This window comes from Bos javanicus, chromosome 4 (genome assembly GCF_032452875.1).
Source record: "Bos javanicus breed banteng chromosome 4, ARS-OSU_banteng_1.0, whole genome shotgun sequence".
Lineage (NCBI taxonomy): Eukaryota > Metazoa > Chordata > Mammalia > Artiodactyla > Bovidae > Bos > Bos javanicus.
In genome coordinates this window covers 77,642,680-77,750,361 of record NC_083871.1, presented here as the reverse complement: position 1 = coordinate 77,750,361, position 107,682 = coordinate 77,642,680, and the positions used below count along the sequence as shown (strand labels likewise).

The window sequence follows — 107,682 nt, the reverse complement described above, 5'->3', positions numbered from 1 at the left end:
CAGCTGAGCAAGGCCAGAGAGGGGGGAGAGAGCTGTTAGAGCTGTATGAGAGAATTTGTTCCTCGTTTTGGTGTTGACACGTTCCTCTTACCAGCAATTTCCTTAACCTGAATCTCAGTTTGTATATCTGTAAGGTGGTAATAGTATCTTCCTGTTTGTGTGAAGATTAAATGAGGTCACATATGAAAAGCGCTTGGTGTAAGGGAAAGTTCAGGACGACTAATACTATGTTTCAAGTGAATACATTTAAATCTATTCCAACCAAACACTATCGGCCTGATTCCTCCTTTTGTTTGACGTCAGTGGCCAAAAGAAAAAAATGGACTCAGAATTTTCTTAGGAAATGGCTCTCACACGCCCCCTACAGGGCAACTGTGTCAGTGCAGTCAGGATGGGTTACACACGGTTCAGCGTCCTGTCTTTTTGAGACACTGGCCTGGCATCCGCCTCTCTATTCCTGAGGTTTGGTACCAAAATGTAGGGGATGGGAAAAAGCCCTTCTGCACACCCCTGAACTTGAAAATACCCAGGGTCGATGAGGAGGGTGCTGAGTGAAAAGGCAGGTGGTGGGAACTTCCTTTAGTCAGCAGAATAGTGCATTTGGCAATGTCTAAGACGTTTTTGGTTGCCAAATGGCCACTGGGGTACCACTTGCATCTAGTGGGAGGAAAGGCCTGAAATGCTGCCTACAATGCATGGACTACCCGAACAACAAAGAATTATCCTTAAATCCAAAATATCAACAGTGACAAGACTGAGACACTCTGATTTACAGTCATGTTTTGAGGGATGCTGTTGGTTTTTCAAACATACCACCTCTTTCCCATCATTTCAGATCTGGCTGCTTCTAGCATGATGGTTGTGTAACCTTCCTGCCAATTTCCAAAGACCAAGGTCCTTTTAGCTATGTCTGTCCTGCAAGATGCTTTCTCATAACATACCATTTAACAAACAAGAAGATAAAAGATGCACTACCCTCAGAGATCTGCTGGATCATCGAAAAAGCGAGAAAGTTCCAGGAAAAAAATCTATTTCTGCTTTATTGACTATGCCAAAGCCTTTGACTGTGTGGATCACAATAAACTGTGGAAAATTCTTATAGAGATGGGAATACCAGAACACCTGATCTGCCTCCTGAGAAATCTGTATGCAGGTCAGGAAGCAACAGTTAGAACTGGACATGGAACAACAGACTGGTTCCAAATAGGAAAAGGAGTACATCAAGGCTGTATATTGTCACCCTACTTACTTAACTTATATGCAGAGTACATCATGAGAAATGCTGGACTGGATGAAGCACAAGCTGGAATCAAGATTGCCGGGAGAAATATCAATAACCTCAGATATGCAGATGACACCACCCTTATGGCAGAAAGTGAAGAGGAACTAAAGAGCCTCTTGATGAAAGTGAAAGAGGAGAGTGAAAAAGTTGGCTTAAAGCTCAACATTCAGAAAACTAAGATCATGGCATCCGGTCCCATCACTTCATGGCAGATAGATGGGGAAACAGTGGAAACAGTGGCTGACTTTATTTTTCTAGGCTCCAAAATCACTGCAGATGGTGATTGCAGCCATGAAATTAAAAGATGCTTACTCTTTGGAAGGAAAGTTATGACCAACCTCGACAGCATATTAAAAAGCAGAGACATTACTTGCCCAACAAAGGTCTGTCTAGTCAAGGCTATGGTTTTTCCAGTGGTCATGTATGGATGTGAGAGTTGGGCTATAAATAAAGCTGAGCGCCGAAGAATTGATGCTTTTGAACTGTGGTATTGGAGAAGACTCTTGAGAGTCCCTTGGACTGCAAGGAAATCCAACCAGTCCATCCTAAAGGAGATCAGTCCTGGGTGTTCATTGGAAGGGCTGATGTTGAGGCTGAAACTCCAATACTTTGGCCACCTGATGCAAAGAACTAACTCATTTGAAAAGACCCTGATGCTGGGAAAGATTGAGGGCAGGAGGAGAATGGGACGACAGAGAATGAGATGGCTGGATGGCATCACCGACTCAACGGACATGGGTTTGGGTGGACTTCAGGAGTTGGTGATGGACAGGGAGGCCTGGCATGCTGCAGTTCATGGGGTCTCAGAGTTGGACACAACTGAGCGACTGAACTGAACTGAACCTCAGAGAACTGAGCCTCATTCACCCCTATCCACTGAAAAAGCATTATTCCAACATTTCAAACAAAATGAGGTTTTCCAAGTCATGGTATGCCAAGTGCTCCCTCAGTTTGGAGCTGAATTTCTGCTCCTTTTGAAGTGAAATGGCTCTGCTACTCTGAGGTTAGCAGTTGGCTCCCAGATCAGTGGTTGGGCAGCTGATTTCACAGGTAGTTGGCAGGCCCAGGAGAACTGAGGCCTGCAGACTCGTGCTCAGGGGGTCCTGTGTCCAGAAATTTACTCTCACGCAGGCAGGATGCAGGTGTGGGAAGGGCAAGAGAGAGTTCAATTAACTGAAAATGAGATGCAAGCCTTCACCTCCAGGCAGGAGACTCGAAAAGGTCCCTGCCTTTCACTCAAAAAGCAGATCTGATTTCCCAAACACTTTTCTAGAAGGCAGTTCGCGCATAGATCAAAGTCCCTGGTGTAGGGTTTACAAAGTACTGGCGTGTGGGTGGGGCATGGGTGGGGCTCTGGGTCTAACTGCTCAGAGGAAGGACAGCCCCCGGGACACAGGTGTTCCTACAGTACTCAGAAGGACCGGGAAGAAGCAGGGGGCGCTGGGAGGACTCAGGACGGTTAGGGAAGGAGGGAGAAGGCCTCGGAGGGATAAGGACAGCGGGAGAAGGGTAAGGACTCCCAGTGAGACAGCGAGCTGGCCTACAAAATCCCCACAGCCCCTCACGCGCACGCGCAAAACCCTGCACCACCCCCTCGTTCGTGTTTCCGGCTGCTTTTTCTGCATCCGGGGCACGAGAAGACTCCGTTAGGCCTCGGGCGGCAGCCCCTGACCGGAACCGGAAGTGGACCCCGAGCCAGGAGAAGGAAGCCGGTGGCCGACCCGTCAGCAGCCGGCGGCGGCCTCGAGGGGCGGCGCTGCGCTGCTCCCTGCGAACCGGTGCCGCGGCCAGGCGGGTGGCCGGCCCAAGGGCCCGGCGCCATGAAGCTGTACAGCCTAAGCGTCCTGTATAAAGGCGAGTCCAAGACGGTGCTGCTCAAGGCCGCATACGATGTGTCCTCCTTCAGCTTTTTTCAGAGATCCAGGTGAGCGGGCCCTCGAGGGCGGCGCCCGGACGGGGAGGCCTGGGGTCCGGGTTGGAGACCGCCCGGGAATCGAGGCCCTGGGCTTGGCCTCCCGCATTGGAGCCGGTGGCCTTTTCCTCGGCCTGTAGCCCATTCTGGAATGTAGTCCGTAATCAGGCTTTTTCAAATTTTCTATGTTATAAAAATGACCGGGGGGCTTTGAAAAAGTGCAGATTCCCCTAGGTTGACGCCCAGTTGAGTTCCAGCAATCTGTATCTTAAACCAGCAACTCCCACTCAGTGGTTCTGACCCAGGAAGCTCACGTGCCACATCTTAAGCGCCACGTTTGTATTATTTGGCTGGGCTTTCCAACAGTTCGGTGTGAGAGTTCCTGGTACACTCTGTCATATTACGGAGGAAGTCACTGAGGCCCCAGGAGATGGATACCAAACCAGCCAGGACTCCAACCCAAATTGTATGCTCTTTACGGTTGGCCTCTAGTGGTACAAAAGGGTTCTACAGTGAAGATTTGGAAGGAAGCATGGAGGTTTTAGGGCTTACAAGCCTTTGAACATTTGCGAGGCACTGTAATGCAATCAAGTCCGTGTTAGAAGGATCACAGACACTTAACAGCCTGTTCGTGGGAGGGGTGACGGTGACTCAGGCACAAAGGGAGAAAGACCCTACAAAGTCTGTGGTCACCCAGTCTCCAGGTCTGGTGGCATCTGGATTCTGTTTGCATTACTTCATTGGGCTGTTTCGTTCTTGATGAGAGTGGCTTGCTGGCGGGATCTCAAACAATTCCTCCTGTTATTTTGTTGAAACTTTCTGCTGCTTTTTGGGTCCTTCTTGGTACTTAGCATTCTCTGTCATGACCTCTAGTCTCTGTTCTGTGTTGCTGCTTTTCTGTGATGGAACTTTGGGTGCTAACTTGGTTAACTCTTGATTCTTTTCCTTTCTCTCTTTCCCCTACCCACATTTACTGATGATCCTCAGAGATTTCACTTTAGGACTTTAATCTCACTGGTTTTCGGTATCCATACGAGTTTCAGATAATTAATACAACTGCAGTACTGTAGGGAAATCTCTACAAGTGTCTCTTAAAACAACACATAGTCCAGTTGAGCCCATTGTTTTTCTCATAAGTCCTCCTGCCTTCTGTCCTGCCCACCTCATGATTACCAGAATGCGAACCTCAGACCTTCAAAACGTTTTCCAGCTTTTCTGGCACTTGTATGCAGAATGTCAAAATGAATGCAGTTCTTCCTTTGTCTAATTATAGTTCTACTCTAAGCTCCGTCTCTTTTTAGTTTTATTGCAAGGACTTCCTTATTTTAAGACTTACCTCTAAGGGATTTTTCTGATCCTATTCACTCTCTCAGGATAATAATAACAAGTAATACTATGCGCCAGACATCGTGCTAAATGCTTATTTAGTCATCACAGCACGTCTCAATATATAGACGCAGTAAGTCCCTTACCAGAGGTCACACATCTCGTAAGTGGTGGAGCTGGGATCCCAGCCAGGGAAGTCCACTACAGATGTTGTGAGTCCTCACTCTGCTGCGTGGCTCTTGGTGTGATCTCAGGAGTATATGAATCTGCTGGAACCAACTGTGGATTCCACAAGTCAGGACCCTGTGCTGACAGCCCTTTATATGACGTTTCCAGTCAGAGGCTTTTTCTTAACTCTGGTTCCTCCAGCTGGACTGTTGTCACCTGTGACTCTTCCATGCTGGCCACATCTTTTTCTTGGGCCCATGAACCTCCTCCTTTCCCTCAGCCGTGGTACAAACCATTTTCCGTTTCCTTGTCTTGGCTGAGCCCTTGCCCTCAGTTCCGTCCAGAGTGTCCCGGGCCTGTACAATGGATTAGCCCCAGCCGACCTGAGGCTAGAGCCAGCATTCACTGAGGATGCCTGTCACATTGCAGGGTCCAGCACGTGGCAGCTGCCATAACTGACTGTGCATCCGCTGAACAGTTTTGACCACTTAGGTGTCTCCATCACAGATTTTATTTCTTCCTGCTTCTTGGGAGTTAGTGGAGCCTTGAGAACAGGAGCTGGCCTCTGCTTCTCTGCTATGTCCCAAATCATACTCTGACCAAAATGTTAAATTAACTATAACCTGTAGAAGATTCCCCAGAAGTCTGGAAGTGGGTTATTTGGGTCTGCTCAGTAGCAAGCAAATGTGGTTTGAATGGTTGTGATGATGTGTAATTATCTGTATTCATGGACATCGACAGAGTGTTTATTAGTTCTTCCTAAGGTTGGGAGGGAAGGAATGAAACCAGGAAGCAATGTCTCCTTAGTGTATAAGCTCAGGGGTCACTTTGCATTGTATTGGGGACAAGGTGACAGGAACAGGTAATATGTGTTGTGTTTCTTAGCGTCCAGGAGTTCATGACCTTCACAAGTCAGCTGATTGTGGAGCGCTCAGCGAAAGGCAGCCGAGCTTCTGTGAAGGAACAAGGTAAGAGGGCCCACCACCTGGTAAGCGCGTGCTGGCCCAGCCACCCAACTCAGGTGGCCCAGAGCTCTGTCCACAGGAGGGCTGCCTTGCGACGGAGAGGGCTCCCAGGCCCACAATCCTCTGCTGGCTTCTCTCTTCCCTCCTCCTCCATTTCCTGTTATGCAAAATTCTATGCCCACTGATGGTATGTCGGTTGCTTGGTTAAATCACCCCCAAAAGCTTAGACTCGCTTACAGTTAGGGTCTGCCTCTCTTGGAGCAGTAAGCAGCTTTCCTGCTTTGTCCTCTTCTGCCTTTGGAGTTGTAAACGTCTCAGAAAAGGACCTCCACCCAGCCTTGTTGAGGAAATACTGTATTCTGTGCTTCTTAGTGCTTTTGCCCAGGAACCTGGAGACCCCTTATTTTTCCTCATGACCTTAGTTTTTTCTTCTTCATGATTCAGGTTTCCTGTAAGAATTTTTATGCATTTATTTTAGGGGCACTTGGTTTGCTATGATATCTCTGAATCCTTTCCAAATGACAAAAAATCATTTCAAGGATTGTGACTGTTTTGCAGAAGCCCTATACAGGCTGTACCTTTTGATAATTCGATGACATCAGCACAGTCGTACTTGAGACCCCAGCCAGCAGTGGCTCATTTTTTTCTGGATGGGCTTTATCTCTTCCTCCCTCTCCTGCCCCATCCCCACCAAGGCTCACCACAGAGTGGAGCAGGCTAGGTTACTGTAGTGAGGAAGCCTAGGGCCCTGACAGGTGATTTTCTCAAGCCAGGAAATCTTTTACTGAGTTTTTTGTGTATATATGAAAATGGAAGCCACTTAGCTTGTCCAGAGTTCCATCAGCTTGGGAGCAGAGCAGAGCACCTCTGAGGGTTGCAGCTTCCAAGACACAGGGGAGCCTGACCTCGAGCTCAGGGTAGGACTCAGACGAGCCCCTGGGGCCGTTTCCTGGGGTATTTCTGCGCCACTATGGTCCTTGGACCCTGGCTTTGCGCACTGGGCCTTGGGACTTTCACTCACCCTGAAGCACATGTTGGTCCACACTGCCAGCAGAGCCCCCACACGTGCTACCCTATGTGCAGGACTTCACCATAAACCCAGAGGACAGAAGCCCAGCACTGTATCAGTCCAGCGGCTTTGGGGGGTGAGAAAGTCTAAAGCCCTCTTGCCATCCTCTTGTCTCCTTAGAATATCTGTGCCATGTCTACGTGAGAAATGACAGTCTTGCAGGAGTGGTCATTGCTGACAGTGAATACCCATCCCGGGTGGCTTTTACCTTGCTAGAGAAGGTGAGTTTGCAGCTTGGCTGGACTGTACTTGGGCAGTCAGGCATGGACTGGGGCCAGGAGTGACGTAAGGGATGAAATAGTGTGTCCAAAATCAGCCTGCTTTCAGCCTCCTCACTCTAAACCAAGAGACAGTCTGGGAGCCTTCTCATTCCTGTCTGTCTCATCCTGCCCTACCCCCGTCCCCCACTGATTTCTGCTTCTCATCCTACTAGTGTCCTTGGGGCCACCTTGGCTCTCCTTGTAAGCCACAGAGTGCCAGCATCTCCCCTTCCCGGTGGGGCCCTCAGGTCAGCTCTGGCTGTGCTTTCGCCCCCACTCACTCCTCTTGCCAGCTCTGCTCCTGCTTCCGCCCTGAAAGTTGTGACTTTCAGTTCCTTCTGAGCCACACTAGGCTGCATGTTCTGCCCCATGACCCACCTCCCTTCTTCCCCTCCTCCCCTCTTTCAGGCCATCCCTGCACACACCAGGCTCCTCCCCACCTGCCGCGCTTCTGCTCAAGGAGTCCCCCTGCTGGCCCATCCTGCAGTTACAGCTGCTCCTTTCCCCAATGTGAGGCTGGTGCCTCCTCATTCTTCAATGTGTTTCTTTGTGGTGCGGATGATAAACTCCTCAAAGACCCTGACCCCACATCCCCTAAAACACTTGTGCGTAAAAGCGCATGAAGTCTGGTGGCTGCTTAAATTCAAAGGATCTAATTACCTTTTTGAAGAATTGTTTTGAAAAATTAAAGCTCCAATATCCTTTTTCCTGGAAATTCACAACCTGAGAAAAGTGGAAATCTGTAATTTGAATTTCTAATAATTTATCATTCCCACATGAGGTTCATATCAGGCTGGGCATACTTGGATTTTAATTCCAAGAATACTGAGGAAGAAGAAACTTGGACCTAGATTTTCTCCCTTGCCATTAGCCATCCTCCTCTGCCTTCCTCTGTGGGTCCTGGGGTCCTGAGAGCCTCTTTCGGATGAGCACTGAGATGGGGGTGTTGTTGAGCTCCTCTGTCTTGCAGGTGCTAGACGAATTCTCCAAGCAGGTCGACAGGATAGACTGGCCAACTGGATCCCCTGATACCATCAGGTACTCAGGCCTGGACAGTCAACTCAGTAGATACCAGGTAAAGCGCAAAGGCTGTGAAACAGAAAAGCCAATGGCCCTGATGGTTGTGACTCTGGGTGATGTGGAAGTTGATGTTCTCCTGAAGATCGCAGGAACCTGCATTAAGACCTGAGCTCCAAGGCAGGCTTTTGCTTTTCCAGCATGTGTTTAAGCAGCCTGTGGTTTTTAACTTCCAAAAGTATATCCAGCTTGCTTGGTTTTGAGCCCTGTTTCCAGGCAGCCACTCCAGTCCTGACATTTTTATTTTTGCTTCTTCCCTAGAACCCCCGAGAAGCTGACCCCATGACTAAAGTGCAGGCTGAACTGGATGAGACCAAGATCATCCTGGTAAGTAAGTAAATTAGGGGACCAAGTCCAGAAACAGGCAAAAAGATTTGCCAGCAGTCAAGCCCATGCAGCTGATGCTTGTTTTAATCATAGTCAAAGCACTTCTGAAAGTGGTGGTGGCCCACCTGTCCCTGTGCATCAGAGGCTTGAAAGCCAGACTCACTCAGACAACCACTCTGTGGTTCTGCCTCCATGGTGCCTGCCTTGGCCTGACCCACAGCCCAGCAGATTCCTTCTTTTCCGAGTGTGGGTTTCAGTGCACACTGAGGCTCTCTGACTAAATACAGGTCCCGAGTTGTCAGAAACAGGCCTGATTGAGAAGAGTGGGAACCCTGCATTTTACCTGAAATCTAGTTTGCAATTGCTGTTTTCTGCTTTTGTTTTTAAACTCTGAGCTACCTTTGGCTTTGGAATGAAAATTAAGAGATGACAGTCTTCAGGCACCTGTCTGTCTTCTGTAACGTTTCTCCAGGTTTCCTAACCAAGCCCTGTCTCTGCCTTCTGCGGCCTCAGAGCCTCAGTCTGTGAGCAAGCACACAGAGGCAGGGGACACGCCCACTGTCTTTCCTTGTCTGTCCACAGAGCAGATGGGTCCAGGTCACCCAGCCCATTCTGGCTACAGAGATAAAATCTGGATTACTGGTCATGCTGCCTTTTATCCATCCCATTCATGTCTTGATCCAGTTAACTTTTTATGGTGGAAATCTGAGTTGCTCAGCCGTGTGTAGAGATAAAGAATGTTTTTGCTCATTTCTCATTCTGTGCCATTTCATATGTCCAAACCTACGGTAATGCCAATTGCCTCTGAGGGCCTTGCAGTTTAAGCAGTGGCCATCTGGGGTGGGAGCAAGTCAGCCACTTCCTGATGGCCCTGGTGGCGGGGCTAGGGGCTCTTGTGAGGACGTCCATCCCTCATGTGTTTGGAAAGGGTCTGTCTGCACTAAGTGCAGAGGCGCTCTCACAGAGCTGATAGTCGTGAGATTTGGACACAGTTCCGCTGGGGGAAGCATGACACAGCTGTGCAGTAGGAATGTGTGTGTGTAAACACAGGCACAGGGGACCTCTCCTGGAGTGTGGCTATCTAAGCCTGTGCTTTGGAGGATTTGGTGCAGTGCTTTAAGTCCAGTTAGAACCTTCTAGATCCTCCAGGAAGGTCATTAGGCCCTGTGTCCTCCACAGGCCTGGGTCACTGTGTCTTGATGCTCACATGTGGGGGAGGAGCCCAAAGGAAGCACTTTGCTGTGACTGAGCTTTGTGAGGGACTGGCGTCTGCTCACCTTGTGAACAGAGCAAGGCATTCTTTTGTATCTTTCCTCTTGTCCAGCACAACACCATGGAGTCTTTATTAGAACGAGGTGAGAAGCTCGATGACCTGGTATCCAAATCCGAAGTGCTGGGAATACAGTCTAAAGCCTTCTATAAAACGGTGAGTGTGTCCTGGCCGCTCCTGGGCACCCTGTCAGTCAGCTCTCCCTGCCTCTGGGCTGCTTCCCCCCCCTCCCCCAACCTCCCCAAAGTGAGGATGGGTCCTCCTCACCCCTGCTGTCTGAGGGGTGCCACCTTCCCAGAGAGGTTCCGACGTTTCTGATTTGTTAACTTGGACTGAAGTGTTGCACCGTTTGGACAGTAGGGGTGCTGTATTTGCTTGGTCAACCCACACGCGTTTGCTATCATGATGATGTCCCTTGGAGGGAGACGCCTTTGGGATTAGGAGGTATCTGAACAGGAGGTGAAGGAGGAGGTAACAGAGGCCCCATGAACCAAGTGGGTACCTCTCTGCTCTCTGAAGATATCCTTAGTGAGAAATACCCCCATGGGGTCAGATAACTTTACGGGGAGTCAAGGCTGGAGCGAAGGAAGAGACATTCTTGTTCTTTATACTTGGCTAAACAACAGGAAGTTTCCTTCCTTATCGATAGCATTAATGGAAGGTGGACAGAATAATCTTGGGAGTGTGAACTACTTCTGGATGGCTTCCCTCCACTTCTCTCTGCTTGGTGATTCCAGAGCCCCTACTAAGGCCAGCTGGTCCCCTCAGAGCTCCCAGTTCTACGTGTGCTGAGGTCTACCTCTTCAGCTCTGTTTTGTCTCTCTCAAGGCCCGGAAACAAAATTCGTGCTGTGCAATCATGTGACGGCTGCCAGCAGAGGCCCCTGCGCTGGAACGTCACCATCATTCACATCAGAACCACGGCCCCCCAGGAAGCAGAGCCACCTTGTAACAACCCAAGTGGGACAGACTCAACTTTGGCTTTGGAGCTCCTGGGAGAAACCGAAGGGTGGATGGGGACCTGGGGGTGGGGAACGTTCAAATTCACATGACTAGTTATTTTTGAAAAGATACTGAGGCCCCTAAATGTGTATTTGGGGGCCAAATGGAACCATAAAACTCAGTGACTCCATAGATGCTACAGGGCTCATTTCTAATCCCCTGGGAAGGATGTGGGCCCCCAACTTGTGCAAGGCCCATGGGGGGTTCAAAGCCAGCTCTTTGTGGATCTTCACATGTTTGGGTTTTGTCTGTATACTAATTATTAACACTACAAGGAGCAGGGTGCCCTGACTCCAGGACTGGGGAGGGACAGCCACTGTGGGGCTGCAGTGGGCATGGGGGCGGGGTGGGGGGCTCAGGCCAGTGCTTCTGTGTTAGGAGGAGACAGCTACTGGACTTCATAAATTCTGAGACCTGGTTTGCATTCCTGCTGAGATTGACTTTGACTTTCTGCGGTACCCATCCAGCAAGCAAGTTCCGTAAAGAACGCTAGAAGTAGGGGAGGGGGTGCTTGCCCTGACTTGCAGTTTGGCTTTGAACATCTGGATCAGAGCACGTGTGCTGCAGTCTCGTGAATAGTTGTCATTTGCCTCTCTGGTGACAAGAAAGACTGTTCTGACAATCACCTGGGACTTACGTCTTAGCAAGTGACCTTCACTGTGGCCACCATTTCTAGGCACCAAGAGAAGATGCCAGCCAGCCTGGGGGCTCCCAACATCCACTTGTGGTCTGAGCTGTCCACACTCCAGCCCAGCCCCCAGCAGAAGCACTGCTGAGCACCCCGGCCCCGCCCCCAGCAGCATGAGGCCTATGGCTCTGAGGCCCTGCCCTAAAAGCAGGTGCAGGGAGCAAGCCAGGCAGTAGCCCAGGAGGTTCCAGCTCTTCTCAGCCTTGCTGGTCCTGTGGGCCCTGCTGCCGTGTTGTAAACCGCCTCCTAGTGCCCTGCTGCGCTTGCTAAGGACACAGGCTCAGGACACACCCTTGAGAACCAGTCTCCGTGGACACCCCTGTTGGAGCGGTATCAGTGTGGTCTCATCCTCCGGTGTCCTTCCCTGAGCCCTCTGTTCTTGCCCTGCCGAGGAGGTCCACTGCCCTGACAGGAAGTGCCTGTGGCCTTGAATTCCCTGGCATGGGCCAGAAGTGGGATCTGCGTGGCCTCTGAGGACCCACCCTAAGAAGTTTACCTGCCAGCTGCTCGTTGTCTCTGGCCACTGTACCACCAGAGGACTTGGCCTAAAAGTAGCCTACCCATGTGAGTTTTGCCATGTTTACCCCTGAAAGGCGCAGACCTGGCCTGCTCACTGGTCTCTGATGTGGCCATGACCACCCCTTAGGGATGATTGAGAGGTGTCTGACTCCTCCCACTTTGGAGGGTACTGGGGGTGGGGGGTGGCCAAGATTGGGAAGAGGGTGACAAGGGTGAGTAGGGCTGGCCAAGCCCTCTGCATCCACCCTTCCTCCAGCTCCTCTTGTCTTCTCATGTTAAATCATTTGGCAAAGTGTATTTTAATAACTGCTGCCTAACTTTTCTGTGTGTTCTGTTTGGAAGGTTCCTATGTGGATAAAGTTGTCTTTTGAAATTCCAAAATAGTCCTGTGCTTTGTTTTGGGCTTCCCAGGTGGCACTAGTGGTAAAGAATCCACCTGCCAATCCAGGAAACATAAGAGACGGGTTTGATCCCTGAGTCAGGAAAATCCCCTTGGAGTAGGAAATGGCAACCCATTCCAGTATTGCCTGGAGAATCCCATGGACATAGGAGCCTGGTGGCTTACAGTCCATAATCACAAAAGAGTTGGACATGACAAGCAGCTAAGCACACAATGTGCATTGAGCCACAGGGACCCCTTTCCACGGGAGCCCTGCCCCTCATGCTGTGCCCCTGCCGAGTGTGGGGTTCGCCATATCTTGGGGGGAAGCAGCCTCTACCTTAATGCCCCCATTCTCCTCTCCCCACCCCCTAGACCTTTCTAGCAGGAAGTGGGGGAGGGAGCCCCAGAGTAGAGAGAAGTCCTGCTCTGAGTCCTGTGACCTGGTCTTCACTGCACCGTAGAAACCACCTGGGAGGCTTCCTCACAGCCACAGAACCGGGGCGACACCCAGAAACTCCAGATCTGTCTGCTGGGGTGTGGAGCGTCTTGTGCGCCCCGGATCCTTGCAGGCTGGCAACTCTGGTCCTAGTTTAGGGAATGTCCTCGGCAGGTGGTGGTTAGACTGTGCGTGCTTCTCACCTATTTCATTGCTGGCCTGGGACTGACCTGGAGACCCCTGAAATAGGGAGTAGCCTGGGCATTTCCGGCTTTTCCTGCTCAGAGGACCCACCAGGGCATGTGCCCAGGGAGCTTTGCCCAAAGCAGGTGTTCTTTAAAATGACAAATGAAAGGCCCCTCACTGACTTCTCTCTGCCTATCCTGCCATCCTTACTTGGGGGGCTGCCAGGGGACAGTTTCAGAGTGCTGGTCCACCTCAGGATTCCTGCAGGATCCCCAGCGGGGGTGGGGTGGGGCTGTGGCAGGTGCCCAGAGGGAGGCCTGGCCTGGAAAGCTGCCTCGGGTTACAGCTGATAGGTGAGCGGAGCCCTAGATACTGCGGTGGTGGTGATGACTCTGCTCACTGGCTCTGTCCTAGATTCTCTGCACCAAGCTCTCCGATCTGCCCTGGTGCTCCCTGGGCAGCCCTCATGCCTGCCTGCACACCTGAGAGCCCCTACCAGCTACCACCCACAGGGCCAGGAAGGTAGCTGCAGCCAGATGCCAAGGCTGGACCAGGAGGCCTGTTGTGCCCTAGTGGACAGGACTGAGCAGGCCTGAGGCAGCATTGCCTCATCAGAAGTCACTTGGACCCGTTGGTGTATTTGGTGTATCAGATTGTTTGGAAGCCCGTATTTCTGTCCTGAGAAAGCTTAAGGTGTGAGGTACAGACAGGCAGCGGCACCTGGGGACCAGCAGTAGAGGGGAGGCTGTCCATCTCAACATGAGGGTGTCTCTGGGGTGTCAGCAAGACTGCCGGGGACTGCCCAGGAGGGAGGAGAGCACGAGGTCTTTGAGGGGCCTGCGGAGCACAGGCAGGTCCCAACAGCCCTTGCCTGGCAGGGCCTAAACGTGTGCAGCCATGAGGGAAGATGTTCAGAGAAGCAGGCGGCCTTGAATCAGTGTGGCCATGCAGCTATGTGGCCGCGTGGTCAGAAAGCCGTGGAGTTGGGCGGCCATGTGGGTATGTGGTCAGGCGATCAGACAGGTTGGATGGCCACGTGGTTAGGCAGGCACGCGGCCAGCGCTCGCTCAGCCGGTGCAGGCCGGGAGTGTTCCCAAGGAAGGTGCAGAGGCTTTGTATCCCTGTGGTGTGAGGGTGCAGTGGGTGACTGGGTGCCGTGTCTCTCCCTCCATGTGGGGGGTGAGCTGCAGAGGGAAGGCTGGTGGGGATCGCCTGGCTCTGCCCACCTGGGCCCTCAAGCCCCTCAGTCTGGGCCCACCTGGGAGCCTCTATACCTGGCATCCCTCCGTCTCCCAGGTCTCAGCTCTGGGCTTCTGCTGTTCGGGTCTCCTCACGGAGCCTCCCCAGGCCATGGCTGTCATCGCCTGCTGTGTCATCTTTGTATCCCAGCCGCCACCACTCTGCTCCTGGTGTCGGTGTCTCATGTCCGTGTGCTGTCTACACAGCCCGCGTGCAGGCCCACAGGAGCAGCCCCGTGGCTGCAGGCACCACGTGTCCCAAGCAACACGCACAAAGACCAGATAGGTGGAGGGAGAGAGTGGACAGGGCAGCAGGGCTGGGGCCTGGAGCTCTTCCCATACAGATCTGTCCTCCTGATCTCATCTTCAGAGACCGCTAGAGTGACCAGAGGCTGGGGGGTCCTAGGACTCAAGGCGTCATTTTTGGTTCCTGTGTCTGGGGCTAACAGAGGCCTTCGGGAAAACAGGAGGGAGGTGGGAGCAGCTGGCAGAGTTTGACCTGCAGCCTCATGGAGGGGCCCCATCTGGGCATGCCGACTACCCAAGATGGGCTTGGGAACATCTAGCTTAGGGCTTCTGCAGCCTGGCCAGCCCAGGGTCCACATGGCAGGGGAGAGACCTGCCTAGAGGTGAGGGGTCAGCTAGATCCTGGCAGAGAGCACCCAGATACACTTGAAGCAGTTTGTCCTGTTTTCCATTTATTTGCAGTTTCCCGAGACAGAACAAAATAATAATTTTGTACACTTACAAGGCTCAGAAAGAAAAGACAATGAAACTCAGCAAAAAGAGAGAAGAGGAAAGGCCGGCCAGCACCGCGGGCAGCCGACCCTCTGCAGGGCGGGCCGGCCGACGCCGCCACACCGCGGACATCTAGCTAGAGGAGCGGGTGTGGCTTGCTCATGAGGGGTCATGCAAAAGAACTCTCCCCCAGAAAAAAAAAATCCCCAAATTATCCCAGACAGGCAGCTCCCTGGAAAGAACGGGTGAGCAGGGAGAGGAGAGGAGGAGGCCCCAGGAGGTGAGGGCGGCTGGGCCGCACGCTGTCCACGGCGAACCCTGCCGCTGCCCGAGGCCCAGGGAGCCCTGCAGATGTTTACCCTGTGTCCATGGGTAGGGACGGCTGTCCTGAGCACAGCCGCAGACAGGCAGGTGAGCGTCCACTCTGAGTGTCTGTCCATGGACAGTCCCCCTTGGAGACCAGCATCCTGTGTCCTGTGCCCCACTCTGGGCCCCTCCCTTGGCTTGTGTGGGGGGAAGATAAAGAAAATCCTTGTTGAAAACAACATGAGTTGAAGGGGCAGATATTGGGGTGGGGGGGTGCGTCCTGCACCTCTGGGATCATGGCCCCTGACCACCCCCCAAGTATAGCCCAGGAGGCCAGGTTATACCCACCCCCATGCCAGGCCAAACGCTTTTGGCTCTCTCTGCCACCACCTGACCATGCAGCCCGTCCCAGAGGCTCACCAGAGTGCCCACCAGCACACAGGGGGACCCGCCTCCCCACCCCAGGGTCCCTGTCGCTCGCAGCCCAGTGCAGCCCTCTGCTCCCTGCTGCTCTGGCCCAAACTCTAAAAGTGCAGCCTCTTCAGCAAACACTTGTCTAGCCCCTGCCTCGACCTGGAAGCCAGAAACACCCGCCCACCTCTGACCCCTCTCTCCTTTCTGCCTCACACCCACATGGGGACGGGGGAGAAGGTGGGCAAAGACGGAGAGGTACCCAAGCAGAAGAGAGGCCAGCCCAGGGGTTCCCTTCCTCAGCGGGCTACTGCCAGCACTGTCCTCGCCCATGTCTCCTGCCAGGTGTGAGATCTGAAACTAAGGTGTGCCTCCCTGCAACCCCTCCCCCAGTGCACCTCCCTGGCCCCGACCGGGCCAGAGCTGGATCCCTGAGCCTCGGATGGCTCAGTATCCTCCCAGAGAGGCTGGCCCAGCCTCTGCACTGCTCACCCATGCCGGGAACACCGGGAGCCCACATCCACACCTTCTCAGGGAAGAGAGGAGGGAAGGGAAGTGGGATGGAAGTCAGCTGTACTTGGGCCCCCTTGCCACCCCCACGCCCTCCCCCGACGACACCTGACACTCCTGACCAGGAGCCATGCACGGCAGGGAGGATGCAGACTTCCTGGGGGGTGGGCACCACCTAGCAAACACTGTTCCTCGGGCGGCAGGCCCTGGTGGACAAGTTCATTCCCCCGGCCAGTCCCTGGAGGAGGCCAGGAGTGGACAGACACGTGGAGCTTGGGTGGGGTGCGGCCGGAAGGTTTGAAGCCCCACAAATGCCAGTGATTTTTACAGCTTTTTCCCTTGTTTAGTTTTTTTCTCCGTTTCATCGACGTCAATTTTGTGTGTGTGGTTGTCGTTGTCATCTTGTTTTTAAAAAGAAATCACATCTGGTCTTGGTTTTCTGCAGACACAGGCACCAGGGGAGGAACGAGGCAGACACAAACATGCGACAGGCAGGCCGTGTGCCCGAGGGCAGCTGGGCTCCAAACACCGAGTCTGTCCCGTGGTGAAACCAGCCGCAGCGGCTCTGAAACAGAGCGGGCGCCAGGACGAGCAGGTCAGCTCTGGGGGCAGCTCTCCGTCTGACCCGGGTTTGGTGGCTGCAAGGTGGGCACCTGCAGGGCTGCCCGGAAAGGGGCCTGGAGACCCTGACCCAGCGCCCCCACTCCCCTAACACCAGGCTTGCCTTATGCCCAGGAACCTGCTGGGCCACCCCTGCTGGCCACCCTTTCCGACCGCCTCCCTCAGGCTGCAGCCCCGCCACCCCGGACTGCACTCCCCTCCCCCAGGGTCTCACCCTCACTGCAGCGGGGCCACGGGCGCCCCCGAGCAGTGGAAGTGCACATTCTGCCACTTGCCGTCTCGGCGATGCCACACACGGGTCTCCTCGGACTGGCTGGTGCGGGGCCGGCCTTGCCCGTCGATATACTGCGTGAGGCGGATGTAGGCGATGCAGGCGGCATCCTCGCCGATGACGTGCACGTGCGGGTTCAGGATGGTTGTGTGGATCGGCTTGCTGTTCTTGGCGAGCACTGCGGGCGGGCAGGGGCTTGGCGTCGTGCCTGCCCCCACTCAGCCCCTCTACCAGCCCAGCCTCCTCCCCCAAGAGCACACCCAGCCCCTCTACCAGCCCAGCCTCCTCCAAGAGCACCATCTGGCTCCCCATCCCTCTCCCCGTGTGTCCTCACCCCTCATCCCTGTGGCTCGGGGATTTCTGCCACAGAGGGTGGAGCAGTGGCCGGCTGACCCTGAGCACAGAGGGGACAGGGCTCCCCTGGGCCCCTGACTGGGGGTCCGTGGGCTCTCCAGGGGCACCCACCCTTTAACCCTCCCCCCGCCCTGCACTCACAGTTCTCGAAGTAGAATCTGTGGAAGTCCATCCCTTCAACCAGGTTGCCCAGGGCTTCAGGCTCAAACGAGGTCAGGCCTGGGTCGCAGATTTTCCTGGGGGGCAGACCCAGGTGAGGAGGGGCCCCTCAGAACCGGGTGCTTCCATCCAGCCTCCTCCCTGTGGGGAAGCCCTCCAGGTCCACCCCCCACACCCCAGAACAGGCCAGGCGCCCCGACTCACGCGTAGGCCTCGAAGTCGCCATTGTTGACAGCCTCGATGAGCTGCTCCGTGATCTTGATGATCTCCTGCTTCCGCGCTGCAGGGAGACAGCTGCCCAGTGACCCACACACCACCTGTGCCCGCCCGGGAGGGTCCGGGCAAAGTACCCCGCCCCCATCCCCATCCCAAGGCTGCCCAGCTCAGACTGCTCCCTTCAAGGCCACCCACGGCTTCCCGGTTTCCAAGTCCAACGAGCTTCCATCTTGTTTGTCTTAAATACAATATCCCTGAATGACACACACACTGCATCCGTAGCACTGCTGCTGCTGCTGCTGCTAAGTCGCTTCAGTCGTGTCCGACTCTGTGTGAGCCCAGAGACGGCAGCCCACCAGGCTCCCCCGTCCCTGGGATTCTCCAGGCAAGAACACTGGAGTGGGTTGCCATTTCCTCCTCCAATGCATGACAGTGAAAAGTGAAAGTGAACTACCCGTCTGGAAAATGCAGGTCAGGGAAGCAAAGCCTGCCACGACCACCCTGCATCTCCAGTCCCCCCAGCCACGTGCCCTGGGCCCTCAGCAGGGGATGACCCTGTGACACTGTGACCACCCTTCCTGGCTTCTGCCCCCCAGGCATTGCTCTCTAGTCCTCCATGCACCCAACAGTTCTTCGGGGGCTTGGGGGCAGGTGTCTACTAGGGGCCGGCTCACAAAGCAGGGAGTGGATTGGAGGCTGCAGGGCCAGGCCTCTGTGCAAAGGCCAGGAAGCAGAGCCCAGTGGAAAGCTAAGCGTGGGCCTCACCACCTTCTCTCCATGGAAGCCCACAGACTGCCGGCTGGCCTCCCGCCTCTTCCTGCCTCCACCTGTTTGTGGTCCTGGGCCCCAGGCCAGTCCTCTGGCATCACTTTTCCATCCTGCACCCTCCACCTGAGGCCCTGGGTTGGCAGCCCTCTCCAGGTTCCTACCCACTTGACCTCTGGTCCCAGACCAACCCAATCTCTGGGGTGCTTGCCTGGGGGCCCCCCTTTATCTCTTTAACTACCATTTATTTTCAGGCTACATATTTTAAACACGTGGAAGAAGCACAAAGAATAACATAGCCCACACCCTGCTGGTTCACATCTGAACAATTTTTATATTTGCTTTAGATTTTTTCCAAAGAGAGAAAAGCTTCCACATAAAGACACAGGTGCCTGTGTTCCCTTGAGTCTTGTCCTTCACTCACTCTCCCCAAAGAAGTACCATTCTGAGTTAGGTGCTAAACCATGCCTGTGCAGATACGTCGACACCCAAAGGCACACAGGAAACACACACATGTGCGTGTGCACACAGCCATGGACACACCCACACATGGTGATTCCATAACGCAGTAAACGCCAGCAGTAAAACCCAGACCCAAGAATAGCACTGAAGGCCGCACCCCAGTTCTCTTCACACCCCTCTCCAGTCACGGCCGTGCCAGCCACGCATCTGTGCTCCCTCACGGGGGCGTTGTGTCCCTCTGCTCCCCACAGTACGTAGGACCACAGGCGCTCTGCAGGGCCACTCCTGTGGATGCACATTCCCACCCAAGCAAGCCTAAAGACAGGCGTCTGCTGCTCTCCAGTGTCCAGCTGCCAGTGCAGCTGGGGTCAGCACACGTGTGAGTTGATTCACGGCCTACATTCCCAGAGCAGGAGATGCTGCGTGTGAGCGGGGGCGTGCCCCTGGGTCGTGCGGCACACCGGCTCTGGACAGTGGCTGCTGGGGGAGCTCTGTGACACCCAAGGGCTCCAGTGCGTGCATGCGCAGGTGTGCACATGCGCCCTTCGTGCACATGGGTGTGTACTTGTGCGTGTGTCTGTAGTGCATATGCACGCCAACCTGCCAGCACACGTGCGCTTCCTCGTCTAAACGAGACCCTCTCTCTGCACTGGCTGTGCTTCTGCTTGTTTTTTTTTTTTTCTTACAGAACTCCATGTCTGGACTGTAACAGTGTTTGGGCTTCAGGCTGTCTCTGCAGAACCCAGGCCCCCGCTGGAAGCTGGCCTCCAGGAAGGGGGCCCAGCTGCCCTGATGCCCCCGTCCACCCGCAGAGCTCTGTCCCAACACAGACACATGCGGGTGGTCCCTGTCCTCACCTGCTGGATACTTCACACCTCCTTCAGCACACCCACTTCCTCCTACGCCCACCCCATAACACAGCTTCTCCCCTCTCAGTGCTTCCTCCACAGCCTGCCCACCTCTCGGCCCTCTGCCTGGGCGTTTCCCAATTCTGAAGGCCCTCTCTCCTCTGGACCTCATCAACCCCCACTCCCAGTTCACCTGTCATCTTCCTGGAAGTGGCCTCAAGCCTCAGTCTGTGACCTCCCACTGCAGCCCAGCTCCCCCACCAGATGACACCCCATGGGCCAGGGCCCCTGGGCTTGTCTGACAGCAGCACCCGGCGCCTGCCCCTCCCGTCCCTGCCCTGGGCGGCCGGTCACCCTGCCACCCTCCTGAAGCACCACGTCCAGCCCCTGCTCAGGAGTGCCCACCTCCCACTGTGAGCCACTCTGTCAGCTCCAGGCCATCCTGCTAATCTCGCTAAGGGGACATCTACACATCCCAACATCCCAGACACTTGTCAATCCCCCTCTTGACAGACAGCGTGAGCTGTCTCGCCTCCCAACGTGAGCCCTCAGCCGATAACCTTGCAGCTGGAATTGAGAGACCTTTTTTTCTGTTTCGTTTCCCCAAGCACTCTGATTTTACGATGGCCCTACTGCACCGTGGTAAGTGGGCTGAGTTTTCCACTTGATGAGGTAATAGTGAGTATTTTTAAACAAATCGTAATTAAAAATGGATTCGGTGTAAAAAGAAAGTATTAAGTAAATAGAGCTCTAAGGTCACAGAACACATTGCAAAGTCTGAAGTTCGGGAAACAGCCCCCATGCCCATTCTGCAGATGGGAAAGCTGAGGTTGCACAAGCCCAGCCACAGCCCAGGAATAAGCCAGACGCTCCTGACCTGTGGAGGGACTCTGCCCTCTCCTTCCTTGCCGTACAGAGCAATCCTGCCTCCCCAGGTGGCATACTATGCAAAGGGACTCCTGGTGGGGGTGCGGGGAGGGCTGGCTATCAGGGACAAGCTGCCTCCAACAGGCAACTCCAGAAACAGAGCTGCGGTGCATGGGCAAGAGTCTGGTTTGGGAGAAGTCCCAGAGTTGAACCGTAGCCCTGCATCCACTCTGGCTCTCTTGGGGAGAGCTAACAGGCCAGGGAAGCCCAGACATTAGCAAAGGGTCTAGGAGGACCCTAGTGACCCCAGGTGGACCCTAAGCAGCTGCAGGGGCGCCAGGATGTCCCTAGCCACACCAGGGAGGCAGCTGCACAGGATCAGCCTGGATTGTGCATAATCCCCGATTATGGAGAACCCAGGGCGGGCCAATGGGCACCAACCCATTTACCATTGACAGCTGGCGGGTTGGCTCCCTGGAAAAGAGGCTGCCCGTGACCCACCCCAAGGATGGCCCTCTGCAGCCAGGCCTCTGTGCCAGTGGGGGAAGCCCCGGGCCCCAGAACCGGGAGGGGGGGCCACTCCACTCTGGCATTCACCCACTTGGCCCACTGAGTGCCAGAACTCACCCCGAAGTGACCACTCAGAAGTCCCTTCTCCAGGCTGGCCCGACCTGATCCCTTCACCCAGGACCCCCACACACAAGGAAGCTGGCTGCTGGGAACCCCAGGTGGGAGGGCAGGAGGTAAGAGGGCCCCTCTTTCTGAGGGACACTGATAGGGGCACCCCTCCCCTTGGTGCCCCCCCTCCCCAGCACTCTGTCCCTCCCCTGCACCCTGTAGGCCCAGCCACACGTGCCAGGAGTCCAGGCCCCAAGGTCCCCTCCACTCAATCCTGGTCACAGCCCCTTCTACAGCCCCACCTCCAGAGTCAGGCTCAGGACAGACCCCCAAAGGGGCAAGCCTGTGCTGTGCCTCCCCTCCCCCACTCCATCAGCCTGTCCTCTGAGCTCCCTGCCTGGGCCGGGCATGCCCCAAAGGTGGGTCGTGGCCTTGGGCCAGGGTAATATTGCAAGGACCCCTTGGACACAACCCTCCACATCTGCTACCCTCAGCTTCGTTATCTGGGAAACCAGGGGCCACGAGGGTCCCGGATTTGGGGACACGGAGGCCTCTAAACTCGAATAAGACCCCGCACAGCTGGGGACGGGCAGAGGCTCCGCTGTGTGCCCACCAGCAAGACTCTGCTCTCTCACCTCTGAGACGCATCTCCACTTCCTCTAGCAGAGCCTGAGTTCAGGCCACAGCCCCCGAATCCCCGGCCTTCCCCTCTGCTCCCAGGGCCTCCCTCCCACCCACCTACCCCCGCCCTGGCCCCCAGGCATGGCTGGCAGGGGTGGGCGGCGGGGGTCGGCACCCCCACAGCCTGGCACTCACCCAGCCTCTCCCCCGCCATGCCCGGCCCCCAGCCCCGAAGCAGCTTCGCCTCTGAGAGCCCGGTGTCTCCCCGGAGGAGGGGGGTGGCTGCCGCCCTGGGATGTCATCCATCCCTGTAAGCGATACTGGCAAGCAGTCGGCAGACGGCCTGCAGACGGCAGTGGTGGCTCCTCCCTGCCCGGGGAGGTGGCCCAGCCCAGCGCCCGCCCCCAGCCCGCCCCCCAGCCCTAGACTCACCAGCCAGGGCCGACCCCAGACAGCACACACCCCATCCTCACTACCACTACAGAAGAAATCTGCAGCTTACAGCCCCTGGGAGGGAGGCTCTAGTTCAGGGAAACCTGCCTCCTGCTTCTCTCCCCACAGGTGCGCATCTTTAACCAAACGGCAGCTTTGTGTGGAATTCCCTGGGTCCCCCACCCAGGAGCCGACCCCTTCCCAGAGCCAGGGGGTGGCGCACCGCAGCTGGAGGTCTCCACGCCCGAGAGCCCCCAGGAGCAGCCAGCGGGGCCACTCAAGGTGCTACTTACACGGGGTGAGTGGGGGGCCTGGGAGAGCCGGAGACGGGCAGGGTGGGGGGCCCTGGGCTTCTGGGGTCCCCGAACCCCTCCTCACCGTGTTCAGGATGTCAGAGATCCTGGGGGCTGGGGTGGAACAGACGAGACGTGAACACGAGGCAGGCGGGGGACACGCAGGAGAGAAAACCTATGGGCTGATGAGCCAAGCCAGAGAGAGTGGGGGGGGACGGAGGGGTCATGAGGGGACAGAGAGGGATGGAGAAGGGATGTGGGGGGTGGAGGGGGACGTGAGGGACAGGGGTGACAGAGAGGGGCGTGGGGGACGAGGGGGAAGCTTCAGGGATGTTCAGGCAGCTGCACCTGTCTGACCAGGTGGGGGTGGGGAAAGCTGCTGTGGGCGGAGGGTGCCCTCCATAGAGGGGCAGCCTGGCCTGGGAGAGGAGAGAGTAATCCCACCTGGGACAGGCCCAGGGTGGGCACCCCGAGGTGAGGACGGGATGAGTGACTGGAGGAGTGCACAGAACGCCCAGCCCCTCTGGAAAACTAGTTCTGCAGGGAGGTCGGGCCCTTTCTTCTCCCTTTAAATCCATAGGCCTCTGGTCAAGAGGATTTCTGTAACAGCTCCTCATGCCTGGATGCCCATATGAAGTCAGCATGACTGACAAGGTCAGGGCCCATGGCCCAAGGGGCAGGGTACATGGTCGCTCCGGGTGTGGGAGACCCTCAGGGGGTGAGGTCTCGGGCTGGACAGCAGTGCAGGGAGCCGTGTGGGAGGTGGGGGCGGGGGAGCCGGGGGAGAGCTGCCTTGCAGAGTTAGCGCGTGCGCCCCCTGATGCCCAGCCAGGCCGGACAGTTAGCCAGGCCTCGGCAGCCTGGTCCAGGGGCAGTTAAGGCCGTGCATGGCAGGATGCGGGAGCCACTTGGCAGCAGAGGCAGCAGGCCTGGGGCACTACTTACATGGGGTGGGCAGGGGCCCCTCGGCTTCTGGGGTCCCCGAGCCCCTCCTCACGGAGCTCAGGATGTCAGAGATCCTGGGGGCTGGGGTGGACAGGAGCAGACACGTGAGGAGGCGGCGGGCCAGGCTGGTGGAGAGGAAGCAGGCCTCCCTCTCTCTCCCGCCCCAGGGTGTATCTCAGGACCAAGGAGCCCCGGTCCTGAGACCCCCCCCCCAGGCCAGTGGAGAAGGCCCAGCTTGAGGGGTAGAGGTGCTGGGGAGCTGCGTTGAGGGGCTGTGAGGGGCAGGCTGGTGCCCGAGCTCAGCTGGCCCTTGGCCCTCGAGTGAACCCTCAGAGGAGCTGCTGGCCCCTCCAGGAGACCCCCACAGCAGCAGGGCCCGGCTACTTACATGGGGCGGGCAGGGGGCTAATGGGAGCCGGAGACGGGCAGGGCGGGGAGCCCTCGGCTTCTGGGGTCCCCGAGCCCCTCCTCACGGAGCTCAGGATGTCAGGGACCCTGGGGGCTGGGCAGACAGACGAGACGTGAACACAGGCAGGTGAGCACACGCAGGAGAGACAAGGGGGTGCAGGAGGATGAGAGGAGGCTAAGCTGGAGAATCACATGGTGGGGTCCAGGGCTCCTGGGGTACCGTCACCCCCGTGTGCCCAGGGCTGTGAGATCACAGCAGGTGTGTGAGGAAGACACAGGACCACCCGCAGGGCTGGACCTGGGGCGGGAGGGTTGTGTACAGTGCCTGCCAGGACCAGCAGAGGGCAGGCCTGAGCCCACTGGGGCTTCTCTGCATGTGATGGATTGCCTAGCTGAGGCTGAGACTCCCCCGGCCCCTGCCCCGTGAGGCCCCTCAGGCATCTGCCGATCATCTCCCAGCCAGACAAGGGGTTGGCATGAGGCTGGCTGGCTGGCCCTCTCCCCTGGGCTCCTTCAGTCTTGGGCCGTCTCAGGCCCCCGCCCGGTTGGGGCGAGGGCAGACGTGCGAGGACAGGGCCTGGGGGAGATCTGTGTGACCTCCAAGCTCCATGCCAACGGCTCAGGGCCCGCAGTCTGGGGAAACTACACGAATGTCCACTCGCTCTACATCCAGAGGCCAAAACCTTGTGCTCGCTCACTTCCACTCTAGGGCAGTGGGGGATACTCAGGACAGGGTCATTGCATCTCCCAAACTGGCAGAGTGGCCACAGCCGGCCCAGCGCTCATCTACGTAGAGTGTGGCTGAGAGGCGGGCTCCCCAGGCAGGGGCCAGTCACCTGGCCTAGGTAGAGTGCAGACCAGATCCCCTCCCTGGGGCAGCTGAGAAAGCTGAGGGTGGAAGAGGGGCACCAGGGTGAGCACACACCACCCGGTACCCTGGGGCATTGGTGGGGCTCAGACAGAGCCTCAGCCAGCTTGGCCTGGGATCCCTGAGTGGGGAACGGGGTGCCTGTCTCTGCAACCTGCCCCCCAACAATGAGCGCAGGAAATGCCCCTTGCTGCCCACCCACGTATCAACTGCCAGCTGGGTAGGCACAGGTTTAAGGACCTTTGAGAGAAGAAACAGCAAATTCAACCATGGAAACTGGGTGCACAGCCCCTGGAGCAACCTGGGAGCCCATGCAGAGAACCGTCCCATCCAGGGCAGTAGCTTCCACGCTGGTCAGGGTGCCCAGGTCCGCCAGGCTCTGCTTGGATGCTCTGCCCGAGACTGCCCAGTGCCAGTCTGTATCCAGCCTCAGATGGGGCTATGGGCCTGAGCAAGTCAGCCCCTCATCACAGGACGTGGCCTTTGCTGTCCCTGCTCCCCACCTGCGAGTGGCCTGCCCACCAGCCCCACAGGCGGGGAGGTTGGATACCTTTTGTGTCTTCATCCTCTATGGTGGTGTGGGTGCTGTCAGATGACTCCTGGGGAGACACGGGGAGGCAGCGGGTCAGGACATGGCCTCTGCCCCCACGGGGCCCAGGCCCCAACCCCAGAAACCCACAGGCGGCAATGGAGCTTCACGCCATACCCAAGGGTCACCCATTTCTAGGCTGGGCCACCCACATCCCCAACAGCTGAGGACCCCAACTTCTCCTTCTGCCAATGAGATACACCCAGCGGAAAGATTAGCATGCTCAGAAGACATTCTTTAACAAGATAAAAACTGTTTTTTTTTTTTTGAAATTCCAAGACGCCTGGGGAAGCAGGAAAGCATCCACAGCCTTCCCACTTTGGCAGACAGGGTGGAAGCTGCCAGTAGGTCCTCGGGAAACTTGACCCGGCCCGGTCAGAGTGCGGCAGCACCATACCTCCTCCCCAGGCCTGGGCCATCCAGCCAGGCCTGGCTTTACCTCTCAGGTGGCCTGAAGGGCAGAAGGTAGCCCCAGCACCTCCTCCCTCACCCCTGGCTTGCTGCCCTTCAGATAGAAAACCAGATGCCCTCCACCTGTGACCGAGTTCCCAGAGAGCTTGCTTGCTTCTCAGAAGGAACATCTTAACAGGGTTCCCAAGGAACCTGCCCCCGTCGCAACCCCCTTACTAGACACTGCTCTGGGCTCTGGGCCAAAAATGGGGCATCTACAGGTTGTAAGATCAGGGCCCTCATCACAGAATGTTGTCTCAAGGCCCCGTGCAGGGAAAGCAGGGCCCTCACCCCAGACACCAGGTCCCAGGAACACCTATCGCTGGCCTCAGTCACAGTGGACGCCCAGGCTCTTCCTAGCACCTCGAGGCTGGGTCAGCCCAGACGCAGTGGCCCACAGCACCCCTGTCCTGGTCTGTGGCCGGGATGTGTGGGGACCCTTTGAGGATCTCAGGCCCAGGTGGGAGTCTGGGTAGGGGTAAGGTAGTAAGGTCCTAGAAATGCAGCTGGGCTGCCCACCCAGCGCTCCCACCACCCCAGAAAGCCAGCCCCTTCCCTGGCCGCAGGGTGAAAATGCTGATGGGATGGGAGCTGATGCCAGAGCAGAGGAAGAGCAAGGGAGGGGTCAGCTCAGCAGGAAGCACTGGGCACGGTGGGCAGAGGTGAGCAATGCGTGAGGGCAGGAGGGTCTGTGCTGCCCCTCTCCTCCTGGCCCCATACTTGGGGGCACGCAGGGCAGCCCCCATTGGCCCTTCTCCCCTGGAACACCCAGCCCTTGGCCACACGCCGCGAAGGACACCCGGGCTCTTTCTGGCACCCTGAGCCTCTGAAGTGGGCCCTGCCTTCGGCTGCTCCTGACCAGGCTGGGCCTGGCCACCCCCAGGCTGGCAGGATGGAGAGGATCTGAGAAGCGGAACCTGCTCAGGATGGGAGGAAGCCCAGGCTCCCGTGTCTGCCAGGGACTTGGTACAACTGTGCCTCCAAGGACGGCACCTGGGGCTTTTCCCCAAAGGAGCAGCCCGTGGACTTGGGGGCTCTGTCCTGCCTCGAGGGGGGCAGGTCACGGTACACCTGTCTCAGCACAAATGCTTCCCCAGGGTCAACATCCCAGACCTTCCCCAGGGCCAGGGGTCTGCCTCCCGGCTGAGCAGACGCCCCCGAGAGGGTGGTGAGGAACGCGCAGTACCTTGATCCCATCCACTGGGTTATGAATGACGGTGGTTTGAGGCTCCTACAGAAGAAGGAAGCACAGAGGAAGGAAAGAGTGCAGTGAGAAGAAGAGGAGAGCAGAGGCCCCTGGGCAGGAGCCTGGGAGAGGAGAGAAGAGGGTGGCAGCAGAGCAGGATGGAGGCAAATGGCCAGCAGGGAGCGGAGCAGCTGGAGAGGGACCTGGGGCGATGCGAATGGGACGAGCAGACCAGCCCAGGGCCTCGAGGGCACCAGTGGCCAGAGGCCAATAGAGAGAGTGGGCTGAGGGCAGGGGTGAGAAGCTGCACGCTGGGGTCCCTGCCTCAGGCGCTCTGCCCTCTCCCCTTGCTGCCGGACCTCCTGCCCGCCACGGGCAGGGCACAGGTTTGAAGATGTCATGGAGTGGGGGTGGCACATGGGATGGACGGGTCCGAGACGGGGCTGGCTGCAAGGCCGGCGTGCGGGACCCATCCCTCCTGGGCCAAGGCCACCCCCCACACCTTAATTCGCGGTGGATGCCCATTTGGCAAATCTAGCCTCCCCACAGGTAGTCCAGGGCTCGCTCCCAGAAGCAGGGCCTGAGGCCCGTGGGGACACCAAGTGTACTTTCTGCAAACTCGGGACCTGTGGACCAGCAAACCGCAACCTCTTGGGATTGCCTGCTCTACACGAGACACCATAGGCACACAGCAGCCTGGGCAGGAGGGCCGTGCTACTGGCCACAGCCCTGCACCACCGGCTCCATCCCCTGGACAGGACCCTCCAGATGAAGGCTGGAGCTGGTGGGTCCCAGTGATTTCATGTCTACACACCCCTCCCCATCAGGGGAACCCCGGAACCCTCCAGGCAGCCACAGGCCAGCACAGCCATAGAAGTGTGTCTCCCTGTACCCACCGTGGCCCTGTAGGACACGGACTCTGATGGGGAACACCATGGCTGCCACTGCCCTAGACCCGACAGCCACTGCTAGGCTGTCACCAGGGAAAGCCAAGGGGTCTCTGTCTCCCTCCAGATCTCTGGGAGGGCTCTGAAGCTAAAGCCAGGCTCATCCATTCTCCCTAGGGAGAAACCAAAACCCGCCCCTCCCAGACAATGCACCCCTGCAGCACCCAGGAGAGGGGCTGGCAGTCTGTCACCACCCCCAGCCTGAACCACCCCCCTGCAGAGCCAGCCCCGCTGAGTTCCCGGCCAGCCTCCTGAGAGCAGAAGAACCGAGGTTGGTGCCTGGACCCTGGGTCTCAGTCTCACCGGACCCCTGATGGTTCCCACTGCTGACCATAAGTCAGCAGGGGCCTGTCCACTGCACCCGAAATGGGTTCCCTGGCACTGGGGTCTTCCCTCACCCCCACATCCTAGGGCAGAGGGGCTAGTAAGGCTAGGTGTTGTCTGTCAAGAGACAGGCTGGGAACCAGACCCTGGCTTTACCCCAGGCCTCCTGACAATGGCCACCACACAGCCGGGATACAGGAGAGGATGGCCAGGAAGTGGGGGCAGAGGGGTTCAGTACCAAGGCGGCTGGAGGAAGCGTCCCCTTGGGGCTGGTGGCAGCTGCACTGTTTTTGGTGCTATTCGTCTGGGGCTGCAGAGAGAGGAAGAGAGGCCATTAGGGAGAGAATGAGGGCTCATACCCCTTCCTCGAGTCGGGGGAGGCCCAGAGGAGCTTTGGGGACTGGGTCATGCTGCAGGCTGAGGTAGGGGACCAACCACTGCCCCCTGGGCCAAGCCAGAGCCTCACCTTAACTCCATCTGCTTTCTTGTTGAGTAAACTCTTGGCTGCTGCATTGGAGAAAACAGACATGGTGAGTGAGGGGCCTGGCTCCCACTGCAGCCCACCCCCTTGGCATGAGGCAACCTTGGGTGCCTGCAAGGACCCCAAGATCGAGTGAGCGGGCCACCCCAGGTCCCAAGGCAGGGTGACTTCTGCCACCTGGGGCCCGCTGGGGACAGAGCAGGTCTATGTCTAGTGCTGGGCAGGGCCACCCTGTGGGCAGCCTGGCAAGGGCTGCCTGAAGACCCTTGTCCCCAGGACAGGGGCTTCCCCCAGCCCTCCCCCATGACCTTGGAGGACAACAAGACTTCTCCTCCCACCTGAGACCACAGCTTCCAGGCGGGCAGCATGTGGGATCCCCCAAAAGGAGGGCAGGGCACTGCCCTTGCCCCAGATGAGAATACAGGACAGGGCAACAGGTTGGGGTGGTGGGCACCTCCCGGTGATTCTCCATGTTCTCAGGCAGGGATAAGTGGGCTCTAGCTGGCCATCCACATAAGGAGGGACTTCTCCCAAGCCCAGGTGCCTGCCTGCTCTCAGCCCCCCAGACCCCCTCCCTCGGCAGACAACACTCGGAGCTCTGCCCCCATGGCCAGGCCCCAGGCCATGCCTCTCGGTTCAGAGCATGCACACACGGGGCAGCCTCGCTCTCCCTCCTAGCCCCCCCGGCAGCCCCGGCTTTGGCCAACTGACAGGGCCAACACGGGCCTCTGTGCCCATCCACCAAGGACCTTGAGCTCTGAGTCAGGCAACAAGAGGACATGCCTGGGGGAGGGTCCGAAAGGCCACCTGCACCCCAGGGTCCCACCACCTCTCAGATGCACGGCAGACAGCCCATCTCACCCCAACCTTCCACCCCACCGAAGAGGTCAGCATGGCCCACTCGGCGACTCTGCCTCTCTGTGCACCGGCTTGAGAGGTGTGACCTGCCACACCCCTACAGGCCCTCAGCCTCCAGCGCCTGTCCCCTCCACAGCAGTTAGTTTTAATTACAGAACTTAAAAAAAAAAAAAAAGAAGAAGAAGAAGAAGTCAGCTTACCTTATGGAAAAGGAAAGGTGAGGAGAGGAAGAGAGGGAATGAGGAAGGAAGGAAGAGAGAGAAAACAAGATTTGTGGAGGCTCAGGCAGGGAGCGCAAGTCTGCAGCCCGGGATTCAGCGGCTCCTGCCTCGCCCGCCCTGCCCACGCTCACGCCAAGCGGTGCCCCAGGACGGCCGGTGCAGGTTAGAGAAGCAGCCCAGGTCAGACGCCAGGGGCAGGGTCCCTTGCCCCGGAAAAAGGTGGCACAGCCCCCACGGCCGGCTCTGAAAGCTCTGGCTAACCAGCCCTGAAGTGGGGGCTGCCTGCTTAGAGGGACCGGGGAGCCCCAGCAGGTCTGTGGGGGGCACTTTGCTGCTGGGGACATCCTCGGAGACTACTGACTCTGGACGGCACATCAGAAAGACAGGCACTCAGACCCAGAGGGATGCAGCAGTTATCAAAATGGGCCCGCTCCCCACCAATAACATCTGCATCACATAGCCTGGGCCAGCCCCAGACCTCCTGGGTGGCCTCAGTTTAATTGTTCATTTGCTCTGAGGGATCCTGATGCTGTTTCAGTTTGAGAACCACTGATCAAGGTCCCCAGTAGGGTGGCCAGGCCAGTCCCCAGCTGCTGGGCCCCCTCCTGTTGATGACCTTTTCCTGTCTAGGTGGCCATCGCCGCCCTCTGGGCTTTGTATGGGGACACCAATGACTGTCCCCAGCCAGAGGGCCCTGTGGGGTCATCGGAGAACCGCTACACTGGGCGCAGCTTTAGTCCCCAGGCTTCCTCCCCAATAGTCCCCCAATACCCTTGATTTCCTCCTAGGATTCACAGGGCAAAGTTTAATGAAAAGCCGGACTCCTGGCCCCACCTCTTATCTGGCGGGCCTCACCCCATGAGAAGCACCACAGGATCCCAGTGAGTGAAGGGACCCCAGGCCTTTTCTTGTCCCCCCAGCCTGGCCGCTCTGCAGAGAGCGGCCGCTCTCTCACTTGGTGAGGCTGGTCTCAGGACCACACCCTGATGCCAGGGCAGCCCTGCCCTGCAGACCTCTGGGGCCACGTCCCGCTTCCACTGGGGGGATGCTGGAAAACCTCCCCTGGTGGCAGCCACATCTGCCTCCCTGTAACTCAGCACGGAGGAACCGCCCAGCCCGTCAGATGTGGGAACTCCTGAGCCTCCAGGGCCAACAGCCTGACTCCTGAGCAGCAGGCCACCCTTGCTGACCTCACCTCTCTGCTCCCTTCCCCACCTCCAGTGCGCAGGGAGGGCACCACCGCTCCTGAAGTGGGAGTCATGCTGTGGTGACAGAGCCCAGGGACCGTGTCTGTGCTGGCCAACCAGCTGGCTGGACAGGTGTGGAGGAAAGTGGTGTCCACCCCAACTTGAAGGCACTTGTCGTGAGAGCTGAGCAGGTGAGCAAACTGACCCCCAGCCCCCAACTTAAGTTGGGCAGTCTGGGGAGAGTCACCTCCCAGTGCCACGCAGCAGTGATCAGCGGTGCTCCCAGCCAGCTCTTCAAAACCAGCGCAGGCCAGTGCCAGGCTGAGAAGTCCAGCCGGGGCCAGCTCAGGGCCCTGGTGGAGGTGGAGTCAGCTGTGCCTTGGGCTTCCCCTTGGGCAGGAAAGGGGGCCCATGGGTCAGAGCCTGGGTGGAGGCAGATGGAGACCCTGGGACAGCCCTGGGTCTTAGGAGGGTCCCCTTCAGTCCCTGATTCTGTCAGAACCCACATTCCAGACCATGCTATTCAAGACAGTACCAGTTCCGTTCCCTAAAAGCCATCCTTCTGGGGACACAGACCACACCACGGCCCAGGCTCTAGGAAGCCTGCAGCAGACACCTGTTCTTTGAACTGACTCCCACATGCTCCTCCCTGGGAATCCCCAGAACTCAGTGTCTGGACACACAGCTGCCCCCATCCTGACCACAGCTCCTGTCTGCCACATTTCCTAGAAATTCACATCTCTGGCTGAGATTAACCAGGATCCCGTTGACTCCCATCTACACTAACGGTTGAAGGCATAGAGAGTTTCTTCGTGTCTTCTCAAGTCAAATTCATTACTATGCGGCAGGAACTGAGGTGAACCAACTAGGCACCCTCGACCCCCGGGGAGACAAGCAGAGCCCTCTGCCCTACCCCGCCCTGGGTCCTCAGGGCCACGCCGTCACTGAACCCCAGCAGTTTGGCTGAGTCTCCTCTCAGTGAAGGCCAAGTGGGACCAACCAGGATGCTTTGATGAACTGCAAGAGATCTACAGACACCCAGTCTTCTGCTGGCCGAGCGCTCTATGTCACCCCAGAGGCCATCATCCACAGAGAAGCAAGTCCCTGGGACTGAGCCCCCTCACCCGCCATGTCTGCTGGGTCCAGCACATTGGCTGAGGTGGGCTACCCTAGCGGGGGTGTGAGGGCTCAGCCCACAGGGCCCAGCCGTTACCTCATCCCCTAGCTCGTCACTCACGGACAGCCATGCTGGGCTCCGTCCACATGCATGGACTACCCCAGGACACTGCGGCCCTGGGCACCCAGGGCGGAGCCGCACATGCTCGCGGCCTCATGCACCGACGCCCCACATCCACTTGCAGGCAGCGGGCAGTGCAGGCGGGAGCCCCGGGCAGAGAGCGGCTCAGAGGCGCCTGCCTCGCTCACCGCCCTCGGTCTTCACCAGGAGCCCCTAGTCTCACCGTTCCCTACCCCTCTGCCCCTCCCTCCCCCCAGGCACTCCAGAAAGGCCCAGAAAATGAAGCTGACTCAGGATAGCCCCCAAAAGGCTGTCCTGCTGGACCTGTCCACTGGGCTCACAGCAGGAGCGTGGACCCTCCTACCCAGGATGATCCTGCCCTGAGCACCCCAGGAGGCAGCATTTGGGGTCCTCTGGATGGGCAGGCTGGCCTGCACATCCTGCAGGGTCAGAGGGAAAGAGCCAGGCTGGACATGTAGGGAAGAAAGGGCCTAGGCCTGGGAGCGGCTGGGCGTCTGCCCTGTCCCCACAGACACTTGAGGCAGCAGCAGGAAAAGAGGGCTTCTTCTAGCCACACAACCCCATCTGGGGAGCACCTGGCTGGCCCTCAGCTGCAGCTCTGCCCCCCTAAGCTCGTGCCACCCTCAGCTTGGGTTAGGGCCGTGGGCCCCCAGGAGGTCTTGGGGTCTAGCCTCATGGGGTCTAGCCTCATGGGGTCTGGCCAAGGTCACAGTCAGGTGACTCCCTGGGGGGTCTGCCCTTCACAGGCAGGGGCAGCAGATGGGCGGACTCTGCCTCTCCCCTCACGGGCTGGGGACGAAGTGAGGTGCCTCATAGAAGGAAACCAAGAGGAGGCCTTCAGTCATTCTCTGGGAGGCCGAGGGCCACGTCTTGGGGCTCACAGGGCAGACATACGTGTTTGAGACTAAGTACGGACCACTGGCCTCATACGGAGTATGAGTGACCAGGAGTACAGTGCACGTCTCTGAGGGCAGGTAGGGGCCAAGTCCGGTGTGGATGGGGTGGCGAGTGGGCTCTCGTAGGGCAGGGTCTCTGCCCATGCCCTTCTCCCCAGGGTTCCCATTTGGGATTCAAACCCCCTCAGCAGCAGCCCCAGAAAAGAGGTTTCCTGTCTTTCTAAATAGGCTCTTGATGGACAAGTGGGGAGTGAGCCTCAGAGAGCAAAGGGCTCGGACCAGAAGTGGAGTGGGGGTCTCCCGACCCCCAGACTCAGGAATCGGGACCGGGGAATTTAGTCAAATGCACGCAAGGTGACACAGCTCGGGGGTCACCTCGGTTGGCCCCTCCTATAACAGGCAAGGCTGCTGGGACATGGGTGCTGGCTCCCTGCCCAGGGTGGGGGCTCTGTGAGTGTGTCCACGGCGGGAGCAGGGGCTCCCGGGGCCTTTGGGGTGGCTCTCAAGGCCCTGCTGGCGGCTGCGTGCAGCGAGGGGAGCTGCATGCCGACAGGCGGGACGTCTACCTTGTTCCACCAGCCCCATGGTGGCGCCGGAGGCCGCGGTGGACATTGTGGCCGGAGCGGTGGTCTGTCTGCCCACTGTTAGCACCGGGTTAGAGACGAGGGGAGGGGCGGACACAGACGAGGGGTGGGCGAGGTGAGGGAAGAGAAGAGACAAAGGAAGCAGAAGAAGATTAGAGTCAAAGTTTAGGTGACGGATGGTTCCAGAACCCCTTTCACAGGAGCGTGAAAACAAGATGGAGACCGATTGACATTGGGAAAAGCATTTGCCTCCTTTCTCCTTGGAAAACCCCAGCGGGGTCTTCCGGGTGCCCGGCCGGGCGTGCGACAGGACACGTCCTATTAGTATTGGTGTGACAGCATGCCCCCCGGCCCGGCAGCACAGTATCACAGCAAGGTAACAGGATGGGGCGGTGCTGATGCAGACGGACAACGAGGACGACCACAGACGCTCCCGCGCCGGCATCGCGGGCGACAGACAAGCCACAGGAGAGCGAGGGCGCGGCAGCCCCGCCCGGGGGACGCTGTCCCCGCTAGGCCTGCCCTGTCCCGAGGCCTCAGGGCCGCCGATAGACCCTCCGAGCGGCCGCACGCCCCAAGCCCTGCCCACCCTTCGTGCCCAAGTGGGCGGCTGCCAACCAGCGTGTCCGGAGCCTCCCCTCGCCTCCCCTCTCCCAACACAGAACGGGTGCTCAGAGGATTCAGGACAACAACGAGGCCACAGAGTGCTGACCAACGCCTGGACAGACACACGGAACTGCGGCCCACCGGCAGGCAGCTCAGACACAGACCCAACACGCAGGGACGGGCCCTCGTGGGGCCCGGCCAGAGCCCAGGCCTCCTCTGAGGCCCAAAGGTCTCAGAGGGAGGAAGGCCGGGCCGGGCCGGCAGCAGAGGACGGGACTGTGGGGGCGAAGACAGGGCAGGCGGCTGGTGGCGGGTCACTCCCCAGGCTTCCCGCCGCAGGCCTGCTGCTCCCGGAGATGGCTGTTCTCACCTGAGAAATTCCGTGTGGCCAGCATGGTGGTGAGGATCGCACCCTGGAGAGAGACATACGGCTGAGGCCAGGTGGAGACCCCCGACCCCAACCCCCGGACCTGGGGTCAAGGGCTCTTAGAGAGGCAAGAGTTCTACACGCCCACCAGCTGCACCCAGACAAGTCATCTCATGCAGAATTAACAGTGACCTGTCCTGGGCCCTAAACTATCCACCAAACCAAGCTTCTAAAGTGCTTCAAGACCCCTGGGGGCACTGAGGCTGGGGGTCTGCCTCTCCCCACAGCCCTTCCTCTCCCTGAGAGGTGTGTGCATAGCAGCCAGGGGCCTGGTCAGGCCTGAACACTCGCCCTAAGCACAGAGCAGCCTGTAGGCAGGACGGGCCTGGTGCCCAATGGCCTCCTTGCCCAGGGTCCCCTCCCTCCTGCCCCTCTGAGCAGCAGAGCTTGGCTGCTCTCCTGACCAGAAGTGCCCCGGGTCAGAAGCTTCTCAGCTCACTCCCACCCAGACAGCATGACCGGCCACAGGGCATGCCTCCCAGCCCCCTGCCACAAGGGAACCCTAGGAACACTTCGCGGGCAGCGTGGGAGACTGAGGAGGGGCCAGCCGACATCTGGGCACCTTGGGTGTCATTGCCATGGAAGGGACCAAGTCCACCTGGCACACCTGGGATAACACCAACCAGCAGCCCGTCCTGGGTGGCTAGGACCCCTGCCAGGCCTGCTGGGACCCCTCTAGCGACCCCCAGTGCGGGGCCCTCGGCGCCTCCAGGTAGGTGAGCACGTGAGCATGGCAGGGCACCCTGGCCACACACTGGGGTCAGTGTCTCACCTTGAGCTTCCTCCGAGCGTTGAATTTTTTCAGGCACTCCACGGTCTCCTGCCTGTGCATCATGGAGGCCACAGTGGAACGTTGCTGCGGGAGGGAACGAGGGAGGGCATTACTGCAAGGAGCCTTGGGGGCATCAGCTTTGTCCCCAAGGGGGGCTCAAAAGAGGGGAGGTCAGAGAGAGGCTCAGTGTAGCGGCACCCCTGGGGCTCTTGTGCCAAGAGCTACCAGCTACTCACATCAGCCGGAGGCCACCTGTCCCCACTGCCTGCCTAATCTCCCAGTCCGTCACCTCCTATGGCCGTCCACTCCACCTGTCCCCATCACCACCTGGCCCTCACCCTCCTTTGCCACTTCATCCCCTCACACGCTAGATGGCGCCTCTTCTTCTCATGGAGCTCCTGTCCTCCCAGCGACTGAGGCCTTTAAGTCACCAGCACGTCCCAAGCCACATAGCATGTCCCGTGCTCCCATAGCCCTCAGGAGACCACAGGACCAACCCACTGGATTCGAGGAGAGGGCCCAAGGTTAACATGCTAGGGGGTGGTCCGGGGCTGGTGCAACTTACGCAGACCCATGGGTGCTTCAGTGCCTCGTGTGCCGTGATGCGCTTGGCGGGGTTGATGGTCAACATCTGGTTAATGAGGTTTTTGGCTTCGGGAGTGACCGTGTCCCACTCAGGGGACGGGAACTAGAAAAGAAAACCAGGCACAGGGAAGCCTGAAGCCCCCTCCCCAGACAGGAGACAGAATTCTCCAAAGGGCCTCAACTGAAAACAGGGGTGTCACCCCACACCCTGCCTCTGCCAGCCTGCCTCCCCCAGATGGGGAGGGATGGGGGGTCCTGGCACTCACATCGTAGGCCCCGGCCTTGATCTGCTGGTACAGCTTGTGCTGGTCCTCGTCCCAGAAGGGTGGGTAGCCCACGAGCAGGATGTACAGGATCACCCCTGGGGAGAGCCAAGAGCCCGGGGCCTCATGCTGCTGCCCTCACTGCCCACGCCCAGCAGCCCAGCAGCCCTGCGGAGCCCACCAGCGCAGCCACACACCAGTCACATGCTGCTACGGGGTGTCTGGCGTGTGATCCCAGGATGCGAATCAGATGCCCATCCCTGGTACTTAACAGCTACAGGACCCTCAGCTAGTTTCTCAGCATTGGCTAGGGTGGGGGTCACTGCCCAAAGCCAGCAAGTCCCATGAGGACACTGAGGTCCTCAAGCACCCCCTCCTCTCCATCCCCACAGCCAGCGTCAATCAGTGTCCCTCTTTGGAGACCCTCATGTTTGCAGAATGGCATAAACAGCTCCTCTGCCCCCCGACCCTACTTCACAGGGGAGGCCCCCTCCACTGCACTGACTACGGGGGAGACGCCCCTGGCAAGGAGGCAACCCTGCCAGGGTGGTCCACACAGCCCCCGCCCCTCCAGTATCCATCCCCCATCCAGGCACTTGCTGCCCCTTCTCCAGACTGCTCTGCCGAGTGCAGGGCAGGCAATGGGGTGGTGGGCTTCTCGGCAACAGCCAGGGTTGTGTTAGTAATTCCGGTCTGGGTGGGGAGGGTGCTCCCAGCTGGGGGCAGCCAGGTGTGGGTCTGGTGCAGTGCTTGTGGGTGCAGCCCATCTCGCCCAGCACACCAGCCTCACCGCATGCCCAGATGTCCACCGGCTTGCCGTACGCCTCCTTGCGCAGGACCTCTGGAGACAGGTAGCCCGGCGTGCCAGCGAACCCTAGCATGACGGGAAAGGGTGGTGTGAAGGACCACAGGGCGGCCAACACCCCCGCCCTGTTCCCTGGCCAGCCGGCCGGCCAGGTACTCACCAAACCACGCCTGCTGGTCCCCCTGCACCTCGATGGCCAGGCCGAAGTCCGCCAGCTTCACCGCAGCCCCTTTGCACTTGCTGGCCAGGAGCAGGTTCTCGGGCTGTGGGGAAGGTGAGCAGCCCGAGGGTGTGGGGTTTACACCCAGGGGTGTCACCAGAGAGAGGGGGACAGAATACCCCTTGGCAGACAGGGGTGCACAGGTCCCCTGACCACATGGGTGTCCCCCCAGCATAGCTGACACCTTTGGCTTGAGCACACCCCAGAGCCTGCACCCCACAGTCTCTGTCCCCCACTCACCAGGGGCAGGGACGTAAGCCCTAAAGCTGAGGGAAGCTGGTTCTCAAAGTGCAAGCTTGTGAACTCGGGGTGCTGGGACCAAAACAGCACCCCTGGAGGCCCCAGCAGGCCATGCAGGACCCAGACCCCTGCTGTAGCGGGGGGGTTCCCTCCGCCCACCAAGGCTGGCTGCACAGTGAGAGCGGCTGCTGGAAGGTTCAGGCACTTGCTGCAGGATGGAGACTCTCAAAGGGCAAGGAGAAACAACCAAGGGCCCCCGCGGCCTGAGCAGTGTAGGACATCCAAGTCCCACCAGCCCTGGGCTGGCTGCTCACAGGAGGGGAGGGTCCCGTGCTGACCTCCCGGCCTCGGGGAGCAGCACCCTTGCTCATGCAGGAAGAAACGGTATTCATCCCTGTCCCACTGGGGTGCCAAGGAGGCTGCTGCCCGGTTACCAGGAACACTTGGCCCTGAAGGCCCGAGGAGTTCCCTGCACACTGCGTCCTGCATGCTAGGCTCCTTCATTCCAGTCTGTCCCACCGGCCTCGACACCTCCCAGAGGGCAGCACTCAGAGCTCAAAGCCGCTGGACTTCCTCATCCCTGGCTGCCCGGGGCTCTCCCGGCCCTGAGCCCCCTCACCAGGCCACCCTCCCGACGGGAAGGTCTGCTGACACCATGCTGCCCACCTTAGTGCCACCAAGAAAGACAAATGCCGCCAACTGAACTGAGTTAACCCTGCTTGGACACAGGGGTGTGAGGACAAATCGTGTGGCATAGATGAAGCATGCCAGCCCACGAGGCAGAAACCAGAGCTTCTCCAGGCCCCACACAGCTGGTGGTTGAGGCTCTGTCACTCCAGGTGACACGTGCTGGGGATACCGTCTGCCCAGCACGGCCGGGAGGCCCCTGAACACCTTGATTTTGCCAGTGTGAGTGGGGCAGGGGGACCCCTACCTCCCCACAAGCCCCACACCAAGAAGTCTGAAATACACAGAACATTGCAAATCAACTATACTTCAAATTTTAAAAAATTGTTTTTTTAAAAAAAGAAGTCTGAAATACTGCAGCTGGGGGCTTGACCCAGCTTCTACCAATCAGATTCCCCCAACCCCAAGGAAATAAACCAGCATTCTTTGGCTTCCCAGGTGGCGCTAGTGGTAAAGAACCCACCTACCAGTGAAGGAGATATAAGAGACGTGGGTTCAATCCCTGGGTCGGGAAGATCCCCTGGAGGACAAAATGGCAACCCACTCCAGTATTCTTGCCTGCAGAATCCCATGGACAGGGGAGCCTGGTGGGCCACAGTCCACGGGGTCACACAGAGTTGGACACAACTGAAGTGACTTAGAATGCCTCTCTGGGAAGAAGGAGCTAAGGGAACCTGGTCCCTGGGAAGAGCTGGGTAACAAGGCTCCTCCCTGGGAGGAGAGGGAGGGGACCCAGCTGGGTTGCACAGGGATGTTCCCACCCCCGGGCTCCACCCTGGCTCCCTCATACGCACCAAGATGGCACTAAGCCCTTCTGCTCTCTCCACCCTCCACATCTTGGCTGAGAGGAAACCCCACCACAGTACTGCTTCTGGAGGTCTATCTCAGCCAAGATGACAGAGGCCTCTCTAGAGGAGGAGGGACAGCCTGCTCCCCCCGACACCTGGTGGGAGAGGAGACCAACTGGTCCTAACTCCTTTTTCTTTTTCTCAGCAAGGATTCTGTGTGCCCTGAGGCCACACCTGGGCTGGGGAGAGCACCCATCTGCACTTTGGAGCTTCGGGCTCCAGGTCTGTTATGCATCATGAGGTCCAGGATGAAGGAGGGATGCGTGTCCTCTTCCTTGCAGCCCCTCCTCCCAGAGACCCCTGAGTGAGGCCCATGCAGACAAGACACAGAGACAAATGGGCACCCACAGGACAGGCAGTCAAGTGGGGGGAGCCTGGGCAGACCCATGAGAGGACAGGGGACCACACACCACATGCAGCCTGGGAGCGAGGACACATGAGGGCACAGGGAGGGTCCCAGGCCTGTTCCTGGTGGGACATCCCCTCAAGAGCAGCTCCACAGCATCAGCTCTCACACACACACACATACACACCTCTGGGTAGCCCTAGAAAGGTGACTCCATTCAGCCCTAGCACCCACGAGAAGGGTGGTCTCAAACACCACCAGCAGGGATGCAGGCCCAGGGGTCCCCCCACCCCCTGCAAAACCAACAAGAGAAGAAACTGACCCAAACTCAGACCTGGAGAAAGCTGAAGTCAAAGAAAGGAGGAGAGATTGAGAGGAGGAGGAAGGGGGAGGCGGAAGGGCAGGAAGGGGGAAGGGGGCGGGAGAAGGCTGCAGCTCCTCCTGAGGGCCCCTCCCACCACACAGAGGCCTGTGGGTGACAACCCTTGTTTTAAACGATTTGCACTTGGCCCAGAGCTGAGCCAAGGGCCACAGAGACGAGTAGAAAGGACTGGAAGTTTGAAGAGACCAAACTGGCCCCTCACCTCCTGCTCCCAAGGCATCAGCCCCACCTGCGGGTACATTCTCTGTGTCCCTCCTGCCAGGTCCGAATCTCAACTGGAGCCCAGAAAGCGAGACCCCGCGTGGACATGTGCCACTAGGCTGATTCTTGACAACTGTCCCCTCTCAGCCCTGAAGCCTAGAGGCATTGGGAGGGATGTGTACAGACACATGCATGCACACACACACACACACATGCACACACACACAGTCTCACACACATGCACAAATGCGCATGCATATGTACACATGCTCACACATACACACATGTCCATGTGTGCGCACAGACCCACATTCTCACAAGCATGCACCTTCAAACACAAACACATGCACACACATGTGCCAATGCACATGCACACACATGCACACATATTCTCATAGGCACACACCTTCACACAAAAATACACGGGAACACACATATGCAAACATCTCCCCCACACACGTGTCTTCTGGTGCACTGCCCTACCCCCGAGCCTCCCCTTAAACACGACATGCAGTTACAGACGACAGACACCTGGCACAGAGCGGGGGGGGACTCACCTTGAGGTCCCTGTGGACGACCCCCATTTGGTGGCAGTGGAGAACCGCCTCCAGGATCTGCTGGATGCAGTGACTGCAGCAAACAGCGGGCGCATTAGTGCGGATGGCCCCTGAGGAGTGGGCGGGGTGCAGGAGAAGGGTGCTGTGTGGGAGTGGTGGGATCTCCAGCCCAGTGGGGGCCCGGGGGAAGCAGGGAATCACGGTGCTGCCTGCCTGGGAGACGAGACGCTGGCTAGCAGGGGGCCTCTGGGGCTCCCTCTTCACCCTCAAAGGTCAACACAAGGCATGCCCTCCCCTCTAACCAGGCCCACAGAGGAAAGATGCCTGACCTCAATGCACTCCACCCCAAGCTCATGCTGGCCATGCCTGGCCCTGAGCTGGGTGCCCTTGCGGAGGGAGGCCAGGGCTGAATCTACACTCTGCAAGGCAGCTGGAGACCCAGACAATGGGAGGGGAGGGTAGAGGTGAAAGGGCAAGGGAGAGAGGGCAGGCCAGTGCCACAGTGCGGGAGTGATGCCCTAGGCACCAGTGCCCTTCTCTGTTCTGAGGCTGTGCTAACGCTCCAGTCACCAGGACACATGTGTGAGAATGGGTGTCATTTCATTAAAATAAACTTCACATCCACGCTGGCTGCTGGCTGCCGTGCTAGACAGCTCAGCTCCATAGCAGCACTGGGGTCTCTGGGGGCAGCCTGGCACTATCCAGGGCCCCGAGGGGCTTCCTTCCAGATAAGGGAGAAGTCCCAAGCCTCCTGGGGCATCACTGGTTGGAGAGAAAGGCCCAGGCTCTCCCCAGGCACCTCCCACACCTGGGCTTCAGCAATGGCCCTAGACATCAGACCCAGGTGCCTCCAGACCTAGATGCCCCCAGCCCTGGTGACCTGCACCTGCCTCCTCTAGGTGGTTGGGAAGTATCCAGCTGCCCCCAGCGCCAGGCACAGACCCCTGGAATTCCACAGCGCCCCTGGAGCATTACCAGCCACCAGAGACAGGCATGCCACAGGCTGCCATAGCCCATCCCTGGGGTCTTGGCCCCAGCCCCTCTGGTGGGGGCGAGGGAGGCACAGGCGGGACTGCTCCTGCCGCGGCTAGACCGGGGAGGTGACTGAAGGTCAGCTGGAGGGATGGACTTTGTTTTCCTAACAGCAAACTCAGAGAAGGGACGAGAAACCAGGAGAAGGGACAAGAAACCGGCCCATGTTCTCAAACAGCTCTGACCACAGAGCAGGTGGTCTCCACCTGCTAGAAAAGTAACCTGAGTGTCCACCCTGAGGAAACCTAGACCTCAGAGTCCTAGTGATGATGGATTTCCTGAGGTTTATGGGATCAGAAGGAGCTAGGCCCAAACCTGTGGGTAACAGTTCCCCAGCAGCCCCTCCCCTTAGATGCCTCTAAGGGCTGGAAACCCCACCCCCGCCCCAAGCCCTTGAGCTCTCCTGTCCCACCTGCTCCCAGGGCCTCCCTCCCTGCTTCTGTCCCTCCCACCATGCTCTCATCTGCCAGCCTCGGTCTTTTGTGGTTCTCACCCTCATCCCTGTATCCCCAGCTCCATATCCAGCCACTACCAGCCCTCCTGAGACTGTAGACATGGGCTCAGCCCCTCCAGGCTGCCCCATCAGGGGCCTCTTTCGTCGTGGGCAGAACTCAGCCTTGAGGTCTGGGGAGCTCCTCTGGGGTCAGGACAAGCCACTGGGTGGAGGCAGAGGCCACAGGAAGCCCCAGCACTTGCAGTTGAGGCCACTGAGCCAGGGCCCCGGGGCATGGGGCACTGGCTTTCCCAGTTCCTGGGAATCTGAGCCCTGAGGAGCCATGCTGGGACATCACTGCATCCTCCTGGAGCTCAGCCCTGAGTCTCTGGACCACCTGCTCACTGCAGCATCCCACCCCACCCAGGGGTTCAGGAACCCTCAGGTCGACCAGCCCCTGCCTGTGTTGCTGTGGCCAGACCCTGGTTCTGCCCCTGGGGGTTGTTCACCTGAGCTGTGTTCCCTGCCAGCCATGTGGAACCCCAAGCCTTCCTCCACACCATCAGCAGTCCTCACAGCCACAGGCTGGAGTCCCCTGGGCCACTGGCCACTCCCTGAAAGCCCTGGAATGACCTGGCTCCAACCTCAGGCCTGCTGAGACCCCTGCAAGTCTTGATGTTAGCTTTGGGTCAATCCCACCTTCTTTCTTCACCCTCATGACCTTGCCTCCGCTCTCAACCTCAGGACACTCTCTAGACCTCCCTCCATGTGGAGTGAGCTCGGGGTTCCCACGTCATCCCCGCTGCAGTCACGTGGCGGCCCTGCACTCTGGGCACTGGACTGTGGCCTCCGTGACCGCAGAGGCATGTTAGTTCTCTCCTCTCATTGTGTCCTCGGCCTTGCAGGAAGGTTTCTTGGACCCGGGAGGCACCTGCTGCAGCACCAACTGATACATCGGCTCAGATGTGGGTGGGCAGTGCCCTCTGTCCTCCTCCACATCCCCTCCTGAGGATTCAGGGCTCCAAACTCGTGCCAGGATGGGGTGACTACACCTGCTGAGCCAGCACCAGTCTGCATCTCTCCCCGGACATCCTGGGACTCAGCCCGGCTGCTGAAATCAAGCCCTACAGTTCTGACACAGCCCTGTCCACCCATCCTGCAAGCCCCACCCCAGAGAAAACTGTGCGGGTATGCCCCTTCTCAGAGCCAATGCGGTAGCCCTGGCCTGTCTCCCAAGTCTTTTCTTCACAGCATCTCTGGGACCGTCGGGCAAGTGGCCTCCACAGCCAGCAGGTAGATGGGACTTTCATGTGCCTGGAGAGCACCCCATTCCGGGCAGCCCACCCTCCAGGGACCCCTAGAGACAGCTCCTGGCGCCCTTCTCAGCCTGCTCCCACCCTGGTCTCCAGTCTGAGACCAGGGCCTTGGGGAACATGAGACTGACTGGCCCATCACAAGGTCCCTTCTGCCTTGCATTCACATTATACCATCATCCTCATGAGGACTCCTTTCAAATGGAACAGTTTAGAAAGTCACTTTGTGGTCAGAATTGCTCCCCAGCGTCATTCCAGATGCTGGCCGGTCCTGGACATTATTCTCCTGGTTCCAGGCTCTGTTGTTACCTGGGATATAATCCTTCCCCTCCCTTCCTCTTCCTCCTTCTCCCTCTCCCTCTGTCCTCCCGCTCCTCCTCCAGGATCAGCCAGCATTCTCACACACACACCCCAAGCACCTCTCATGAACCATACTGTTTTCAGGGTTTTTTAAAAATGGATTTGAACTTTGCTTTCCCAGGTTTGAAAAAAAAAACCCTCATTTTCCCCACAAACTCCAAAATAAAGATTCCACTTTCTCTTCAAAGGACTCTCCAGCCTTCTTGGTCAGAAAAGCATTCCGAAAAGCTACTCCTGCCTTGCGTCCTCTTCCTCTAGAGATGTGACTCTTCAGGAATTCATCAGATGCTCAGGTCTGAGCAGCACGGCCCCAGACAGGGCCCTGGAAGGGGGTGGGTGTGCTAGATGGGGGCCAGACTGCATCGTGGTTAGGGAGGTGCCCACCACCCTGGCCAGGTGTCTAGGGCTCCAGTTTCAACACAGCCCAGATCCCTTTCAGAGGAGGTCCCCAAGGGAAACACCCTCCCAGAGTGGGAGAAAGCCTTTACCCCCGCTTTCTGCCAGAGCTCCTGGTGATGCCCGTGGGTGACCCACCCACATGGGTATCCACATCACTCTCTCAGACCCTCCTGCCTATAAGCTAAGCACCAACACAAAGGTCAAACACACAGTTCCAGGGGCCAGGATTCCCGGCGAAAACCACAGCCAGACATACGGGTTTAATGCGTGGGGCTGGCTGGGAGAGATCCCCAAGAGCGGCTGCCTCTCACCCTCTTCCTCATAGTCTGGCTACCAGCAAGGTGGAGCCAAGGAAACTGAGCATTTGTTGGTGGCGGGGGACCCAAACTCCAGAGAAGCCTCCACAACAGAGGCCCAGGGAGGAAGATCCAGATCCCTGCCACCCTGGACGGGCGGGAGGGAGCCACAGAATTGGAGGGGTGGGATGGGGCGGAAGGGGGGCACTGGAGTACACGAGGCCAGGAGGTGAGAGTGAGCAAGGGTGGAGACCCAAGGACAAGGTGTGGGGGGTTGGGGACGTGGAGTGCGGGGGTAGAGGTGGGCACGGGGGCCTCCCAGCCAAAAGCAAGGCTCCGCTGTGGGTCACATTCCCTCTCCAGCGAGACCGTCCCCAACAGAGTGCAGGAAGGTGCCAGGCCCCAGGCCGTGCTCCGTGGTGGGCACTGAGGACAAAGGAGCCCTGGTAGGATGCTCCAGGAGGGGGAAAAGAGAACAGCTAAGGTAAGCCCTCCCGCACCCCCAAGGCAACCGGGGGGCACCGGAGGCAGAACCGGAAGGCAGCCCTCCTTGTCCGGGTTCTGCCCCAAGCCATTCCCAGGCTATCATGAAAAGTGAACGCCCTTCTTCAAGGAGCCTCAGGAAAGCAGCCAGTGCCCATGTACCCTCGGGAGCCAGAGCCCCGACTGGCCACTCCACCCCACGACAGACCCCAACACCCCACCCAACACCAGCCAGGCCCCTGGCCTCATGCTGCCCAGGTAGGGGCCTGGGTGACACCAGAACCACTCCCACCCTCTCAAGGGGGCTCAGGCTGTCACTGACAGGCAAGGTCGTCTGGGGGTGCACAAGCCAGTCACAAATAGCTACTTGTTAAAATAATATTGATTAGAAAGGGAATACATATTCATTAAAGCCCCAGCAGCCTCGCTGCAGACAGCATGTCTGAAAACGTCAGTCCCCTTCAACTCCCCCGTGAGGGCTGATAAAGTCCCTTCACCCCCCACCTCAGGCCCTGGCTTCCTGCTCACTGCCCCTCAGGGAGCCCAGGAAGGAGGGCCAGTGGGCACCTTTCCCACCAGCCCAGGCCCCCATGGCCTTCCCTTTCTGCCGCCAAGGTAACCTTGGGAGGATATCACAGAAAGGGGTTCCTGGCCTGTCTTGGGCAAAGGCATTTGGAAACTGTGAGTCTCCACAGGGAAGGCCTTGGTCAGACATCCTAGAGGGGCAAGAGGAGGCCCACCACCACTCTCCGTCCGCTCTCCCACCACCAGCCACCCCAAGGAGAGCCCCTCTGTGGGTCAGTTCCCACCCGGGGGCAGGCTTGGGCCCTCTCTGACTTGGGACACGCGAGCTGCTGGCCCCCACTCTGACCGTAGAACCTCCCCAGAGGGCTCCGAGCAGGGCTTTCGCCCAGCTGACCATCTCCCTGGACCATGTCAGGGACAAAGAGCATGAGAGAAGATGGGGGCCAGAGGAGGAGGAGCAAGGCTTAGGGAGGGAGGGCCAGGCAGGAGAAGACGGGGAGGAAGCATGGAGGGCTTTACACCCACCTGGCGTCCGCCTCACTGTAGTACTCTCTCGCCACAATGTCCTCAAAGAGCTCCCCACCAGTGACCCTGTGAGAAGAGCAGAGAGGGCCCCTCCATCACCATCACCACCCTCACCCCCACCACCATCACCTCCACCCCGTGCTCATCATCACCACCACCATCTATCTCCACTGCCCTCACCTCCACATCCCCAGCACCACCAGCACCTCCATCTCCAGATTTACTCAGGACTGACATTCCCCTCTCCATGACACTGGTCTCTTAAGCTCAGAAAACCGAGCCTCAATGATCTCAGTGACTTTCTCAGAGTGGGCAGCCCAGCAGGAGTCTGTTCTAGGCCTCTGCACTGTTACCCAGGCTTTGTGACTAATTCCAGGCCTGAGGAAAACTGGCTGACCCTCCTCGAACCCCCCAAGGCCAGCGATGCGGCCCCCGAACAGGGCGGAGGGGCCAGAAGAGACAGTGGGTGTCGGTCACGCCTCGTGACCCGGTGGGTGAGGTCACGAGGCGTTCAAAGTCCCATCTCCAGAAAGAGAGTAGGACCTCCATCCACACACTCTCTTGCCGCTTGTCCCCTGCCCAGGAAGCAGCCTTCAGGTCCTAAGGTCAGGATGGACCCCCCTGCCCAGGGCAGAAACCATTGCCTGGAGAGCCTCAGGGAACCCAGCAGGGATCCCAGCCACTCAGGATCCCCTGGCTGAGAATGTGGGTGTGGACAGCAAGGCGAAAAGCAGTGGCCAAGGTCGGATACACAGGGGAGCAGGAAAGCTCAATCCCTGGGTATGTCCAAGCTCCTCATCCCACTTGGCCAGCTCCAAGTCCACCAGAAGGTCCATCTAGAGCTTTTCTACCCCTGCAAGGTCTAGAGTCTCCCTCCCGTGTCCTGTGGGGACACCAAGGGACACACCCTCTGCAAACACACCCTCCTTCCACACCGCCTCCAGCTGTGCTGGCCCCACATGTTGGGATCTCCCCACTTGCATCTCAGTTCCCACTCATTCTTGGGAGCTGGGGCTTGGGTTGGCCTTGTTTTATGCCCAGCACTCAGGGCCAGGCTGGTCCACGGTGACCACAGGCGTGGGCACTGCTGAATAGTGGCCCTGGCGTGGGCAGGCTGTCTCTTAGAGAAACACAAAACTGAGGATGCAGTGAGTGCTAGAATGCCCCTGCTGGAGGCTAGATGCTGGCCCTCAGATCCTGGGGCCAACTACCCCAGTAGTGAGGAATTTTTAGGGTTCCACTTTGCCATTGGAGGAGACTGAAGCTCAGACCCTGATGATGGAAAGATTGAAGGCAAAAGGAGAAGGGCAGAGGATGAGATGGTTAGGTAGTATCATCTACTCAACAGACATGTATTTGAGCAAACTCTGGGAGACAGTGGAGGACAGAGGAGGGTGGCGTGCTGCAGTTCATGGGTCGCAAAGAGTCGGACACGACTAAGCGACTGAACAACAACAAGGCTCAGAGCAGGTGACTGTCCAAGGGAGCAGAGCCTCATGTGTCTGTGTGTGCTTGTGTATCCATGTGTACATGTATGTGTGTGGAGCAGGAGGATGGAGTACTAGGTCCAGCCCAGAAGAAGAGGACTCGCTGTTTATTTTTCTGCACCCACAATTCACAGGTCAGGATCTGCAGGCCCCAAGTCCAAGCACAGGGCAGAGAGGAAAAGGCCACAGGTACTGACCAGGGCTGCAACAGGGGCATGGGGAGCCCCCCAGCCCAGTAGGTCCTGCTCTGAGCCAGGGACAAGACTTCTGGGTCCCCACATCCACAGGAGGCTCCAGCTGTGCTGACGAGCGTCAGGGGCCTTGTGGTCCAGGGTTGCAGGGCGGGGAGTTGGTTGGGGGGAGCGGGGGGCTACCGTCTCAAGCTGGCCAGGAAGGGCATGGTCTGGAAACCAGCATTCTCCCTTTCCTCAGATCCCAGCCACTCAGCATGGCCAATTCTGGGCTGCAGCCACAGCCTCCAGGGGAGCCCCTTCCTCTGTCCCCAGGCCTGATCTCCAAGACCACGTGACATTCTGAGGCATGGAGAGTGGGGAAATCTGTCAGTCCCCGAATCCACAGAGCCCCCCCAAGTCGCCTAGGTCCAGGGGTCTCCTGAAGGTGATGCCAACTCAGGCCAGACACTTCTCCCCAATTCTGGGGCCACAGAGTCCCAGAGGGTCCACAGTGTGGCACAGGAAGGCTGCGTGGGGCTGGGCGTGGGAGTGGCAGGGCCTGGCAGCATCTCTACGCTTCCACTCCTCCCCTCTCCCTCCACAGCCCCCTACTCTGTGCAGGCCCTCCTGCCCCTACCAAACAACTGCCTGAGGCCTAGCGATGTCCTGGATGCCCCAAAGAGGCAGCTTCAACAGGCCTGAGGGCCACAGTGGTTTGTGGGGAGGATGTGCAAAGCCCAAGGCCTCCCTCCTCCCAACTGCTCCAAACACACCCACCAGTTTCCTCTCACCAGCCCCCCTCAGCCTTTCCCACACCTGCCTATTGCTTGAGCCTATTGCAGGAGAGTCAAGGCGCTCCCACACTCGTGCATGCGCTTGCATGGGTGTGCATACATGGACACACACGCGCACCTGCACACACATCATTCTCTCCCCTTTTTCTGCTCCTGAATCCCACACACCCTCCTGTCTGCTACCAGGGGCCTGGACTTGGCCACCCTCCAGCCCGGGGCCTCTATATTTCCTGGAAAAAAGCTGGTGGAGCTTTTGGGTCTGGGGACCCACGGGGGTGACAGCAAAGGGTCCATGAAACAGAACCTTCAGGGCACTGCCTTGGCCCAGCACAGGCAGTTGTATCACAGGTCAGCCTGGTCACCTGGCTGGTGTCTCAAAGTGGTGTCTGGTGGGACACGGGGGGCTGTGGGGGACAGTTCAAGCATCTCCTGACCAGAGGACCCCAAGTAGGCCAGAGGTTCATTCCTCGGGCCTCCACACCCCATGGCCGAGGCCATCTGTCATTTGAGGGAGGAGGTCCCTTCAGGACACACCCTGTCCCCGTGGCCAAGGCCCCCGGGCTGGGCTTCCCAGAGGCCACACGGAGCCACCCCAAACTACGACTGCTGGCCACCGCAGGGTCCCGAGTCACTCTGACTCAGGACAGCTAAATAGAGCCCCGCTCAGCCGGAGCTGTCGGGGAGTGAGGTGATGAGATCACTGCTTCTAAATCCAGCAGGAAGTGAGAGGAGGTAGGGGCCCCAGACGCTTTCACTCAGCACAGCTCACACACACATGTGTGCACATATACACCCATGTACACACTGAACAAATCACACATCCACCATCCACACCCACCCCCACAAAGCACACATGCAAATGTGCACACACGTGCATGTATGATTTGTGAGAGTGGATATATATGCACACACACCCCCCACAGATCATACGCATGTACACACACATGCACATACACACCCACAAGCCATATGCATGTGCACACATGCACCCGTGGACACGCATGCAAACAGGTACATTCCCCCACAAATCATCTGCACATTCACACTTTAGGCAATCATACACACACTCTTACATGCTGACGCCAACATACACCCATGCACACTTGTGTATGTTCACACCCCACATGTCCACACCAACACACACACATTCACACACACCACAAATCACACATGTACATGTATTCATACAATCACACACACATGCACACACTGAAACCCACTCATGCACATGCCCCCACAGATGCCTGCTCATCAACATATATGAATGCACACACACAATCACAAACACACAGGCAGTCTTATGCACCCAAGCATACACTCATGCCAGCCCGGGGGCCCCAGTGCAGCAGTGATGAGAACACCAAGGAAGGTAGCAGAAGACCGAGGGCCAGACCATTCCTCCGGGATCCTTCCCTCCCTCCTTCCCCTGCCTTGGCCTCCAGCACACCCTGTTCTGGGTAGTCGGGAAGGGGCCCAGCTGGGCAATCCCATCCCTGGGGGATTCCATACACCAGTGCAAAACCAACAAACCAACAAGGCAAGCTGGTGGGTGAGGTGACCCAGGAGTCGGGGGGCTGTCTACCAGGGTTACGAGGGGCCCAGCCCAGGCCCAGTGCTGGGAGCGGATGAGAGCCTGTGTCCCTGGGCTCCAGCACTTACAGATCGAAGACCAGGTAGTGGAAACCTTCCTCGGAGATGCTGTCATGGAGGCGCACTGTGGGAACAGGAGAGGCCATGAGCAGGGGCAACAGCCCGGGGCCCACCCATGCTGCCCAGACACTCACAGGCCCACAGCCAGCAGCACAACCCTCCAAGGAGGGTGCACCACACCAAGGGCCTGTGGCTTCACACAGTTCAGGCTGGGGAGAGCCCAGGTGGGCACCGCAGGCAGAGTCTGAGGGGTAAGCCATGGGCCCTTCAGGCCAACTGGCCCCAAGTCAGCATTCAACGGCCTCGAGGGTCTGGTCTTTCCTTTCTTTTCCTTTCCTTTGCAGGAGGGAGACCCAGTCCCCTCTCAGTCCCTGGCCAGGTCCCCTGCTCCCAAATGCAGCAGAGAGCCGCAGGAGGGGGCGGGGTGGGGATGAAGGCCCACACCTCCAGGACTGGAAAGGAGCCGCTCAGGGACTTCATGGGAGAGGAGGGCTGAGGGCTCCACTGCCAGCCCGTCAGGATAGGCTGAGGTGGCAGGGACCCCTGGGGGAGAACCACCTGCCCGGGGCCCAGTATAGCATCACTGCCGAAGAGTCAGACCCTGATTTCCCACTCCAGATCCTGCAGGGTCAGCAGGATGGTGCCACGGCCACGCACGCCCTCTCTGCTTTAGTTCGTTTCCCCCATCTCCTGAGCCTGGAACAAGGCCTGGCCAGAGCTGTGTTGGATAGGAGTGGACGAATGAATGAATGAGGGAATGAGTGAGTGAACAGCGAGGAAGATTTTAGCACAAAGAACACAACTCCAAGGCCTCCTTTTCCCTAAGCTGGAGATATGCCCGGCACTAAACGGCAGGTATTTCTAGGAAACTTTAGACACTTCCCGGGGGTGATAGATCCTGCCTTCTGTATCAGAAACCTTCAGTGTGCCCATCAGTAACCACCCCAATCATCCTGAGAGGTTACAGATGCAGCAGCTGGTGCACAGAGAGGGCAGTGACTGGCTGAAGGCCACACAGTTCACACAACGCTGAGCAGCGGTGTGGACAGAGCTCCCGCTTGGGCCCTCTGCTCCCTGGGTCTCCCGGAAGTCTTGCTCTCCGCCACGATGGACGGGGCTGTGGGAGCTGGAAGAGTGAAGAGTAGGCTTCTCCCAGGCCCCACAGGTCCCTTCCTCATGCCCTCAAGCTGCTCTGGTTTCTAGCTGGCTGTCGGCAGCCTTTCTTCTCCAGCTCTGGACTTCCTAAGGGCCTGCCAGCAGGGTCCTCACATCAGGAACCCCAATCTGGCTACAATGCCCCCAACCTCAGGCAAAGCCTGGCTCAGGGAGCAAGTCTCACTCACTCCCAGCAGGCAGGGCACCTGGTCACTAAGGATAAAGTGCATGGGTGGCTCCAGGGGGTACCTCCTCTCACACCCTGCTTCTCTCACCATCTCCCCTATCCATTGCTCGCTCTGGATCTCTCTGTTCAAGGGGCCGCTATCCAGCTTCATCTGATCCAGATCCCGGGGCCAACGCCTGGCACCCTCTCACTCCCACCCAGACCTCAACTCTACCAGGCGGGTCTGCACTTTCCTAACATACAACAGACCGCCGGCTCACTGTGCCCTCCTCCAGGACTCTCCTGCAAAATCACTGAGTGCAACTCTCCTCCCGCCAACTCCTTTCGGGTGGGGCCCAGCAGGGTGGCCCCTCTGAGCAGCCTCCCCTGCCCCCAGCCGCTTCCCCTGGAACTCCAAGCAGAGATGGGCCCAGGGTGGAAGGGGGAAGGGAGTGAAGGGGTCTGCTTCTACCACCTTGCCAGGCCTGCAGACAGCACCCCCAGGGGGACACTTCTAGGGGGACCCTTTTCTCTTCTCATGCCAGGGAATCCTCCTTCCCCAGGGGAGTCCAGGGGTCAATAAATCTGGGGTCCTGATGAACTTCCCCTCCTCCCCCGCTGTGGAGGCCACCCCTGCCCTCAGGCCCTGCCCCCTCGGAGCAGGTAAGAAGGGGCTGGCAGGACCCTCAGCCTGAAAGTCAAGGCCACGTGCACACACTCTCCCTTTTTTTCACTTAAACATTTTTAACATTTAAAAAATAGTTATGTACTACTTTAATGGTTTAGAAGAACACCCACCTAGCACAACAGACCCGTGATTTCACAGACGGGGCTAAGTAAAAGACGGAATTGTCACAGAATCTATTTAAGTAGAAACAGTAAGTAAATAACACTGCGGGTGACATACAGTGGCTGCAACTAGAGTCCAGGTAGTTCCTGAGAGTCCAGCCTGGGAGCAAGGGGCTGGGGGACACCAACAGCCACAAGGGGGTGTCAGGAGCCCCGGGACAAGCCTCCCACGGTGGGGCTTGCTCCTCCAGGGGCCACACGGACCTTCTGCCCCTCCCAAACTGCCCCTCGAACCCCTCCATGGACTGCAATACTGCAACAGGAGGAAGGACCCCAGGACCTATCATATGATCAGCTTTGGGAGGGAAGGGCTGTGGATGGCAGCATGGGTCCTGAGCTGTCAGAGACTGGAGACCTTTTACCCTCCACTCCTGCACTGGCCGCCTCATCTTGGCAGGAAGTCCTCCCAGGGCCATCGTACTCCCTGGTGCCCACCTGCCCAGCTCCTAGATGGACTATCCTGCAAGGGAGGGCAGTTCCAGCCCTGGAAACCAGGAGGTGGGAATTTGCCATCCATAAGCCAGGCCCAGGAGAGAGAGGGTCAGTGTGCAGAGGGGAGGCTGGAAGGAGGCTGAGAGGAGGCTGAGGGCTGCCCTCCTCAGAGTCAAGGCTGATGGCTCCACTCACTCCTGATGGGGCCCATTTTAAAAGGCTGTAGATGGTTCTGCCTACCATGGGCTCTGTTTATTCTGTCACCCACAGCTCCAGGGGCAGGGAGGGAAGCTTGGGACACGCTCACCTGCTGAGTGGCAACCTCTCAGGGTGGCCACGGCCCACCACTGAGGTGAGAGTGGAGGAAGCCTTGCCCTTGGCTAAGTCTCCACTCCAGGCACCCACCAGCAATGGGAAATATGCACTGAATAGGAATTCCAGAGACCCCAGGTGGAGGGGGCCGACCTCACAGACAGTCGGGTACAACACGGACATGTGTGTGGAGGGTACAACCCACAGTGAGGCCTTGGAGCTCATGTCCATCCTGGATACCCTGGCCTGCTTCCTGGGGACCCACATGCTGCAGTGGGGCTGCCCAGTCCCCACAGTGTACCCACACAGGACACTGCCAAGGCAGCCCTCACCTGTCTCCTCTGCCCAGGTGCCTGCTTGTCTCTGCACAGAAACTAAAGCCCCGAGAGTGGTGCGGCTCTGCCTGTGGGCTGCTCCCTGGGGGCCTGATTCTGGGTACCCGCTCCTGATCAGACAGCCCAGCCAGCAGCCAGGAGACACCGTGTGCTACCGTGTTGGCTATGAGGGGCATTCACATCCTCTGCTGAGCCTCCTTTAAGAGGAGAGCTGGGCTCCTTCAAACAAACAGAATAAGGCAAGGCGGCGGCATCACCGCTTCCTGACCAAACCATCAGAAGGCATGGTGCTTCCTCCAGAAGTTAAACACAGAAGCACCACATGGTCTAGCCGTTCCACTGCGAGGTTTACCCCCAAAGGACTGAAAGCAGAGATCCAGAAAGAGACTTGTACACCCATGTTCATGGCATCGTTACTCACAATAGCCAACAGGCAGGAAAAGGCCGTGTCCACTGATGGATGAGTGGATAAGCACAAGAAAAAGGCCGAGTGTCCACTGACGGATGAGTGGATAAGCACAAGAAAAAGGCCGAGTGTCCACTGACGGATGAATGGGTAAGCACAATGTGAGACATAGACACAGCGCATATTATTCAGCTTTAAAAGGAAGGGAACTCTGACACCTACTACGACAAGGATGAGGCCTGAGGACGTTAGGCTGAGTAAAATAAGCCGGTCCCCAAAAGACAAACACAGTACGGTCCCATTGATGAGGCTCCTAGGGTGTCGAATTCATGGACAGAAAGCAGAATGGTGGGTGGCAGGGCCTGGCGGTGCGGGTGGGGGCCAGTGTTAACAGATGCAGAGTTTCCACTGACGATGATGAAAAAAGTTTTGAGTACAGATAAGGGCGATGGTTACATAACATGTGGATGTACGTAACGCCACAGAACTGTACACTTAACACCAGTTAAACTGATAAATATTGTTCTGTATATTTTGACACAGTTGGGGGGCACTCTCTTCCTCGTTCTCCTTCCCTCACCATCTCTCTGTCTCCGTCTTTACCTCTGTCTTTTTCTTTCTTTCCCCATCTCTCTATGTGTCTCTCTCTGTTTCCCTCTGGCTCTGGCTCTGCTTCTCTGTCCTTTTCTTTCTGTGTGTCTCTCTCACTTTCTGTCACCCTCTCTGTCTCTGTCTGTCTGTCTCTGGAGCCCTGAGCATGGCTGGCTCAGAGCCAGGCCACCTGCCCAGCTGCCCCAGACCCCCGGACTCAAGAGAATCCTACCCTGCTGTTGCTGTCTTAAACGTCATAGTAAGTATTGAACAAAAACATTGATCCCGTAAAATGTGTGGCAGCCTCAATCACTCAGCTGAACTGCTCTTGAATCCACAGAAATGGAGAAAATCAGTGCCTGTTGGTTGAGTTTTGGGGTGATTTGTTGTTAAGCCTGGACCACTGACACACTTGTGAAACACTCCCAGTCCACGAACAAGAAGACTGGGGCTCAGAGCAGTTCAGTGATTGCTACAGCTTCTCTGGGGGGGAGGCGGGACCCGAATCCAGGTTTCTGAGCTCCAAACCTCTGAACACTGCCTCGGAAACGAGGGCCTTCACAGCTTATGCCCTGCTTCCCAGGGGAGCCCTCTCAGCTCTTCCCAGGGTCCCTCCCTGGGGCCGAGGCCCTGATCTGGGAGTGACATGGACACGGCTGCTCAGCACAGCCTGGCACCCTTGAAACAGAGTCCTGGGAACCATCCCGGTGCCTGAGTCAAACATGGGTGAGAGGGCCCAGGAATCCACCCTGACAAGTTCCCTGGGTGCCTCTGAGGCCACAGGCCCACCGTCCCCTCTGTGTCTCCTGGCTACCTCCCAGTGTGGGCCAGGTCTGGGTCCTGGGCTCCTCAGAAGTCCCTATAGGGATGAGAAGTGAAGAAGGACAGGCAGCTGTGCTGTGGGGTCAAGGGGCCCCTCACAGCTGAGGCGGGTGGGCAGAAGCTGACAGGCCCCAGGAAACCTGCACCGACTTCCGGGGTCTGGGGTCCCAGCAGCTCCTGTGACCATGTCTAGGCTGAGTCTGTACTTAGTCTGGAGGTTGCAGAAAGAAGGGACCTAACGCAGGCAGGGCAGCACATTCCCTGAGGCCAACATGCGGGTTCCGGGAACTCCGCGGGCCCCCAGGGCAGCTGATCCCCATCCCAGACAGCAGTTCCAAGAGCCCTGGGCTTGGGGAGAGCAGAGGTCCTCCAGAATCAGACCTCGGTCCTCAGACCTCAGACCTCAGAGCTCAGGCTGCGGCTGGGCTGGCTGTGGTCTTTGGTTTCCAAACTTTTTTCCCTGTAATCAGGCCATCACATTGCTTTTCTGAAGCGTCAGAATGTTAGGCTCCTGTGTGTTATCACCAGGATCTTGGCACAGAGTTACAGAGTGATGGGCAGGGACACATCCAGGAGGAACCCAGCCTTGAGGGGGCTGCCCCAAAGTCTGTGCAGGAATCCCTCTGGGTCAAAAGGAAGAGATGTTTCCAGGGGCCTGAGGGTGGGAAACCTCAATGGGGAAGGAAAGGGACGCCTTTAGGGTCCTCCTGCTGTCTGTAATGGGAGAGCTGGGACCCCCCCTCCCCACCTCCCACCCCACCGTGGGCCGCTCACCAATGTTGGAATGCTTCAGGAGACGGCAGATTCGAGCCTCTCTCTCCAGCTTCTGGTGATCTGGGGAGAGAAAGGGACACAGCATCACCTTGTGACCCTGCAGCCAGTGGCACCCTGGAGCCCCTCGACGGCATGCTGGACGGGCGGCCAACGAGACTCACGGCTGGGGCACGTGGCCAACACTTCCTGAGATGTCTACACGGCTGACCACCACCTGCCCAGGGGACACGTCAGGTTGTGCCCCCTCCCCACGCCCGGACCCCCAGCTGGCAGCGCTGGCGCTGGAATAGGCTGCCTAGGGCCTGGAGCGAGAGGCCCGGGGGAGGCATGGTTGGTGCTCACTCGGGGCCAAAAGTTTCCCCCACGTGGTGCAGAAAGAGAAAATGCCGGCTGTCAGCAACAGAACTGACAGCACCAATTTAATCCTTTCCTTATCTGTCCTAATTCTGTTCTCTGTGGAGCTTTCTGCTGAGGCCTAGTTTGTTCATCAGAGGCAGCCGTGGGCTGGCAGAGCAGCTCTGTCGGCCGACTGGGGGCGTCCGACCAGTGTGCGGGGTCAGTCTGGGGCCAGGCCTTCCTCTGGAGGGACATGTGTGGAAGGATGTGTGACCTGGCAAACCCGCCCCCCACCCCACGCACAAACCTACAAAACACAGGCCTGGGTTTTGACGGGTCCTGGTGTCGATGCCAGGTCAGCAGGAAGAAGGGTCAAGGCCTCAGAGGACCTTCCACAGGATCTAACTTTTTACACAGGCAAGATGAGGCTCCCTAAAATTATGTTTTAGAGAGTCCTTTTGAAATTTATGAAACAAAGTGGTCATGGGTATGCAACATGATCCCCAGATTTTCAAAATGGTAGACTTCGGACCAAGCCTTAAAAATTAACAAGCATTACTCAGAAAGCTTGAGAGAAATAAAAATTCCCTAAGTCATCCAAAAAAAAAAAAGCCTCAGAAGGAAGTCGCCCCAGGCAAGACTGCTACTGATCCTGAAACTACCCCTCCTCGCTCCAGCCCTGTGTGCCTCCTTCCACCCCCAGAAGCACAGAACCTCAATTCCCTGCCCCCAAGGGCTGAGCAACTTATCAGCCAGAAGTTTTATATTTCAAACAAACAGAGGTGCCAGGAGGATTTTTAAAGCTGATGAGATTATAATGGCAAAAAACTGAAAAAAAAAAAAAACACAAAAACCTATTTCCACTGACCAGAGAAGGCAGAAATAAATCACACAACAGAACACACCCATCCGTGTGCATATCACCCCAGTCTCCCAACATGAGGCCAAGTGGAAGAAGCCGCTCACAGAGGAAGACCCAAACTGCACTTCATTCACATCAAGGCCAACAAGCAGGGCACTGGCACACGTGCGGCCGGATGGCGAACAAAGGCGGGGGATCCTGGAGAGGGGGCGTCCGGGGCCTGGAACACCTGCCCCCACCCCTGCTTGCCCTGGGCCCTTCACAGTGAGGGCCCGAGGACAGTAATATACCAGAGAAGCCCACAGGATCACCTGATTCACTAGGGAAGTCCTGACAGCCCCACTAGCGGGACTCAGTTAATGGGCTAATCACAACATGTTCTCAGAAGCAGTAAAGCCTCTGGGCAGGCCTCCTCAGACCTGCCCGCCCATCCCTGGCTCTGCTGGGAAGCGGGTGGACTGCGCAGATGGGGAAGACCCAGCCACCAAGTCTTCCTGTAGGAAGGGCGCCCCCTTGCCCATTCTATGGTCAGCTCTCACTGGGCTGCGTGATGGTGGTGGGCTGGGAGCCTCAGGACAGCCCTGAACATGGACATACCTGCAAACAGGCATGTGCCCTTTTAGAGAGGGGAAAGTCATGCCTGCAGACAGAACATCTCCAGGAGATCCAGCAGGCTCTCCCTCCTCTCAGGATGGGCACTCAGCCCGCCGCCCCCGACCCCCGCCGCCGCCCGGAAATGCTAACACCTCCCTGAGCTGCTCATCTGGCTCCCACCTGTCTTTCCAGACCCCTTGTGACTGGGAGGGCTCTGGCAAAACCACAGGGCAGTGGGTGGGCCTTCGGGACAGACCCGCACGTCTTGCCTCACTCCATCTCCATCTTGCCCTCACCTCCATACCCAATGCAGCAAACGCCCCCCATCCTGCTGGGGGCGGGTACAGCATCAGTAGACAAGATGCAGCCCGAGTCACCCACCATTCAGAAGGATACGTGGAAAACAGCTACAGAAGGACACAAGCGGGGTGGCTTCCACTTTTCGGCCTGTATGAAGCTCATAAACAGGCTTCACCAAACCTAACAGGGTGGGGGTCAGGGTCCTATCTGCAAGGCTCACTCTAGAGGGGAGGGGAGTGGTCCTTGCAACAGCCAGGATGGCAGCTCCCCCGCAGGCCGGAGTAGGGAGGCCTGGAAGTGCAGGCTGGTGGGTTCGGGGGTTGTTCTGTTCTTGCTTAGTGTTTTATTTGACACTATCTGAAGACTTTTTCAAACTTTAAGCTGCAAGAATAGCACAAAGTGCTAATGGATGGGGCATTTCTGTATCATCTCTGTTCTTCCCATGCACGTACTAACTTCCTCTGCAGCATGAGCAAGTAAGCCCCATACTTCATGTCCTCTCACCAGGCTAACAGCTCGGTGTGTGTTTTGTAAGAACAAGGACGTTCTCTTACGTAATCTCAATGCAGTTACCCTACTCACTAAATCCAATGCAGATACAATACTCAGTCCAACCTACAGTCCATATTCCAGTTTTGTCCCTGTCCCCATAATGTCATAGCTCATTTCCTCCTGATGTGGACGGCTAATGAATAGCTCATCTACATGCAGACAGGGCCGGAGCAAGGCTGAGGTCAGAAAAAGCCCAGGATGGTAAGGTGAGAAGAGCAGGGGTGGTCGTCTTTCCTGGAAAAATTGCCTGATTGCAGTCATAAAATTAAAAGTCAGGAGAAAATTCATGTGGAGACCCATCTTTGGGAAGCAGATCATTTTATTACTGAGTCTTATCATCAATGGCAGAGCCCCATCCCAAAAATCTTGACCTACTCCTGAGTGTGTTTGGGGGATAAATTACTTGTTTGGGGCCAAGAAGGGGCACCAGGTTGCCCAGCCCAGGTGCAGATGTCTACCCCATGGCCATGCAGGTTTTTGACCCTCTTGGCTGTCTCCTTTCCATATCAGGCACAGAGCACTTGACCAGAGAGCAGCTCTGAAACTCTGTATCACAACACATGTTCTAAGTTGGTCAAAGTCCAAGTGCAGGCATCTCATTAAGATCATAACTGCTTTGCTGTGGGTGGCAGAATTATGAGTAAGTTTATTCTTTATATTCTTTCCCCACCTTTGACAACAACCTTGTGTTACTTTTGACACAGGGAAAAATATTGTTTTGTTTTGTTTAATTTGGTCCTGTCTCCAGTAAGCACAAAGTCAGTGGTTAAATATGATGAAGGTGTGTTCTAAAAGCTGCTGAAATATTTGCCCTGAAATTAAAAATCTAAGCTGATATTCTGTGACCTTGGATGGGAATCAGAAGCCATAGGAAGGGACTGGAGAAGGAGGCTGTCGCTCTCCGGTCCAGTAGGCTGACCTCGGGCCAGGCATGTGGCCGTGGGAGGAAGAAGCCAGCATCCCACTCTGCCTACATCCTCTGATTTGCTTTCAGATCTTCCTGACCAGGAATCGAACCGGGGTCTCCTGCATTCCAGGTAGGTTCTTTACCAGCTGAGCTACCAGGGATGCCCCTCTACAAAGTCGAGGAGCTACTATCCCTGAATTTCAAAATTAACATCGTAATAGACAACCATAGACATGGTTGGGGGAGTCAAATTTAACCCAGTCTGCTTCGCACAAGAAGTGCATCCCAGCTCGAAACTGTCAGTGAGAACCTGGGAGGACACTCCACCTAAGCCGTCCCCTGGTGGGCAGCAGGACATGTGATGGGCCAGCGACCCTGAGCAAGCTCTGTGGCTTCTCGGGGCTGCCACACCTGATCAGCCTGCCACCCACCTCCCTCCCAGAACTCTGGCCCCAGAGACTTGTCTGGACTCAGAAGACCACAGCAGTGACCACCGAGCAGCCCATGAAAAGAACACAGTCAGAAGGCTGCCCACCCCAACCAGGACCCCTCAGCATGCCGGGCACCCCAGCCTGGTGCTCCCTCCTGAGGGAGGTCCAAGAGTCCTCTTGAGCAGCCAGACCCTGCCATGCCCACTGCAGTGATGTCCTGGCTGGGCGGGCGGTGAGCGACCTCAACAGAGGCCAACCAGCAACTTCCAGGGCTCTAGAGGTCATGGGGGCATTGAGCCCAGCTGAGAGGCTCAAAAAGGCCCTCCCAGAGCTGCGGCCTGGTGCCCCTGAAGGGTCTGGGTGTCCAGAGCTGCCCTGAGACCCAGGCACCTGCTGCTTGTGACTCACTGCCATGTCAGCTAGTGTTCAGTTACTAACATTGGTATGTGGCTCGGCATGTGTCCCACACCTGTGCAGGTTTGCATCCAAGGATGAGTGAGCCCTGAGAATCCACCCCACTGACACCCCTATGCATCCTGCCCCCAGACAGTGTTGGGCCCCCTCTCCCACATTGGTTCCTTCATCTCCCCTCACGCACACTGGCTCTCGGGTCTCAGGGTAACCTCTGAATCAGGGTGTGGAAGAATGAGGGGTCAGGGAGTGAGGGTGCAAGCCAAACTCCCTCCAGCCTCCAGAACCCCACCCTGTTGAAAGGAGGCCTCTCTCCCCTCCTCCCACCCACAGACTGAGCATGTCCCAGGAAGCCCGGGGACACCCATCCTGGGTCCCAAGGAGTAGAGCAGCAGTACCATGAGCCCCAAGGACAGCAGGGTAGGGGGTGGGAGGACTCACGAGGGATGCCAGAGAGGGGGTTTGGAGGAGTCTGCCAAATGGCAACTCACTCCAGTACTCTTGCCTAGAAAATCCCATGGACACAGGGGCTTGGTGGGCTACAGTCCATGGGGTTGTGAAGAGTCGGACACTACTGAGCAACTTCACTTTCACTTTTCACTTTCATGCACTGGAGAAGGAAATGGCAACCCATTCCAGTGTTCCTGCCTGGAGAATCCCAGGGACAGGGGAGCCTGGTGGGCTGCCGTCCATGGGGTCTCACAGAGTCAGACACGACTGAAGTGACTTAGCAGTAGCCAGCAGCCATTCCTGGGGGTACAGCTTCAGTTCTCACACTCCCTCTGATGTGATGCTCTAAAAGGGAACTCCTGAGTTCAGCCATCTTGTAAAAGCTCAGGCATCTTATGGATCTGCACCCATGGAGACCCACCTAAGTATGTGTGGGCTGGTAGCCAAAGATGACTGGTGTGGTGCGTCTAGGGCAACCTGATGCACACACATGACGTTTACACCTGCTCCCCAGAGTCAGCAGAGGCAGAAACAAGCTATTTATTTCTCCTGCCAGAGAAACACCCCCTGATAAAACACAGCATTCACTTACACCCCATGAAAGTGCTTATCCAACAAAACAAAAAGATCTTTAGTCAAAGACACCAGCTACATGGGACCTGTGATCAGCGGCTCCTGCACCCTAAGCTCCTGCCACAGCCCACGAAGCTTCAGCCAGCAGCTCCGCAGCCTGTGTCCCTGGCAATGCAGGGCCTGGAAGCTTCTGAGTGATTCTACCTTGATCTTAGTGCCAGGCGTGCCCCCCATCATGGAGGTCCCCAAGGTGGGTGGCCAGGGGACCCGGGAAGGGAGGTGGCCCGGTGCAGTTCCCAGACCCCAGGAGGCCCCAGGAGGCGGGGACAGGTCCATTTGGGGCTGCTACTCTGTTGTAGCTGGCACCCACCACCCACCAGGAAGGAGATGGGCAGGGGACCCCCAAGGAGCAGGACGGGGCTGGCGCGGCCACACACAGCCATCGGGCTGCGGGCGCCACCTGGTGGTCTCAGCGTTAGCTGTTTCACTCTGATGCCCTGAAGAATGGCAGCGGGAGACTCAAACCAGCTCTGTACTATCCTAAACTCATCAGTGAGGTGGGTGCCCCCAGCCACAGACCCCCCAGATGGGAGAACCTAGAGCTGAGTCAAGAACGAAGAGGAGGCTGCTGAGGGCAGGAGGGGAATGCAGCCCTTGGAGGCGGGAGAGGATGCCTGCACCCTGCAGGGTGGGGCACAGTCACGGTGCAGGAAACAGGCACCCAGAGGGCTGTGTCCCCAAGATCAGGACTGGACCCAAGGCCCAGTGACAGCTGTCATCCCCACCCCCCAGCCTCCACCTGCTCCCTGGCTGTGGGTGACTCACAGTAGAGTGGGGTGGGGGGTGAAAGGAGCCAGGAGAAGGGCGACAGGAGGGACGTGGGTGGGTGGCTGGCCCCTTGCCAGCTGCCAGGAGCAGCAGCAGTGCTGTGACCGGCAGAAGGACACCCGTGAGGCGCCGGGCGGGGCGGAGGAAGGACAGGAGGCCCAGCCACCGGGAGGGGCTGCCACCAGCTTCCCCCGGCTCAGCCTGGGACAAGTGAGGAAGTCAGAAGCGAGCATGTGTCATGCTGGATCGAACACGAAATCCTGCATGGATGGTCCACACTGCCCAGCACATGGAGGGGGCTCTGGGTTGCTCTCTCCTCCAGGGTGGCTACTGGACTCCTGGCCAGGGACAAGGAGGCTGGAACATATCAGGGCACCGGCTAGAGGTCATGGGCCACTGTAGCTGCTGCCTAGGACACCACACCAAACCTGGCAGCTACTGGACACTGAGCCAACGGGGGTCCAAGTGACATATCAGGGTCAAGCCCCGACCTGGGGTCACTCCTGCACGAAGTGTGGAACACCCACCCCTTGCGGCTGAGGTCTCAGGGGAGAAGGGTGCCCACAGGGAAGGGGTGGACTGGGCCGGCCTTCAGAATACGAGGTGTGGGAGTGTGTGTGTGGCCAGGCCCCAGGCAGCGACTTGTCTGTAGAATCACCCGCCTGAACATGCGGTGCGGGCGCAGCAGGAAGACACAGCTGTGGGGTGCCCAAGCAGGAGCCCCTGCCCTCGGCTGCCTTCCTGTCCTCACCTGAGCAGCTGTGACCGAATGCCAGGTGTCCTGCACCAGCCAGAGACAGAGCCAACCCTCCCCCAGATGGGGGGATGCCAGGTGCTGATGCTGCCCACCTCCAGAGATTGAGGAGAGCCGTAGCCTTCAGAGGGTGGCAGGTAGCTCCCACATCCTATCCTGTGCCCAGCTGTTGGCTCCACAGGGTGGGTGCTGCCCAGGCTCCATTTCCTCCAGGCTAAACCACATGTGTGGCAGGCTCACACCAACATCATCAAGCTGGGGCACGGGAGGCTCACTTATGGGCCAGACTCAAGTGACCATGGGGATACTGGGCACAGGGCCCTAAACAGGGCCAAGCTTTGTGCTTCGAGTCTCTTTCCCATGTGTGAAAAGGGTTAGGGAGTGTGTCTGGAGAGAGGCCACGGAAGAAAGGAAACCCCCACTGCTGGCCCCTCCCTCAGAAGCTAGCCCCTCCCCGCAGTCTGCCCTGCAGAGCTGGGCACCTGGCCTGTCATCCTCCCTGCCTTTCCTGCTTCCCTCCTCCAGCCTCTTTCCAAGGCAACACTCAGCACCCCAGCAGTTGTCTCCCCTCTCCTCCCCAGGGGCTTCTATGGCTGCACATGAGAATAAGGACCCACTGTCCCCCAGGTGAGCCGCCCCGCTGGGCCCTGGGATTCCTCATTCAGGTTCCCTCCTCTCCTTCCCACCTGTCTCTACCGCCTATACCACTGGATGGCACAGAGCTTTCTAGAATCTTCAGAGGCTCATGGACATCCACATCCCATTTCCTTCAGGTTCATGTTAATCACTACCCAGCATCAAGTCCTTAACTCACATGTCCCAAAGTTGTGAGAGTCCAGCGGGACACAGCACGGGAACACAGGCGGGCAGCTCTTATGGTTCCGAGTGCTGGGTCGGAATCTAACAGAATACCCTGGACATTCAGAGCAGCCAGTGGAGTCCACAACAGAAACTCTGGCACCGTCCACGGTGCCCTCAGCCTGGGCACTTTGTGCCACCACCTACAGGATCCTCAGGGTCCCAGGAAGGGGGTGGGCAGGCCTGGGGGTGGGTGCACCAGGGCAGACAGAGGCCAGTTCAAGTGTAAGCACCAGCATCTGCCAGTTTGAGCCCACTGCTGGTTTAGCCTGGAGGGAACGGGAGCCTGGGCCGCGCCTATCCTGAGGAGCCAACAGCTAGACACAGGACAGGACACGGAAGCTTCCCCCTCCCCCCAAAGGCTAGAGCTGTCCTCAAACCTCCCGAGATGGACAGCATCAGCATCTGGCCTCCCCCCACCCAGGGGAGGGGTGACCCTGTCTCTGGCTGGTGCAGGACCCCTGGCGTTTGGTCACAACCACTCAGATCAGCAACGGTGATGCTGGAGGCTCCAACCTCGGTTTCATCCCCTTTCTAGGCACAGGATGGAAGGCTGCAGAGGAGGACAGGTCTTTCAGGAAGGACATCGCCAGGCCAGGACCTCGGCGGCTATTGCCTCCTGACAGGGCTCCCAGGCCTGGGACGTATGGGACAAACCAGCCCGAGTCCAGGGGCAGCGCAGCATCCTGCAGCAGGGCCTGACCATCCGGTCACTGTCACCCGGTACAAGCTGGTTCAGGGGGAGGATGAAGATCGCAGGGGAGCACGGTCTGAGACCCTGGTGGTTCCTCCACTCCAGGGCACAGGAGTACCTCAGGACCACTGCAACTAGAGCTTGCTGTTTACAGACCAGCTCTTGGGCTCTTCACAGGCCTGCAGAACTGCTGAGGGCCCTCAGCTGCTATTAACATCGCTCCCAACTTTCCGACGGACCCCGGGAAGGCAGGAGAGTGGGGGTAGTGGGGCTGGGCCACCACCCAGCGGGATTGGCCCAGAGGCCTCAGCCATCCAAAGGCCTTCCCACCAGGCTTCTCAAGGCGTCAGCAGGCTGACATGCTTGAGCCCAGCCTGCTCACCCAGGGAGCGCCTAGGGTCCTGGGGGCATCTCAACCTGCTCTGCACTGGGGGCCAGCACTGGGGGCCCCAGGAAAGTCTAGTCTCGCTGCAGCCCCTGGTGGCACCGGCAGGGCCATGAGGATGAAAAGAACAGCTGCCACTGTAGCTTCTTGTAGCAGATTTTGTTTCTAAAAGGCAACCAGCAATTATCACACCAGCATCACCTGGCAGCCACACGGCCCAGCAAGGGCGCCTGTGTGCGTCCTGCAGCTGCCACTGCCTCTCTGCAACAAAGAAAGGGCTCTCGAGGGGCATGAACAAGCTGCCAGGTGCCTGGGAGCTCGGCCGACATTGTGCGGCTCCCCACCCCGCGGCACTGAGGCCTCTGAGCCAGCCATGTGGTCCTCAGAGCCCTCACTCCACCATCCCTCTGGTCTTGCCTTTCAGCGGCTCCTCCAGGGAGCAGAGGCGCCCTCTTCAGGCTCAGAGCTGTCATTACGCAGCATGTTACCACTGCATTAAGTCGTGGCATCTCATGATTGAGGCCCCGTGTGATGCACTGCCCTGAAGTCTGGTGAAACCGGGAGGGCCCCTAATGGCCTAGCTGTAGGCACCCCACCCTGTTCCTCCAGCCAAGTGGCGTTTCTCCCAGGCTCAGACCTGACCTGTCCCCCACTGGTGGCCTCAGCCCCCTGCAGGCAAGGAATTATTCAAACAAGCGGCCACGGCCCCCCTGGGGGAACGAGTGGCACCCCACTCTCTCATCACCATGAAGCCTGCCTCGCGGAGTCTGCTGCTCACTGTCCTGCGTGGCTTGTGTGACGTGCAGTGGCCTCCCAGGGCTCTGAGCCTGTGTGGCGCAGCCTGCTGTCCACCTCAGCTCTCTGGGCTCCATGTCCTGGGTTTGGTAGTGCCCATGATCCTATGGCGGGCTCCCACCTTGACTAACAGGCAAAAAAGAGATGATCCGGCTATAAATGACTATCCTCTCATGTCCTCAGTTTTGTCAGCTGTAAAGTGGGACAGAAATCGGGTCCTCAAAGCTGCGGGTGCCCCTTGAACCCCTGGAGGGAGCTCTTGGTGCATGTGGAGTGGGCAGGGGTGGTAGGAAGGAGCTCTTCAGATTGGGGGGATGACAGGAACAACCGATGAAACAACCTCCAGAGAGCCCAGGAGCTCAGGAACATTTCCCAATAACCCTGGACCAACCCTCCTTTTGCGGCTGGGCCACCTCCCCATACTCCCTTGACCTTCTACAGCCCAATGGGGTGGGAACTGCTGCGGCCTGACTACACAGAGCATGTGTATCATCCAAGCCACCAGGCCCCAGAGCCCACAGGACCTGGGGTTCACAGGAACAGCCATGCCCCAGAACCAGACACACCCCAGAAGCATCAGCTGGGCCACAGAGCTGCCACTCTCACCTCCTCACAGGTGAGGCCACCAAGAACACGGAGGGGGTGTCCCTAAGGACTCCTGCCTACAAAGCCTGGCCCCCACCCCTTTCCTTCTCCTCCTCTGCCTTCGCCCAGTTTGGGGAAGTTTTGACTTAGCCTGTTTGGTTAACAAATTAATGACAAAGACCTGTTCTCTCAACAGTTCTGTTTAGCATTGCCTGATAAAACACAAAACGACCCGTTTGGGACTTCCCTGATCGTTCAGTGGTTAAGACTCCATGCTGCCATTGCAGGGCGCCACGGGTTTGATCCCTAGTTGGGAAACTAAGATCCCACATGCTGCATGGTGTGCTCAAAAAAAAAAAAAAAAAAAAAAAAACAGTTAAATCTGAATTTCAGATAAGCAACAAGTATTTTTTTTAATATAAATATGTCCCAAGCGCAGGTAAACAGTTTTCTAATAGAAGCATGTCCCATGCAGTTTGGGACATATTTGTCTTCAAATATTTTTTATTGCCTATCTGAAATTCAAATTTAACTGCAAAATCTGGCCACCCTAGTCTGGTTCCCTCATTGCTCCCCCATCCTCCCAGTGGGATGGGAATGGGGGGGTCACCTCCCACAAGAGCCCCCAACCTTCCCTCTTACTCCCTCCCCACCTGCACCAGGACACCTGCAACTCCACACAAACCCACGCCCTGACAACAGAATCTGGGAGAAATGGGTCTGTCCAGTTAAAGATTGACCATGGGGCAAAGGGAGGGACCCCCACTCCTTTGCACCCTCTAGGTCCTTGGGGAAACCCCCTCCCATTGCCCAGGGTCACCTGGAGCCCCTACTCCAGAGTAAGGTGCACCAAAGGCTGGCTGGGGGCCTAGGACATACTTATTCTAAAAAATCATTTTTTATTTGAAATTAGGACATTATACAGTGAGGCCCTGGCTGGGGCCCTGGGGCCCTGGGGCCCTGGGAGCTGCAAGGGAGGGGGCAGGGCTGCGGAATGGCCCCGTAAGGGTGCTCAGGTGAGGGAGGGGTGCTCGAGAGAGGGAGAGTGGGGAGGGGAAGGGAGGGAAGGGGAAGGGAGCAGGGAGAAGGGAAGGGGAGGGTGAGGAGGGGAGGGGAGAGGAGGGAAGGAAAGGAGGGAGGGCGCCCCAGCGCCCGCTGCGCATGCTCAGCCGCCCCTGCAATGCGGAGCCGGCGGCGCGTCCTCCAGTAACCCAGTTCCACGAACTCCCGGCGCCCATTATCCTCTGTCTCGGGATGTCTTCCTGCTTGTGGGTCGTGGGGGCCGACAGGAAACCGGCAGCACGGGTTGCAGCAGGAAAGCAGGGGCCCGGGCAGGTTTGGCCAGGGGTGTAGGCTCAGCCCCAGAGCCCCTAGAGACCAGATACACTCCTCCCCATTACCGACGACTGGGGCGCTCCCCAAGGCAGAAGGGGCCATCCGGACCCTGCGAAGGGCGTGACCCTACATGAAGGTAGCTGGAGGTAAACCGAGCATCAGCCTGGGGTGAGGAGGGTCAGAGGTGAGCCCCGATCTCATCGGTGGCCTCAGCCTTCTCACGGGTAGGGTGAGTCCCCCAGCTGTGCGGTGAGCACCCACTATGAGGTCAGCCTCCCACCTGGGAGGTCAGCCCTCACACCTGATCCCCCTGCGACCCTCGGCAGCTGGGTGAAAACTGGAGCTGCCATCACAACCGTGGGTTCCTGGGCCACTTTGCTTCTGTGGGGTTCTGTTTCCTCTTCCGTGGCACAGGCCTCCCACCACTGACCTCGAGAAAATGCTGCTGAGGGTCAGGGCACAATACCCAGGGGCCTGAGCCCCCGCTCCAGTGCAGGCGTGTCCCTCCTTTCTTCCTCTAGGTCATCCGCTGACCGGGGTCATTTCTGGGACACCTGCTCAGGGCCAATGAGAACTAAAGACACTCGGGGCCAGTGAATACTAAAAGAGCTCGATCCACAGGGTGTCCTCCAAATGGCCACCAAACGAGCCCTAAAGAGCAACCACTTGGTGCTGACAAGGAGCAAGGGGAGGGGAGAGGGAGGCGGGAGCAACAAGAAGTGCCTGATGATGATCGTCTTACCCCCACCACCCCCGTCAATTAATTTTCCTCTAACTGCTTTTGTTAATGGTAGTTTAATAATCTCTTATTATTCAGTACATTCACAGACTCTGAATGTCTCACAATCCTCTATTTAATTAAGTATTAAATTTAAAAAATCTAACTCTTACTGCCTTTGGCACAAGCTGGATGTAATCTGCAGTGTCCTCGTGGCTCCAAGAACTGTCAGTTACCAGGTGGGACAGTTTTTCTGTGTCCAGCGCCAGCATCGTCCTGCCACTTTCTTTATCACTAGAAGCCTTGAAGGACTAAGCCAGTCTCCTCGGATCAGGAGTGGACCCCCCTCACTGCAGGGCTGGGTGAGGCCCCTCCGCATTGCACGGAAAATGAAGCGGGCAGAAGAGGGGCTTCTCCTCCAACCTCTGAGTCTAATCTCCACTTCCCCACTCTCCCACTTGCCTAGAAGACTCCCTACCCATGGATCCCCTGCCCCCACCTTCCAGGACAACAGCTGGGGCAAGCATTTCTGAATGGCCTCTCTCAGGAGGGAGGGCTGTCTGGAATCAGGACTCTCTGTGTGGATCAAGTCTGACCCTGCAGGACGCCGCAGGTGCAGGCTGCGAGGTGAACACCAGGACTCAGGGAGGAGCAGCGGGCTCCAGGCCTCCCCTCCCTGCTTCCTGACCACTCTCTGGCTTCGCCACAGAACTTCTCCTGGACTTGGACTTCCCAGATGCTCAGGTGTTTGGTGGCCAGGGATCTCCCTTGCAAACCCAACCCTGCAGCACACCTTCTTCTTGATGCTGCTCCACCCAATCCCTATCCCAGCTTCACACCTGGGAGACTAACCTGACTGCAGCATAGGCTGCACGCCTGCTCCTTCAAAATCCACTCACTCAAAGCATTCACTCATTCCAAAAGATTTATGGAGAGCTCACCACCTCTCAGGGCCTGGGTGGAGGGTAGGAGATACAATGGTGAACGAAACAGATGAAGTCCTGCCCACAAGGCCTGGCAGTGTAGTGGGTGAGACAGCCATCAAATAAAAACAGGGTGCTTGGGTCCCAGGTTCCTACTGGAGGCTCAAGGGAGACCCCTTTGAGGAAGTGTCATCAACAGGAGGTAAGCAGGTACAAAGTTCAGGAAAAGCATTTCTAGAAGGAAAGTGAAACTTGTTAGTCATTCAGTTGTGTCCAAGTCTTTGCCACTGCGTGGACTGTAGCCTGCCAGGCTCCTCTGTCCATGGAATTTCCCAGGCAAGAATAATGGAGTTGGTTGCCATGCCCTTCTCCAGGGGATCTTCCTGACCCGGGTATCAAACCTGGGTATCCTGCATTGCAGGCAGATTCTTTACTGTCTGAGCCTCAGAGAAGGCATGTGCAAAGGCCCTGGGGTATATAGAACCAGAAGAAGCCAGTGCCTGACCAGAGCTGCTGCGACAGAGAGAGAAGACAGGGCCAAAGGCAGAGTTTCAGGCCAGGTGAGAACTTTGGGTTTTATGTAGCCAGCCCTCAAAGGGTAGTAAGAAGAGGGTGGGATGTTCATACATGTGTTTTCCCAGCCTCTGGGTTGGGAGCTGGGAAGGTGCAGAGATGAACTTCTGCATTTGCCCTCAAGGAGCAAATGATCAATGGAAAAATTTGTAAAGTGACTGCTTTCGGGCTTCTGGGTTTCTAAGCTGGTTGGGAGGAGCCAGGGAGGCTTCCTGGAGGAGGAGTCCTAGAGCCTGCAGGCTGGGCAGGATAGTCTGGCAAGAAACGCGAAAGAAACCAAAGGGTGTTCGGGCAGCACTGTGCTAGGCTGACTCCAAAGTACCTCACTCCTCTCTCTCTCACAATGCCCCTCTGGGGTAGCGATTAGATTTATCCCTATTTTACAACTGAGAAAACTGAGGTACAGGGTGGCTAAGTAACACGGCCAAGGTCACACACTGAGGCAGTCAGGACCATGTGGCCAAGGCCACGTAGCAACCACACCAAACCCATCAGCCAAACCCCATTGCTGGCCCACACGCAGCATGCAGATGAGGGTCAGGGGTCCAGGACCCTCTCCTCTTACCCCTCCAGATGCCCATTCAGCTTGAAAAGGGGCTGGGGAGGATCAGAAGACCCTTGGGTCCCTGTACAGGGAGGTGGCTGGTTGGTTTTAGAATCCTTTTCCATTAGAGAAACATGCTGATCACTGTGGTAAAACGACGGGTAGTCTGGGATCTGCCGCAAGATACGTGAGTGGAGGTGGAGCATGGGGAGGGTTACAGATGAAACAAAATTGCCCGAGTGTTGAAAACTGCTGTGTTGAAGCTGGGGGCTCATTCTATCATTTTATCTATATTTGGGGGTGTTGAAATTTTTCATGATAATGAGTTTAACAGGGTGGGAGGAATGCCCAAGACCTTCACAGACCTGAGCAATGCAAGGGCCCAAGCGTGGAGGCAAAGCAGGGAGTGTCTTCACAGGGGAAGTGCTCCTGAGGGGACGTGACAGCAGGCGAGAGCTGGCTGCTCCAATTCCAGACCAGCCCTGGCTAGCTGCCCTGCCTCCCACCACCCAACCCGAGCTGTGTCCGGCTGGGACACTGAGGCCGGAAGAAGGGCTGACGGAGCCCCAGGTCTGCACAGCCCCACAATGGCGCCGTGAGCCAGGATCTCTTTGGCCCAGCCTCTGGGACTCAAGGGCAGAGAGCCGGCTGGCTGTCAGGAAGCGGGCAGCAGGGCTGCTGCTGAGGGGGCAAAAGAAAGAGCAGGCGGTAATTGTGGAACATGAGGGAATTTCAGACTTCCACTGCTCTTGATCCTCAGTAAAGAATCTGCTTGCAATGCAGGAGACCCAGGTTCAATCCCTGGGTTGGGAAGATCCCTTGGAGTAGGAAATGGCAACCCACTCCAGTGTTCTTGCCTGGAAAATCCCGTGGACAGAGGAGCCTGGCAGGCTACAGTCCATGGGGTCGCAAAGAGTCGGACAAGATTCAGCGACTAACACTTTCACTTTAAGGGTATAAACAGTGCAATGTGAATATACTTGAAAGGAGCTGCCGGATTCCATGGAAACATACTCATACTCAAGTGGTTTTCTGCTTGAGCCTCACAAACTCCTATTCATCCTTCAAGACCCATCCAATCTCCTGTGCTCTTCCCTGGGCTCCCACCCCGAAGATGGGGCTGGAGTGGTTTGTTTGGATGTGTTTGCTCATCACCCTGTCCTCAGTGCCAGGCACGTGGGAGGTGCTGGGTAAAGCTGGCGAATGAGTGAAGGTCTCCCTCAACAGTCCAGGGGGCACCTGAAGGTGGGCTCTCTCGCCTCCTGTGGCCTGGCACAAGCCTAGGGAATGAAGCAGAGTGCTCCTCCTACTTTAGAAACTCAACGTGTGCGGACACAGCTCCCAAACACGTGTGACAACGGTATCCGACCAGTGCCGCCCACCCAGTGTCAGGGAACCCAGAAGCAGCCCTGCATCTGGCAGTACAGTACACACAGCAAACGCTGGGTAAATATTAGCCTTCGTGTTATTGCTGTTATCAGTCTGTTATCAGTCTAGCTGCAGGATCTGAGCCTTCCTACCACACACGCCCCAGGGCTGCACTGGCTCCAAGACCTCCTGTCTCCACAGTGCCCTGTGTCACCCGTCCCCTCCTAGCATCAGCAGCAAAAATGAGGACGCAGGACTGACCCCACTGGTGCACAACCAGCCTCTCAAATGGGCTGGGACCGGAGCGCCTGCCCCTGGAAGCACTCAGCCCCGAAGGCCTGGTACACAGCAGGCACCCAAACACCCACACACGGCTCAGCAAACCACACAGCAGGCTCAGCCGTTCGCTCCCGCAGGCTGCTGGGCTAGAAGCTGCAGACCCCACAGACGGAGGCGTTCTCTGCACCAACCGCAGGGCGGGATGTGGGCCAGGACTGCCGACAGTCAGGGCCTCTTGGAGGAGAAGGAGCCTCTCAATTAGATTTGTGTCTGGATGCTAACCAGGGTCGTGGGTGTGCATGGGAGGAGGTGGGAGAGGGCTTAACTCAGCATTGTCTGCCCAGGGCTCATCCAGCCCCTCTTGTCTAATCCTCGGTTAGAGATCCGTGGGATCCCCACAGCACTGGGGGGTGGCAGGTCCCACCAGACTCCTTCCCTGGTTCCCCGCCTTTGTCCCCTCACCTCTGTGCTCTGAATTCACCTGCTCGGGGAGGCACCTCCACCATGGCCTTGTCACACTCACTCACCGCATGTCATCCCCTCCCCCCACATCTTGCCCCACCCCCACCACATGGAACACCACTGGATCAGGGGTCTGTCTGTCTGCCCAGAACAGGCTGTCCCCCAGCAAGGGCCTAGAAAGTGCCAGATGGGGTGAGGCCACATGCCCAGGGCCAGCTCGTGGCCAGCATCACATCCATCCCTGCAGGCACCCGCCACCAGCCCTCCCAGGACAGTCAGATGAGTCCCCATGTGCATCCCTGGGTCCAGAAGACTGGCAGGGTCCAAGTCAGGAAACATGCCATTCAGGTGGCCCCTCAAGCATCCAAAGTCTTCAGGTCCCTACATCCTCCTCTGGCCCATGTTCTTGGGCAGATGACACTATCTGACCACATCAGCCACCTGGTTGCATGGCTCTCCCCTCCAGCCCTGGGGAGAAGAGACAGGGGTTCCACAGTCCCTAAACGAGAGCAAGAGTGCAATTCAAGGTGTGAGGGTGTGTGGGTGCCTCTTGCTCCCAGCCCTGCGCAGCCGCGAGCCCTGTTCACACCCCACTGCAGCCACGAATCCCGCTCCGATTGTGTCGCCCAGGAGCCACAGGCCACTCCCCGTCCCCCAGCACAGGCTCCCCCTGCCCCCGGCTCCCATCGGCCAACACAGCCATTCCCTCCCTACCTCTGGCTGACAGCTTCTTGGTGTTGATGATCTTGGCCGCATACTCATGGCCGGTGCAGAGCTTGACACAGCGACGGACCACAGAAAAAGCCCCCCTGGGGGAGAAACAAGGAAACAGAGGCAATTAATCCCCCCAGTGAACACCCAGCATTCAGTCATGATGCCCGGCCTTGGGCAGAGATCTGTATGAGGAAGGGGTGTGTTAGCTGGTGTCAATGTTAGTTGCTCAGTCATGTCTGACTCTTTGTGACCCCATGGGCTATAGCCTGCCAGACTTCTCAATCTGTGAAATTCTCCAGGCAAGAATACTGGAGTGGTAAGTCATTCTCTTTCTCCAGGGGACCTTTCCAACACAGGGATCAAACCCAGGTCTCCCATACTGCAAGCAGATTCTTTACCATCTGAGCCACCAGGGAAGCCCCAAGAATACTGGAGTGGGTATCCATTCCCTTTTCCAGGGGATCTTCCTGACCCAGGGATCAAACCAGGGTCTCCTGCACTGCAGGCAGATTCTTTACCATCTGAGCCACCAAGGAAGCCCTGAGGAAGGGGCACCCCTCCCCAAAAGACTTCCAGCCTCCTGGCACCACCCTTCATGCCAGCCCCACAGGGGCCTCTTTCCCAGCAGCTCGCAGATCCCAGTTGACTGGCACACTCAGCTCCTATGAGACCCCTGGCCTCGGTATCCTCACGGACCAGCAGGACTGAGGGCCTGTCTGGGGGCCTCTCAGTGCGTCCTTCACTCTATGCCAAGTCCTCGAGACCCAGGGTCCTCCCAGAGCAATGAACGCTGGCCCGGCTCCAGACAGTGCAATAGGGAGGTGCAGCCTGTGGGGACTCACTGAAGGTTCTGGAGAGAGGGAGAAGCATCACATAATTACGCTGCAAAGCTGGAGGTGAAGGTCCCTCCTCCAGATCCTCCACCGCCACTACACAGCAGAGGCAGCCAGTCCCACAGCGGAGGAGACATTTACCCGCCCACAGCATCAATGCTTCTGAGAGGAGCAGAGACCAGCCTGGAGGGCTGGGAGAAGGAAACCTGAAAGGCGGGGTGACCGCTGCCGAGGTCATTGAGAGGTTCTGTATGTGACTCCCCAAACAATGACCCTTGAGAGGAGGATGGTGTGCAGGAGGTGGCAGAGCAAGCCAGAGCCCCGAGAGCAGGCCCATGAGGGTCCTGGGGCCGGCGGGGAGCACAAGCCAGAGGGGGCCTGGGGTCCATCAGAAGATCCTCCACGGTATTCGACTTGTCACCACCGTTGGTTTAATTTGATTTGAGATCATTTTCGAAGAACATTAGACCCAGCAGGTATGAGACAAAGCCAGACAGGAAACGCCTGGGGAAGGGTCCAGACTGGAGGCTGCCACGGGAGGTGGGCACAAAGGCTGAACACATGAACCAGTGGGGCGGGGGACACCCCTGACCACAGGCCCCTTCTCTGTCTTCCCTCCCCAGAGGCCCTGCAGGCACAGCCCCCATTGGAACCCAGCACTCCCCCGCCCCTGCTGCCCACAGAGCCTGAGAAGCCCACCAGCTGCTTTAGCCCCGGCTCCAGGTGATAGGAAAGCAACGTCTTAAATAGAGAACACATTTCTGCTATAATCCTTTTTGGGATAAAACTTGGGGGCCTTCCCTGGCGGTCCAGTGGTTAGGATTCTGCCCTTCCAACGCAGGGGGTGCAGGTTCAATCTCTGGTCTGGGAAGCTCCCACATGCCACAGAGAAACTAAGCCTGCGTGCCACAACTATTGAGCCTGTGCTCTAGAGCCCAGGAGCCACAACTACTGAAGCCCTCACGCCCTAGAGCCCATGCTCTGCAACAAGAGAAGCCACCGCAGTGAGAAGCCCGCACACCACAATGAACACTTAGCACAGTCAAAACTAAATATATGAATTTTTTTAAAGTCTAACTTACCTTTAAAAAATAGCAATAAGAATAATAAAATTTTTTTTAAAAAACTTCATTAAGATGGACTATTCACTTCCTTGGGAAAAAAATAAATATTACACTAGATCTAATTGAACATTTTCTTAACATCCCAGGTCTTTATGATCAATAGGTGTGCTTAGAGCTATATTTTTGCTTCTTCAAAGTCAGAACTTGGGAGACAGCGTGTTGAGGCTTCAAGCAGGTCTGGGTTTGAACCCTGCTGTCTCTTCCTGGCTGCACCCTCTGAGCCTGTTTCCCCACCCACCCAAGGAGCAGCAAAAGCTCACGGGGCCACTGCAAAGGCTGAGCCAGGCCCCAGGTGGCTGTCTGCCTGAGGCTGCTTTGGCCTCCTCCTCACCAGCCCGGCCTATCCCTGGTCTCCCATCCACTTCCTGCCCAGGAGAGTGGAGGGTATCAGGTGTACAGGGCTGAGCTGCCACCTTTATGCTCTGGCTCCCAAAGGGCACGGACACCCAAGCACCGGCTCACAGGCCTCCATGGAATTGTCAGGGCTTCCAGTGCCAGAATCCAATCCCCACTGATGTTGGAAGTTCCAAACAGCCAGAGGGCTGCTCACAAGCCTGGTGGGCGCCGGGTGAGGCACCATGGGGCCCAAAGGTGAGCTCGTCCCTGGAGTGGGGAGGGGCCTACAGAGCCTGTCCACCTGCTGCTGTCCAGCCAGGGTAAGTACAGGACCAAGGGACAGTGAGCCGGGAATCCTCCCGGGTACACGGCAGGATGTGCCTAAAGTGAACAAGAGGAACAGCCAGATGGACCATCCCAGACAAGCTGCCCTGCTGCCCCATGTCCTTCCGGTCAGACTCCACTGTCTCTTCTACAGGGGGCTCTGGGTGAGTGATGGCAAGGGTCTGAGGTGAGGGCAGGGCCAGGCAGGCAGGAGCCAGTCTCTGGAGGAACCAGGAACATGGCAGGCAAGCTCCCGGCATCCAGCAAGCGCTCAATAACGGACCTTATAGGTGGCACTCAGGCTGGAGAACAGACTGCTCTTGGACGCAGGTCTTTCTCTCCCAGAGTCCTGCCTGCTGGGAGAGGGGCACCTCTGGAAGCCCCTATGGGGTAGGGTTTCTCTTGCTCCTGTGACCCAGCTTGAAAAAAGTTTCTAGAAAGAGATGCCCTACCCTCCCCCAAGTCTGGTCACCCCACCCTGGTCTTCCTCGTCACCCAAACCTGCACCCCAGTGCCCATTAACTCTGAGGAAGGACCTGGGCCAGCTGAGGCTGTGCCTGGAGCAGGGAGGAGCAGCCGGGACCCTAGGGAGCCCTCGGAGCTCAGTCTTCCAGCTCAAGACCCATGGAAGTTTCCCTGAAAGCTTGGTCAGGTGCCTGACAAAGCTGACAAGCTAGAGGACTCTCCATGGCTTAACTACCTGAAGTGAGGGCACAGAGAAGCAGTTTGGCCCCCGATGACCATCACTCCTTAAGCCAGTCTCCCCCACCTCCCCTCTCCCATCCTTGAAGCCAGCTTCTCGGCCACCACCATTTCCAGTCTCCTTCTGCCCCCTCCCCAGGCATCCACGCCCTTTCCAGTGGCTCTGCCAGTTGCTTGATGTGGATCACAAGCAGGCTCCCCAGAAGAGGTAATGCTAAGAAGCAAGTGCAGTGAGGACCACGGGCCAGGCCCCCAACATCTCGAACATCACAGACAACAGTCAGGCGAGCACCAGCGCCATTCTCCCTCGAAATCTGCAGCATCTACCCACCTGAAACTTAAAATTACTGAGACAATGACAGGGACAAGAACCCAGGGCTGTATCCTAAAGCAGAAGCCCGCTGCCGCCAGGCAAACTTCTATGCATCCTTCAAGACCCAGTTCAATATCTCCTCTTGGAAATCCTCCCCAGTTGCCACAGGAAGTCAGCTCGGTCTCCTCCAGACACTGTACTCTACATGTCTCGGCTCACTTTGCCCACTCTATGGTAATAATTTATCTGTTTCTGGCCCTCCACTGTGGCTCTCCATAGACAATCAAGATGCTGGGGACAGGCAGAGGGTCCAGACTGTGATGAGAGAGTAAGGACTGACCTCCAAGCACCATGAGTGGAAGTGAGTGGGCCTGCGGGACAAGAAGGGGCAGCCTTCTGGGAAGATACGGAGAGACTGGGAGGGGTCAGACTCTAGGGAACAGGCCAGCAGGGGAGGGTGAGCGCCCAAGCCCTCCCTGAATGGGGAGGGGGCGTCTGGTGGGGTGAACGAGTGTCTGTGGGAGGGTGGGGAGCGCCTGTAGGTGGAGAATGACTCCTGCGGGGCTGAGGCCATGGGGCCCTTGATCAAGGCAGAGGGCCACCGATGTACCAGGAGCCTAGCAGACCCCCACCCTGCCCACAGGGGGTCTGGGATGCAGATGCAGGGCACAGACCAGGCAGGCGGTGGGGCAACAGGTCCCTGGACTGCGTCTGGATAGGCTGCCTGATGCTCCAGTCGTCCGTGAATGGCACGACAGGTGGCAGCCAGCTGCAGGGTTGGAAAAGCCACTTGGGGCACAGCTTGTGGGGGAGAAGCCAGAAAGGTGGGGGTCTGGGTGTGGGTGAAGTTCAGGGAGAAGGAGTGGTGGGGGCTCCCCTGAACCTCGAGGTCACCATGCGATGCCCGGTGGGGCACCTGCTGCTGCACTCAGGTTTAAAGTTATTTGAAGAATGTGATCAGATCAGGAGCCTCCTGGGCACCAAGTGGGGACTCTTAAGAATCAAGTAAAGCTAATAAAAGACAGAAAACACTTTTTCATAAAGCCATTTATAGAACGTCTACTGAGGAACCACAACAGCAGAGAGGCTGGCCAGGGGACAGGGGGGTGGGGGTGGGGGAATGAACCCCGGAGCTGCCTGGGGTCTGGTCAGCTGCACGTGGGTGCCCAGCACTGCTGAGGCCATGCCAGCCCATGGTGGCACTTGAGGGTCACTCTCCTGCACACTGGGCAGAAGCAGCAAGCCAGCAAGTGGCTCCCAGCCCCATTTACTCTCTCATTCCTCCTGTCCAACCTGAGGGTATGCCCCTGACCCTGCCTTTCACCTGGATACAGACAGCCCACTGGCCCTTGGGGGCAGGGTACAGACCGGGTTTCCACCTGCAGGGCTCTTAGCTTCCCCCATGCCTGACCACCTGCTGCCACCTGGAACTTGCCCTTGACATGGGTTACCTGCTGTCCCCATGGCACTTGCTTTGGGGACCTGCCTCCTCCCTGCTCTGCTGGCCAAGCCCAGTGGACCAGCCTACCTTCTGCCCACTGAGCTGAGCTGGTGTTGGTGGGAGAGGCTGATTGGCAGGAGGGTCTGGTCTTGCCCTGTCCCCACAGTGGGGCTGCAGAACAGGGAAGTGCTGACGATGGATGTCACTTCGGGACCCTGCATCCTGGGCATGGGGCTTCCTCATGCAGGATGTGTGGAGGCCCTGGCGCAGAGCAGGCATCAGACTCATGTAACCGGGGAACCCCTGCTTCTGCTTCTCCACGGCCGCTCAGCACTTCCACTGCCTCCTTTCTGGGGCACATTCGAGGGGTGCAGCATTTCCTCTCTCCACCACCCCCATCCCTGTGGTCCATTGGAGGACGGGGCCCCTGCACCTGACTCTGGCTCTCTGCCCTGTCCTGGCCTTGCAGGTACTGGCCTGGCTGCCAACAGGGCTGACACGGCCCTGTTGTAGACACACCTGGTGGCTAAACAACCTGGGAAATCCCCATCCGCACTCTGCTAACTTGGATGCTCGGGAGCAGGAATTCTTGACAACCAGCCAGAGCCAAGGGCCCACATCACATGTGGACCAGTCCATGGGTTTCTTAAATTGTAGGGCCAAAAACAGCCAGAAGTGCTGAGCAAAAGAGCCAAACCCTTGTTGTTCTGTTTTGTAAAGGCTTCCACACAAGTGAGAGCTGGGATGTCCTCTCAGTGAAAACCACCATCCTGGCCCCCCGACTTCCCAGGCAGATCCACAAAAGATCTTTCTGGAATGGGCTAAGCAGGCGGCAGATGCACTCGGCTGGCCCAACAGTTTTATTTCCCATGTAAATTAACAAGCGGGTGTTCTTTTAAAGCAGCCTGAGCACCCAGCCTGGGCCGCCCCAGTGGGCTCAGCTCAGAAGGGTCTGGGCCAGGGCTCAGGTGGGGAGGCTGGACAGCCCAGCAGACGCGCTCACTCACCACACCAGGCCCTCCGCTTGCCTGGATTTGTGGATTTCAACTAAATCAAGCTGCTGCTTATTTGTGTGGTAGCAAAAAAATTTTTTTCTACCTTTGATTAAAATGACGGGGGAGGTCCGTTTATATTTGTAATCTGGACCTAAGCAATTTGGTAGAAAATAGGGACTTGTACATGAAATTGTTGTGGGGGCTTTTTCCTGCTTATAATAATAATTTTAAAAACAGGATCCATGCTCGAGGTAGAAAATGGAGTAACCAAGGTGGTTTCAATAGAGCGAGTTGAAGCCGCCTCCACTTTCGGAACCCATTGCTAGAGTCCCACGATGCTCTGATGTGTCTCGGTGAGGTCTACGCCACAGGAAGGCTTTCCTCACCAACACTCAGGAATCTCTTGCTGTTTATATTCTGCTTCTTCCTCTTACTACTTCCCCACCCTGCAAACGGCACTGTAACAGTACCAACTGGCCGTTACATACTGCTGTACTGGTGGGCACCAGGGGGGTATGTGACCCCTCCCTGGCTCCCTGGCCTCAGGGTTGGGCAGATGAGGAGAGCGTGTTGGCTCTGACAGGACTTGGGCAAATGTATGCCGTGCTGGGCAGGGGCAGGGGGGCCCAGTACAGGGGTAATGTCCAGGCCGCAGGCCCATGAGGGCTGTCCATCGTCGACGGCCCATGGAGCTCAGGGAACCATGTCGCCCTCCTGCCCTGAACCCAGAACATCCTGGGTTTCAGAAACAGGACCTGAAGTAGCCAAACCAGAAATTGATGCTCGACAACATTTAATTTTGTTTGTGAACACCCAAATCACTGTGGTCTCTGTGGCCTCCCAGCGTGCCTTTTATCAGCGGGTGAGTTCCGGCTTCGTGTTTGGCCTTTTATATTTAACATCACTTCACACACAGTTCCCATTCCCTGACCTAGATCATATATGTGTCATCTTCATAGTAGAGAACATTCCTTCCACGGATAGCCAAGCACTTCCTCGATTGGCAGGCATTTGGGATGTTTCCAATTTCCCTTCTCGTAAATGCCTGCCGTAAACATCTCGGTTATTTCTGTAGAGTTGATTTCCAGAGGCACAATCGCTGGGTGATTTACAACCACACCAGCGATGAAAATGCCAGCTCTTGCCACTGCCCCGCTGTCCATCCCTGGCCTTTCCAAGGTCCTTCTCTGGGATCCTGGCAGCTCCTCGGCCCTGACCTCTGAGCTTGGGCTAGAAACTCAAGTCATAAGTCATCCGTGCAGTGCTGGTGAACTGGGGTCACCACAGCATGGTACACAGGCTGGGCAGTGGAAACCCCAGATTATGATCTCAGTTAGGAGGCCAGAAGTCCAAGGCCAAGGTGCTGGCAGGGTCAGTTCCTTCTGAGGCTGTGGGAGATTGCTCTAGGCCTCTCGTCAGCTTCTGGGGCTTCACGGGGGATCCTGGGCTTGCAGAAGCATCACCCCCATCTCCACCTTCATGTTCATATGGCATTCTCCCTGTGGGTCTCCCTGTGCCCAAATTTCCCCTTTTTATAAGGACACACAGAAAGTGGGGGTGGGGCTTCCCTAGTGGTAAAGAATCTGCCTGCCAATGCAGGAGACACAGGTTTGATTCCTGATCCAGGAAGATTCCACATGCTGCGGAGCAACTGAGTTCAGCTGAGTAGCTGAGCACCACAACTACTGACCCTGTGCTCTGGAACCCGAGAACCACAACTGCTGAGCCTGTGCTCTGGAACTGGAGAACCGCAACTGCTGAGCCTGTGCTCTGGAACCTGAGAACCACAACTGCTGAGCCTGTGCTCTGGAACCAGAGAACCGCAACTGCTGAGCCTGTGCTCTGGAACCGCAGAACCACAACTACTGAGCCTGTGCTCTGGAACCCAAGAACCGCAACTGCTGAGCCCACGTGCTGTAATTACTGAAGCCTGCACTCCCTAGAGCCCATGCTCCACAACAAGAGAAGCCACAGCAACGAGAAGCCCATGCATCGTAACTAGAGAACAGCCCATGAAGCCATGAAGACCCAGCACAGCCAAAATAAATAAATAAAAAATAAGGCACAGTTGTACTGGATGAAGGCCCATCATCCACTTCACCATAACTAATTACATCTACAACCACCTTATTTCCAAATAAGGTCATATTCTCAGATACTGGGGTTAGGACTCCACATCTGAAGTTTTAAGAAGACACAGTTCAACCCACAGCACATGCTGACCCTCCATTCTGCCTTAGGGAGTCGGAGTCTGCCCCTGTGTGTACCAGGCAAACATGTCCCAAATTACCATCCTCAAATATTAATTCCACAGGATACTAACAGATATAAGGTACAAAGGGGGCTCTGTGGGCAAATACGTTTAGAAACCAGTACGTTAAACAGTGTCTTCCTCCCTCCCTCCCTTCCTTCCTCCCCTTCTTTTCTGTTGCAGGACTTCTGCACTGTGAATTTCCCACTAGTGAGTGTGAAGTGCAGCCTTTCTCTAACTTCTTTGATCAGAGCAATCTTTATCCAAAGAAATCTCAAGAGGGCCAAGAGAGGGTAGGGCAGGGAGGTCTTCCAGTCTGCAGCTGCAGCCGAGAGTAGGACAGAAACGCCCCCTGAGGACGCCAGCCCACACACGAGAACAGCAGTGCTGCCCCTGCAGTCTGTGGGCGCATCTCAGATGGAGAAAACCCACGCGGGGCCTCCTCTTCTCTCTGCCCCTCTGAACAGAGCACCCAGGCTACAGTGGCCGCCCCTCCCCACGGATGCCCCCTCTCCAACCACACGGGCATCGAGGACCCCCCCGACGGCCCTCCTCCCGGACACCCTGGGGAGTGGAGTTTCAGGTGGATGAGCCAGGAATGTCACTTCAGAGAGGACGTTTTCTTCACATTTCTGACAATGCTGAGAGCAGATGGAACACTCCATGAGCAGAGAAGGTGCTGTGTCCTGACCACAGAAGGCTTATGACAAGGTGCACCCTACAGCCTAAGGAGGTTTAGATGCAAATGACCACAAAGGGTAACCCTTTCATGTTTCTTAGGCATTAATGTCATCATCGTTAGGCTATACAGTCACATCAAGTTTATGAGTCCCACACAGATGAGTATAACTCAACTTTGACACGTGTCCATGACACTGCATTCCTCTTAAACCCTCAGGCCTCACACTTCACTCTGTCATCCTCAATACTGCCCAGACCCACCCACCACCACCCCTGCCATAGCCGGGGTCCTCAGGGCCCAGTTCCACCAGGTATAGACATCCTTGAGAAGCTTCCAGGAGGACTCAAGGCGGCAAAGCCAGTGGAAACAAGAGGGTGGGCACCAGCCCAGGGAACGTGGTAGGGTCTGAAGGCAGTGGGCAGCACTGAGATTACTGAATGGGTACAGAGTTATTGTTTGGGGTAATGAAAAAGTTCTGAAAATGGGTACTGGTGATGGTTATACAATGCTGTGAAGAGACTCAATACCACTAAACTCTACATTTGTTGTTGTTGAGTCACTGAGTTGTGTCTGACTCTTTATGACTCCATGGACTACAGAATGCCAGGCTTCCCTGTCCTTCACTATCTCCTGGAGTTTGCTCAAATTCATGTCCACTGAGTCCGCAATGCTATCTAACCATCTCATCCTCTGCCACCCTCTTCTCCTTTTGCCTACAATCCTTCCCAGCATCAGGGTCTTTCCCAATGAATTGGCTCTTTGCATCAGGAGGTCAAAGTATTGGAGTTTCAGCATCAGTCCTGACAACAAATATTCAGGGTTGATTTCCTTTAGGATGGACTGGTTGGATCTCCTTGCAGTCCAAGGGACTCTCAAGAGTCTTCTCCAGCACCACAGTTTGAAAGCATCAACTCTTTGGTGCTCAGCCTTCTTTATGGTCCCACTCGCACATCTATACATGACTACTAGAAAAACTATAGCTTTGACTATACATACCTTTGTCAACAAAGTTACATCTTTGCTTTTTAATATGCTATCTAGGTTTGTCATGGCTTTTCTTCCAAGGAGCAAACGTTTTTTATTTTTATGGCTGCAGTCATTGCCCGCAGTGATTTTGGAGTCCAGAAAAATAAAATCTGTCACTGCTTCTACTTTTTCCCCTTCTATTTGCCATAAAGTGATGGGATTGGATGCCATAATCTTAGTTTTTTGAATGTTGAGTTTTAAGCCAGCTTTTTCACTCTCTTCTTTCACCCTCATCAGGAGGGTCTTTAGTTCCTCTTTGTCTTCTGCTATTAGGGTGGTATCATCTGCATATCTGAGATTGTTTCATTATAATACACCAATCCTATCAGATTAGAGCCCCATCATTATGACCTCTTTTAACCTTAATTATCTCCTAAAGAACCTATCTCCAAATACAGCCATGTAGAGGGTAGGGCTTCAACCTATGAATTTGGGAGGACACACAGTTCAGTCTACCACAAGCATTTATCAAAAAAATCTTCAACTAATATCATAGTTTTGGTGAGAAAGTAGGTGAATTTGAAATAAAAAATGCAATATTATTCACATTATCACCAAAAAATAAAATACTTGGGTATAACTCTACAAAATATGTACTATACTGATGAATGAAATAAAAGAAGTAAATGAAAGGAGAGATATCCCATGTTCATGAAAAGGAAGATTGATGTCAGAATGTCTGTTCTTTCCAAGTTGATCTATAGATTCAATGTAATCCTAACCAGAATTGCAGGAAGTTATTTTATGGCTATTGACAAATTCTAAAGTTTATATGGAGAGGCAAAGATCACTTCTCAACCTTTTGGTTCAGATCAAGTATGGCAGACAGAAAGGCAAAATACCCAGAATAGCCAACATAATATTGATAAGAGAAGAACAAATGTAGAGGATTTATACTGTCCGACTTCAAGACTATAAAGCTATGGGAATCAAGACAGTGTGATTTGGTAAAAGAATAGACAGTAGATCAATGGAACAGAACAGACAGCCTAGAAGTAGGCCCACACAAACACAGTAAACAAATTTTTGACAAAGAAATAAAGGCAATTCAAAGAAGAAAAGACTGTCTTTTCAAAAAATGAAGTTTGCTATGGACTGAATATTTGTTTGTGTCCATACCCTCCCCATCCCCCACCACCAAATTCATATGTTGAAATCCTAACCCCAGTGGGATGGTATTAGGAAGTGAGGCCTCTGGGAGGTGATTAGGTCATGACAGCACAGCCCTCATTAACAAGACTAATGCTTTATAAAAAAGACTCCAGATAAATCTTTCTACCCCTTCTGACACAGGATAAAGATGACCATCTAGGGAGCAAGTTCTCACCAGACTCTGAATCCGCCAGAGCCGGGATCTTGGATTTCCAGTTCCTAGAACTGTAAGAAATAAATGTGTGTTGTTTATAAGCCACCCAGTTTATGGATGCTATAGCCAGGCTATAGCAACCTGAACAATCTGAAACAGTACTGGAGCTAGTGAACATCCAGATGCAAAAAAACTAATCTAGACACAGACCTCACACCTTTCACAAAAAGTAACTCAAAATGGATCACAGACCTAAATGTAAAATGCAAAACTACAGAAGTCATAGAAGATCTCATAGGAGAAAATTTAGGTGACCTTGGGTTTGGCAATGATTTTTTCAGATAAAACACCAAAAACATGATCCATGAAAGAAAGAATTGATATGATAAGCTTCATTAGAATAAAAAACTTCTGCTCTTTGAAAGATGAGTTAAGCAAATTTGCAAAGCACATATTTGATTAAAGACTTGTATACAAAATATATCAAGAACTCTTAAAATGCAATAATAATAAAACAAACAACCAAACAACCTGATTAAAAATAGGCCAAAGACTTTAACAGACTCCTCACCAAAGAAGGTATACAGATGGCAAAAAATCATATGACAAGATGCTCCTTATCATATGTCATCAAACGCACATGAAAACAACAATGAGATACCACTACACATGTATCAGAATGTAGAAAATCCAAAAAACTGCTAACACCAAATGCTGGTGAGGATGTAGAGTAACAGGAGCTCTCATTAACTGCTGGTGGGAATGCAAAGCAGTGCAGCCACTTTGGAAGACAGTCTGGCAGTCTCCAAAAAACGAAACCTACTCTTACCATATGATCCAACAATCGTGCTCCTTGGTATATGTCCAAAGGAGTTGAAAACTTACTTCCACACAAAAGCTTGCACACAAATGGTTATAGTAGCTATAACTGCCAAAACTTAAACACAACCAAGACGTCCTTCGTAGAATGAATGGGTAAATGGACATCGTTGGGATGTCCTAACAATGAAGTATTATTTCTCTCTAAAAAGAAACAAGCTATCAAGCCAGAAAAAGACATGAGGGAATCTTAAAAACATATTACTAAGTGAAAGAAGCCAATCTGAAAAGACGACATACTGTATGATTCCAACTACATGACATTCTGGAAAAAACAACATTATAGAGACAGTAAGAAGTGGTTGTCTGGGACTCTGAGGGTCGGGGGGTGGGAATGAACAAAGGAGCACAGAGGACCTGAAATGCTGTAGTGACAGGCACACGACATTGTATCTTTGTCAACCCTAGAGCTGTGCAACAGAGTGAGCATGGCAACTGCGGACATCAGTTAATATTAACTGCATGCTTTATAAAAAGCATCCTGAGCCGTACTGGTCACCAGCTGTAACAAGTGTACCACGTCCGAAGGGAGATGGTTATAGGAAAGGGAATTGGGGCCCGGCTGTGAGGTAAATATGGAAACTCTCTACTTTCCATACAATATTTCTGTAAACATAAAACTGCTCTAAAAAAGAGTCCATTCAGTCTTCTTTTGAAGTATAAAGAGGAAAATTAAGTATTTTTATGACAGACATTGGGGTTGGGGGATTTTTTTAACCACATGTGGAAAAGCCTAAGGAAAATACCAGTATATCAGTCACATCGAAACCTTGACACTCCAGCGTGACCGAGGACCTGCACAACGTGAGAAGGCTGCTTGGGGCTGTCATAGACTCTCCAGCCCCGACAGCTCCCAGGACTGCCCTCTACAGTTTCCAAAGTGTCTGTCCCCTGGCTCTCAGGACCCCTGTGGAAGATGGGAAGGGTGGGGCACCAATGCCTTGCTGAGCCTGTGGCACTGTGGGTGGCAGAGGTGGGACCTAAACGCAGACCTCCCTTTGATTTTCCCTCATAGCTCAGTTGGTAAAGAATATGCCTGAAAGGTAGGAGACCCGGGTTCGATTCCTGGATCGGGAAGATCCCTTGGAGAAGGAAATGGCAACTCACTCCAGTATTCTTGCCTGGAGAATCCTATGGAGAGAGGAGCCTGGCAGGCTACAGTCCATGGGGTTGCAAGAGTCGGACACGACCGAGCGACTAAACCGCCAGCACCGCCGCCCACCCTTCCTGCACATTCACCTACCAGGTGCCCTTTGTTGGCTCCGAAAGAAAGGGGGTTGGGTGGGGATGCGTGGAATATTCCATCAAGGGCAGAGAAGGAGCAGGAGAAGCTGCGTCTGGGAGAGGAAGGGCTGGGGGTGTGTGGCCAGAGCCGAGGCTCAGGGGCTGCCTTCCCCCCGACCCTACCCAGGGGTCTGGCTCACAGGCCGGCTCTTACTAGCTACACAAAACCAAATGTTCTGGTGATGTCAAGCTTGACCTGGGTGTATTTACACCACAGGAATGGGGAAGCAGCATGGCTCAGGATACCCCGGCCCTGTTAACACTGATCAGCTGTCCCTAGAGAGGGGACTATGACAGGGAATGCCACCGCTCCCCTCCTGCTCTGTGGATGGTGTGGAATGTGGGGAAAGGGGTGGGCACCACTCCCCTCCCGCTCTGTGGATGGTATGGAATGTGGGGAAAGGGGTGGGGGGGATGAGATCCTGGCCAGGCCAGAGGCCTCCTGAGGGCAGATAGTCCAGGCTGTCCCAGGACAAGAGAGGGCCCCAAGGTAAGAGCTGATCTCCGCCAAGGGCTCCTCTCAAATCCAACCTGTCATATGCCACCTCGGTGGGCAACCGCCATTCCTGGGCCTCTTATGGGATGAGGCTCACGCCTACATGCTCCTTGCTCTCGCCTACCCCACCTCCCCTTCTCTGTGTTGGTGTCTGACCCTCTCCTTCTCCCTCTTTCTCTCAGGTACAATCCTTAGCAGCAAGCTCCCCAGATGACTCAAGTTGAGGGTTTGCATTAAGCAAAGACCAAAACAAGGACAGAGGTGGGATAGGATGAAGGGAGGCCCTGGACCACCTTGGACCCCTTGATGCCTGGGGCCCCCTCCTCCCACCAGGCCAGGGCAGAGCCTGCAGTTTGGACCTGGCCTTGTGCCCTGCAGTGACATCTGCAGAGAGTGTTGGGGGGAGCAGGTAATGGGAGAGTTAGAGGCCCACTTGATGCATGGTGGGGGGGTTGGGCATGTGCTGACAGGACAATAGGAGAAGGAGCAGGAGGGGTAAGCAAGGCCTTCTGCAACTGCACAGCTCAGTATTGGAGGAGGAGGCACCCGCATCTCTAGAATTCCTCTCCTGCCCACACTGAGAGGCCTCAGCCCGGCCCGGCCCACCCACGCCCAGGCCCTCTGTTCATCAGCTTCAGGGTAGCTGAGCCTGGAGACTGACCAAGGTGGCCTCATCAGCCCACGGGTCACCCGGAAAAACCATCTCATACCTGAAGCACGAGGTGAACTCAGGGACAAGAGAGCAGTGGCTTTGGTTTCATTTCTATTCATGTTTTCGCCACCTGAAAGAACTTCCATTTCATCTTCTGTGAGCTGCCTGCTTAGGTCCTTCATCCATATTTCAGTTGGAATTTTAGCTCTTTTCTTATTGACCTGTAGGACCTCTTTATATGTGAAGGCAACCCTTCCTCACCGCATGCAGCCTCCGTGGCCCACCTGCAAGGAGCAGGAGGCTTATTACACGCTTGGGAGAGAGGTAGCAAGGCACATTTTTGTCGGTCCCTGAAATAAATTGGGATGCTTCAAGGGCAGGGCTTGGGTCTGCACTTGTTGGCCCCTAGAATCCCGATGGCACAGGATTCCAGCTTGTCAAGGGAAGCTGGCCACAAGCTGTGGGCAGGGCAGCAGGAAGCCACATCCAGGCCTGGAGAGGCCTGGGGCCTCCACCGCCTTGTGTGCAGGAAGCACCCCACTTAAGGCTCTCGTCCTGGGTCTCTGGCCTCCTCTCCTTACTCCCGGCCCCACGCCCCACCTGGGGTACCTGGATGTCCCCCTCGAGTGCCCAGCAAGCAGAAGTCAACTCACCCTGAATTATCAGACACCAGTGACCATAGAGGTTCCCAGAACCATTATGGACTTTTCACCTGTTTTCCATCAGAAAAACCAGCTCAGAGAGAGGGCCCTGGCCCTACCTGGACACCCACGCCTGCCCTTGGTCCAGCCATCTGGGGTGCTCTGGACAGAGGCATGGTGTCACATCATGGGCCTCCCTTTCACTGACACTTGGACAGAGAGGGCCAAGTTGTTCCACCACCAAATAATTGTAAACATTTTGGTATTTTCAGAAGCATTGAACATATTATGGGAAGGAAGTAAAAGTCCCCTTGATTGTGAAGATGACCAAACCGTGTGGCCATGGAGGTGTCAGTGAGGAGACTCTGGGGAGCTGCCTACCCGTCTCACCCCACAGATGCAGAGACCTGCTGCCCCGGGAAAGGGGTTCTGTGGTGGGGGGTGTACATGCGAACCCTGAGGAGAAAAGCTCACACCCTCAGGATTCAAAAGGAAATCTGAATTTGAGAGTGTCAGAACCCCCAAGGCTAGAGGCCGAGGCCTTATGTGCCCCCAGAAATCTCCATGGTCAGCAGCCCTCCACTGATGGCCAGGCCAAGTGGGCCCAGGAAGGTCCGGCAGAGGCACCAAGGAAGCTGGTACAGGAGTTTCCGACGAGAAGCAGCTCACACCTGCCCTGCTGGGGTCCCGGCCAGCCCACCTGCCCACCTCAGGCTGCCTGTCCTGATCTGGAGACACTGACATCACTTCAGGGCCACTGCGCTCTTAAGATGCCTTAATCAGAACCTGAGCCCAGGGCCCCCTCCAGCTGTGCCTCCATCTGCTACCTTCATGCTCAGGGGCCACCCTGGAGGGCCATGGAACCCGGCCAGCATCCCCAGAGCTGGATGCACCCAGCACCACTGCAAGGGCCGGTACAGCCCAGAAAGCAGCCCACGTGGCTGCCCTCCCTGCGTGACCGTCGACAGACCAAGGGCCGATTCAGAAGCCATGGGACCGCTGAATGCACACACAGCCGCAGCAGCTGGGACCATGTTCCCAGCCTGGGTCTGTGAGCCAGCGGCCCACAGAGCAACCTTCAAAAGCAGCTCTTCAAAGCCACGTCCGCCCCACTCGTCACAGTGCCAGGCAGTCACCGATGGGGACAGAACTGAGTCAACCCCCTGGGGGCCTGAAATTACTGCTGAGGCTGCGCAGCTCACGGAGGACAAGCAGGAGCAGACAAGGGAGGAGGGACAGCGACTGGAAGGTTCAGTGGCCCTGGCGGGAAGCAGGGCATCTGGGCGGGCATGGGAGCAGCACCGCCTGCCTGGACAGATGCTCTGAACACAGACGGCAACTCACCACCCACGGTGGCCCAGACCCAACAGGATCGGGAACTTAGGAAGATGGGCTTCGTGGCCATTTGATTCCTTTTTCCTGGAAGGGGTGGGCATATCCATTAAAGCTCTAGGGACTTGTTTTTCTTTTATGTTTCGGGTCAATCAGACTTCATCCTCCTTAGGTTGTATTCTCCAGGAACGCAAATACCTGTGTGACTGGCTCACAGATGCCCGAGCATCTGACAGGTGAGCTTTGCGGCAAGTCTCAGAGGAAGGAAATGGGATTTCCACAGAGTCAATTCACGGAGCCACAAGGGACCCCAGAAGGTCATTTGACCCAAACCTCCTGGTTTATCAGGCTTCCCTGGTGGCTCAGACGGTAAAGAATCTGGCTGCAATGCAGGAGACCTGGGTTCAAACCCTGGGTCAGGAAGATCCCTGGAGGATGGCAACCCACTCCAGTATTCTTGCCTGGAGAATTCCAGGGACAGAGGAGCCTGGTGGGCTCCAGTCCATAGGGTCGCAAAGAGTCAGATATGACTGAGAGACTAAACCTTTCACTTTTCATTTTCCTGGTTTATAGAGGGGGAAACTAAACCCAGAGAGATTACACGGTGGCCCAAGCCACACAGCCCAGTGTTGAGAAGTCGTGGCCAGTGGGAGGAGACCATGCATTATGTCCTTTAAAACAGCCGCGAGGCCCGAAGTGTCCATTGACAGGTGAATGGATAAGCAAAATGTGGTCCATCCATACAATGAATATCATTCAGCCTCAAAGAAGAAGGAAATTCTGACATGTGCTACAACATGCGTAAAACCTGAGGACAGTATGTTGAGTGAAATAAGTCAGACACAAAGAGGCAAATGCTGTGCGCGTCCACTTACATGAGATGTTCAGAGCAGTCAAATTCAGAGACAGAAGGTAGAACAGGGGGTGCCAGGGGTTGGGGGAAAGGGAAGTTTGTGATGTTTAATGGGGACAGAGTCCATTTTATCAGATAAAAATGTTCAGGAGATGGATGGTGGTGATGGTTAACACCACAACAGGAATATACTGAACACCGCTGAACTACACACTTAAAAATGGTTAAGATGGTAAATTTTGTGTTATATATATTTTACCACAATAAAAAAAAGGAAGACTGGTAGGATATGTAGCTGTATGTGTAAGAAATCACTAATAAAAAAAATAAAAGAGACTGGTACTTGTCCTGCTAACTTTAAAGTCAAATTTTCAAAAGGAGTGCCTTTAGAACCACGTGCCATACCTTACCTCTGCTGACAAACAAGGAACATTTAGAGAAAAAAAGCCTAACAACCCCAGACAGAAAACCACGAGCTGAAAAGAACAGCTGTGACCGGCTCAGTGCTGCCAGGCACAGACAGGGTCCCTGATCTGTGGGCCAGGCCAGGGTAGCGACGACCCAGTGGGCAGGAAATGCATGCCTTGCCCATGGATGTCCTCCTTGTCCCACCTGGCCTGGAACCACCCTCCTTAGTTTGGGCACAGAAAAGCGGCTGGTCCACAATGCCAACTGCACTGCATGGTGTCCTGGACAGCCCCCTCTTCGGCTCTGGGCTGTGTCCTCCTTAATGGTCACCCCGGCCCCTCCTCCCAGGCCCTGGCCTCAGAGACAGTGCAGAGAAAGCTGAAGCACCAGAGGCCTCCAGACTGGGCATGGGCTCTGCCCTCTCTGCCACGTAGTCAGCTCCTTGCACTGTGTGACTGACCTCACAATGACACACCCCCTTCACAGATGAGGAGACTGAGGCTCTGAGAGGGGACCCTTCTGCCCAGGGGTGCAGCACCAACCCACTATCCCCAAGAGAATACACTCGTGACTGTCCCCTCCTGTTGGTAAGGACCCACTTCAACGCCCCTGCCACACAGAGCCCAGGCCTCGGTGTCCACTCACCTGGGAGCCCCAGACTGACTTAGGCACAGTGGAACCTGGAGATTGTACAGGGGTTCCACACAGATAGCACCCCAATGGGGAAGCAAGGTGAAGACCCCGCACACTCCAAGAGGTGATGCGCAGAAGTCCCCAGTGAAAGCAAGACCCAGACCCCCACCTAGTGCCTGTACTGACCGTCGGGGCTGGGAGATGCAGGAGACGGGAAAGCAGAGGGGACTGAAACTCAGATGACAGCTCAACCCGGAGGAGGAGCCTGAGAACGGGCCGGCCAGAGAAGGCAACCTCAGGACGGCCTCAGGAGAGACCCCTTTGTTGTGTGACCACTAAGTTGCATCCAACTCTTTGTGACCCCATGAACTGCAGCGCACCAGGCTTCCCTGTCCTTCACTATACCCTGGAGCTTGTTCAAACTCATGTCCGTTGAGTCGGTGATGCCATCCAATCATTTCATCCTCTGTCGTCCCCTTCTTCTCCTGCCCTCAGTCTTTTCCAGCATGAGTAGGCTCTTCATATCAGGTGGCCAAATTATTGGAGCTTCAGGTTCAGTATCAGTCCTTCCAATGAATATTCAGGGTTGATTTTCTTGAGGATTGACTGGTTTGATCTTGCAGTCCAAAGTATTCTCAAGAGTCTTCTCCAGCACCATACTTCGAAAGCATCAATTCTTCGGTGCTCAGCCTTCTTTATGGAGAAACCCTGAAGCATCCTTTAAGTAAGGAAAGGAGAGGAGAAGGGAAATGGATGGACCAACCCAGCCCCCAGTCCCTGCTCCACAAGGTCCACCAGCAAAATGAAGGGAATGCCCATTGGTCTCCATACCAGGAATAGCCTGTACGCAGATGAAGGAGGAAGGGAAGAAAAGTCTAAACTTGAAGCAGAAAAGATAGCTTAACTCCCACAAGACAGGCTGTCCTAGGCCGTATGTCCCTCAGGCAATCAGTCAAGATGAGCATTTGTTCATGGGTCAGAAAATAAAAATGCAAGTGTACGAATGTGCCCACTCTCAGGCCACAGAGGAATCATGAAAAGCACGCCTTTCAGGCACCACAGTCAGCAAGCTGGAAGTCTCTCTGCTGCTCCATGGCCCCGCCCAGACCCGAGGGGCCAGAGACCCTCAGGGAAGGAAGGGGCACAGATGAGGGGACCCTGGAGCCCACTCCACGCTGGAATGACAAGATTGCCGGGGCCCTGGCCTCAGCACCCAGATCCCAGTCCAGGAATCATGGATGGTACAGTCCCAAGGGGACCACTCAGGACAGAAACAAGTAGAGCCCCAGCACACGGATCAACACCAGGGCCAGAGCTCTGAAGCCAAGGCACCTACTGGTCCCTCGAAGTGGAACCCTGAGCTTGAGGTGTTCCAGCAGGGTCCGTCCCCGCCTGGTCTCCACAAAGAGTGGGAGGACACTCACCCCGTGTGGCACCTGGCCTCTGGATTCCCAGCCGGGCCCTGCTCCTAGGGACTCCCAGCTCCTGGACTTCTGGGGCCTTCCTCGGCCAGGGATTTGGGGATGAGGCCAGCAGGGTTCACAGCCTGCCCTGGGGGTGCCCCAGGGGACAGAAGGAGTGGGAGACATGGGAGCCTGGAAAAGGGGCCAAGGAGAAGAGAAGGAGGTAAGGAGAGGTGAGGGGGAGGACCAAGGCAGGAAGGAGGAGCACAGGGCAGGCCCAGAAAGGAGGCAACTAGACTTCCCGGAATCACAGAGCCGGGGATTTGGGGTTTGGGCTCCACCCCTACTCCAGCCCTTCCCATCACTGCCAATCGCACTGACAGCCTGTCCTCCTCCTCCACCCTCACCCATCACCCCACCCACTGGGACCCACCCTTCCTGCTCCCGGAGGAGCCTCACCCTCCAGCACCCATCCGGCATAACCCTCCTCCCCCAGTCAGGGCCAGGTGAGAGATGAGAGGATGGGACCTTCAGGAGCTGTGTCCAGGGGCACAGTCTGGGTCAGGGGTCGGGCTGCGGTGCGGCCTCTTGTTGCTCATCATGGCCTTGTGTCCACTCTGAGACCACTCTGGACCCAAAGCCAGTCCAGGCTGTGGGAAATGAAACACCAACCAAGACTTGGCAGAGTACGAGGTGAGGTCTGTGGGTCTCCCCTCCCAGCCTCTCATCCCCCACTGTCTAGCTCATGCCAGCCTCCAGCTCCCAGGCAGCTCTCAGTTGCTTCTGGGCATGCTGACAGGTGTCCCGGGGTGAGATGGCGCCAAGGTTGGGGTAGAGGGAGCCGGGGGATGGTACACTGTGTCTTGGCCATGGCGTTGTGGGCCCTGCCCTCAGACACCACAAGCTGACTCATAAGGTACTCCATTTCTTTTTCTGCACGAATAATTCTCCATTGTGTGGAAATAACACATTTTCTTTATCCATCCATCAGTTGATGGACATTTGGTTCGTTTCTACTCTTTGGCTATTGTGGATAATGCTGTTATGAACAAGTTTTTGTGCGGATGTATGCTTTTTTCTCCACAAGATATCAAATATATTAATATTTCCCTGTGCTATACAGTAGGTCCTTATTGTTTATTTTATACATAGTAGTGTGTATCTGTTAATCCCACACTCCTAATTTATCCCTCCCCTGCTCCTTTCCCCCTGGGTAACCATAGGTTTGTTTTCTCTGTCTGTGCATCTGTTTTGTAAATAAGTTCATTTATCATTTTTTAAGATTCCACATATACCACATAAGTAGTATCACATGATATTTGTCTTTCTCTGTCTGACTTCACTCAGTATGATAATCTCTAGGCCCATCTATGTTGCTGCAAATAGCATTATTTCATTCTTTTTCATGACTGAGTAACATGCCATTGTACATATGTACAATATCTTCTTTATCCATTTATCTGTCAATGGACACTCAGGTTGCTCCCGAGTTTTGCCTATAATGAACAATGCTGCTATGAACATTGTGGTGCATGATCTTTTCTAATTAGAATTTTCATCTTTTCCAGATACATGCACAGGAATGAGATTGCTGGATTCTATGGTAACTCTATTTTCAGTTTTTTAAGGAACTCCATACTGGAAGAAACACAAACTGGAATCAAGATTTCTGGGAGAAATATCAATAACCTCAGATATGCAGATGACACCACCCTTATGGCAGAAAGTGAAGAGGAACTCAAAAGCCTCTTGATGAAAGTGAAAGTGGAGAGTGAAAAAGTTGGCTTAAAGCTCAACATTCAGAAAACAAAGATCATGGCATCCAGTCCCACCACTTCATGGGAAATAGATGGGGAAACAGTGGAAACAGTGTCAGACTTTATTTTTCTGGGCTCCAAAATCACTACAGATGGTGATTGCAGCCATGAAATTAAAAGACGCTTACTCCTTGGAAGGAAAGTTATGACCAACCTAGATAGCATATTCAAAAGCAGAGACATTACTTTGCCAACAAAGGTCCGTCTAGTCAAGGCTATGGTTTTTCCTGTGGTCATGTATGGATGTGAGAGTTGGACTGTGAAGAAGGCTGAGCACCGAAGAATTGATGCTTTTGAACTGTGGTGTTGGAGCAGACTCTTGAGAGTCCCTTGGAGTGCAAGGAGATCCAACCAGTCCATTCTGAAGGAGATCAGCCCTGGGATTTCTTTGGAAGGAATGATGCTAAAGCTGAAACTCCAGTACTTTGGCCACCTCATGCGAAGAGTTGACTCATTGGAAAAGACTCTGATGCTGGGAGGGATTGGGGGCAGGAGGAGAAGGGGACGACAGAGGATGAGATGGCTGGATGGCATTGCTGACTCGATGGACGTGAGTCTCAGTGAACTCCAGGAGTTGGTGATGGACAGGGAGGCCTGGCGTGCTGTGATTCATGGGGTCGCAAAGAGTCGGACACGACTGAGCGACTGATCTGATCTGATCTGATACTGTTCTCCATAATTGCTGCACCAATAATTTCCACCAACAGTGTGGTTCCCTTTTCTCCACACTCACTCTAGTATTTATTATTTATAGACATTTATTTTCTGATGATGGCCATTCTGACTAGTGTGAGGCAATGCCTCACTGAAGTTTTGATTTTTTAACAAGTTGTGTGTATTTCTGACTGTGCTGGGTCTTCCTTGCTGATCAAGGGCTTTCTCTGGTTGCAGTGAGCAGGTGCTACACTTCTCTTCTGTGCATGGACTAGCGTCAGTCGTTTCTCTCTTATTGTGGAATACGGGCTCTAGGGTGCACGACTTCAGTAGCTGTGGCACATGGGCTCAGGAGTTGTGGCACACAGGCTTAATTGTCCCATGGCATGTGGGAGCTTCCTGGACCAGGAATTGAACTGTGACCCCTGAGCATTGGCTGGTAGGTTCCGAAAGTCCCTTTAGCTTTGGTTTGCATTTCTCTAATAGTTAACAATGTGGAGCATCTTTTCATGTGTCTACTGCCCATCTATATGTCTTTGGGAACGTGTTTTCATATCTCTTGAGTACATACCTAGGAAGGGAACAATCTGAGACACTGTCAGAATGTTTTCCAGAGCACCTGCACCATTTTACATCCCCACCGGTAACACATGAGGGTTCCAACTCCATATCCTCACCAACACTTGACATTGTCTTTTTTATTCTACTCATTCTAGTGGAAATGAGGTGGGATCTCAATGTGATTTTCATTTTCATTTCCCAAATGACTAATGATGTTGAGCATCCTTTTGTATGTTTATTGTCTACTGGTATATCTTCTCTGGAGAAATATCTTTTCTGGTCCTTTGCCCATTTTTTCATTAGGTCATTTGTCTTTTTACTGTTAGGTAGTAAGCTCTTAAAATATTTTAAATACAAGTTCCTTATCAGATATATGATTTGCAAATATTTTCTCCCTTTCCATGGGTTGTCTTTCCACTTTCTTGGTGGTGTCCTTTAAAGCACAGAAGTTTTTATAATGTTAATTAAGTCCAATTTATTTTTCTTTTGTTGTTTGTGCTTTATGGTGTTGTACCCAAAAAAACCATTGCCAAATCGAAGGTCACAGAAATTGACTCCCAAGTTTTCTTCCAAGAATTTTTTGGTTTTAGCTCCTACAATTAGGCCATTTTGAGATAAGTATGTTGAGCATCTTTTTGTGTGCTTACTGATCACTAATATATCTTTTTTTTTTTTTAAGTTTGTTTATTAATATTTATTTATTTTTGGCTGTGCTCGGTCTTTGTTGCTGCAAGGGCTTTTTCTCTAATTGCGGCGAGTGGGGGCTACTCTCTAGGTACAGAGTATGGGCTCCTCGTTGCGGCGGCTTCTCCTGTTGCAGAGCACAGGCTCCAGGTTGCTGGGGCTTCAGTGGTTGCAGTGATGGGCTCATACGAGGTGCAGCTTGTGGGCTCCAGAGCTCAGTAGTTGTGGCACACAGATTTAGTTGCCCCATGGCATCTGGAATCTTCCCAGACTAGTGATCAAACTCATGTCCCCTGCATTGGCAGATGGATTCTTTATCAATGGACCACCAAGGAAGTCCTATCTACTTTCGTATCTGGCATTAGATAGGGTTCCAACTTCATCCTTTGGCACGTGGATGCCCACTTGTCCACTGGTTAAAGGAACCATTATTCTTTTTCCATTGAATTGTCTTGCCATCCTTGTCAAAAAAAATCAACAGACCATAGATATATGAGTTTATTCTAGACTCTCAGTCCTATTCCACTGATCTATGTGTTTATCCTTTAGTCACACTATCCCCACATTTATGCCAGACAATATCTGCTCTGACTTGATTGGTATAACAGTACAGTTAGTTTTGAAATCAGGAAGTAGGAATCCTCCAACTTTGTTCTTTTTCAAAATTGTTCTGGCTCTTTTGGACCCCTTACATTTCCCTACAAATTTAATTTCTAATTTTTTATTCTTTTTTAACAAGTAGCTGGAATTGTAATAGGTACTGCATTGAATTTATAGATCAGTTTGGCATATACTGCCTTTTTAACAATATTAAGTCTTCAGTTCCATGGACATAAAACATCTTTCCATTTATCTAGATCTTGAATATTCTTCAATAGTAGTTTGTAGTTTTCAATGTTCAACTCTTGTATTACCTTTTTAAAAATTTCTTACTGTGTATTTTATTCTGTTAAAATATGAATTTTCTTTACTAATTTTATTTTGGGGTTGAACATTGGGAGTGTAATGAAACATATTGGATTTTTGTATCTTGATCTTGTATCTTGCGATTTTGCTACATTCATTTTTTAGTTCTAACAGCTTTTCAGGGATTCCTTGGGATTTTATCTATACAAGATCACGGTATCTGTAAAAAGAGGTAGTTTTACCTACTCCTCTCCTATCTGGGTACCTTTTATTTCTTTTTCTTGCCTAAGTGTCCTGGCCAGAACCTCCTGTACAATGTTGAATAGAACACTCTTTTCTTGATTATTTCTGGTCTTAGGGAGAAAGCATTCAGTTTTTTGCCATTAAATATGTTAGCTGTGGAGTTTTCATAGAGGCCTTTTATCAAGTTGAAGAAATTCATTTCTAACCCTAGTTTGTTGAGTATTTCTAGCAGGAAAAGGTATTAGATTTTGTTAATGCGTTGTGTCTGCATCTATTGAAATGATCATACACTTTCTTTGTTTAATCTGTTAATCTGGCATAACACACTGATTGAATTTTGTATTTTGAACCAACTTTTTATTCCTGGAATAAAATTTGCTTGCTCATAATGAACCCTTTTTTATGCTGCTAGATTTGTTTCACTGGTGTTTTGCTGAGGATGTTGCATCTGTATCCAAAAGGAATATTGGTCTGTAGTCTTAAGATGTCTTTCTCTGGCCTTAGTATCAGGGTAGTTACTGGCTTCACAGAGTAAGTTGGGAAGAATTCCTTCCTCTTCTATTTTTTGGAGAAGTTTGTGAAGGATTGGTATTAATTCTTCTTTAACCATTTGATAGAATTCACCAGTGAAGTTATCTGGACTGAAGGGACTTTTTTGGGGGGACATTAAAAATTTATTAATTATTCACTTTAATTGTTACAAGTCTATTTAGAGTCTCCATTTCTTCTTGAGTCAGTTTCAGTTGTTTGTCTTTCTAAGAATTTGTCCATTTCATCTAGGCTACCTTTCGCTTGGTACACAGTCATTCATAGGACTCCCTTATCAGCCTTTTATTTCTATAAGATTAGTTGTAATGTCCACTCTTTCATTCCCGATTTTGGCAATTTGAGGTTTCTCTCCTTTTCTTGGCCTGACCACTGTTTTTAGAACTACAACCTTCCTGCTAACTGGTATTCTTGAGTTTCCTTAATCCAAAATCTGAAGTATAAATCACCTTCTACCCCATCACACAATTTGTTTAGGATTTACCACCTGTTTCTCCCATCAGTATAAGCAGGCACCCTCAACTTTGTTCACTGTTTCCTAAGCATGCAGAAAATGCCTGGCAAATGATACGTGTGCAGGCAGATTTGCTGGATGCATGAAGGAATCTGAAGTAAAGCAAAATAAACCAGGAAAGTTGCAAATAGTAACAATAATAATAACAGGAATGATCTTAAAGCTCTAAACATGTGAGTTCCAATAGAGTAACCACTGCTGGTGTGTAGCCCTAACAGCCTGAAATGCGGCAGGTCCATGCTGAGATGTGCTGTAAGTGTAAAAAGACTCAACAGATTTCAAAAACAATATGTTTTTAAATTTGAGATAGCTTAACAATAATTTTTGTATTGGCTATATGTTGAAACAATATTTTGGATAAACTGAGTTAAATACATACACTACTAAAGTTCTTTTCACCTGTTTCTTTTTAGGTTTTTTCAAGTACCAGAAAATTTTGAATTACACATATGCCTGCCATTTGTGGCTCAAGTTTTGTTTCTTCTAGAAAGCTCTGCTCCAGATGACTTGGATAGGGTCAGGGGGTAATATCGAGTGTCTGAAAAAAGGAAGGCAAATTCCAAATGCGTGGTCAAGTAAGGCTCTTACAGAGCCCAGGGAGGGAGCGGGCGCAGGCACCTGGCCTTGGGCACAGAGGCCCCTTGCAGGGTCTGAGTCTGTGCTGCCCACTGACCACCACTGAGGGGCAACCACTCTCCTCCGGTCTGATTCAGCAGGTCTGGGGTGGGGTCTACAGGCAGCCGGGGGCTAGGATGCACCACCCTAATCGCCTTCTTCAGCAGGTACTGCTCCCATCTAAACCAGGACTCTTCACCCGGAAAGCCCCTAACAGATGTCTCAGATCAAACCAAGGGCTTTGAAAATCAGGCTGCACCTCAGTGTACAAGAACAAAAGCCACATGAAGAACTTCACTAAGAAATGGGCGAAATGCTTCAACCCCTTGGCATCCAGCTCTGTGGCCAGCACCCAAGTCATGCCACCCTTCACCAGGTGACAAGACAGGTGACCACTCAGACCAGGCATCTGAGACACCCAAGACCACCAGCACCTCCTGCCCCCAACCACCTGCAGGGCCCCCATCTTTTACTGGGTGACAGAAGCCACTTTGTCGGGCACCACTATGCACTGGGCATGGTTCTAAGCCCTGGAATTCAGTGTGGGCTGAGCGACAGGGAGGCAGGAACTGCCCTTGGCTCTTCAACAGAAACAGGCACCAACCTGGATATGCCCAACACCATGGAGGATGTTACATCCAAAAACAGGACACCTTTCCGGTTTTGTGGGAATGGTCACAGCATCTCCTCCCCTCAGGGCTCACTCGCTGTTCATAAAGCAGGGAAAAAAGGTGGTTCTCAAATTAGGCCTGTAGAACAGCATGGTTTATGTATCCTCCAAAAAATGTTCTTAAATCTATGCCCAGCTATTGCCAATCTGTTCCTGAATTCAACAAAAGCTTGTATCTGGCTTAACAAAGAAGCATAACTTTAGTTATTTTAGGATCATTATGTCAATGCAAAAAAAAAAGAAAAACAGTCCACCAGGAGTTTTGGCCACTGAACGACCTAGTGACCCTCTAACCTAGGAGACAAAGGCCACCCAAAAGTTATGAACCTAGGAACACCACTAGCTGCCAATAAGGATGTTTTCATTTTAAATAGATTCAGATCTTTATATGAATAAAATATACATTTCTCTGTAACATGCCAATATGGTAATTTTTGGAAAACCAAGTTGATACATAATGCATTTTTACATTTCTACACTAACAAAGTGACTTGCAGCTGTGAAAGATGCTTTAAAAATAACTAAATCGGATTCCATTTTGAGGCAGGGAGAGAGAAGGAATTAAAAATTTTGAAAATATATTTGAGATCTCCAGAAAGGCCTCATCTCTTGCCTTGGACCAGGTGGCCTCAGAGAGCAGTGGGAGGGACAAGATGTTTCCAGGGAGCAGACGCTGTTCATGTCACCTCCACTTGGTCTTTCTTATTAAAGCACTTGATAAATTCCAGGCAACTCAATGTGGACTCTCTAAGGGAATCATCTCTGATAGAATTTCACTTTAGGTAGAAGAAAGAAAATCCAACATTGCATCTCTCTTGCCTAGGCTCTTGGGGGATCCTTCAGATAAAAAAAAAAAAAAGGAGAGGAATACGTTCTTGGCTTCTTTTTGATCAAGACCCCTGTGCCCCAACCCAGGACCCCACCGAAAAGTGCTCCTTCATCCACCACGATCATGCCCTCCTCATAACCCTGGGAGCCCCTGTTTCAAACACAGCATCCTCTCTTCCCTCTGTCTTGCTTGTCAGAGAACGGGTCTCCATTTGGGGTTTTAAAAATAAGGCCACCATATATACATCCATCCCTTGATTCTAAGAGAACTGGCAGGCACTTATCTGTAAAAAAAAGTCTCTGACATGACGGATCATCATGAAAAAGTGTTAGAAGCAAACAAACTGCAGAATCACATATATGGTGATTCCATTGTGTTTTTAAACCATATATATGTGTGTGTGTAACGTATATGCATGTATACAAATGTGTACATATATATATATATATATATACCACACATATCCTTATACTAACATTAAAACAGGCAGTCCAGGTTCCTCTGTGGAATGAATAAACTTGAGGGTGAAGGAGTCACATTTACTGCACATAGTTATGTATTGATTTTTCTTTTAAGATATTATCCCTATTGTCTATTTAATCATTAAAATCAAATAAGACTTGCTGGCCCCAAATGGGGGTAGAGTATTGGTTGTCACAGAGGGACAACCATAGGAAATGATGTCTTTATAAAAAGGAGCCATAGGGCAATGCCTTGTGCTGGAAAAGCACAAAGAGGGCTCAGTGAGCAGCCTGTTAAGGACAAGTGAGACCCTGAGGAGCCCAGGGGCAGAGTGGACCATGAGTGGACAACCGGGCCATGAGTTAGAGAGTGGAATAATTGCCTTTTAAAAACACAGAACGGCGTACGGTCACAAGCTTCTGAGAGAAGCAGAAAGTAGATTCTAGTCAACAGCCTGGACTCAAACCCTAGCCCCGTGTGGAGTGTCTCTGAGTCTCAGGCACCTCTTCTCCAAACTGGGAGTGATCACGGTACCTATTTCACAGATCAAGCACCTTAATGTAATAAGCACCATTTAATTGCTAGCGACTGCTACCAGGAGAGAAAGAGTGCAGGTAGCAAGCGCAAGATATATTCTTAGCTCTCAGCAAAGTAGGTTATGGTATAAAAATACCGTTCAATAGTAACTAAACTAGCCTCACCTTCATGTGCATCTCACAGCAGCCTCAACATGTGCGACTTCTTCTCTAAATACCCTACATTAGGCATCTGGACTCCGACCCTGGGGGCCACCCAGCAGGCAGAAGCCACTGGCAGGGTCACTCACCCCCTCCTCACGCGTGCAGGAAACTCCACTGTGGGCAGGCCAGACACCCACCTGCCTTTGTGTCAGATGGTGCCCAGCGACAGGGGAAGACAGAAGCAGGGAGAGGCTAGGTGGGGGAGGAGCAGGAAGCGGGCATGAGAACCTCTCCAAGGGAGTGGCCAGGGGGATGAGCGTGGGGCCATCAGAGGAGGGGGCAACAGCACTGGCAAAGGTCCTGGGGCAGGAAGTACCCGATGTGCGTGAGGGCGGGAGAAAGCAAACATAGTGATGAGTCCTCCACCCGAGTCCTCTCTTCCTGGCAACCAGGCTTTGGCGCTCAGGAGGCTCACCATCGATTTGCTCTGAATTTCCTGAGTTTATCTATTAACCACCAAGCAGGCTGGTGGCTAGTGGAGAGGACGTCAAGAAAGCACAGAAGGTGGATGGTGATGACCCTCCCCCTGAGGGGTCACACCCCAGGACAAGATCTGCTCTCCCCCAACTGGGGCACACTGGATAGAGTCAAGGACACACCAAGGTCAGCTCGGGGCCTGCCTGAGGTTCGGCGGAAGCTGGGAAGGACAGGGGTGCCCTGGACTGGGAGTGGGGGCTTTCCTGGCTGACGGGGGCATATTGTCCACTCTCTCTGAGCTGCAGTTGTGTGTCTATAAAATGGGAAGGGGGAGTATGAGGGGGGTTCCCGAGCAACTCGAATCAAATAAAATCAGGCGTTCAAAGTGATGCGCCACTTAGAGGTTGTTACAATGGGGCTCACCTTCTCTCAAGGGGAGGGGTCCACGAACCCCTGAATTACATCCAAAGCCATGTGGGAGCTGCTTTCTCCTGGAGAGGGGGATCACTCAGATTTTAAAGGGGATGACTCCCCAGAGTCTAAGCTCCGGGAGCCTAAACACAAAATGCACAAAATTCCTACTCAACAAACAGCCAGACAAGGAGGTCAGCACCAAGCCCAGGAAAGGGGCTGTGGGGGAGTGGGCCCAGGGGAGACACGGAGAATGTCCAGACCCCCACTGGCACCCCCACCACCAGAGCCAAACTCTGAGGAAACCCTCGCACCTGGGCACCAGCAAACCCACGGTGGGACTGGAAGAAACACTGGCAACACGGAGATTGCCACGAGGAGAGGAACACGAGGTACTACAGGTATTACGGTCACTACACAGAGCAGCAGCGAAAGGCCAGACAGCGTCCCCACACACAGATGCCCAGAAGACTAAGCTGTGGGAAAGCGCAAGTTTCCAGATGTTTATATAAAGTTAAAAAGAAAGCACCCCCAAAGAATCCTGTATGTTAGTTGTGACTCTATCTGTGTGCAAATGAACCAAGAGTCTAAAAGGATAAATCTGAACACATCACAGTTGTTGGCGGAGAATGGTTACTTAACATTTCTTGGTAAGGCTTTATTTCTGATGTTTTTTTTAAAGAACTCTAAAGGACAGGGAGGCCTGGGGTGCTGCAGTCCACGGGGTTACAAAGAGTTGGACAGGACTGAGCAACTGAACTGAACTGAAAGCCAAAATGACAAAAGAAGAAACAGTTTCCAATTCCAGGTAGAAGGGATACAAATGTTTATTTTATTACTCCTGGAAGTTCTTTCCATTGAAAAAAATCTATACAATATGAAACATTTTTAAGCCATGTTGCTGGCCAGTTCAGTGTTGGGCTGAGTGTTCCCGCAGCCTTCATCTATAACTGTCTGTAACTTAAAGCCAAAGTTAAGGCTCTTTACCTGTATGCTGGTGTTGGAGAGCCGTGCCCTGGCCAGGCAAGGAAGGGCAGAACCCCAGAAAACAGCTTTTGCTGGTCCTTGAACCCAAAGCCCAGGCCCCCAAGGGCCAATCCCACACAGAGACAGTGGCGGGCGGTGGGGGGGACGACAAGTTAGAGAAGGGACGGGGCAGGAAGGGGACAGTCCAGTGGCCATGTCACGCGAGCAGCTGTGGGCCTGTGGCCCAGCCCTTCCCGGGCAGGGAGCTCAGTGTCGCCTGACTGGTGCCAGGGGCTGCATCTTTAAATAAACTTGGACTCATCCACCTGGACCAGGAAGCAATACCAACTGAGCGTCGGGCAGGCCAGGCATTGTCAACAACCGCCGACATGGCCACTGAGGACCCCAGCCCTGGGCGGAGGCGGTGGCCCCAGTGCCTGACCCTCCATCCTGACACCTGCCCCACTGCAGCTCCCCCTGCACTGGCCCGGCCTCCTCCCCACCCAGTGGGGCTATGAGAGGCCCCTGGGCATCCCTCAGTGGGCCTGCTGCCTGGAGGCTCTGCCAAGGGGTGCTGGGCCAGCCCATGGGATGGGGTACCTTCCCCTCCTCTCCCAGGCCCCTGGTCCTCCTCAACAGCCACGCTTCCTCACCTACTCAAGCCTCAGGCCCCGGCTCCCTTTCCACAACGGCTCACACTCCTGCTGACAGGAGGGGAGCCCGGCTTCCACTGCAGGGTCTACCCCCCTCTACACCCTCCCCGAGGGCAATCCCAAGGACTTCCATCCCCCAGTGTTGGTGTGGATCGCAGCAGCCAGGATAACCAGTTGTGGCCCCTGGAACTAGAGCCCTGGGGTTGGGACGACCACCCTGCAGGGCCGCTGGCCCAAAGAGGTTCACAGAAAAGTGAAGGAGCGGTCCGTGGAGCCAGCTTCAGGCAGAGGAGATGGGGTGAACGGGAAAAGGCACTTCTGCAAAGGGGACGCAGGGTGCCTGGCGTGAGGGCCTGGGCACAGAGGAACAACAAGAAGGTCCTCTAGAATGGGGTGACCTTCCTCCCACTGCCGCCCCCTGCTTTGTCCCCATCTGAGAACCACCAGCCCATCACCCTATCCTCACAGGCTTGGTCCCAGACAAGCCCTGGAAGCTTCCTCAGGGCCTCGGGTGTATACACAATCTGGGTGCTGGACCCCTCCCCCGCTTCTCTGCTCTGCTCTCCAGGTCCCCCTGCCCTGGGGACAGGCACTCAACCAGCCCCCACCTGAGGGCCGAGGAATTTCTGAGTCCCCAGGGCCCAGCCTCCTCCGACCCCATCATGGGCTTCCTCCATTCCATTCCTTCACTCCTCAGCCCCACAGGCCTGACTGCCATCCTCCCCCACGTGCAGGGAGAGCTGGGGAATTCACACGCCCCCACACTCCTCCCAGCTCTCACCCACAATTATCAATGATCAGCATCCCTCGCCAACACAAGGTATCACCACAGACGTTTCTTAATAAAGAGGGAAAAAGGGATCTGCCGCTGGAGGTGTAAGAGGAAACCTCACCAGCGCCCCCACCATGCTGGAGGGATGGGGGAGGATGGAGGAGAGTGGGGTTCTGGCCGCCGCCAGACTGGAACCGAGGGATTTCAGGAGTTCTGGAGCCAGACGAGGAGATGCCAGGTGAAGCCACCTTGATTCACAGAGTGGAGACTCCCAGGCTAGAGAGGAGCCCCCGATCAGATTCGGGGTAGAGCCCGGCGGCAGAGCCCCGACTAGGGCCCTACACGGCTCACATCGGTGAGCAGAGCCCAGGAGCCACCTGTTCCCTCCACGAGGCCCGACCTGAAAAGAGCCTTCAAAGTCCGTCCTGTTGCCTCCCCGCAAATAACTCTGCGGAACTGCGCCCCCTCCCACCCCCACGACCCTGAAGGCCATCAAGTTCCTCATCTTCACCCCCGTGACCTGATCCCAGCTCCCTGACCTCAGCCCCCAGCTCTCCAGACTCCTCTCTCCAGGAGGATCTGGGGGGAAAGCCTTCAGAACCCCAAATCTCCTGAGGACCCACAGCACAGGCTGTTCCCACGCGGCGCGGAGCGCAACGGGCACCCCCCGCGTAGATGAAGCCACGCGGAGAAGCAGGCGCAGAGCAGGTCCCGCCGCCCCCGCGCCCGGCTGCCCGGTGGGGGTGGGGACAACGTGGCCCGCTCCGGGGACGACACTCCGGGCCAGGGCCGCCCCCTCCCCCGCGCTCTAGGCCCAGCGGCCGAAACCGCGCGCGGCTCCTCTCTGACCTCCCGCCGCCAAATGCGTCACGTCTGCCGGGCGCTCCGGGGACACCTGCTGCCGCCCCCGCTGCGCCGAGCCCCGCGCCTCGAGCCGGGGCCTCCGGTCCGGCGATCGTGCCGGACAGGGCCCAGTAGGGCCGCACGCGCCGCTGTCCGGCGGCCAGGCCCCGAGGCTCGGGGGTCGAAGCCGCGCGGGGCCGTGCGCTCCGGGCCCCGAGCCGGGAGCAGCCGGGGGCGCGCGGGGCCGCAGTGCGCCCGGACCCGGCGGCGCAGAGGGTCTGGGTCTCCAGGATCACCGCCCTCGGAGCTCAGCGCCCTTCGGGGTCCCCGGCTCGGCCCGCACGCGCCGCAGCTCTTACTTGCCAATATCCTCGTAGAGCTGGTACTCGTCGGTGAAGCGGGTGCAAGTCACCGTGGTGGCCATGGCGGCGACGGACGGGCTCGGCGTGCGCTCTGCTGCGCTCGGGCGGCGGCGACTCCGGCTCCCGCTCGCGGGCACGGCGGCGACACGGGCGCGGGCGCGGGCGACACCTCGGCTCGCGGCGCCGAGCGGGGGCCGGGCTGGGCTGCGCCGGGCGGCGAGCGCACGCGAGATCTGCGCGCTCCGTCCCCGCCAGGAGCGCGCCGCACACCTACGCGCGGGGAGCGCGGGCGCCGCTGTCACCGCCGCCGCCGCCGCCGCCGCCGCCGCGCCCGCCCCGCCCGCCGCCCCTTGCACGCGCCCCGCACCCGCATCCGCGCCCTGCACCCGCACACGCACTTGAGCCCTGAGCCTGCACCTACACCCGCACTCGCGCCCTTCACACGCTCTCGCACCAGCTCCTGCTCCCGGCATTCGTACCCGCACCCTCTCCCTGCACTTGCTGCGCTGGCACTCGCACCCGCGCCCAGGCGCCTGGGGCCACGCACATGGGCAACCGCTGGCTCCCTGAGCTGACTTCTCCGCTGCCTCCTGGCGACTCCCTTGCCGCGCGCACATACACAGGGGACTGCACGCAATGAACCCAGCCGCCTTTCTCCTCTGAAGGCCTGCTTCGACCTGGACCTCAAGAGGGGACGCAGGTGCACATGGGGAGGGGGGAGAGCCCTCCCTCCACAGACTCCTAACACCCCCACGAGGACATGCACAGGACCCCTCCTGCCCGGCCCGGGTCTCCACCACTCCACACACCACACCGTCCAA

General features: G+C 55.7%; 2 protein-coding genes across 14 annotated transcripts; one reads left to right on the top strand and one right to left on the bottom strand.

Moving 5' to 3' along the window:
- Positions 1 to 2,957: 2,957 nt before the first annotated feature.
- Positions 2,958 to 12,245, top strand: YKT6 (YKT6 v-SNARE homolog). The gene is made up of 7 exons (XM_061414458.1): positions 2,958 to 3,206; positions 5,574 to 5,656; positions 6,843 to 6,943; positions 7,953 to 8,057; positions 8,321 to 8,386; positions 9,711 to 9,812; positions 10,485 to 12,245. Exons 1-7 carry the CDS (start codon positions 3,103 to 3,105, stop codon positions 10,518 to 10,520), a joined length of 597 nt encoding a protein of 198 aa, XP_061270442.1. The 5' UTR covers positions 2,958 to 3,102; the 3' UTR covers positions 10,521 to 12,245.
- Positions 12,246 to 14,783: 2,538 nt separating this feature from the next.
- On the bottom strand, positions 14,784 to 107,019 carry CAMK2B (calcium/calmodulin dependent protein kinase II beta). 13 transcript variants are annotated; one of them, XM_061414444.1, is made up of 24 exons: positions 106,859 to 107,011; positions 73,283 to 73,377; positions 56,052 to 56,111; positions 50,219 to 50,273; positions 46,106 to 46,171; positions 40,740 to 40,812; positions 37,419 to 37,521; positions 37,244 to 37,327; positions 36,457 to 36,551; positions 36,171 to 36,293; positions 35,606 to 35,689; positions 34,777 to 34,819; positions 33,783 to 33,857; positions 28,782 to 28,819; positions 28,554 to 28,625; positions 27,045 to 27,089; positions 25,370 to 25,418; positions 23,932 to 24,045; positions 23,544 to 23,624; positions 22,599 to 22,712; positions 17,681 to 17,756; positions 17,459 to 17,553; positions 16,907 to 17,141; positions 14,784 to 16,636 (listed from the first exon to the last, which is right to left on the bottom strand). In XM_061414444.1, exons 1-23 carry the CDS (start codon positions 106,921 to 106,923, stop codon positions 16,909 to 16,911), a joined length of 1,938 nt encoding a protein of 645 aa, XP_061270428.1. In that variant the 5' UTR covers positions 106,924 to 107,011; the 3' UTR covers positions 14,784 to 16,636; positions 16,907 to 16,908. The 13 variants fall into 13 exon arrangements, with proteins under 13 accessions (XP_061270428.1, XP_061270440.1, XP_061270429.1 ...); XM_061414456.1 differs by lacking the exon at positions 106,859 to 107,011 and adding an exon at positions 100,341 to 100,375; XM_061414445.1 differs by lacking the exon at positions 27,045 to 27,089.
- Positions 107,020 to 107,682: the final 663 nt, after the last annotated feature.

What these genes read in the sequence shown, in the direction of transcription:
- CAMK2B (XM_061414444.1), bottom strand. Translation starts at nt 106,923, where the DNA reads ATGGCCACCACGGTGACTTGCACCCGCTTCACCGACGAGTACCAGCTC. An exon ending in GGACCAGCAGGCGTGGTTTG is followed by an intron (nt 37,328 to 37,418) that starts GTGAGTACCTGG and finishes CCGTCATGCTAG; the next exon opens with GGTTCGCTGGCACGCCGGGC. An exon ending in CGCTTCCTCCAGCCGCCTTG is followed by an intron (nt 27,090 to 28,553) that starts GTACTGAACCCC and finishes CTTCTTCTGTAG; the next exon opens with GAGCCTCAAACCACCGTCAT.
- YKT6 (XM_061414458.1), top strand. Translation starts at nt 3,103, where the DNA reads ATGAAGCTGTACAGCCTAAGCGTCCTGTATAAAGGCGAGTCCAAGACG. An exon ending in AGCTTCTGTGAAGGAACAAG is followed by an intron (nt 5,657 to 6,842) that starts GTAAGAGGGCCC and finishes TTGTCTCCTTAG; the next exon opens with AATATCTGTGCCATGTCTAC. An exon ending in ATGAGACCAAGATCATCCTG is followed by an intron (nt 8,387 to 9,710) that starts GTAAGTAAGTAA and finishes CCTCTTGTCCAG; the next exon opens with CACAACACCATGGAGTCTTT.